The 107,195-nt window shown below is 34.7% G+C and overlaps 9 protein-coding genes across 16 annotated transcripts; 5 read left to right on the top strand and 4 right to left on the bottom strand.

The window, feature by feature from the left end:
- Positions 1 to 768: 768 nt before the first annotated feature.
- On the bottom strand, positions 769 to 3,798 carry GAA1 (glycosylphosphatidylinositol anchor attachment 1). The gene is made up of 5 exons (XM_088036183.1): positions 3,307 to 3,798; positions 3,097 to 3,256; positions 2,650 to 3,044; positions 1,731 to 1,944; positions 769 to 1,683 (listed from the first exon to the last, which is right to left on the bottom strand). Exons 1-5 carry the CDS (start codon positions 3,664 to 3,666, stop codon positions 812 to 814), a joined length of 2,001 nt encoding a protein of 666 aa, XP_087892309.1. The 5' UTR covers positions 3,667 to 3,798; the 3' UTR covers positions 769 to 811.
- A 301-nt stretch (positions 3,799 to 4,099) lies between these two features.
- LOC148182135 (uncharacterized) lies at positions 4,100 to 8,890 on the bottom strand. Its single transcript, XM_088036195.1, has 2 exons — positions 8,582 to 8,890; positions 4,100 to 6,524 (listed from the first exon to the last, which is right to left on the bottom strand). Exon 2 carries the CDS (start codon positions 6,496 to 6,498, stop codon positions 4,915 to 4,917), a length of 1,584 nt encoding a protein of 527 aa, XP_087892321.1. The 5' UTR covers positions 6,499 to 6,524; positions 8,582 to 8,890; the 3' UTR covers positions 4,100 to 4,914.
- A 1,123-nt stretch (positions 8,891 to 10,013) lies between these two features.
- LOC148182136 (inactive dipeptidyl peptidase 10) lies at positions 10,014 to 88,988 on the bottom strand. 8 transcript variants are annotated; one of them, XM_088042910.1, is made up of 12 exons: positions 33,196 to 33,516; positions 25,909 to 26,034; positions 19,759 to 19,972; positions 17,735 to 17,829; positions 17,559 to 17,686; positions 17,125 to 17,503; positions 16,850 to 17,077; positions 14,486 to 14,706; positions 13,378 to 13,854; positions 10,846 to 11,201; positions 10,593 to 10,798; positions 10,014 to 10,542 (listed from the first exon to the last, which is right to left on the bottom strand). In XM_088042910.1, exons 2-12 carry the CDS (start codon positions 25,972 to 25,974, stop codon positions 10,405 to 10,407), a joined length of 2,508 nt encoding a protein of 835 aa, XP_087899036.1. In that variant the 5' UTR covers positions 25,975 to 26,034; positions 33,196 to 33,516; the 3' UTR covers positions 10,014 to 10,404. The 8 variants fall into 8 exon arrangements, with proteins under 8 accessions (XP_087899036.1, XP_087899019.1, XP_087899012.1 ...); XM_088042893.1 differs by having other exon boundaries at positions 33,142 to 33,516; XM_088042886.1 differs by having other exon boundaries at positions 33,108 to 33,516.
- On the top strand, positions 74,986 to 76,911 carry LOC148182137 (heat shock protein 68-like). The gene is made up of 2 exons (XM_088049729.1): positions 74,986 to 75,213; positions 75,260 to 76,911. Exons 1-2 carry the CDS (start codon positions 75,003 to 75,005, stop codon positions 76,909 to 76,911), a joined length of 1,863 nt encoding a protein of 620 aa, XP_087905855.1. The 5' UTR covers positions 74,986 to 75,002.
- Positions 78,403 to 80,745, top strand: LOC148182138 (heat shock 70 kDa protein-like). Its single transcript, XM_088043459.1, has 2 exons — positions 78,403 to 78,616; positions 78,664 to 80,745. The coding sequence occupies exons 1-2, from the start codon at positions 78,406 to 78,408 to the stop codon at positions 80,274 to 80,276; spliced, it is 1,824 nt and encodes a 607-aa protein (XP_087899585.1). The 5' UTR covers positions 78,403 to 78,405; the 3' UTR covers positions 80,277 to 80,745.
- LOC148182139 (heat shock 70 kDa protein cognate 4-like) lies at positions 82,032 to 83,959 on the top strand. The gene is made up of 2 exons (XM_088049730.1): positions 82,032 to 82,242; positions 82,290 to 83,959. The coding sequence occupies exons 1-2, from the start codon at positions 82,032 to 82,034 to the stop codon at positions 83,957 to 83,959; spliced, it is 1,881 nt and encodes a 626-aa protein (XP_087905856.1).
- Positions 88,989 to 98,836: 9,848 nt separating the features above from the next.
- LOC148182140 (exosome complex component MTR3-like) lies at positions 98,837 to 99,906 on the bottom strand. Its single transcript, XM_088044187.1, has 2 exons — positions 99,595 to 99,906; positions 98,837 to 99,545 (listed from the first exon to the last, which is right to left on the bottom strand). Exons 1-2 carry the CDS (start codon positions 99,755 to 99,757, stop codon positions 98,857 to 98,859), a joined length of 852 nt encoding a protein of 283 aa, XP_087900313.1. The 5' UTR covers positions 99,758 to 99,906; the 3' UTR covers positions 98,837 to 98,856.
- Positions 99,907 to 100,978: 1,072 nt separating this feature from the next.
- On the top strand, positions 100,979 to 102,703 carry Irbp (Inverted repeat-binding protein). Its single transcript, XM_088044182.1, has 2 exons — positions 100,979 to 101,051; positions 101,097 to 102,703. Exon 2 carries the CDS (start codon positions 101,097 to 101,099, stop codon positions 102,618 to 102,620), a length of 1,524 nt encoding a protein of 507 aa, XP_087900308.1. The 5' UTR covers positions 100,979 to 101,051; the 3' UTR covers positions 102,621 to 102,703.
- A 41-nt stretch (positions 102,704 to 102,744) lies between these two features.
- On the top strand, positions 102,745 to 106,735 carry LOC148182142 (DNA excision repair protein ERCC-6-like). The gene is made up of 7 exons (XM_088045884.1): positions 102,745 to 102,956; positions 103,000 to 103,414; positions 104,078 to 104,934; positions 104,982 to 105,155; positions 105,199 to 105,573; positions 105,620 to 105,823; positions 105,870 to 106,735. Exons 1-7 carry the CDS (start codon positions 102,912 to 102,914, stop codon positions 106,674 to 106,676), a joined length of 2,877 nt encoding a protein of 958 aa, XP_087902010.1. The 5' UTR covers positions 102,745 to 102,911; the 3' UTR covers positions 106,677 to 106,735.
- The last annotated feature ends 460 nt before the right edge of the window (positions 106,736 to 107,195 follow it).

A 107,195-nucleotide genomic window follows, 5' to 3' on the forward strand; every position in this document is an offset into this window, starting at 1 on the left:
AACCAACGATACAAATTTTTTTGTAGAATTTTGAAAATTTTAGGTTCGTCCCATAAACAAAAATTCGTAAAATTTCTTTCCCATAACTTAAAATTTCTATAATTTGTGTCTTTTGCTCTAACATTTCAAAATTTAGTGCAGTTAATAAATGACGATAAAATAGCAACATCCCAAAATTTCTTCGCTATAGTGCCAACAGAATCAAAGATACAGTTTTTTTTGTAGAACTTTGAAAATTTTAGGTTCGTCCCATAAACAAAAATTCGTAAAATTTCTGTCTGTTGCTCTAGCATTTTTATGTTTGGTACAGTTAATAAGTGGCTTTAAAATAGCAATGTCTTAAAATTTCATCGCTGTAGCGCTAACAAAACCAAAGAAACAAATTTTTTTGAAGAATTTTGAAAATTTTTGGTTTCTCCTATAACTAAAAATTTCTTAAATTAGTGTCTGTTGCTCCAGAATTTTGTAATTTTGTACAGTTAATAAATGACTCGAGAGTAGCAACCTCTCCAAATATCATCGTTGTAGCAACAGAACCAGAAATACAAATTTTATTATAAAAAAAATACGAAATCTTGAAAGTTTAGCTCCGAACTTTTTAGATTCTTTTTGTTGTGTGTTTTCTATCAATTCTTTTTGTAGCCTCTAAATTGCATAACTGTTTTTAACTTATTAAATTCTCAACGTAAAAGTCCCATTTTTTGTTTGTCCCTCATGAGGTGATAAAAACAAGGTTTTGATAGTGTAATTAAACTCAAACAACAAAACGATAAAAGAAACACTTTATTTAAAAACCTTACAATAATTACATCTAATCCGTTTTTTTCTTTGGAATGTTTTCTTTCGGTTGAACTTTCGAGAACGCAACAATCCAGAAGCACAACCAATTGGGTATAAAAATACTACTAATGACACTAAATAGCCAATTTCCATAAATCATAGAATCCACTATACTAAAAACAATCGATTGTTGCGTCGCTGCAAGACCTCTGTAGAAATTTTCTTCCGGTTTCTCCCCCGGAAACATCACGTACGTATAAACCAACACAGTCGTCATAAGAACAACCAACGGATGGGCAATCAACCAAATAATTTTTTTAACAAGTGAAGACAAGCTGCACCGGGAAATTCCGATCATCAACGCCAAAGGGACATAAATCGTGGCACAATATAATGCCAGCGAGAAATTATTCATGGAAATACAAATTAAAGTGGTGCCTAATTCCAAAAGCGATAAAATATTTAAAACAGACACACTCTTTTCGCAACCTTTAAAGGGAATAAAGAGTGGAGTTATTAATAATATAGAGGATACTCCAATGAAACCATAGAAGAGCGAAGTTTCAGTTGAGTAATTATACTGGCCTCCCAACGACGTAATTAGTTGAGGACTGTTCATTATTAACACCCCCACGACATGGGTCATTAGAAATACAAATAGGATGGAAATAAAATTGATAGAGTCCGGATCTGGCGGTTTGAACGCTTTGAGCGCCACTTTGTATTTCTGTTCCATGCCGGTTAGTGCCTTTGATTGCGCCGGATTAGTCTTGGGCTTGCTTTTATTGGGCTTCAATTCGCCGGATTCTTTCTGAATTTGGTTCTCTTGAAGTTGACACCATTTGGCGCAGGCTTTGATGAAGAGCGCGCCGGCGAGGAGGCAAATCGCCGGCATGTACAACCCTGAAAATTACCCTTTAGTTTGTTTTATTTTTCCGTTGGAAACGCACCAATTGAAATGAACCTTTCGGACGACGGCAGAAGATAAAAAAAGAAGCTCTGGTGAAACCGCTCCAAGAGGTTGTTTAAGCTCCTGAAAATCCCCTCAATAATCCTCCCCATCGTCAAAAACCCCGCTTTGTTCCCACCTCTCAGATGGGAGCTCTCCAGAGTTAGAGCCTCTATCCCGAATCTGTGGTACAAGCCGTGATTTCCGTTCGGAATCTACAAAAAAATTATCAAAAATACAATTTATTCCCACTTAAAAGAAGACAAGTTTTATCAATTTGGGCTCTTTGTCCGACTCAAAAATTGTAACTTCCCCAAATTTCCTAGCTGTAGCATTAAAATTACCAGAATTAGGAATTTTAGTTGAGGATATCGAAAATTTTTACTTCCTATTCAAAATAAAAATTTCTAAAATTTGAGTCTTCTGGTTTATGTTTTTAAATTTAGTAGAGTTAACACACGACTTAAAACTAATAACTTCCCCAAATTTCGTAGCTGTAGCACTAAAATTACGAAAATTACGAATTTTAGTTGAGGATTTCGAAAATTTTCTTCCTCTTCAAAATAAAAATTTCTAAAATTTGAGTCTTTCGCTTTTTCTTCCTTAAATTTGTTAGAGTTAATAAACGACTCAAAAATAGTAACTTTAACAAATTTTTTTGCTGTAGCACTAAAATTACAAAAATTATGAATTTTAGTTGCGGATTTCGAAAATTTTTCCTTCTCATCAAAATGTAAATTTCTAAAATTTGAGTCTTCTGCTTTATGTTTTTCAATTTTGGTAGAGTTAATACACAACTTAAAAATAGTAACTTCCCCAAGAATCGTAGGTGTAGCATTAAAATTACGAATATTTAATCCAATAAATTTCTTTGTACAAAAAAAATGGCAAAAACTAGCAAAAACTCGAAGACAATTTACCCCGGTGGCCTGAGTGGAGATCATCGCCATCAACGTCTGGAAGGAGTACAACCAGTCTTTCACCGGGTCCCTCAGGTTCTTATTAGCCCGATTTTTAAACGTATGGGGCAAACTCTCCTTCAGCAACATCTTCGCGGCCAAATTAAACAAATCAAGATTGGGGAGTTGCCCGTTTAGGCCCTCCACCTTAATGTCGACTTGAGTGATTGTCGGTTCGTGCAGCTCCAGGTTGATTGCGGCCTGTATAGCCCCCGCACGCCCTCTGATGTCGCCGTGGTCCAAAGTTCCGTCGTTCCCGCAGGCGACGCCATGGTACGCCTCCAGCCACGCCTGAATTCCCAACTGTTCATGCTCGGTTATTAAAAAGATGATGTCTTTGGCCCAGTACTTTTCCCCTGGAAAAAGGGTAAAAATTAATGACAACGGGGGTTGTAGCAACAAACTAACTGTTGGCAAACTTCGCGAACGCCAACATGACGGCAATGGAGGGAGCGGTGGTGGCGTGGACGCTCACTGGGGGTCTGTACGGAACGCTCAAGACAAGAGCTTCAGTGCTGGAGGCTCTGGGGGCTCTTAAAATACCGTAAACGTTCTTCCCGACGAATCTCTGAAATTTCGTTATTATTAGAAAGTTTGTGGGGGTGGACCGCGCCAAACCTGTGCTTTTCCCAGAGGATAATTCAAAGTGAAGTTATGAGTGTAAGTATCAAGTCCAATCTGCCTCATCTTCGCCAGGAGCCAGGGGTACGGTATGGAGTCATCGTACTTCTTCATCTCATCAAGGATCTCATCGTGGTAGATCCGCGCCACTCCTTCTTCGCGAAACTCGGACTTTACGAGTCCGGGTAAGAGGGCATTTTCTGAAAAGTACGTCCCTGCGTTCATGGGGGTGTAGGCCAGGGAGCAAAACCACACGATGCCGCTGATGTAGAGCAGAATGCACAGTTTTGCGTAGAATTTCAGCAGGGCTTTGGTGAGCTTGCCTTGGCCGGCGCTCGGGTCAGTCAATAGTCCCATTTTACCTTCCAATTTCTCTAATTTAGTTAGATTAGCGCATTTTAGAGTGACCCAACTTTGTTTACTTGAACATAACCTCAACTGTCAACTTTGAGTGTTGCCAACGTAATGGGAGAAAATTCGAAGAGCGCGGGTGGGGCTAGCTTCATATCAGATTATAAGCTTGCACTGGTCGGCGCTCGGGTCAGTCAGTATTCCTATTTTACCTTCTAATTTCACTAATTTAATAAGAAAAGTGCATTTTCAAGTGATTACCCAACTTTATTTACTTGAGCATAACCTCAACTGTCAGTTGTTGCCAACGTGATGGGGAAAATTCGAAATAACGCGGGTGGGGCTAACTTCACATCGGATTTTTTTAGGGGTGGAATTAATAATAAAAGATGGTTTGAATATATAAATAATACTATAATTTCATGTATAAAAATAAAATGTACATATTTTAAAATAGAATCATATGAATAATTATATACATGGTAAAATATATTATTGTAATATACAGTATGTATAAAAAACTATTTCATAACATAGATAGACTTACAACTATGACTAGCTGATTGTACAGCAATGAATTGTTGCAAAATGAGGTAGATTATTTCATTAGTATCGGAAAATGTAAACTGATTGAATTAGTGTCTCATCAACTTTTTGCTAGCTTGGATATCACACCTGTTTACAATAAATTAAATTTAAATTAGCCAAAAGTCGATGAAAAGTCCAATTTTGTACTTGATCGTGTTAAGTGGTGAAAGTACTTTTTACAGAGATATGCTTGATTGGTAAAAATTTAACAATAGAAAATATCTAATCTCTTGTAACATCTAACAATAATATACAATAAATTGTCAATTGTTTTCAGATGGATTTAGCACCAGTATAAACTTTGGAAACAATTTAACAAATAAATATTTTACAACACAACATATTAAGTGCTTTTCAGATCGCATTGTCGCGGCTTGCAAAGGAGTAATTTTGTACGAATTTGGCAGAGGTAAGTACGAAAAAGCAGCCCAAAAACCGATCGTTTGCAATTTGCCACGACAAAAAAAATTTTTTTTATCAAAATCTCAACAAGTTTAGTTTTGGCAATATTTACACAAATAAGCTGCCCGACTTATTTATAGTCGCAAAATATAAACAACAATTTATTTAAGACTAGAACGTGTGTGCTAAAATCGTTTCGTTTAGTGTTTGTGGTAACCAGTGGAAATATTGCCAATTGGATGTAATTTCAGTTGGTAACTCGTGTTACGGCGGAGGTGGAGGCTGGAAAGTCTGACTGAAAGCCGGAAGAGGAAGATTCTTCTCTTCTGAAGGTTCAAGCAGTCTTTGTAGTTCGGGATTATTTAAAACACTTTGACCTAAAATCTCCTCATCAGGGTCAGTTAAACTTTCTCCAATCATTGAACTCTCTCCTATATCCTCCAAAATGGTGCTTCCCAAGTCTTTTAGCTCATCCTGCGAGGAAGTAGAGGGCAAAAACGTCAAATTACCCTCCGAGTCCGGCTCCAAAAACGGCGTCAACGGATCGAAAGACCCTTCTTGCTGTAAAATGCTGCTGACTTCCTCGAAAGACAAGTCGAATTGTTCAGGATTTGAAAGACTACTTTCCGAAAATTCCGTCTTGATGTCGGGGTCGGTTTTAATCACTAACTCTGGTTTGACGATGGTTTCCGGTATCTCACTTTTAATGGCAGTTTCGATGTCTTCTGGCGGTATGTTTTTCGAATGTGACTTTTTAATGTGCCTAACTAAATGATCCTTTCGGCCGAATCTCTGCGGGCAGAACTGGCATAAAAAATCGCGCATGCCTGTATGTACAACTAGATGCCGTCTTACGTCCTTTTTCGTGAAAAATTTGCGTTCGCAGTGCTCGCAGGTGAATTTCTTCTCGTTTGGATTCTTCACGGTTCGACTCCCTGCGTGTATCTTCAAATGGTACAGAATCTCCTCCTTGGTCGAAAAGACACTCGAGCAAATCTGACACTGCAAGCTGCCTTCCTCTGCCGCGTGGAGAGCTTGGTGTTTTCGGTAGCTCATCAAAGAGGTGTATTCCTTCTTGCAATCAACCTTCTCGCACACGTAAACTTTCTTACTAGGACTATGGACTTTGATGTGGTTCTTAAGATGGTCCTTTCTGTGAAAAGTCCGCTCACAAACTGTACAACTAAACGGTTTCCGGTCTGAATGGATTAAAACGTGTCTAACTAACTTAAATTTCGACGTGAATGACTTTTTGCAGTGCTCGCATTTAAACGGCGACGTCCCCGAATGAATTTGCTGATGTTTCGACAATTTATCTATCGTGGCAAAGTTCTTTTGACACACAGGACACGAGTGTCCCTTCTTTTGGATCTGCGAGGACTTCTTCGTCCTCTTCACGCCCAATTTCTTCGATTTCTGCGCTTGTAATCCAGACGGGCCCGGTTCGCTTAGACTGAGGAATGTTTTCGGTTTTGATGGCAAGACGGGGTGATAGACTGGTAGGTTTTCCGAAACAGTTGGATAATACTTGGACTGGGCGAAATAATCTTCGATGTGTGCTTGTTCTAACGCGCCCATGGTTTGAAAACTTTCCGGTTTCGTCGCCGTCGACGGATGGATGTTGCCGGCTGCGAACGCTTCGAAGTGAAATCTGCTTATCATCCCCATTTCTGTGGTTGAGGTGCTTGGTTGCGGTAACGGCGGTATTGTGCTGCTATCGGAGATTGTTGCAGTGGAAGTTGAGGCGGTTGGTGATGGAGTTGGCGGAGGTGCGCTCTCTTGTTCTGGATCCAGCTGACTCCCTTGTACTACCTTTCTGATTTTCGCCTTATCGCCTGGTGTTCCCATGGCGATACCAGTATGGGCAACATCATCTAGAAAAAAATCAGGCATCGTTTTACCTAGAATGAGCGGAAAATTGTCTAATCTACGCGATAACGTCGATAACAATTGCGATTAGAATTTTTTCAAAAAGACGTGACTCTAATCCTGGCCCACATTCCAGATCAACTCCCCTAAACTTCTCATTAACTAATTGCCCATTATATCATCTAGAGGGCTTAACCTCCCTAGGAAATCAGTGTATCAGTCTTAGGAAATCAAGGGAAGTATTATGAAATCACAAAGAAATAAAAAGATGTACGAAAACTAAACAAAATTACAAGAAAATAAGTAGAGGTTGTACGAAATCACAACGAATTCAAGGAAGGTTTTGCGAAATAAGTAGGAAATAAGGGGAAGTTGGACAAAATCACAAAAAATTAAGGAAAAGTTTTATGAAATCACAACAAAATAAGAGGAAGTTGTACGAAATCACAAGGAAATAAGAAAAAGTTGTACGAAATCATAAGGAATTCAGAGGAAGTTTTACGAAATAGCTAGGAAATAAGGGGAAGTTGGACAAAATCACAAAAAATTAAGGAAAAGTTTTATGAAATCACAACAAAATAAGCGGAAGTTGAACGAAACTCTACGAAATTACAAGCAAATAAGTAGAGGTTGTACGAAATCACGAGGGATTCAGGAGAAGTTTTGCGAAATAACTAGGAAATAAAAGGAAGTTAAACCAAATCACAAAGAAATCAGGGGAAGTTTTATGAAATCACAAAGAAATAAGGGGAAGTTGTACGAAATCACAAGGAAATAAGTAGAAGTTGTACGAAATCACAAAGAATTCAGGAGTTTTGGACGAAATCACATAGAAATCAGGGAAAATTTGATGAAATCACAAGGAAATAAGAGGAATTTGTACAAAAACACAAAGAAATTAGGAGAATTTAGACGAAATCGCAACGAAATAAGGGAAAGTTGGACTAAAACTAGACGAAATTACAAGAAAATAAGTAGAATTTGGACGAAATCACAAGGAATTCAGGGGAAGTTTTACGAAAAAACAAGAAAATAAGAGGAAGTTGGACAAAATCACAAGGAAATAAGAGGAATTTGGACAAAAACACTAGGAAATCAGAGGAATTTAGATGAAATCACAACAAAAAAAGGAGACGTTGGACGAAAACCAGACAAAATTACAAGAAAATAAGTAGAGTTTGGACGAAATCACAAGAAATTCAGGGGAAGTTTTAGGAAATAACAAGGAAATAAAGGGAAGTTGGACGAAATCACAAGGAATTCAGGGGAAGTTTTACGAAATTGCAAAGAAATTAGGGAAAGTTAGACAAAATCACATAGAAATCAGGGTAAGTTTTATGAAATGACAACGAAACAAGGGGAAGTTGGACGAAATCACAAGGAATTCAAAGGAACTTTTACGAAATAACAAGGAAATCAGGGGAAGTTGGACGAAAATACAAAGAAATCAGAAGAATTTGGACAAAATTACAAAGAAATCAAGGAAAGTTTTAGAAAATTGCAAGGAAATAAGGGGAAGTTGGACGAAATCACAAAGAAAGTCAAGTTTTGGCAATTTTTGAGAAGTGTCAACCCCTGATCTCATCTACAACAAGTGATAAAGCAATAGTAACCTTGGGGTTGTGACACTCATAAAGCCCTGTGGAACCCCCCGTGTCCTTGAGAGCCCCAAAGGTAAAATTTTGCGAAAAACGAACACAGCTGCGGCTGGTCTGAGCTAGTTCTGTAGTGACTTGGCCAGACGGAACTTTCACTGAATGAATTTTTGATTTTTCCATGAGTTAAAAGTCTTGGATTTGAATACGTCCGTCGGAAATAAAGGAAACGAGTCTCAGAAAGTGAGTTTTGTTCGACTTCAATATGGTAGCAACAAGAGGCGTCTGGGAGGCCACGATGGTCCGTTTATTGGTAAAAAGATAAAATTCGGCAATGTGATAATAAAGCATTATCTCTGTCTGTGGAATTTAGGTCGCAAAAACGGATCTAAACCAAAAGTGTACTTTCTATTAAAATGTCAGCTGTCATTGTAGCAACAGAAGGGAAAAATTAAATTGGTACTTACAATACTGTGTTATGTACGGCAATCACTATCCAAACACTTTGTAGGACATGAGGAACAGCTTTTTTAGTGTGGATATTTAATTGAACTTACACTGAATACCATTTTTCACAATATTTTATCTCGGATTGGTCGGTGATAAAGATTATCATCTGATAAGAGATTGCAACAATTGCTCGCACACATGCACTTTTTTTTTATTATTGACTTGATATTATCCGATTTGATTTTCGCCGAGTTTCAGCCACAGTTTTATTATTACAAATACACGCAATTATGTAAACACAAACGTCACTGTCAAGAAGCCATATTGAATATTTTAGTTATTTTCTCAAGGTGAATGGAATCAGATGGTTTTTAGGTTGGCACCACTTAAAATTTCAATTTGAAAAAAAAAATTATTTCTTATTTAGAAGTGGTTTCCAAAATAATTCAAGTCTAAACTCAATATTCAGTAATCAGCAGAAATTAATAAATTTGTAATAATCTATTGGTAAATGTCAGCTGATTTTGACGTATACCAAGGATGTTAGAAACTCTAACAATAAGTTTCTAAGCTAGGCAACCAGTTATTCCCAAATTAAATTTATACAGATGAACCGAAGTTTATCTGGTCTCAAAATCTACGTCCGACAAGAAATAACCGAGTTATGGCCGTCAAGACCGCAAAAACGGAGTCCTTGAGTCTCCCACAGGAACCGGAAAAACCGTTTCCAGATTCAGAGAGTTGATTTAAATTTTTCAAATTTTTAAAGCTGACTATCTCGAAAACTGCGACAGATCGAAAGAAACGGTTTTTGCCATTGTTTTTCTCGCGATTTTTTAGCTACGAATTCGTATTTATATTTTCCAAAAGTCGAAAGTTGCAGTATTTCGCGAAAATTTATGACTAAAACTATGATAAACTTGTGATATCGATATCTCGCTTAACAGTGTACGCAGAATTTTCCGCAGATTCCAAATCTGGGATTTAAATTCATATCCGACAACAAATAACTGAGTTATGGCCAATCAAAATTTCGAAAAGTTGATTTTCATTTTTGTTTATTTCCCCTAATTTTTAAATTTACATATCTCGGAAACTGTTAGAGATATTGAAATGCGGTTTGCGCCATTGTTTTTCTCGCCATTTTTTACATAAGAAATAGTTCATAGATTTTCCAAAAGTCAAAAGTTGCAGTTTTTCGCAAAAATTTATGACTAAAACTATGGCAAAGTTTTGAGGTTGATATCTCGCTTATTTTTGGAGTAACTTGCGTTATTATAGTAGCTCATTTTGCGTAGAATTTTGCGCCGATTCCAAATATGGGCTCAAAATTTACATCCGGGATGAAATATTTGAGTTATGTCTGATCAAGGTTTCAGATAGTTGATTTTCATTTTTCTCATTTTAAAAGCTAAACATCTCGGAAACTTAAAAATGAATAACCATATAGAATATGAATAAATTTAACATTTATTTGGCTTTGGTGTCACATTAAAGTCAGTACATATTGTACAAATATAACATTATTATTAACAATGAATATGAGATCTATAGTTACATAATATGTTCAGCAACAAAAAATATGTTATACTTACTTTAACGATCAACGATAAAGCTAAGGTTAGGCACATATATACATTTATAATCCATATTATAAAAAATGGAATGCGGCAACTTTCATTCTTCTCAAAACGCGATGAACGGTGACGTAAATTTCCATAAACCAAACCTTATCGCTGGGAAAATGGACGTTTCTTTTGAAGCTTCAAGTACCCGAATTGTAAAAATATTCGATTCAAATGATTTGATATAATTCTGTAACAATGAGTCATGTAACAATTTATTGTATGAAGAAACTAGAATCGTCATTCCAATCATCCACGATGGGCCCAAAGGAATCGTTGAAGAACTGATCAATCTCTTTGTACATGTGAAGGAGAGGTTTTCTCGAGAACTGGTGGCGTTCATCAGGGTACACCTAAAAATGCAAATTTTAAATGAGTTCTTGGAGAGATTTATTCCAAGTACCACTTGCTGGAACAAGACTTCTTGCTGAATCAGCGCCTTGGCAAACAGCAGCGCGTGCAGAGGAGTCACTGAAGTGTCCGCCGTCCCATGGACGAGCAAATACCGGCGCTCGTTCAAATTTCCCGCTCGGATGGTGAGATCCGCGTTGTCGTACTCTTGACTGTGCTTCGATGGAAGCCCTAGATACTTCTCCGTGAAGTACGAATCTGCAAATCCTCCATTAGTTTTAACACGCGAGATTTATTCGGCGTACTGTGATATTTCCAGTTGGTCATGGGCGAAATCCCCACCGAGCAGTTAATAACCTGGTGGTAGTCCTGCAGGATCATCATCGTGGCCACGTAGCCCCCGTACCCTTTCCCGACCACACAAATCTTCGTCCTGTCGATGAACTTGAACGTATCTCTTAAATACGTGAGAACCGCCAATTGATCCTGGACTTCAATGGACCCAACACGATATTGGATCTCTCTTCGCATCCGGACGCCTTGAAAGCCGGAGCCGCGGGCGTCGATTTTCGCAGCGATGTAACTTCGCGTGCTGGCGAGATACCACGGCCAGGAAAGCTCCCATTGTTGCGAGACGGTCTGAGACGACGGCGAGGCGTCTCTACAAGACAAAACTCATTCGTGTTTTTAGGCAAGAGTGGATAAAATTTCAAACCAAAAAAAATAGTAGTAGGTTGAAACCCATTGGAAATGGAAAGAAATGCAACAGAAATGAAAGAGAAAATAAATTACGGGCGATCTGAGTTCGGGAAGCGAAAAGCGAGTTTTAAGGGTAAAAAATGGTTTATCGCAATTTCCCGCAAAACTGAAAGTTGTATGAAAAGAAGTTAGTACTAAAATTTTTTAACTATAATAAAAGGGCAAAAATTGCCACCTTTAAACCAAAAAATAAAAATATTTGAACTTGAATCGATTTATTTTACTGGTTGTCATGTTTGTTGTGTCAATAATGTTATTGATTATTAGTCCTAGTTAAATGGCAAAGTTGTAGGTAATAAAAAGATTTAGAACTTTTGTTTTTACACTTTTTTCACATAACTTAAAAATTTATGCAAAAAAAATAAATAACCGAGTTTTTGGTTTTATATTTTTAGCTTCTACAAAATTTTTTTTTACGAAATTTTGTAAAACTTACTTTTTTGTTTAATAGTGTAACATGAAATGTTAGTTTTTCGAGTAATTAAAGTGTAAATTTTAATAAACAGCTCAAAATTATACATAATAATGAAAAAAAAATTTTGAATTCGCTATTTTTTGGTTTTTTAAAAAAGTTTTTTTAAAAAGCAGATATTTTGACGGAAAAATTTTCGATTGAAAATTAGGGTGTTTTTTCGATATTAAGTCAAAATAATGAAAAAAAAATAAAGGACTTACTTTAATCAAAAAAAAATACAGTCTTTGGGACAGAAAAAAATAAATTTTCACCAAATTTCGTAAGAAATAATTTTTTTTGTAGAAGATACAGGGTGATTTTTTAAAAACGGCAGGCGTTGTAGAATTTTTATTTATGAACCGATTTCAAAAATTTAAAAAACAAATTAAATGGTTTTTAATTTCCTATAAACTGACGATTTTAAAATTTTTGTAAATGTCGTAGTATCTTTTGGGCGATACTCAACTTTCTTATTTTAAATTAACACCCATATTTTTTTTTTCATAATTTAGAAGATATTAATTTTCTTGATTCAGAAATGTGTAATAATATGTTCTACTTTTATAAAAAATATTAAAAAAAAAATATCAAAAATAAAAAAAATTTGGCAATAAAAGTTAATAAAATCTAGGTGCGTGGTGTCAAATAACACAATATCGTTATTGTAATGTCATAAAGCAGCAAATAACAGAAAGAACAAGTTTTCTTTCAACAAGATGGGGCTACACCTTACAATGCACAATGCATTTCTCGTAGGTGTCAATTGTGCAATAAAAAAAACGGGATGGCGTTTTTAGTAGTATTTTAATTAAATTAGGTAGTTGTTTTTTCTGATTTGTAATTATTATTGTCTTTTGTTATTAATAATTTAAAAAAAAATGCCATGCCGATCCTTTCTGTTATTTGCTGCTTTTTGACATTACAATAACGGCATTCTTTTATTTGACACCATGCACATAGATTTTATTAACTTTTATTGCTTATTTTTTTCAATTTTGATAATTTTTTTAAAAATATTTTTGGTTAAAAGTAGAACATATTACACATTTCTGAATCAAGATAATTAATATCTTCCAAATTATGAAAAAAAAAAATGGGTTCCAATTTAAAATAAGAAAGTTGAGTATCGCCCAAAAGATACTAAGACATTTAGAAAAATTTTAAAAACATCTGTTTATAGTAAATTAAAAACCATTTAATTTGTTTTTTAAATTTTTGAAATCGGTTTATAAATAAAAATTCTACAACGCCTGCCGTTTTAAAAAAATCACCCTGTATAAGAAAATATAAAACCAAAAACTCGGTTATTTGAATTTTTTAGACAAATTTTAAGGTCATGAAAAAAGTGTAAAAACAAAAGTTGTAAATCTTGTTATTACCTACAACTTAGCCATTTAACTTTTTTAACTTATAGTTTTGTCGGAAATCGCGATAAACCGTTTTTCACTCTTAGAACCTTCTTTTTCTTCCCGAACTCAGATCGCCCGTAATCTATTTTTCCTTTCATTTTTGTTGTATTTTTCTCTATTCTCAATAAGTTTCATTGTACTATTGTTTTTTTTTTCTTTTTTTTTACCATTGTCAAAGGCTTCGATTCTGATCAATTTGTTGTGTTGCAACTTACACTAGCAGGATTAGAGGGAACGTCAGCTCTTCGTACTCTCTGAGAACCGGCGGCAGATACAACCGCACCTGGGCTTTGTACCCGTCTTCAATTTCCACCTGAATGGTTTTGATTTGGGGCGCCGACAGATTCTTCACTTTTTTCCTCAGTTTGGCGCTGCTGTCCAAGACTGCGAGGCGAGTGTTGGTGGACGTCTCCACCAGAAAAACTACCGGAATGTTTGGTCCCAGACATTCTTGAATATAATATTTGTTGTTCCTACTGAAAATAACGTTGTTGAAGTCGCAGGCGTAGTTCACCAGCAAGCTGCTGTTGATGATGGTCTCGTTGACGTAGTCTGGTAGGAACGAATAAGTAATGTTGGGGTCTATCCTAGGTCGACATGTGAGACACGTCCAGGGCTGCGAAGAGTTCGTATCACCAATTTTAAAGAGATGTCGGACCCCAGGAGCGTTTTCGTTCGTCGCCAAAGCGTAGCTAAAACGGCTTTAGATAACACTGCGCAACAGCACTTTTTCCAAAGATGTAAAAGAGGCGTCTGGTATGCAGGGCGTTCTAATTATGAAACAGTAATCGATTTATCAAGATCAGCTCTAGTTTTCGAAAAAATAGCTACTTTAATGGCAAATTTCAGTTGTAAAAATACTGTATTTTAAAAGTTTTTTTTTGAAAAATTCTTCAAATTCTTTTAAAATCATTGTTACTCTACAAACAATGTCATTACATGTTTGAGCAACATCGCTTAGAAAACTGCAGTGACAATCCTCGAAAACGCAATAATTGGTCTAAAGAAACATGTGAAAATTTATGATTTAAGACTAAACACCGGAGAGAAATCGATGAAAATCGTAAATTTAAACTTAAATTGATTAAATTGGACAATCTGACTTTTGATTTTTCTTTTCTTGTTGCCAAAATTGCTTTTTCAAAATTAGGAAAAACAATCAAAAATCAAAAAAACTAGAGCTGACATGATGAATGTGTGGACGGATTTTTACACAATAGGGTCTAAATTATGAAGAACCGTTAAGACTTTTTCAGAAAGAAAGAAACGTTCAATTTTGTTGGACTGGGTAATCGATTCTGAAATAAACTCCGCCGTACTCACATCAAGTTTTTTTGTTCGTCCCACGCTAAAATTCGGCTCAGTTCGAAAGCTCCGTGTGTTAGGGGTATCACGTTGTTATTGAAGAGTAAACACGCGTGCATATAATGGCCGTTATCGCCATCTTTCACCGGTAATCTCACCAAAGCGTGGTGGCCGTTCCGGGAGAAGACGGGATGGAAGATCCGCTCGGTCCACCCAATGTGTTCTTTTTCCACGTGGAACTACAACAAAACGCGAGAAAGCGCACGGTTAGTCCAGTTTCAAAAAAATTGTCCATAATTTGTAATATGCGGAAAAGTTGGGTGACTTTATGTGTAAAATAATGACTAAGGTTTAAAAAAATATGTTTTGTTTCTATGTAATACCAGCGTAAAAAACATTTTATCATGTAGCAATAGCTAAAAATGTTCACTTCAGGTATTGTTCAGCACAGTTTTTAAAATATTCAGAAAAGGTTGCGAAAACTAGCCAAAAATTAGTTCCGTTGTGTTTATTTGTGTTATGTTAAATGTTTGGAGTTAATAAAAATATTGTTTCTGCCTGCTTTGGCAATACTCTTGACTCTAACTACAGAGTCAGGCAACACTCAAAATCGTCTTTAATTTTAAAGATAAAACTTTGAAAATTTGCATACGCCCATAGATACTGACGCAAAAATTTGTTTTTTCTCACCGATAATTTTGGCGTCGCGACGCCTAAAAATGTAATTTTTAGATAATTGTAAGGGTTTGTGAAATCAACCTCTAATTTAATTTTTTTTTTCAATGTAAATGTATTAAAAATATCTTAGTTGTCATTTTAGATTTTATGCAAATTGTATTCAAAATTTGAGAAAAAAATGCTGTTTTATCAAGTTAGTTTCCAATTGTTAAAAATGATAGACAATTTTTTTCGCAAATTTATTATTTGGATTAACCGTGAGCGCCATCGACTTACTTTCTTCAAAATTTTAGAACAAGAAATAAAGATTTTAGAAATTTTTATTTTTATAATCATCGCAAAATTCTAGTTTCTTTTTTACACTAGGTATTTTCGACAATTTTAATGCTACAGCAATAAAATTTGGCACACTTTTTTTCTAAGAGTGTTTATTTAACATGTCAAATATCAAATTTTAGAGCAAAAAATAAAGATTTTAGGTGTTTTATTTTTTCTGATTTGTTCAAAATTCTAGTTTTTTTTTTAAATTATGTAGCTCCGACAATTGTAACGCTATAGGAATAAAATTTGGCATGATAGATAAACGTTCTTAAGAAAGTAAGTGTGCCAACTTACTTTCTTAAGAACGTTTATCTATCATGCCAAATTTCAGAATTTTAGAACAAGAAATAAAGAATTTTCAATTTTTCTGATTAGCTCAAAATTCCAGTTTTTCTTTTAAAATTATGTATTTCCAACAGATTTGATCCTATAGCAATGAAATTTGGCACACTTATTTTCTAAGAGCTTCTATTAAACGTGCCAAATTTCATAATTTTAAAAGCAGAAATAAAGAAGTAAGAATTTTTATTTTTTTTGCTTAGCTCAAAATTCCAATTTTTCTTTTAAAATGAGATCGATCCAACAAGTTTGATGTTATAGCAATAAAATTTGACATGCTTATTTCTTAAAAATCGTTTATTCAGTGTGCCAAATTTTAGATTTTTAGAACAAGAAATAAAGATTTTAGAATTTTCTCTGATCGGCCCAAAATTTCAAACAGAGTATAATTTAGAGAAAGTGTATAAAATCTTCAAATCAGTTTCCAATCAATTTTTATGCTGTAGCTATGAAATTTGGCACACGTATTTTTTTAAAAGCTTTCATTTAAGATGCCAAATTTTAAAATTTAGAACAAGAAATAAAAAAAGTTATAGTTTTTTACTTTTCTGATTACTTCAAAATTCCAGTTTTTTTTTTAAATTATGTATTTTTGACAATATTAATGCAATAGCAATGAATTTGGGCACATTTATTTTCTTGAGAACCTGTATTCAATGTACCAAACTTGAAAATTTTAGAATAAAGAATAAAGAAATTAGAATTTTTTTTTGATTAGCTCAAAATTCCAGTTTTTCTTTTAAAATTATGTAAGTCCCACAATTTTGATACTATAAAAATAAAATTTGGCATATTTATTTTCTTGAGAACATTTGTTATTGTTTTTATTCTTTGTCATTCCACATTTAAATAAACTGTTTTTGAGCGTATTTTAAACAAACTTTTGAAGTTTATTTTACAACAAAACGTAGATTTTTTACATGAAGCAATTTTTGTTATTGTAAATATGAGTTTTATCATCCACAATTGTTAAAAATGATGAACAATTTTTTTGCAAATTTATTATTTGCATTAATCGTGGGCGCCATCGACTTCCTGACTTACATCAGTGCAGTTGTAATTGCTCTGCGGTTTGCACGTCAAAATAACTGAAACGTTTTGATGCCGGTTTAGCCAAATGATCGCCACGTTCTGCTCCCCGTGGAAACTAGCGCTGGTTATGTAACTTCCAGTTTCAACACTGTTTGTTGGTTTGAGCTCCACTGGGAAAAGATACTTCGGTCGGGTTAAATTGACCATCCAGACAGTCGCTTCAGGGTTTGGGGTCTCCACCTAACAAATTACCTTTCATTTCTGTTGGTTGTTCATGGATTTCTTACCGTCGGGAACCGGAACGATTTAACTTTTGGATAAGTGACTTTGGGGTTGCTGCTTTCGTACCAAGGGTACTTGTATTCGCCCACTAAAGAGTCATTGAAGGTGATATACAGAAGGTACAAGCTGTTGGGTGAAAACCACACCGTATGCGAGGAGCGGAGGATCTCATTTTCGTACAACCAATCCGGGACTCCGTTGTACACCACGTTCTGCTTCCCGGAGTTTGTTATCCTGCACACTAAATCCTTCTCGATCTTCGGCTTGTAGTAAATGTCGTTGTTGTGGACAAACACCACCGCAGTGCCGTCCGGCGACCACGAAGCATATTGAAGGAACGGAGCCTTGTCATCCAACTCTTTCGGAGACAGAGGCTTCGGCAGCCTTTAAAAACCACCTCAAGTTCTTGCAAACGTTAAAACATTAAAACCGAACTCACCTCGTCTGAATGTCGTAAATAAAATACTTTGCCAACGTCGTATACTTGTAAATCTTTGTCACCTCGCAAATCAGCAGGACGTACCTCAAGTCGCTGGAAATTCGAAAGTCCACCGCGTCGTAGAGGCGCTACAAAGGGAGGAATGTTGAAAGTGTAATTGCTCTCAAGAGACTTACGAATGTGGAATTTGTCATAATAACTCGTGTGGTTAAGTTATCGGCGTTGTATAATGTGACTCCTCCATACTCGTCTTTGTACACAAACTCGGATTCTGGAAAAGCAACGATAATTTAGTTGAAGGAACTCAAGGGCGGTGGAGCTCAGATGAGCCAATTGTCTGATTATGCAGAATTCCGGCGCTGTTTTCGGGCAGAAAACGTTTGTAACATGACGGGCATAGATGCAGAATCTGCATAAAATATTTTCAATTTATTTACTGAAATAGTTTTCAACACTCTCAGTCTCTAGGTGGTAAAAAATCGGTTCATTTCTGCCACAGAACATTCCCATTTATCGCCGCTCCTCTTTCTTGCAGGTGAAACTTGAAATTAGAGCCCGTGATTGTTACCCCAAATTCGATTCCGGCTGAGCAATAACACTTTATTTCCGACAATTTTTCACGCTATGGGAATGGAATTTGGTAAAATTATTGCTTTAGAATCGTTTATTAAGCGTTTTCTGACTAGCTCAGAATTACAATTTTTCTTTTAAATTTTGTATTTCGGACAATTTTGACGCTATAGCAATGAAACTTATCACACTTATTTTCGTAAGGGCGTTTATTAAACGTTCCAAATTTTATAATTTTAGAACAAGAAATAAAAGTTTGAATTTTTAACTTTTCTGATTAGATCAAAATTCCACTTTTTCTATTAAAATTATGTATTTTCGATTATTTTGATGCTATAGCAATGAAATTTCTCACTTATTTTTTTAAATTGTTTATTTGACATACTAAATTTCATAATTTTAGAACCAGAAATAAAGAAGTTACAATTTTTAATTTGTCTGCTTTTCCTTAAATTCCAGTTGTTCCTTTAAAATCATAGTTTTGACAATTTTAATAACATAGCAATGAAATTTAGCACTTTTTTTAAGAGCGTTTATTTAAGGTCCCAAATTTCATAATTTTTGAACAAGAAATAATGAAGTTAAAATTTTTAATTTTTCTGACTAGTTCAAAAATCCCAGTTTTTCTTTTAAAATCATGTAGTTTTGACAATTTTGCTGCTATAGCAATGAAACTTAATAATTTTTTTAAAACAGTCCATTTAGCATGCCAAATTTCAGGATTTTGTAAAGAGAAATAATGAATTTAGAATTTTTAATTTTTCTGATTAGCTTAAAATTCCAGTGTTTCTTTTAAAATTATAGTTTTCCGACAATTTTGATGCTATAGCAATAAAACTTGACATAATTATTTTGATAAAAACGTCTATTTAACATTAAGTTAAACTTCAAAATATTTGAACAGTAAATAAAGAATTTAGAATTTTTAATTTTTCTGCTTATTGTTAGCTCAAAATTCAAGTCTTTCTTTTAAAACTATGTAGATTCAACAATTTTGACCCTATTGCAATGAGATTTGGCGCACTTATTTATTAAAATTCATTTATTTAGTGTGCCAAATTTCAGAAATTTTAAACAAGAGCATAATTTAAAGAAAGTGAATAAAATACCTCAAATCAATTTATTTATGACCCAACACGTGGCAAAAATTGGTCCATCCCCATTTATCCCAGCTCCCTTTTCTCCCAAGCAAAACCTAAAATTGCACCCCACGATTGTTGCCCCAAATTAAGTGTCCCCAAATTCGATTCCACCACGAGAGCAATAAGACGAAAAATTGTGCAGATTGTCGAGCGAAACGTTTCCATAAGTAATCGATAACGTTACTACGGTAACCAGAAACTGTATGTAGGTATTTCCACCATCAATCTCAGGAGCGAAAATAAGACAACAATGATAAACCCGCGTTCTTCCAGCACCTGAAAAAGCGCAGCAATGAAAATGAAGTGTCCGCCGATTGTCCCGAAGGCCAAAGTCCATCAATTTATCGAAAACGCATTAAGAATTTTCCGGGACGTGCCCACTTGCTAATAAAACCGTATCTTGACGAAAAGGCGCGTTATCGAGGTAACGACGTGATGATGCTCCCCTACGCACCCTCTTAATACTTGATGAGCACCCTCGTCGTTACCTGTGAGCCACGTCCCGTTGAATCTCGCCGGAGGTGGAAGTTTGACGAAGATGTCTTCCAGCGAGGGTTTGTTGCCTTTGCTTCTAGGCCCTTCTTCAGGCGGGGACACCAGCACGATGCTGAAAACGATTAGGCCCAAAACGGCGACGATGACCAGAAGGGCGATGAAGATGCCTCTCCAGTTTCTCTCGCTCGGCGAACTGACCACCAATTCCTGAAATTTGAGCACGTTAGAGTTTGTTTAGGGTGTGGAGCTGTAGGGACTTGGGGGTGGTTTAAATATACCTCGACGTAAGCGTACGGGGCTGCGATTTTAACTCGGTTATTCGTCTTATTTGTGGGTTTCGCTGGCTTCTCTTCGGGCTTCGGTTTAGACTCGAGGGTCATTATTGTCGTAAATTCGCGGGTATAAAAATATTTTTCTTATCGGTAGTATTGCTTTGAGTTAACGGTGGGGCACATTTGTAAACACTTAGAAAATAGACGTTCTAGCTCTATTCACATGGCAGATTAATAACAATAAGCACACTTAGCGTAACATCGAACATTTAAGACACTGATTTCCTTAATTAGGAACGACATTTATTTGGCAACGTTTTGTGAAACGCATCGGCGTTACGATGCATACGTAACAACTGAAACACCCAAACTGTACGTTTAATGTAAAAGCTCCAGGAAAGCCAATAGAAGCCAGACTCACAAAGGCCAAACAAACTGTTGGCGGCACAAAACAACTGTCTCGTGGGCAACAATTTCCACCCCCAATACCAATCAATCATCTAATTCGGATTTTAAACCGCCCCCGGCTAATTGCCTCTCTCGAATTTAAATTTAAATAATAATTACAAGAAAGCTCGGCGCCATTGTGGCCTTCTTCCGGGCGAAATTATCTAGCATGAATAATTTACACGCTGTTTACATTATGCAAATGCCTCGTTGCGGTCCAGGAATTGAACTTGGAAAAAACCGCTCATCCCAATTCATAAGTCGATTGAAGAGAGCTTGAAATTAAAGCGCCCGAAACTCCGGAGCTTTAATATCGCCCTCTGTCCGTCGGGTAAACGAACCGGATTCTGCCAACAAAAGAGGGAGCGCACTGCTCGGTTTAATATCCTGAAGGAATTTCCAGGACTCTGCATCTGCGGTGGGGTTTCTTTCAACTCGCGAAGTTAATTGGGGGAAAAAACAACAAACGTTTGTTAAAAGGTGGGAGTGCGATGGGAAAAACAAATAATTTTATTGATTGGATTAGCATGTGGATTCGTGTCAATTTAAATTTTAATTTGGCGAGATTTTTAATGCGTGTCACTACAAATTCAATTACCTGAACTCTGAAATTTTAAACAAGCTGTTGAACTTATAATTTTTGATAAGCCGGAAGCTAATTAAAATTAAGTATTCTTGAAGAGTTGAAGGAAATTTAATTTACTGTTCGCTCAAACGTAAATATTTTAGTGGGGAGTCTAATTACTTTTACCTAAGCGAAGCACTAAACACAACTTTTTTGATATTTGTTTGGATTATCTTACTTTTTTGAAACATCGCGGGTAATATTTCACAGCTATCTCTCTAATTAATTCTCTTGTAAACAAGAACATGGCAAAGCAACGAATTGTTATGGGAACAAAATATTATTTCTCGTGCTTCGTTGTTTATTGCATGTTTGGATGTTTACATTCCGTTTCGTTCTCGCTGATATTGTCACACAAAATTATTCCATTCTGGTGTAACTTTGAACAAGTTTCTTTTATAATGATGTTTGCAATTTGGTGAACAAGGGAAAATCGGTTTTATGACCACTTTTGACAGTTCGAATTGGACTGATGACAAATTGATTTGATGGGTCACGAAATTTTAGGGAGGAAGATCAGAAATCAATTCTGTTCTTGGAATTATAACATGACATCGAATTGGTTATAAATAGATTTGGAATTTATTAGGTTGAAACACGCTTTAAAAGTGGACAAAAAGGAAAAAAAATTTAAATTATTATATTAAAAACAAATGGTGGATGCGCCGGTTTTTTGGTTTTTTGACGCTATAGGAATGGAATTTAGCACAGTTATTTCTTTAATAGTGTCTATTTATTGTGCAAAATTTTTTAATTTTTGAACAAAAATTAAGAATTTTTTAAGTTTTATTTTTTCTGTTCATTTCAAAATTCCAGTTTTTCGTTTAAATTATGTATTTCCAATAATTTTTATGTTATTGCATTGAAATTTGGCGCACTTGTTTAATAAAAGGCGTTTATTTAATGTGGCAGACTTCAGAATTTTTGAGTACAAAATTAAGAATTTAGAATTTTTACTTTTTTAGATCAGCTCAAAGTTCTAGTTATTCTTTTAAATTATTTATTTCCAAAAATTCTGATGCTAAAAGCAACAATATTTAATACAGTTATTTTTTTAAAAACGTTTATTTTATGTGACAAATTTCAGTATTTTTGAACAAATAATTACAATTTTAAAATTTTTACTTTTTTAGCTGGCTCAAAATTCCAATTTCTTTTTACATTATGTATTTTCGGCAATTTTGCTGCTATTGCAATAATTTGGCGCACGTATTGTCTTAAAGTTGCTTATTTAGTGTGCCAAATTTCAGAAAAATTTTGGAATTTTTATTTTTTTAGCCAGCTCAAAATTTTAGCTTTTCGTTTAAATGATACGAGTATATTTCCGACAATTTTGATGCTATAGCAATAAAATTTATCACACTTACTTCTTAAAGGGTGTTTAATTTATGTACCAAAATTCAGATTTAAAAAAAAATAACAATTTTTCAATTTTTAATTTTTCTAGTCAGCTCAAAATTCTAGTTTTAATTTTACATTATGCATTTTCGACAATTTAACTGCTATTGCAATGAAATTTGGTACAGTCATTGCGTTAAAGTAGTTTATTTAATGTGCGAAATTTCAGAATTTTTAAACAAGAAATAAAGAATTTAAAATTTTTAATTTTTTCGGCCAGCTCAAAATGCCAGTTTCTGTTTTAAATTAGGTATTTCCGGCAATTTATGTTACAGATAAAATTTAGTACACTTATTGCCCTCGTTAGGTGTATCAAATTTAATAATTTTAGAGCAAGAAATATAATTTTACTTCTTATTCTAAACTCAAAATTTTACTTTTTGTTACAAATTTAATATTTCCAACAATTTTGATGCTAAATCGATGAAATTTGTTACAGTTATTGGTTTAAAACTATAAAACCTCCGAATCAGCTAAACCGAGCTCAATGTAACTACCCAGAAAAATGCATTAAATATCCACCAGTAAAACAATTTATTATTTGTAAGTTTATGCAGCAGTTTCGTTCACCGCCGTACTTCTACCTCTACCATTTCATCGAGTTCAGTCCAAACTTTAAAATAAAATTTAGTTTTCATTGACTTTAAAGCGACGGCGACGTTATGAATTTTATGCTAAAAAGAGTCTGGTTCGTCCCTCGCCATGAGATCTGCATGCTTAAATAATTCAGTAAACGTTTGCCGAAAGCCGCAAATGGTTTTTTAAGTTGGACCTAAAAGCTCGGAGTGTTGTTCCAATGCAATGAACTGTTTATCATGTGGAGAGAGAGCGCAAACTCATTTAGTTCCATTATGAGTTTTAGAGGGTTTTTACAACACCAACAGGAAGAAAGGCAAGGGATGCATGCAACTAAGCACTAAGCGCAGACAGGACTAGATTAAAACAGCTCTTCTTCCCCAACCCTTCATTTTCCGATCCGACATGAAAGAATTATTTCCGCCCCGTCAATATCGAAAATGAATGTCGCATCAATGTACAAATACGTTTCTGTGTTTCCACTGTGCAAAGAAACCGGTATTAGATGGTTATTACAAATTTATGTGCTTGTACGCTCGGAACAGACCGGCTAGAGCTTATTTTTATAACTTGTTCCTTGCTGAGTTAGAGACGTCATACTGTGGTAGTTTATGCATGAAGGCAAGTCAGTTCTTTTCCGCACGTAAAGTACACATACATTTCCGAACAGAGAAACACAATTAAACATGCTTGAAATTGTTACATTTTCTTGCCATTTATCGGCTTTAATGTCTTTGTTTAAAAGTCCATTATCGGGTTTTACGAGCGGCGCGGTGGTATTAGTTTGAAGCGATCAAACTTGACGCTAAACTGTATAAAATAGGTGTTTTTAATTGTCGCCAAAATTGTGTACACAATCAGTGCATAATGTAACACGATTGTGTTTATTTGTTTGAGTGTCGAGCGTCTGGAACACTCCGGATTGCTTGCTATTAAAATTTATAGTCTTTTTGAAAAAATAGTAATTCTGACTTTACAGAAATTAAATTTGAAGAGGTTAATGGTCATAAGTTGCCTGTGAAATGTGTCAAATTACAAATATTTGGGACAAAAAATACAAATTCTAGAAATTTTTATTATACAGTCAAACCAAAATTTTTTTTTGGAAAAATTGCAACTCTTGTAATTTTGACTCTATAGAAATGAAATTTATGAAGCTTAAAGGTCTTGATTTGTTTATTAATTATGCTAAGTTACAAAATCCTACAACAAAATATTCGAATTTTAGAAATTCTTATTATCAAGTCAAAACAAAAATTTTCAATTTATTTGTAAAAGTTCTAATTTGTAATTTAGACTTTACAGAAATGAAATTTGAGGAGCTTAAAGGACTTGATTTGTTTATTGATTATGCCAAATCTTAAAATACTTCAACAATAGTTTCCAATTTTAGAAAATTTCAAATCGGATCAAATTGTAAAGTTTTATTTTTTCTTGAAAAAATTGTAACTCTAGTATTTCTGACTTTACAGAAATAAAATTGGAGAGAGTTAATAGACTTAAGTTGCCTGCAAAGTGTCTCAAATTACAAAATTTTGTTATAAAAAATACAAATTGTAGAACTTTTTATTACGTCAAATCAGAAATCTTGTAATTTTAATTTAAGCAGGTTAATGATCATTAGTTGCATGTAAAGTGTATCAAATTACAAAATTTTATGACAAAATATACAAATTCTAGAAATTTTAATAACATTATAAAGTCAAACCAAAATTTTTTAATTTTTTTGTAAAAATTGTAACTCTTGCAATTTTAACTCTATAAAAACAAAATTTACGAAGCTTAAAGATGTTGATTTGTTTATTAATTACGCCAAATTACAAAATCCTACAACAAAAGATTCAAATTTTATAAATTTTTATTATCAAGTCAAACAAAAAATTTTCAATTTTTTTTATAAAAGTTGTAACTTTTGTAATTTTGAGTCTATAGAGATAAAATGTATGAAGCTCATAGCTCTTGATTTGTTTAATAATTACGTCAAATTACAAAATCCTTCAATACTAGTTTCCAATTTTAGAAATTTCCATATCGAATCAAATTGGAAATTATCTATTTTTTTTTTAAAGAAAGAAACTCTTGTAATTTTAAGTTTACAGACATGAAATTCGAAGAGGTTAATGGACTGGGGTTGCCTGCAAAGTGTAAAATTTCAAAATTTTGCTATAAAAGATACAAATTGTAGAAATTTTTATTACAAGGTCAACCAGAAATCTTCAAACTTCTTGTGAAAATTGTAACTCTTCTAATTTTAAATTTACAAAAAAAAATAAGGAGATTAATGGTCATGAGTTGCCTGTAAGGTTTGTCAAATTACAAAAATTTGTGATAAAAAGTACAAATTTTAGAAATTTCTATTACAAAGTCAAACCTGAAATTTTCAATTTTCTTGTGACTTTTGTTATTTTGACTATAGAAATGAAATTTATGGTGCTTAAAAGTCTTGATTTATCTATCACTTACGCCAAATTACAAAATCCTACAACAAAAAATTCAAATTTTAGAAATTTTTATTATGAGTCCAAACCAGAAATTTTAATTTTTTATCAATCAAATTATAGTACGAATATAAATCAAGGCAGCACATTTACATTCTACTCGCAAGTAATAGAGCTACCTATTCATTTTTCTCGTCGAATTTGAATAAAACCCTAAAGAGAGCAGATCACGATCGTCGCAACTAATTATAAATTCCACACAACTTATAACGACTTTGTAATGTATCCGCTTTATCAGTGTTCCAGTTAACTTAATTGGATTCGTGCTCGGAACGTCCGCCGAAGCATTAGAAATAATTGTGCCCTTTGAATAAATGTGGATTTTACCTCGTTTCGTTGGTCCTTCTTGCAGGATCCTCCGCCGCCGCCACCAGTACTCTGCACGGTGTTCATTATTAACGCAGAGAACCATCAAAATTTCACTTTTTCCTCACACGGTTATCTGGCGATAGTCTGATACGGTACATCAAATTTCGAGTGAAATTAAGTGGTGTGAAGATAGGGGTGGAAATAGGGTTGCGAGGGTGGAATAAAAAACGAGATTTATTCAAAACATGGCAGGTGCGTGTGGAAAGTTGTTTCATTTAATTCAATCGTGAAATAGTTGGGTGGGGTTAATTAGAATGTATAAGAAAAATTAAATAATTATTCGTGGCAGGGAAAAATGGTAGAGGGGCCGATTTGTTTTGGAGCGCCACTCTCTAAAATTAGTAGTTTAACATAGATATTAAGTGCGACACAATTGCGAGTGATAATTACATTTCGTCAATAAAAACGCAAACGCGCTCGTTTCATTTGTTTAATTATTGCGAAATAGGCACAAATGTGCATGAATATCACTAAAATGGATCTAGAAATAGATCTAGAATTTATTACGTTAAAACCCGCCCTAAAAATGTACAGAGAAATTTGAAATTATAAAAATGTTTGATGCGCCAGTACGTATTCTGAAGAATTTTTGCGCTATACGAATGAAATTTGATACATTTATTGCTATAAAGGCGATTATTCAATGTGGAAAATTTCAAGATTTTAAAACAAAAAACCAGATTTTTGAATTTTTTATTTTTCCGCTCAGCTCAAAATTTTAATTTTAATTTTAAATTAGGTATTTTTGACAATTTTGATGCTACTGCAATGAAATTTGGTATATTGATTACTTTAGAGGCTGAAATTCAATGTGCCAAATTTCAGAAATTTAAAACAAGATGTAGAAGTTTTAGAATTTTTAATTTTTTTGATTTGCTCAAAATTCCAGTTTTTCTTTAAAATTATGTAGTTCCGACAGTTTTGATGCTATAGGAATGAAATTTGAGCCACTTATTTGTCTATTTAACTATTTTTATTTAACAAGCCAAATTTCAGAATTTTTGAGCAAGAAATAAAAAAGTTAGAATTTTTAAATTTTGATTAGCTTAAAATTCCAGTTTTCATTTTGAATTATGTAGATCCGACAATTTTAATGCTGTAGCAACAAAATTTGGTACACTAGCTTCTTAAGGACGTTAGAAATAAATTTAAAATTTATTGTGTTGAGACACGCTTTTAAAGTGAACAAAATAGGAAAAATTTAAAAATTATGGTGGATGCGCCGTTTTTTTGGTTTTTTGATAATTTTTTGTGCTATAAATATGAAATGTGGAACAGTTATTGCATTAAAGGCCTATATACGTTGTGCTAAATTTTAGAATTTTTGAATACAAAATAAAAATTTTAGAATTTTTCCTTTTTTAGATGAGCTCAAAGTTCCAGTTTTAATTTTAAATTAGGTATTTCCGACAGTTCTGATGCTACAGCAACAAAATTTAACACACTTATTTTTTTAAAAGCTTTTATTTGTTATGTCAATTTTCAGAATTTTAGATCAAGAGATAAAGAATTTAAAATTTTTAATTTTTCTGATTAACTCAATACTCCAGTTTTTCTTTAAAAATTATGTAGTTTCTACGGTTTTATTGCTGTAGCAATAAATATTGTCACAGTTATTTTTCTAAAAGTGTTAATTTAACATGCCAAATTTCAAAATTTTTGAGCAGAAATTAAAAAAATTAAAAATTTTTTTGGCTCAAAATTCCAGATTATCTTTTTGAATTATGTAGTTCCCATTTTTAATGCTATAGCAATGAAATTTGGTGCACTTAGAAATAGATTTGGAATTTATTGTGTAGAGACACGCCCTAAAAGTGGGCAAAATAAAAAAAATTTAAAAATTAATAAATCGTAAAAATGGTGGATGCGCCGTTTTTTTTGGTTTTTCGATAATTTTTTGCGCTATAAAAATGGAATTTGGTACAGTTATTGTTTTAAAGGCCTTTATGTGTTGTGCTAAATTTCAAAATTTTTGAATACAAAATAAAGATTTTATAATTTTTACTTTTTTAGATCAGCCCAAAGTCCCAGTTTTAATTTTAAATTAGGTATAATTTTAGAATTTTAAAACAAGGTATAAAAATTTTAGAATATTTCTTTTTTGATCATCTAAAAGTTGCAGTGTTTATTTTTAATTAGGTATTTCCGACAATTTTGATGCTACAGCAAACAAATTTGGTGCACTTATTGCTCTAAGAGCGTTTATTCAAGGTGGCAAATTTCAGAATTTTAGAACAAGAAAAAAGAACGTGAAGATTTTTTCCGAACTTTTTTTTTACAAAAATACATTAAATACTGCGATTTAATCAAGATCCGACTAAAAACCCGAAAAATAAGAAATTTCGTCTCTTTATTCCAACTTCTATCTGCTTTGGTTTCCATGTAACAAATTCAAAACCGAGTCCCTCGCTCAAAATCCCATCAAACCCCCAACTTCTTGTCACCGACCTAAAACCCTCCCTTTAACACAACCTAAAATTTGTTTCCGAATACTTGAAGCACCCGAGAACATGATCGACTCTTCCTAATTGTTGAGGTAAATTTCCGCCTTAGAATCAATGGAAATGACAGGACGGGTTTTGGCTCTCGAATTTCATTTAAAGCGACTAAATTAAGAGGAAAATCAACTCAAAGCCAAACCACGAACGCAATAAATTTCTCAGTTAGGTGTAGCGACAATTCTGATTACGCTTGCCAACGTTACGTTATCCAACTGTATATTGTCTGGTGGGAAATGAATGATTCATGAAATTTGAGAAATTGATGCAGATTTAAGTTTCATCGAGCGACAGAAAAGTGTTTGTGTCTTTGGATCGACACCTAATATGATTGATAGTGGGAGGATAATCAATCAATCAAATGATATCTTAGCAGCGAATAACATTCAGAAATAGAGAGAAATCCGCAGGCATTCAATTTTCGATCATTTTGCTAGCTGAAGGGTGTTTTCCACCCGTAATTAGAACAATGAAAAATCTACTGAAAATAGTATTAAAAAATCGAAACGATTTATATGTAAATTATAGTCGATTTTCTTAACATTGTTATTCCTCTGACGTTCCTCTGGAAAAATTGATTCGCAAAAGGTCTCAAAATGAACATACCGATCATGACGTAACGCCAAGCTGTTCGTTCGTATAAAATGCAACGTAAAGTTTTATTACAAATCCCTTGACAATTTCTAAGAGGTTTTGTCTTTGGTAATTTAAGGTGACACAGGGATTTCTGCTTTGTCTTCGCGGACTTTATTTATTCTGCAATTTTCTTCGCCGGTTTATTGCTGGACGAGATCGTGTATTTACCTCCTCGGTTCGCTGATTTTATTATATTGCCATTTGTTGGCAGTATTGATGAAACATACGCGCAATTTTTAATTCCGGCGCAAAACAATGAGGGGTTTTGTTGACGTTTCTATTGTGTTCCAAACTGTCAAAGCTTCATTTTATTAACGTTTCTATCCTCTCTTTACTAGCTAGATATACTGTAATAAAACGATTGATTGATTGGAGCTGCGGGTTATTTTTAAGTTTAATTGAACTCGAAAATTGTTTTTAAAGAATAGCAGCAGCAAAAATAGGATTTAGCTCCGATAAAGGAAGAAGTAAGCATTCTTTCTTATAAGAGCGATATCAAAAGCTCTTCACAAAGAAACTTGTATCGAGAATATTGCAAAGTACATAACTTACGATCTTCAGAAAGCCAAAACCTGAGAGATTTTATTTAATACATCGAAATGTAGCGAAAAAATTGAAATTTTCTTTCAACGTTACTCATAAATTAACGAGATCGCTGATAAGGCGAAAGTTTCCAAAGAAATTATGCCGGAACTGAATTGAATATTCTCGGTATTCCAGTACTGGAATCGAGCAGATTTTTTCCCTCATTAAAATGTATATCGTTGTCGCAGTATTCCAAGTAAGAAATATTGAGTTTGAATACTAACGCAGGTACAATGAAATGGAAATGTTTGTTTTATTTTATTTGGAATTTCGACGTAGAAACGCGATTTGAAGTTATCAGTCAATAAGTTTTAGTTAAAGAATTATTGTCTTCTGATTCCTAATTTGAAGCCCGTTTTGCTCAATAAGGTCAAGACTCGGAGATATTTGTAAAATCGGTTTTTAAGGATCGCGTTAATTTATATTTTTTTTTCAGTTTTGATTAACAATTTGCAAAATCTATAATATATTATTACTAGAAAAGTAATTAAATAAGCTTTTCAATGATCTATAGAAGAGGATCGGAGAATTAGTTTTCACCTTTTTGCAGAGGACTCCTAAATTGGTATTTTAATTTTATTTTTTATGTATTCGTCGTTATAAAGGTTAAGATTTCTACTTTCTAAAGCGGTGTTAAACAAGCTATTTATAATCTCTTAACATTGAGAAGTTACAAGACAAAGAAGATGGAGCGATTTTTTTAACCTGCTCAAAACTTAAGTTTTTTTTTTAAATTAGATATTTTTGACAATATTGATGCTATAGCGATGAAATTTGGTACACTTGGTGCTCAAAAAACGTATCTTCAATGTGCCAAATTTCAAAATTTTTAAACAAGAAATACGTATTTTAGAATTTTTAATTTTTTCGACCATCTAAAAATTCTAGTTTTTATTTTAAAATTTGTATTTTTGACTATTTTAATGCTACAGCAATGAAAATTGGTACAATGATTACCCTAAAGACAAATACATTTAATGTCCTAAATTTCAGAATTTTTGAATAATAAATGAAGAAGTTGGAGTTTTTAATTTTTCTGATTAGCTCGAAAGTCCTGTTTTTTGGTTAAAATTATGTAATTCCGACAATTTAAATACTTCAGCAATGAAATTTAGTACACTTAGTATTTAGTGTACCAAATTTCATCATTTTAGAACAAGAAATAAAGAATTTTTAATTTTTATGCTTAGCTCAAAATTCCAGTTTTTATTTTAAAATTATGTAGTTCCGAAAATTTTGATGCTACAGCAATAAAATTTGGCATACTCATTTTTTTAAAAGTGTTTATTTAACATGCCAAATTTTAAAATTTTTGAGCAAAAAATAAAGACGTTAGAATTTTTAATTTTTTCGATTAGCGTAAAATTCCAGATTTTCTTTTAAAACTATCTAGTTCCGACAATTTTAATGCTACAGAAATGAAATTTGGTGCACTTAGTTTCTTAAAGACGTTAGAAATAGATTTAAAATTTATTGTGTTAAAGCATGGCCTAAACGTGGCCAAAATAAGAAAAACTTAAAAATTAATAAATCGTAAAAATGGTGGATGTGCCGGTTTTTTGTTTTTCGATAATTTTTCGCGTTATAAAGATAAAATTTAGTACAGTGGCGTTTATAAGTTGTGCCAAATTTAAGAATTTTTAAGCACGAAATAAAGAAGTTAAAATTTTTAATTTTTTTGATTAGTTCAAAATTTCAGTTTTTCTTTTAAAATTATGTAGTTTGAACAATTTTGATGTTATTGCTATTAAATTTGGCACACTTATTTTTCTAAAGATTTTTATTAACATGCTAATTTTCAGGATTTTAGAACAAGAAATAAGGAACTTAGAATTTTTAACTTTTCTAATTAGCTCAAAACTTTAGTTTTTCATTTAAATTTACGTAATTCCGACAATTTTGATGCTATCAGAATAAAATCTAAAACATTTATTTTCTTAAAAACGTTTATTCAACGTGGCAAATTTCAGAATTTTTAAATAAGAAACAAAGATTTTAGAATTTATTTATCTAACCAGCTCAATTTATTTTTTAATTACGCATTGCCGACAATTTCAATGCTACAGCAATGACATTTTGAACACTTGTTGCCTTAAGGGTTTTTATTCAACGTGCGAAATTTCATAATTTTAGAACAAGAAATAAAGTAATTAGAATATTTTTTATTTTCTGATTAGCCAAACATTTTTCTGTTAAAATACGTATTTTCGATCATTTGAATGCTACTCCAATGAAATTTGGCACATTTAATGTTTTAAAGGCTTTTTTTCAACGTGCCAAATTTTAGAATTTTATAACAAGATATAGAGATTTTAGAACTTTAGTTTTTTAGACCAGCGCTCAAAAGTTCAAATAAAGATAAAAAAAAAGTATAATTATGAGCAGCGTTCGAATTAAGGTAATTTTAAAACTCAATTTGTCTAGAAATTAAAATCTTTCTAACAATAGAATTGATTTTTTATGGAATGGTCAAAAAATAAAAAAAATATTTTTTTGTAAAACTTTTCCTTGTTTTTTGTGCTGTAACTTCTAAAAGCTAAGAGATAGCAATGCGTTTTCAGCGCGTCTATAAGAGAAAAATCTTAGTTTTTTCAATGATGCATTACATAAAATTCGATGTAATAATTCTTAAGTTATATACAAAATTGCGTATAAAAATTACTAAAACTGCGTTCTTTTAGAACATAAGATCAGTTTTTCAAAAATATTGTGGAAACTACTTACCCTAGCAATGAAATTTACATGTCGTTGGAAAGTTTATTAAATTAGCATTCCACAACACTGTCTCGCAATCTCATAGCAAGTTTTCAAAAAAAAAACGAAAAAAATAAATTTTTGTACAATAGCACCTAAAAAGATAATTTTTCAAAAATATCTTTGAATCCGATTCGGATGAAGCAAAACGGACTTCGGATTCGATTTTTTTTTTCAAATTTTGTGTATTTATAGCCTTGAGCGTCACTCATTGTGCAAATGAACATGTAAACGACTCCAACACCCTTCATTTTATTATTCTTTGAGCGCGCCCGGCATTCTGTGCCATTTTTCTATCGACCGGCCCGAAATAGACGAAACTAATTTGATAAATTGTCAGTGAAATGCACATGTAATTAATGGTTCAAAGTTGACCTTTTGTATCGCGACGGAAACTTGTAACACTTCATCATTAAAGAACTTGCTCATAGTAAATTTGGCTCGTTATCGACGACATCGATGCTATCGTCCTCGCCAGAGCAATGACAGACCCAGATGTCATTCAAAATTGCTCAGGGCCTTACAATCAGTAAAGAAAATCCAGTTTGTCGCTTGGCATCGTGCCATCGAAACAGAAAGGAAGCAAATCTAAAATACTCTTGGAAATCAGGGCAAAAAGAAAAATGTTTCTCCTTATAATGGAAGCAAATATGAATTCTGAAGAAAATTCAATTCTGTGTTTACGTGCGTGATTAATATCCACAGGGGAATAACCAACCCATTACTGGGCAGATTTGTTCCCACAAAAACCAGTCCGATGTGTTATTCAAACCGCTTCAATTTTCGCTAAAAGCTGCGACTTCCGTCATACGCGCCACATAAATAGCCGACAAGGAATGACACCCGGAAATCACTTTAGCGGACAAAACGCGCTAAATTCGCCGCGAAGGCTTTCACTCCTTTTGATGTACCGCACCAGCAAATGTACATTTTTGACGTTCACGACATGGGCGAACTGTCCAATTCGGTGCACTTTCTAATGGGCCACTAGCGCAAATCCCGGGTCTCGAGTGCGAGAAGAGCTATGCCGAAAGCTCGTGCAGTGCGCGAGCTTTCTGAAGCTGCAGCGTACACTGCGGTTGCTGTTGCTGTTGCTACTGCTGCTGTAGGCGTGGTGGTTGTGCTTCGTCCACATTGCGGTACATGCGAACTAAATACGTCGCTGGTGATAAGTTCGGACGCCGCTAATCCGGGTCTGGATTTTACTAATTACCGAAGAAGTTATCGTCTTTGCAAAGGAGAGTTTTTCGGAATTGTAACGCGAAACGGCTCATTTAAAGCGCCAAAAGTGGCGTCTTAACGAAGCTGTTAGCGTTATTTTGAGGCCTCGAGATTAGATTACAAATTATAGGGGTCGGTTTGATGGTGGTAAAAGTATAAAATGCGTGCTGCGAGGGTGCGTGACATTTCAAAAATTTTAAAGTCAATTTACGTCGAGATAATCTTTCGACGTGTGTGAACTTTATTTCGACGAATTACGGCCGTAAAGATTTATTCGAACGTGGCTAAATTTAGGATACCTAGCAAAATAATGAAATATTTATGACGTCGACAATTTGGCGGTTAAAATAAAGAAATTTGGCATACTTATTAGTTTAGAAGCATTTATTCAATGTGCCAAATTTCAGAATTTTTTAAAAAGAAATAAAGATTTTAAAGTTTAAATTAGATATTTCCGCCAATTATGATGATATAGCTATGAAATTTGGTACACGTAGGTATAGCTCAAAAAGCGCTTTTTCAAGGTGGCAAATTTCAAAATTTTAGAACAAGAAAAATATATTTTAGAATAATTAAATTTTTTAACCAGCTAAGAATTTTAATTTTTATTTTAAATTTGGTATTTTTGACAATTTTGATGTCAGCTATGAAATTGGGTTCAATGATTACTTTAAAGGCGCTTAGTCAATGTGCCAAATTTCATAATTTTAGAACAAGAAATAATCAAGTTAGAATTTTTAATTTTTATGATGAGCTTAAAATTCCATTTTTTTATTCAAAAATATATAATTCCGACAATTGTAATGCCTATAGGAATAAATTTTGCACATTTATTTCACTTAGAGCGTTTATTAATAAGCCCAAATGTACATGAATATCACAAAAATTGATTTAGAAATAGATTTAGATTTTATCATGTTAAAACCCGCCCTAAAAATGTGCAGAGCAGAGAAATTTACAATTTTAAAAATGGTGGATGCGCCGGTTCGTATTTCGAAAATTTTTCACTTTATATGAATAAAATTTGGTATATTTATTGCTTTAAAGGCAGTTATTTAATGTGCCAAATTTCATAATTTTAGAACAAGAAATAATGAATTTCGAATTTTTAATTTTTCTGCTTTGCAAAAATTTTTAGATTTTCTGTTAAAATACGTATTTTTGACAATTTTAATGTTACAGCAATGACATTTGGTACAGTTATTAGTTAAAAAACTTTTATTCAACGTGCCAAATTTTTGAATTTTATAAGAAGAAATAAAGATTTTAGAATTTTATAAAAAGAAATAAAAATTTTAGAATTTATATTTTTTTAAACCACTCCAAAATTACAATTTCATTTTTAAATCTTCGACAACTATTACACTACATATAGCGATGAAATGAAATTTGGTACATTTATGTATTTAAAATTGTTGATTAAGTGTGCCAAAATTCAGAATTTTAGACCAAGAAAAAAAATCCTAAAATTTTTTTTTCTTGGTCTAAAATTCTGAATTTTTTGAATTTTTTCTGATGTCAAAATTCCATTTGTTTTAAATTCTGCAACTTCGACAATTTGACTATTAAAATAAAAAAATTCGCACACATATTGGCTTAGAAGAGTTTATTCAATGTGACAAATTTCAAAATTTTTGAATAAGAAATAAGGTTTTAGAATTTTTCATCTTTCTAAGCAGCTCAAAGTTTCAGTTTTTTTTTAAATTACGCATTTTTGACAATTTTATGCTATATTGTGCCCAATTTCAGACTTTTATAAAAGAAATAAAAATTTTAGAATTTTTAATTTTTTTATACCACTCCAAAATTCCAATTTGACTTTTAAATTACGGATTTTCGACAATTATAACACAATAGCGATGAAGTTTTGTACAACTATAGCCTTAAAATTGTTGATTTACGGGTTGATTTCAAATCACTGCGTTAACGCAAATTTGCAACCGTTGCCAAGGTATGAGCAATGTGATTGGCGTTGCTATATTGCAAATGGGATTTGCAGTAACGCAAGTCATACTTGAAATCGACCCCTAAGAGGTCGATTTCAAGTGTGACTTGCGTTACTGCAAATCCCATTTGCAACATAGCAACGCCAATCACCTTGCTCATACCTTGGCAACGGTTGCAAATTTGCATTAACGCAGTGACTTGAAATCGACCCGTTAGTGTGTCAAAGTTCAGAATTTTAGACCAATAAAAAATATTTTTTTTATTTTTGTGAACTCAAACTTCAATTTTCAATTTTCGAGATTAGATTACAAATTCTAGAAGACGGGGATAAAAGTATTCCAAAAATTTTAAAGTCAATTTATGCCAAGATAATAATTTTCTAACCTGTGTAAACTTTATTTGGACGAATTACGGCCATAAAGATTTACGCCGCTAAATTTAGGATACCTGGAAAAATAATGAAATATTTATGGCATGAGATACAATAATTGAATTCTGTGATACGTACTAATTGACGGTACTAAATTTAGTTAAATTTGAATAATACAAAAATTTAGTTAATTTAATTGGCACCTGTAATGTATTAAATTTTGATTGATCTCATCGAAGTTGTGGGAAGAAATCGCATTAAAATAAGTCCGTGAAAGCTATCTGTCCAGGAAACTTTTTTCATCAGTTGATAATTAATTGTGATTTACTCTGTTACACTTTCCAATTACTGAGATGTGTGTGGGATTAATTAATTTCGTTACACAGCGTTTTGTTTACTTTTAATTCAAACAGAGAGCAGAATATCTGTTTTGAAGAAATCAATAGAAAGGTCAAAAAACTTGTTGAAATAAGGGAAGATCTTGTCGACTTCCTAATGCAATTTGAATATTTTAAGAAGAAAAGGAACACGCACATAAAATGGGAAACTAGCGAAAGGAAGTGATACAAATCATAATTTGTAATAAATTGGGAAAGTAAAGCGGTGGAGTCGTAAATAATGGGAACAAATCGGTTGCCCGATGAGGGAATGTATTTTTATCTTTTTGCCAGGATTGACGTCACACTTTTCTTAGTGGAGGAGTTCTGGTGGGTAATAATTATCTAAAGAAAGGGAAATACATAGAAATGAGAACTGCCGGAAATGCTCGACTTGCAACGTACAATGACAATCTCTAATTTCCTTTCAAGGAACTGTGTGAATTGTCAGAATTAAAAAAAAAACAATTTTCCGATTTATTAGGAAGAAATAAGACCTTGAATTTCAAAGAAAAATTATTTTAACAAACGGAATTCTCTTCGGCATAATTATTCAGACTTATTTTAGTTTTCCTTTTTGCTATTACAGTGGTGACCCATAAAGTACAGCTATAAAAATTATTTATTTAATTTATTCAAGTTCGTTATGATGCAATCTGCGTAATTTATAGAACTTGCTTCTGCAACCGAGCCAATGTTTTTACATTTCAGAACATAATAAACTTTTATGAAGCTTAAGGCAAATTGATCCTCATATAGGAAAATGTATTCTCCGAGAAAATGCTTAAAAGAGTAATATAATTACTCAGCTTCATTGTTAATGCTGTTAATTGTTAATTGCTGAGAACGCAATTGAGTAGAGGTAACTGTCCGCTTTGTTGGACTTTACACTATTAGCAAATTTAATATATTTTACCATTACAGGTTGTTAAAACGAATAGTTTTCGAGATTTTTAAGATTTAACAATTGTACTAGTTAGAAGTAGTGACCTTCTCAAATTTTATCGGTAAAGCATGAAAACTTCTAGAGTTACGAATTTGAATACAAACTTTTGCAGATTTTTGAAATAAAAAAAAATCTAATTTCTGTCTTTTTCACTCAAGCAACCTGTAATTTGACGCAGTTAATAAACGGCTGAGAATTAGTAACCACCACAAATTTTATTAAAAAAGCATAAAAACTTCTAGAGTTACGAGGTTTAAAATAAAATTTTGAAAACTTTTGGAAATTAAAATTTCTAACTTCAGTATTTTTTATTCGCTTGACTTGTAATTTTGCACAATTGATAAACGAGGCAAAAATAGTGACCTACCCAAATTTCATCGATGAGGCGTAAACCTTCAAATTTTAATACAAAATTTTGTAAATTTTTGGAAATCAAAGTTTGTAACTTTTGTTTTTTTTGTTCAATCAACCTGTAATTTGTCACAATTAACTAATGAGTCAGAAATAGTAACTCCACTTCATTTCGTCGATGAAACATGAAAACTTTCAGAGTTACAAAGTTTAATACAAAATTTTGTAAATTTTTGGATTCCAAAACTTCTAACTTCTATCATTTAAACTCAATCAACTTTAATATAAAATTTGGAATATGTTTAAAAGTCGAAATTTCTAAATTCTGTCTTTTTAACGCAATAAGTGTATAAGTTGATACAATTGATAAACTAGTCTTAAGAAGTGACCTCACCAAATTTCGTCGATGAAGCATGAAAAATTTTAAATTTACGAATTTTAATACAAAATTTTGCAAATTTTTAGAAATTAAAATTTCTAAATTTTGTTTCTTTAACGCAATAAATTTGTAATTTGGCACTGTTGATAAATCAATCAAAAATAGTAACCTCCCCAAATTTCATTAACAAAGCATGAAAACTTCCAAAGTTACGAATTTAATTTACTTTTCCTTTTCCACTAAACTCCCTAAAACCTCGCCGCGATAAAATACCACTCATACAATGTAGTTTTGAACGCGTTTTTATCCTCGCATCTGCCATAAAATGCGAATGGCAGTTTGTACACAACTCTTTCTTATAAAAGCAGTATTTATTTTGCTATGAGCTCGAGTTTCATATCCTGCAATGTCAACTTTATGTGATAACATTTAATGAAGATTTTTCTATGTTTGGATAATGTTAAGCCTTTCGTCGCCTAAAAGCACATTCATCAAACTCGCCCTCACTGTTTTGTAAAGAATCGTAGAACTTCGTGTTTGAACTGAGCTTTAGTGCACTACATACTAATTTCAATCCCAACTTTTACAAAGTTAAAGCGGATTAGCGACCGTCATTTATGTTACATTATTTGATTCAAATTGCTCTTTTAACGTACTTAAAACAAACATTTATTGACAGCAAATTGGAAAATAGCGCCCCAATTTAACTGCCAGGTAGATTTGCCGTTTCGGGGCTAAACCAGTTAGCACCGTCGCCGTTCGTCCTTGTTGATCGAATTAATTAATTCCAGAGGACCTTACCGGACTCAGTATGTTAGCGTTTGCCCGCAGGATCATAAACCAAATTAATGTTACAATTATTGCCTTGGGGTGCATTCTTGGGATTTATGCTTCGGCGGTGCTAATAAATTTCATGCAATTTTTCTTATGCACGCTTTTTTCTTGCTAATCTCGTAAACACGTCGTGGCGAATTTTATTATTACCCGTAAATTGAACGTTTATGACCATCGTTACAGTAACATAATATGGCCATCAAGCTGTGCAACGTTTCCTGCGGGATTAGCTAATATAATTAAAACTGAAACTAACTAGTTCTTCCTCAATTTCGATACCGAATTCCAACGATCTGAGCTTTGTTGCGGAGAGTGAAAATTTAGATATAGTCATCTCCCAAGTTTCATAGATAAAGCATAAAAACTTTCAGAGTTACGAATTTTAATACAAAATTTTGGAAATTTTAGGAAGTCAAAATTTCTAACTTCTGTTTATTTAGTCAATCGACTTGTAATTTGACACAGTAGGTAGACGAGTCAAACATAGTAGTTTTCCAAAATTTCATTGATAAAACATAAAAACTTCCAGAGTTACGAATTTTAATACAAAATTTTAAAAATTTTTGGAAATCAAAATTTCTAATTTCCGTTTTTACGACTTAATCAACGAGTAATTTGGCACAGTTGATAAACGAGTTAAAAATAATAACCTCTTCAAATTTCATCGGTAAAGCATTTAAACTTCCAAAGTTACAAATTTTGTTAAATAAAATTTTGAAAATTTTTGGAAATCAATTTTTTTAATTTTTGTATTTTTAACTAAATCAATTTGTAATTTGGTATAGTTGATAAACCAATGAAGTATACTATTTTCCCCAAATTTCATTAAAGTAGCATGAAAACTGCAAAAATTACGAATTAAATTTTCTTTTACTTTTTCACTAAACTCTCTAAAAGCTGGCCGCAATAAAATACCATTCATACAATCTATTGAGACCAACTAGTTTTTTGTCAATTTCGATACCAAACTCCAACTTGCAAGAAAACAATCTGAGCTTTGTTCCGGAGAGTAAAAATTTATTTAGAAAAGCTTCATTAAAGTGTTTGTGGCAGCTTTCGCGAGCTTTATGTATCGGCGCTTCAAAGGCGGTTTATGTATATGTAAATAGACTATTTTTTACCAAAGGAGGCTGCCCTGTGGTAAGAGTAATTTACAAAGTTCAGACTAGAAAATCCCCGACAAATCGTTCAAGTTTAAACTGCCGTTTCCAGGTGTAAACTTTATGGAACTAAGAATCAAAGAACTTTATTGATGTGTTTATTAAGTCTCGTGGAAAATGCCGTTTTCCGCGCGATTGGAAAACACATTTATGGAGGGTTTTAAGCATCGATACTGGAGGATTTTTTCGGATTTTTCAAGGCACTTAAAGAAATTTGCTGTTTATATTCCGGTCTTCATCGACTCAACTCGAGGTGTTTATTCAATATGCAACAGATTATCCCTCGCTTGAATGAGCAAACTGCACCGGAAATCGGAACTGGAGACTCTAATCCTGCATTAAGATTATGATACCCTGCTAAGATTAATACTGCAATAAACGCTTAAGTGACGACGTAAAACAAGTTTCGGAATAAAATTTCTAAGTGCAGTTAATTTGAAAAATCTTCTTTCACCACGCTCGGGAATTTTACAGACTTGGCTCGTGTAATCATTAGCGCTTAACGCCTGAAATATTACGAATATGAAAAAGTTACTAATGTGGTCGTTATGAACCTCTCCGAACGTCCCTAAGACCTGCATTTGCATCCGTTTTTCCGTTGCTCTCACTGTGAATATATTTAAAATTTATTAATGACGCGGATAAATTTATGAACTAATAATTTTCCTGTTCGGGAGAAAATTTATACCTCCAGTTTGTTCACATGTGTTGCACGTCAAACTCTAAAGCCTCATATTTCAGATAGTTTCAAGTGTAATTGGCGATATTAGCTACTTTGAAAGTAATTAGCAGGAAAAATGTTAAATTGTTAAAAAAATAAGTTTAAAATGGCGTGATTTAGTTAAGTTAAAATAACTTCGTTAGATTGCGCGACAATGAAACGCTAGAACACATTATTCCTAATTAAGAAATGGAAACTGCACCTGATGCACACCCTTATGACATTTGCATGCATATAAAGTTTTAGGTGTTTTTTTCAGAGGATGTTAATGACCAGGAAGTCGGTTTGGTGGGTTTGCGACGTAATTGCGTTTTCGGTTTGTAGTCAAAATATGCTCAGATCGTTTGAATGTTTTGACTAAATATTTCTAATTTTTAGAAAAAACAATTTGTAATTTTAAGAGTTTTGACGCTACGGCAATAAAATTTGAGGAGGTTACTAATTTGGATCTGCTTATCATCTAAATTAAAATGTTGTAGAACAGCAGATACATTTTTTAGGATTTTTATTTGGAGATGAACATAAAAGTTTTGAAAATAAAAATTTGTCACTCTGGAAGTTTTTACGCCACGATAATAAAATTTGCGGAGGTTACTAGCTTGGGCCTCTTTATTAACTCCTCAAAATTAAAATGTTGTAGAACAGCAGACACCTTTTTTAGAATTTTTTATTTTTCAAATGAGCAAAAAATTATTATTTTTAAAAATAAGTTTTTACACTAGGACACTAAAATTTGGAGAGGTTTTTAGCTTGGGTTTTCCTATTAACTCCCTTAAATTACAATGTAGAACAAAAGGCAATTGTTTTAGAATTTTTTATTTTGCAGTAGAACAAAAAAATTCCAATTTTAGAAAATAAAAATTTTAATTCTGGGAGTTTTTACGCCCCGTCAAGAAAATTTGGGGGAGTTACTAGTTTGGACCTGATTATTAACTCCGCTTATTTAGAATATTGTAGAACAGCGGATACAATTTTAAGAATTTTTTATTTGCAAATGAATAGAAATTTTTTATTTTGGAAAATAATAACCTGCAACTCTGGAAGTTTTTACGCATTGACAATGAAATTTGCGGAGGTTACTAATTTTGACCAAATTATTAACTCCTTAAAATTAGAATGTCGTAGAACAGCGGATAAAACAGCGGATAAATTTGTTTTTTGCAGATGAAGAAAAAATTTTTATTTTTTTAAATAAAAATTTGTAATTCTGGAAGTTTCTACGCCACGCCAATAAAATTTAGGAAGGTTATTAATTTGCACTTAATTAACAACTCCCCCAAACTAGATAGTCGTAGGACAGTGGATACATTTTTTAGAAATTTTTATTTTGCAGATGAGCAAAAAATTTGGAATTATTAAAAATCAAAATTTGTAACTTTTGAAATGTTTACCCTATAATAATGAAATTTGGGGAAGTTACTAATTGGGACCTAATTATTAACTCCCCTAAATTGGAATGTCGTAGAACAGCGGATACATTTTTTAATTTTTTTTTATTTTGTAGATGAACATAAAATTTGTAATTCTTGAAGTTTTTACGCTATGACAAAGAAGTTACTGATTTGGATCTAATTATCAACTCCACCAAACTAGAATGCCATAGAACAGCAGACACATTTTTTAGAATTTTTTATTTTGCAGATGAGATAAAAAATTTTAATTTTTGAAAATAAAAATTTGTAATTTTGGGAGTTTTTCCGCTATTGCATTCAAATTTGGGGAGATTATTAGCTTGAACCAATTTATTAACTTCCCCAAATTACAATGTTGTAGAATAAAAAATAAATATTTAAAAAAAAAATTATTTTGCAGATGAGCTAAAAACATCCAATTTTTAAAAATAAAAATTTGTAACTCTGGAAGTTTTCACGAAATGACAATGAAATTTGGATAGATTACTAACTTGGATCTGCTCATCAACTCCCCCAAATTAGAATGTCATAGAACAGCAAATAGATTTTATAGGTTTTTTTCATTTTGTTATTTTTTTCTTAAAATTTGTCTCAAAGGCAAAACGCGCTCAGAATTTGTGAGCAATACTCAATTTAAAAATGTCTATTTCTTCGTTCTTTTGGAATTCTAATATTTGTAGTTTCTTTTGAACCTACTCGTAAATGATAGACTTTTTAGAAAATTGTAAATTTATTTCGTCTATCTTTATGTCACTTAGAAATTTAATTTTGTGTGTCATAAAAAGTAACAATATAAATGTTTCAAATAAAAGTATAAAAAGAATTCGTGGTCGTGGTTTTTATCTCTAAAATGTAAAACGAACAATAAAATTTACACTAAGCGATCGTAAAAACGTGGATCCATAACACTAAATTTTAATTAACAAAAGAAACGATTTATCGCTGGTTATGTGCCAAGTCGAGCATAAAATTTCTTGACTGGATCATTTCAAGTTCGACCCAAATTTTAAAGTTGGATTCCTCTTTTAACTCATTTGCTTTTTAATTGGTGTTTATTGCTATTTTAATTAAATTTAATAATTAATTGAGTTCACCTCTATTGAACAAATTGCAAATTAATTAACCTTTCGCCACATCAAATTCCCCCGCACTAATTGCTCTCAATTACCGCCCCCATTAAAACCCAATTCAAATAATTTCCATTACTTTTCCGCTTATTACAGTATCCACCGCATATTTTTCCTCCCGGATTATCGGAAGCCTGTTGATTTCCAACATGCGCAATACCGAAGAGATGCTGCGGCACAGTCTCCAAGACAACGGCGTCCAGTGGGCGTAACTCCACATGCTTCGGGCGTCGCGACGCCGAAACGACCTCTTCCGGGAGGAAGCCAAACCCACTTCTCTCCCGAAGCGAGCTCTTTTATTTACTTTCGAAAGTTCTCTTTTTGCGCCCCATCGACTGCAAAGAATGTTAATTAATATTTGACGTTATTGGAAAAAAGTGGCGACTTTGTGATTTTTTACGATCAAAGGGCGGTTCAGTAAATTGAATCTGCTTTGAAATTGAAGTTAATGAAGAAGCGCGGAGGTAGAAGACTTACAGCTTGAAAGCTTCGAGCTATTAAGATGTAATTAGGAGGATATGGAAATTGGGTTTGATCGAAACGTGTATCGACACGAGTTTTTAATTTGCACGTGTCGTTAATTGGAGGGCAAAGAATGGCATTTGCGCAATCAATAGAGTTGTTTGCTCGGAAGATATTGCTTCTCTCCCCAAGTCGCAATTAAATTTAAAAGTAGGCAGCTAAATACGCGGTGATTAAGAGGCGGAATCATATGAGAAAGCAACAAGGAGCGGTAATTTCACAGAATTTAAGCACGATCGGGGATCAAGAGCCGAATTAAAATTGTTATCGCTGAAAGCCAGTTTTGTATGGTGGTAAATGAGCGTTTTACAACAAAACTAAATTCGGAATTTAGAGCTCTCGCACACGTTAATCAGCATTCAAGTGTCTTGAAGTGGAAAAGCTTTTATCAGCGCCTGAAATTCGCTCATCAAGCGAAAACGTGATCCGTTTCCCCCAAATGTTCCATTTGCCTTACATATAGTAAAACAAAAATAAAATTCCTCATAATCCGTCTGTTAAAACGCGGCACAAAGTGACACATTCTGCGGCGGTTCTTGGGCACGGAAATAACGACAGCTTTCGTTAAAAAAGCGTCGCCTTCGGTTAGGAAATCTCCGCCAAAAGTCAATACCAAATCTTGTTCACTTTTAACAATATCCAATTTACAGGACTCTAAACGACGCAGTAGTTGCCATGGTGTTACGACGTTCATCCAACCCGCAAACCCATACCGAGTTCAAGTTTCCATCTAATGAAATTACCACACGTTCCTTGAAAGGTGCGCAATAAATAATTACGTCATTTTACTGGAAAATGAGCCGGGGAAATTTAAGACTTTCTTCGTGTGCTTTACGTTAATAAATATTTGAAATTCCCTGTGTCAAGACGGTCGTTTTGGTAATAAAGACGCACTTCAGGGTTTTTTATTTAGTTCATAACTTTCGTAATTTCAACAGTCAAGCAATGAAATTTTGAGGAGATACTACTACTTTTCTGTTCGTTAACAGAATGTTGGGTTAAGAAACAAAGATTTTACATTTTTTTTTGAGGATGAACCAAAAATCTTTATCATTTGCGATCAAATTCCATAACATTCGTAATTTTAGCGGAAATGCTTTGAAATTTGAAAGAGGTACTACTACTGTTCCGTTTATTAACTGTGCCAAATTACAAAATTTTTAACCAAGAAAAAAACAATTTTAGAAATTTTTGTTTTAAGAACAAATCAAAATTCAATATTAATTTTCTATTAAATTTCATAACTACCGTATTTATACCGGTACTGTGTTGAAACTTAGATGAGGTACTATTACTGTTTTGGTTATTAAAGTGTGGTAAATTACAAGATTTTAACCCAAAAAACAATATTTTTTTAATTTTTATTTTGAAGACGAACCAAAAGTCTTTTTTTGTTAAATTCTATAACTGCCGTATTTTTATCGATAATGCGTTGAAATTTGGAAAAGGTACAACTACTGTTCCATTTAATGACTGTGCTAAATTACAAAATTTTGGTTTACAAAACAAAGATTTTAGAAATTTTTATTTTGAGAACGAACCAGAAATCTTCAATAGTTACTATTAAATTCCATAACATTGGTAATTTTAGCGGAAATGCTTTGAAATTTGAAAGAGGTACTACTACTGTTTTGTTTATTAACTGTGCCAAATTACAAAATTTTTGACCAATAAACAAAAATTTTAGAAATTTTTATTTTGAGAACGAACCCAAAAATTTTCAATATTTTATATTAAATTCTTTAAGTACGGTATTTTACCGGTAATGCTTTGAAATTTACAACAGGGACTACTACAGTTCTGTTGATTGACTGTTCTAATTTACAAAATGTTAGCTCAAGAAACAAAATTTTTTGAAATTTTTATTTCGAGAACGAACCAAAAATCTTCAACCTTTTCTATTAAATTTCATTACTTCCGTAATTTAATAGATAAAATAATAAAATTTAAAGGAGGTACATATTACTACTGTTTTGCGTATTAACTGTGCTAAATTACAAAATTTTGGGTCAAGAAAAATAGTTTTAGAATTTTTTCTTTTGAGAACAAATCACAAATTTGAGAAATTGAGGACGAATAAAAAATCTTCAATATTTTCTATTAAATTCGAAAACTACAGTAATTTTACCGGTAACGCTTGTAATTTTGAAAAAAGTTTATTACCTGTGCTAAATTACAAAATTTTAGATAACAAACAACAATTTTAGAAATTTTTATTTGAGGACAAACAAAAAATCTTCAAAATTTTATTTAAATTCCATAACGCCAGTAAATTTTTTGGTGACGCTTTGAAATTTGAAAGAGGTTATACTACTATTCCGTTTATTAACGTTTATTAACTGTGCGGAATTACAAAATTTTAGGTCAAAAAACAAAAATTAAAAAAAAAAAAATTTAGTACAAACGTAAAATTTTTAAATTTAAGCAAAAATTGTATGTTTGGATGTCTTGGTGCCAATGCAAAGAAATTTTGCTATTCTTAACTCATTTATTAGCTGTACCAAATTTCAAAATTTTGAAGCAACACACGCAGATTTTAGGCCACTCCCCAAATTCGTTGACTAGGGCAATGTTCGTTTACCATCCGTAAGCTTAAACGAATATTCCTTTTACTACGTGCTTAACTTTGAACAAATAAAATCGAGTCTAGAGTAATGGAGGCTCTAGAAATTGTCTCCCAGAACAATAAACCGAATTCGAACACAAGTTCCGACAAACTTTTATTGTTCTTCAGGTTTCGGAGAAGTGAAGAAGTTATGATATACTGAGAAACAACTTGAGCCGATTGTCCCGGAGAGACTTTAATTATTCTGGAATTGGTTTCTTAAATACTGAGAAATTTAACGGGATCATTCAGGCAAACGACCTAATATTTCAAATCGTAGTTTTCTTAGAAAAATAATCCTCATTTTCCCGTTTTTGTCACAGCGGGAGCTCCGATATTATTAATAAGATGCCGGAAACAAAGCTGTACCGACAGATTTACGACGTCGTTTTTGCTGCACTGCTGCAAAATTAATTGACTTATAGAGCACACAAAATCCATCGCCATAAAATTTCACAGTTTTCAGTGAAACTTTACGTAGTTTGCCACAAAGTAAACGACCTTCTCCTTTGTTCGTTGCTAAATTTTTATCACATTATGAAAGTTTAATTAAACAAACTCGTGTTGCCGAGTTTGGAATAAACATGCTTTTAAAATAAATATTTTCTAATTTGCAAAGAACTCATACAAGCGGGAAAATACGAGAAATTTGAGATGCGCGGAAAGACGTCCGGGGAAATGTGTATTAAATTTTTTAATGAAGAGATTACCAGGAAAGTGGAAGCGCTTTTGCGAAATAACGAGGAATAAATTAAGTTTGTTTGGAATTAATTTCGTTGTATTTTCTCATTATCAAAACGTTTCTTTGTGGTCCGATTAATTGAGAGAAAATGTGAAGGAAAGTTGGAGGTGACTTTGTGTTTATTGATCAACAAAGAAAGGAACTGCACGAACGTGTCGAAGTCCTATTCACAAATGAATGCATCAGGACGCTGCCGCTGAAAAAATTAGTCCCGAGGAATTCTCGAGAGATTTTCCGGGTGTAATAGCATGGAAATTTAAACATTGCGAGTATAGTCAGAGCAACTTTTCGGGCAAAGTAAACAATGCCTATAGAACTTTTTAATTAGGATTATGCGCGCTTTTATGAAAATTAAATGATGCAATTGTCGGACACTGCGTCGGGACGGGAATTACATACAATACAATTTTTTTTAAACAATTTTGAATTTTTTTGGTTCTACTTTAAACATAAATCCTGCTTTAGAAATGACTTTCCGCTGTTCAATTACAAATTCCGTCTAAAATTTGTTGACTATATTAGTTAAATTAGTTCAAATGTAAGCACGAGTAATAAACAAACATCATTGGAAATCATAGCATTACTTATTAAACCTGTACCAACAAAACTCACAGTTAAATTATTTACACAGAAATGTGTGCGCTGACCTAAAATGTTATCATTTTACCAGCTAAATAATTCACTCACATGAATAGATCATTATAACAAGCATTCAACATGTTACTGATTTGATCCACACGATGACAATTATTTCCCCTTTTCCTCTAATTACTAAGCCACTGGATAGGTGCTCGTGCATACAAGACCACGGGGCTAATTTGCGCTTTGTTCTGCCAATTCCATCGTTAGAAGTGAAAAATTTAGTTTTGATTGATTAAATCCGATAATTTGCTGACCCCGAAAAACTCAAATCTGCATAATCTGGATATTCAGGAGAGTATCGATTTTTTGTGTGAGAACTGTCTACATGTGGTGTAATATCGCAGATTAACCCGGAAACTAAAAACTACTCTGTACACAGCACAAAACGCTCCGAGAGATTAAAATTTACCCGGCGCATCCACCATTTCGCTTACTTTTTAACCGTTGAACTAAATTAAATACGATGTAGAATTTCGAAGGACACCAAAAATGGGACTTTATAGTCGTTTAAGATTTGTTTTTAAAATAAAAATTTGTAAAATCTGCTCTTTTTGTTCCAGAATTTTTAAACTTAAAACAGTTATTAAATAAGTTAATATTTTTAGTAACAACTTCCCCAAATTTTATTGCAATGGCACCATCACAACTAAAGATACAATTGTGTTAGAGAATTTTGATTCTTTTGGCTTTGTCCTAAAAATAGCATTTTTTAAAATCTGCGTCTTTTGCTCTAAATTTTTCAAATTTTAAATAGTTATTAAATAAGTTAAGAGTAACAAATTCCTAAAATTTTGTTGCAGTGGCACCAACACACAACCAAAGATACAATTTTGTATAGAAAATTTTGAATTTTTTGTGTTAGTCCAACAAATAAAAACTTGTAAAATCTTTGTCTGTTGCTTTAGACTTTTAAAATTTAAAACAGTTGATAAATGAGTTAAGAGTAACAACTTCCCCAAATTTTATCTCAGTAGCGCCAACACAACTAAAGATACGTTTTTTTAGAAATTTTTTAATTTTTTGGGTTCGTTGTAAAAATAAAAAATTGTAATTTTTGTGTGAAAATTGTTTACATGTGGTGAAATACCGTAGATTAACCCGGAAACTAAAACCTATTCTGTACACAGCACAAGACCCTCTGAGATATTAAAATTCTCCCGGCGCATCCACCATTTCGTTCATTTTTGACCGTTGAACTAAATTGAAAGCGATGCAGAATTCGAAGAGCACCAAAAATGGGACCTTTATAGTCGTTTAGTATTGTAATTTATTCCTGAAAATGTTGTAACCGCCGCATCTGCCGTTTCCGTGGCGCCCAAAACCAATTTTATTTAACATTTTAAGCTTCAAAGGGAATACGTAACAATGAGATTATCAAATTCGAAAAATGAATTATGCAGATAACACTGTTGCGCGTATTTCGAAGCTGGATTTTAGTGATTATAAATAAATATAAACTCGCTGCAACTGCAATTATGTGCACTGGTGGACAAGCCAATTTGTTGGAACAAAGCGGTGGCACTCGTTTTTAATCGACGGCACCATAAAATTTTATTCGTGATAAATGTTAAGAGTCAGCAAGCTAAGAAGATAAGGGACTGTCTCCGTTGGCAAATCTAGGAAGTGTAATTGACGCATATGCTAGATATCTCCACGCCACGGAAGCTCCTCAATTTATAACACGTCACATTGCCTTCAAAGTGTCGCCGGAAATGATTGATATTTTTCCCTGCATAATGCAAAATTTTCATAATAGCAGGGGCATCAATACAGTACCGTACTTTGTCTCTTCCGATCCTAGAAATCGGTGAGCAAGTCCACAAAAGTCAAACTTTATGAGTCGATTCCCTCAGGATTCTACAACGTCAAGTACCGGATCACTCTTTTATCTTTCGCCTTTAGAAAGTCCGCCTAATGCATATTTGAACAGGATAAGATTTTTTGCCCGTACATGCACAATTCGTATTCGGATCGTCTCGGAATTATAAATTGTTTTTTCCGTGTACACCAATCCTTAGGAATTAATTTCCTAGTAATTCCTTTGAGGCCGCGGAACGTGACGAACAGTTTCAAACTAGTTCAAATGCACTTAAGTCAAGAACAAAATTGGGTTACTTTCAGTAATAATTCGACCAAAGATTCATCCTAAAAATAACAAGTTCTAAAATCTGTGTCTGTGACACTGAAATTTTAAAATTTAAAACAATTATTAAATAAGATAATATTAACAACTTCCTTAAATTTCAACGCAGTGGCACCAACACAACCAAAGATACATTTTTTTTTACAGAATTTTGTTTGTTTAGGGTTCGTTCTAAAAATAAAAATTTGTAAAATCTTCGATTGTTGCTTCAGACCTTTCAATTTTAAAAAAGTTAATAAATAAATTAAGAGTAGCAAGTGGCCCAAATTTCATCGCAAAGGCACAAACACAAATAAAGATACAATTTTTTCAGCGAATTTAGATTCTTTTAGGTTCGTCCTAAAAATAAAAGTTTGTAAAATTTGCGTCTGTTGTTTTAAAATTGTGAAATTTGAAACAATTAATTTATGAGTTAAAAGTAGCAAGTTTCTTAAATTTCATTCCAGTGGCACTAACACAACCAAAGGTACAATGTTTTGTAGAGAATTTTGTATCTATAAAATTCGTCTTACAAAAAAAAGTTTGTAAAATTTGTGTTTCTTGTTCCAGACTTTTTAAATTTTAAACAATTATTAAATAAGTTAATAGTAACAACTTTCCTAAATTTCAACGCAGTGGCACCAACACAACCAAAGATACAATTTTTTTTACAGAATTTTGATTCTTTTGGGTTCGTCCTAAAAATAAAAATTTGTAAAATCTGGGTCTGCTGCTTCAAAATTGTGAAATTTGAAACAGTTATTAAATAAGATAATAGTAACAACTTCCTCAAATTTCATCGCAGTGACACCAACACAACCAAAGATACAATTTTTTTTAGAGAATTTAACTTTTAGATTTATCCTAAAAATATAAATTTGGAAAATCTGCGTCTGTGGCTCTAAAATTTTTAAATGTAAGGCAGTTAATAAATAAGAATTAATTTTCTAGTAATTCCTTTGAGGCCGCGAAATGTGACGCACATAACAGTTTGAAACTAGTTCAAATCCACTTAAGCAAAGAACAAAATTGGGTTACTTTTAGTAATAATCCGACCGAAGAAAATTAAATTTGGTACTTGTTAAAATATCTCCCGTCACATCCAGTTTCCAACTGGAACATGATAAGACTATAAATCGATTTTTAGTACGTAAGATAAGATTCGGGATTATTTGCCATGTCGTAATTCAGGAGACGGCAGATAGGATCCGGGAGATGGGCTTAGTTTACATGAACATAAGGATTCCTGTGGTCTCAAAACCCAATTTTCATATTAAAGTATTTTGGGGGATTCGGGGATGAGTGAAAGTTGGCTTTAATCGATTCCCGGGAATTCTGAAGGATTTTACAGTGTTCTGACCGAAGCGGTTTTAGTAGTGTCATTAAATGTGTCTTTTATAAAAATATAACACTGTGCAGAATCATAAAAAGTCTCTCTGAACTAACAGCACGAAATGAATAAAAGTGCGGCAAACTGGGTTAAGTACAATAACATAAACGTTAAAATCTGAAATCATTGCAAACTTGGGGCAATTTGCGCGGTTTTTAGCAAATAAATTAGCACTGCAAAATGGTGATAAGGCTAATTAAAAACCAACTTGTCATGAGAATTTTTTTGATGAAGTGGCATGAAAGCGGGCTATTAAATTTTGATTAGTTAGGTAAAACGCTTCTGCCATAAGATAAAAGTTTAGCTTCTGTAAATTTTTTACGCATTCTCTAGTTGTTTTAAGTGCTTCGCCTCATTTTTGTCTCATATTCAATAACAGATTTTCGCGTTTCTTTTTGGCCAAAATGGGACATGTCATTTTTATTAATGTCTTACTTATTTTACGCAGAATTTTGCGTAGAATCCAAAATGTGCGAATTTTTGACGTACGTCAAAAAATAACAGAGTTAGAAACAATTAAAATTTTGGAAAGTGAATTTTAAGTTGCAAAATTGTCAATGCTTAAGATCTTAAGAATCTTAAGAAATTTTTTAGCTTGAAAATCGATCTTAGATAGTTCGAATTCAAAATTTTTAATTTTTCAATGTAAAAGTTAGCTGCCTTTCAGTCTCTATTTCAGATTCGGTCGCTATCTCGCTTATTTATGAAGTAACGTATTGGTGCTCATTTTACGCAGAATCCAAAAAGGTAAGAGTTATGAGCAATCAAAGTTTCGAATATTGGATTTTGAATTGGAAAATTTTCAGTTCTGAAGCTTCGAAACTGCGAAAGATTTGGAAAAACGGTTTTTACCAGAGTTTTTCTCGGGTCATTTTAGTTTAAAACGTCGAAAATTTGATGATGGATTTTTTGTGAAAAAAAAATTTGCGACACAATCGATAAAAAAAAATCAGTTTTTTGTTTTTTGCTTGTCCCTCGTAAACTACTTGCCCTATCGATATGAGTTTTGACTAGTGCATAGATCTCAAGCTGCTCCCTCGATCGATGTTAACTCAAAGGTACAAAACGTCGTTTTCGCCATAAAGCAGCGTCTTGAAGATGACACTAAAAACACCCTCTGCAAATTTAATTCGGTTGATATCTCGTTTATTTGTTAAAGAAATTTAGGCTATATGGGTTCATTTTACGCAGATTTTCGTGCTGAATCCAAAACTACCCTTATTTTATTTGTCTATCAACAAATAATCAAATTAGAGGCTTTTGAAATTTCGGGTATTTGCCAGAAAAACAAAATTTTGAAGCTTCGGAAGTATCGGTTCAATATCTCCAGAATTACCATAGATAGAAAAATTCGGTTTTCAAAAACTTATTCCTCGCTACTTTTTAGCTTAAAAACCGTTAATTTATTATTGCGAAAAAACTTCATTCCTAGTTCGATTTTTTTTAGGTTGGTATTGGGATCGCACCCTACGTCCGAGACGGTACTTCCAAATTGTGAAAATGTTGATTTTTTCTTGATTTACGTTGCGAAAACCTCCTAAATTGTATTTCAAAGTGTTTTCTAACTTGCAGTGGTGGTGGTGACTTTAGATGTGTTTTTAGTGATCGCCGCCCCGGAATTTTGCAAAAAAAAGTGAGGTTAGTTTCTCAAAAGTGGTGAAATTGACTTTGGGATGGCTCTAGGGGTGGTTTATAACACATTATTTTACTTTCAGGTGCCGATTTAGAGAGTTTGAACGTAATTACGTCAATTACGAGCAGCCAATGGGAGTTGAGACCTTAGTCGAACAATCGGAGGATCTAAAGGTGAGTTTACACTAATTTTAAGTATTTGGCGCGACAGATGTGTGTTTGAAGCAGAATTGTGTGTTTGCTTTTTCTGTACAACAATCAACAAATAACTGAATTAAGGCCGAATTGTCAGCAGGGGCCCAAAATTTTGAAGGTTAAGAAAAACCGGTGCATCGTATCTCGGAAACTACGACAAGTAGAAAGTTGCGGTTTTTGCCATCGTTTATCTTGAATTTCGTTTGTTAAGCATTGGTTTTTTCTTTGCCCTAAATTCGAAAATTTAATTTTTTTTAAATTTCTCGACTACAACAATGGAAAAAGGCAAGATTTGTTAAGATCGGTTCAGAAATAACTGAGTTGTTGATCAAACTTTCGAAAATTGAATTTTGAGTTGGAAAATTTTAAAACTCGATATCTCCGAAAGTAATAAAGATTTTAAAAAACGGTTTTTACCATTGATTTTTTCGTCCCATTTTATTTTAAAAAGAGCCTTCAAAAGTCGAAAATTCAATGGTAAATTTTTTGGCCAAAAAAATTTTGCGACCCAAACAATAAAAAATTTCAATTTTTTGTTTTTTGCTTGCCCTTTGTAAACTACTCGCCTTATCAATCTGAGTTTTGTAGATTTCGAGCTGCTTTTTTGATCGATATATAATTCAATAATACTAAACGTAATTTTCACTTCAAAACAGTCTCTTGAAAATGACCTTAAAAATATCTTCTGAAAATCTATTTTGGTCGATATCTCGGTTATTTGTTAAGGAAATTTGAACTATATGAGCTCATTTTACGCAGAATTTCGCACTGAATGCAAAACTACCATCATTTTTCTTCTCTGTCAACAAATGACTGAATTAGAGGCGTTTGAAATTTCGGGTTATCACCAAAGGGCTAACATTTTGGAGGTTCGAAAACGATTTTTCTCGACATTTTCGGAATTAAGGCGAATATAAAAAACCTTCTGTTTGCTAAGAAATCGCTTTTACATTTTCCGGAATTAGAAAACGAGCGTCACCTGATCCGAACATTAATTACAATAAAATTCTTTTGTAGAATTTAGGCTTTTTTTAATAAATTATACAGGTAAATGTCTAACTGGAAAGTGCCAGACTTCTCTGGATCAACCCTTCAAGGAACAAAAGATTTGGATACGATGAACAAATTTTATTTTTATTTTTAGCATTCAATTTAATCCCACGACTCTGCAAGCTGTTTGACTGCCACCCAAACAGAACCAATCTTCATTTTAATAAAGAAAAAAAAACAAAAGTCTCGAAAACTTAAAGCTTTTACCACAAAATTAACTGCACAGCACAATGGACCGATTGCGGTATGAGTGCAGCGAACACAATCGCCCCCATTCATAAAACTGTGCCACAAAATTACCACCTCAGCGTTTCTCTCATTTCTAGCACTACAACTTGAGTGTTTGCACAGGCGTCCCACATTAATTCGCTGCAAAAACTACCTGTTTCGGAAATTACTTCGACGATTGATTACTCTCGGAAAAAATTCTTTCTGAAAATCCTTCACCGGTTTCATGCAATTAACTCATCGACATCAAATCAAATTAAAAGTTTCGCTTGACGGTTTTATACGGACAATGACGCGACATGGAGCGCACATTAAAAAGAATTTTAAAGTGGTATTAAGTGGTAAAAAATCGATTTTTAACGTTTTTCTCTGAGAGGTATTGCGGTCACGTTTTTTATATCTGTCGGATCAGTTTTAAGGGCGGAGGGTTTTACTAGTGACAAATAAATAATTTTATGAGTCAACTTACACTTACCCGCGTTCTTCCAAGCAAAAGTGCATCCATTTCCCCTTCCGGAGCTTGAATCGTACTTACGGTCGAAATCACAGGTTTTATCTCAGGCACGGAATTAGCCATAGTAAGAGATAATTTTGCACAAAGAGTTTAGACATTTAGTTTAGTTACATTCAGTGGTTATTTGAATACATTTATGCACAGAACATTTAATTTAACGGTGGAACGAAGTTTATGGAAAGTTTTAAAAGTTTGGTTTGAATTTATTGGTTCAATTTTTAGAATGGCACTGGAGATAAATTTTTATAAAATAGAGATGTATAAAAATTGGCGATTTGAAATGATTTTTGTCAGGTCTGTTGGTAAATATTTGGCACTAATTAGTAATTTTAGGTTAATTGGTTCTAAGTGCGACTGGCCCCGTTAAATGTGTGTAAACATTCATTAAAATACTTTAGATATGCAACATTTAATTCTAATTGAGCACATTTATCACTAACAACTATATTTAATAGGAAACAACAATCTCTAACACTTAAGACTAGAAACTAACTCTAGTATAAAATGGTCCCAAAATAACAATATCAAAAATACTACAATATACTCTCCTTTTTTACAGATTTTGGCGGTTTATGGAAACATCGTTTACTTGCTGATATGTTTTAGAAAAAACTCGTTAATTTTCGTTACATCTTGAGTTTAACAATTTAATTTTAGAAAGCACAGCGATCTTTTAACTGTCAGATTTAGAAGACGTGTTTGTTAACATGTGTTCGTTCGAAAGCTCGAGAGCAAGTGTTGCCAATGACGATGTTTTCAGCTTTTCATTGAAGCATTTTCAGACCGGTTCGTAGCGCCCTCGACGGCACAAACACGCACCAAACTCAATATTGATCCTTTGTTTGTGTGGCTTTGGTAATCCTTTTCCTAATTTAAAAACCAAAGCGACTCGACTTGAGCCAATTAACGTTCGCATTTTCAATTTCATTAGCCCCAAATCCTCCGACATCAAACTTCATTTAGCACTTTTTTCGTTCCTGCGAAAATTCGGGGAGCGAACACATGATTGGGGGGGACACTCGGTTTTTTAATTGGGGAGTTTAGGTTTATTTTGATTCAGACAATGTTTCCTGTAAGTAATGAACGCAACTACTGGCAGGGAATCTGTAGCAGGAGGGTTTTATCGAGCTTTCAGAAAGCTTCTACTGCGCATTTGGTTCGCGGCGCTGCTGGTTTTGCTGATTACTATGCGAAAAACTTGTAGATGGAGCTTGAGGTGGTGAAAAAATTGCTCATTTTTTATTGTTAAACACTCGCTAATTTCACATTTTTTCACCTTGAAATTGAAGGGAAATCTCTGGAGAATTATTTTTCAAGTTTGACAACTGAAGAGATTTTCTTCGTTAAAATTTTCCGTCACGGCCAGATGCACAAAATAAATACACCAACTCCAATCCTATTATAAAAAGCAGCGTTGGCTTAAAACTTTCGTCTTCAAATATTAATTTCGGACAGGTCTACTTCAAATCCTAAATCAACAAAAGTTGATTAAATCTAATTGAAGTTGCACAAACGCGGGCGACTTCTTAATGAACCCCAATAAGTTTAACGTTTTTATTGGTTCACTTTCGGGATTAGCATGTTTAATCAACCTAACAAATCCGACTATTTTAATCTCGGTTTAATTCGAATGGATTTTCTCTTAAAGTTTGCAGAATTGCTCTGTTGCTCCGCTGCACAAACTTAAATTGGATGTGAAGCACATGCACTGGTGGACCACGCATGAATGTTAAAAAAGGTCAAAAACTTGGATAATTTATAACTCGAAATCCCGCGGCACAATAAAATTATAGTTATAAACCCGGCGCATCCACCATTCCGCGTCGTAATTAAATTTAAGCGCGTCTAATTTTAGCTGCATTCGTCATTCTTCCTGCAGGCAAAACTTGACAATGCTTCAAGTCGCGCTGCGTTAATCCAAACAACGGAATTATCCAAATGAAACGGATTTGCTCGTCGCAAACAAAAATGTCCTTTGTGGGGCCCAGAATCCCGTTTTCCAAACAATGCTATTAATACGCCGAAATAATTGTGTTATTACTACCGTTACAAAGTCAATAAACTTCAGAGCACATTTAAAATTCAAATTGCCTGCTCGTCACGAATGTTGTTATTCTAGTCGTTCCGTCCCTCTGCATTTAATTATCTTTATCGCCACAATTCATATTTTCCTACGACTCTAATTAACGAAAAATTTCCGTGTTTGTTTCCGCACTAGTGCAAATAAATACTGACGGGAAACCGAGCTAAATGTGCATACTCGCCATAAAATAAATAGGCGTTGTTTGTTGCTGGAGTAACATCTTCACCGCGTGAAATTTATCTTGCCAGAAGGAGAGTTGAAACGTATTGGTTTAAATGTAGTTACGAGGAAAACTATCAATTTTGTTTGGGTTTCGGTGTTGATTTATAAGCGTTTTCGTATGATGTTTGATAGAAATTACGCTCTGAAAGGAGTTAATAATCTGGAAGTAATTCGGGAGTGTATAAGGTTGATACAAAAACGTCGATTTTGGGGGGGAAGTTAGTCTGGAAGCGTTAGAAATATGGAAAATTTGGCGATAAAAATAAATTTATTGTTTCATGTAAAATAGTCTTTAATCTATGCGCAGGTAAAATCGTTACATGCGAAATATTCATCGGAGGATTATAAATGTCAAGTTGGTCATGCAACGACACAATTCTTGAAGAGTTTAGAATATTGGAATTGAATAATAATTATGAAAAATTGTTTTAATTAAAGACTTGGCATGACCTGAAAATTGTGGAAATTTTTGCTTCGTTTCAAACTGAAAAATTCTAAAAATTGTGTTTTTTGCTATATAATTTTAAAATTTTGCCCAATTAATAAACGAGTCTAAAGTAGTCAAATTTGTAAATTTTACTGTTTTACAAAAAAAAACTGTCAAAATTACGAAAATTTATAGAAACTTGTGCGAAATTTTGCTTCTCGTTTCAACGTGAAACTTTCTAAAAACTTTGCTGAATTAATAAACAATTCTAAAGTAGTATAATTGGTAAATTTCACTGTTTCACGATCAAAACTGTCAAAACTATATTGAAAAATTACAGTTTTGGCGCATCCACCATTTTTCAATAGCTTTATAAACTAAAAATTGTTTTCCGTTCTAAATTTTTTAAATTTAGCCCAGTTTATAAATAATCTAAAAGTAGTAAAACCCCCAAATTTTCCAGCTTTGGAATAGAAACTGTCAATATAAAAAAAATCACTGAAATTTGTGCAAAATTTTGCTTCCGTTTCAAAGTAAAAATATCTGAAAACTTTTTTTCAGTCTTCAGTCATCAGTCTTTTTCAGCCTTTAAAATCTTTAAGTTTTTCCCAATAAATAAATAAGTTTAAAGTAGTAAAATGTGTAAATCTGACTATTTTACAATAAAAACTGTCAAAATTACAGAAATTTATAGAAATTTGTGCAAAATTTTGCTTCGTTTCAAAGTAAAAATTTCTAAAAACTGTTTTTTTGCTCTAAAATTTTGAAATTTTTCTCAATGGAATAAACAAGCCAAAAATAAGAGCTAATTTTTATTTTACAATGTTTTCTCATTTTTTCAGTGCTATTTTCTTTTGGGCGCATCCACCATTTTTCAAAATAAAATTATCGTAAAATGAAAAATTTATTGCAAATTATTGCCGAACAATTAATACACCAGCCAATCAATATTTTCCGATTATTTCCAGCCCCGAAAGCACAAAAGCACAAAACAGCCCAGTATGTGTGCATTGAGAAAAATGCAAAGTCATTATTAGCATGTAACATCGCAAAATTGCCATCGGCGTTCAATTCCAGTCATTTCTGACTTTAACAAAATATTATTAATAAACAACATAATTCCATGTTTAGTTTGGGAGAAATTACAGGAAATCCTTCAATTTCAAAGCTTCGTTCGTATCAGACTGTAATTACTAGGTAGACATAATTAGACCATAATTTAAAGATTAGGTTTCAGCTATAATTAGCGATAGGAGGCACAATCACTCACTGTTCTATTAAAGCATTATCTATTTATCACAACTGGATAGTGCAAGCACGCCAGGAATTGCAAAGCTTTGTTTCCTTGGAGTTACTCTATTATTTGGTTGTCTAAATTTTAAGCCACACACCTGTTGATGTAAGTTCTCTCACCTGCCACTTAATCATTCGACGAAAATTCAGATCATAAGTTATTTTAACGAAAAACTTCTATTGCCATTACACTCAAATAAGACACCAAATTTATCTCCCACATAAACTTCCCGGCCGCAAACTAGACCTGAATTTATGATGACCAAATCATATCACCCTGAAGCTCCATCTTGGAGATTCTCGAAGCCTCGACTTTGGAATAATGTTATTTTAGCTCAGGGAACTAGTAATTATCCCTTAAGAATGAAATTTAAATAAAAGCGCGTAAATCTTTCTGTTGGCGGCGATTTACGCAACACCAAACGTGCTCGACATTCGAGCAATAAAAATGATTCATCTTCTATTATTTATGTGACGTTTTTAACAGTTTAGTCGGACGTGTCTCGAATAAAATTGTTGTTCAAATGATTTCGTAAAGACGACGTTGAATACCAATATTGGAGCAGCGTTTAATTAATGAGCGGTTTTGCGGCGAGCATGTTCGACTAATACGCTTATATTTTCGTCTTGAGGCGATTTATGTGAAGGAGGATCAATTATATTATCACGGGACTAATTCACTTAAGAGGGCACTCGAAGCCAATCCACATCTAATTTTTAACAAGAGAAGGCTTTCGAGAGTGTGGGTTCTACTTTAATTAGAAATGATTCCCGTTGGCAAAATTGAAATGAAAAAAAGCGTGTAGTTCGAAGTCCTGCGGGATTTTAAGGAAAGCAGGTCAGGGAGGTGGAAAGTGCTCTTAGCTAATAAGGTGAGAGCTCACACGTCGATTTACGTGTGATTTAATTAAAACAGTTTTGGGCGCAATATTTTGGATTTATTGTCGGCCGCAACACGCTAATGGGGAATAATAAATTTATAGTTTATTGTACAGCTGAATTAACAAACTTTGCGGGTTTGTCATCAAAAGTACGTTCGCAACTACTGTAGCAAACAGAGTTGAATTTCAATACCTGAGTCTGCTAAACCTAAACAAGGGTCTAAGATATGCTTTGAATCTAGACCTAACGAGCTTTTGGTAATGGTAATTTATTTAAGTCACAGTGTAGGTGGTTTCTAGCCGCAGAGTTAGGTTTGCAACAGAATTTTCAATAAAGCAAATACTATTGGTTTTTCTTCCGTTTAATGCAATATCCAGTGTCTTCTCAGAAATATTAAAATTGAGAAAAAGTCTCAAATGACATTTTTGTCGGCGATATTTGCATACAAGACGGTGGAGCGGATTAACAGTATTGGCAGAAAAAGTCGGAATTACGGTAATGCTGCGACACTTTCTTGATTAAAATTCAAAGCATCTCCGCTTAATTACCTTGTTTTGATTACCAATCAGTTTTAAAGGCAAATACGTGCATGAAAATAATTACAGATCAAAAGATAAAAATTAGATTGGCACTTTCTAGTTCAATGCGATTTTAACTGGGCGCCCCCATCATTTTTCCTTACCCGAAATTCGTGTCGTTTCTTCACCTGAACTCAGAAACACAATTTCTAAAGTCGACAGCCATCGTTCGAAGTTTTGGGCCCGAATTTGTTCGAAAATGTTAATCTTTTTTAACAATGTTATGATTAATTATGTAAAATGGTTTGAATTAAAGACTTGGCATGATATCAAAATTGTGTAAAATTTTGCTTCGTTTTAAAGTAAAAATTCCTCAAAACTGTGATTTTTGCTCTAAAATGTTCAAACTTTGCTTAATTGATAAACAACCATAAAGTAGTAAAATAAAAACTGCCAAAATTAGCGAAATTTATAGAAATTTGTGTAAAATTTTGCTTCCTTTCAAAGTGAAAATTTCTAAAAACTGTGTTTTTTTGCTCTAAAATTTTTAAATTTTGCCTAATTAATTGTAAGATCAGGGAGTGGGGTATATATTCAGACGCTTAGTTTCATCTACCAGTTTATTCTACTCTTAAGCCTACTTACATTTTCGAGGGGTATCCGCGTGTCAATCTGCCGCTAGCCTCCTACACCAACAACCCCCGACACCAACAACCACCGACACCAACAACCACCTTCAACACCAACTAACAACTGACTCCCGTCTTACCAAACTCCATTGGTCAAGGAGCCGATGAACCCCCTCAAATCAAGACGTTGCATTTCCTATTGCTGAATTGCATCGTCTGATCGTACGACAGTTCATCGATTTCATTGACCTCACATTATGTCAATTAGGTGGTTTTAGTGTACGGGGTACCCATATCTTACATCCCCCCCGTTACAAAGTCGGCTTCCAGACGACACACCCCTTACATTTACCAAAAATAAAAAATAAAGCTTAATTTCTAACAAAACCCTAGCCTGACTACAATTGTTCAATTTCTACAACGCTAACCTAACCTTTAATCTATATTGTTCTCACGACACTTTCACAAAGATCTGACACACTACACAGAATCTTCTTCTCGAGCCCGCCGACTGCCTTTCCATGGGTTGCGATCGCCTCCTTTCTTCTTTTTTTTTTTTTTCCATTGTACAGTTCTGCCCTTCCCGTTCCTCCGCCGGACGACTCATTGCTGTTTACGTTTGGAATCCTGACCATGCCTATGTTAGTCCATATTACGTCCTGTCTCGTGTGACACTTCCTCCTGGCCTTGCCTTGTTTTGCTGGCGTTGGCGTTTTCCTGATGCCGCATCAGCTGCTTTGTGAGTTGGTTGGCCTTTCATTTGTAAAACTGACCCTGGAAGTCCGTTGATGGCTTCCACCTGGGACCTTAACTGCATTCTCTCAGTGTGGCGGACGTGACCGTAGGGCCTTCTTGGGCTCCCTTTGTCACTATCCCGGATCATGCTGTCTTGACAACTTTTTGAGTCCTCTTTTTTCTTTTGGTCGGATTTCGGTAGTCGTTCCGTGCCAAAGGTCTGAAAAGGGCTGGTTTTGTCGGCGCCATGGTTGGTTTGTGCAGACGTAGTGCTCTGGTCGATTGTGGTTCCCGTGTGTCTACAAGATGACAAGGTTTGCAGTATTAAGTGTCATGAGACAATGCGTGCGTAAGCGAAGTGTTTGCACTGATTTGAAACTTACGTAGGCTTCGCTTACGCACCGAACTTATTTTAATGTTGAAAACATCTCCCCCCTTCTCTTTTTTTTTATTTTTTTTTCGTTTCTTACCCCCTCTTTTTTTCAAATACTTAACTTATGGTTCTTGTTTAGTCGTAACAATTTTTCCATCGCAGTCCCTGTTTAGGCTCATCCTGCTTCCAGCTGCCGCGCTCATGATTAGTTCTGTCCCATCTGGAGTTCGTCCACATTACCGTTTCTTGAATTCTTTCTTGAGTTGCTTTCTTCACTTCTTCAACAATTTTTTTTTTTTTTTATCAACAAATCTTGCGGGTGTGACCCTTGCGTCTCCTTGGACAGCATTGTCACTACTCCTTAATCATAATCAACAAATCTTGCGGGTGTGACCCTTGTGTCTCCTTGGACAGCATTGTCACTACTCCTTAATCATAATCAACAAATTTCTGAAACACAAACTTAAAAAAAAAATATGAATGCAGTTATCATTAACAGGGCCCCATGCGTCCATGTGGTCCCATCACATTCCACTCTTACAGGCGGATGTCATTCTGTCACCAGAATTTGATACTTTTCTCTTCATCATCTCAGGACTAAACAATTGCGATGCCGGTAATATACCTCTAACCTCGAACAAATGCATCTGCAGACTCCCGAACTTGTCACAACGTGGGCTTTGATTTTGCGGTGATCTCAAAAGTTTGCAGCTGGACTTCATATTTCTTTCTTCGTTTTCTAACCATCTATTGGTATGCTGTTCGCACGTCCTTCATCTGACTGTGGCTTCTCCCAGCGAAATCCGCCTCATACACTCTAGGGACACTGGTTTCGTAAATTATCGTTATCGGATCATTTAAATTAATAAAAACAAAAATTGCTTATATCTGCAAAACAAAATTATTAATCTTGAAATTGATACCTAGGGGGTTTAATTGTGGATGATGTTTTCTTATTGAACTATTGTTGGCCTAACCTATAACTATTAAACTACTTATGCCTAATTTTTGTTTTCTTAGTTGGCAGTTTTTTTTTTTAAGGCGAAAAATGTTTCTTTTTGGCCCATCCGATCGGCGATTTCCATTCTGAGTCCGGTAATTCGATGATGTTGTGTTTTTCCATTTCCTCTACCTGCTGCTCTTTTCTATAATGTTCGGTACAAGAAGTTTTGTCAAGTCTGCATTTTAACGGTCGTTGTCCTTCTACGCTAATTGCAAATTCAACGGCGCTCGTACGAACAAGCTGAGCTGTCGTTTCTTTAAAAAATTTCACGGGTTTCCTAACTTCAACTATGACTTCTAGACTTTCCTGTGCTGAATTTTCGTTACACAACACGATAGTGAGCCCGTTTAGACATGCAAATTCATCATTTTGAACAAATTCATATTTGTCATCCTTCAGTGCTGACTTTTCCATTTTATTCGACCTTCAACGTACTTATTGCCGCAAACTAAATGATAGTTAAATGTGAGGTGTGGGGTAAAGGAACTTTTGGAGTTTGTTACCTAAATTTATCTAAACGTCTTGCAATATACTTCTCCCTTCAAATTTAATTTTTTTTTAATGTTACTTGAAATTTTTTAACGGTTTTACTCATTCTGAATCAATGTTACGGGATTGTAACAGGGCGCCTCCACCATGTAAGATCAAGGGTGTGGGGTATATTTCAGACGCTTAGTTTCATCTACCAGTTTATTCTACTCTTAAGCCTACTTACATTTTCGAGGGGTATCCGCGTGTCAATCTGCCGCTAGCCTCCTACACCAACAACCCCCGACACCAACAACCACCGACACCAACAACCACCTTCAACACCAACTAACAACTGACTCCCGTCTTACCAAACTCCATTGGTCAAGGAGCCGATGAACCCCCTCAAATCAAGACGTTGCATTTCCTATTGCTGAATTGCATCGTCTGATCGTACGACAGTTCATCGATTTCATTGACCTCACATTATGTCAATTAGGTGGTTTTAGTGTACGGGGTACCCATATCTTACATAATAAACAAGTCTAAAGTAGTAAAATCTGTAAATTTTACTGTTTTTCGATCAAAACTGTCAAAACTATTAAAAAAATACAGTTTTAGCGCATCCACCATTCTTCAGTTGCTTTATAAATGTCTAAAAATTTGGTTTTTTGTTCTAAAATTTTTAAATTTAGCTCAGTTTATAAATTCGCTAAAAGTAGTCAAACCCGCAAATTTTACAGCTTTGGAATAGAAACTGTCAATATTACAAAAATTTACTGAGTGCTAAACTTCGTTTCAAAGCAAAAATTTCTACATAATGTAAATAAACAAGTTTAAAGTAGTAAATCCTGCAAATTTCGCTGTTTTTCAATAAAAGCTGTCAAAATTACAGAAATTTATAGATATTTGTGCGAAATTTTGCTGCGTTTCAAAGCGAAAATTTCTAGAAACTGTGTGTTTTGCTCTAAAATTTTGAAACTTTGCATAATCAACAAATAACCCAATTGTAGTACAATCTGTAATTTTCACTGTTTTACGATAAAAACTGTCTAAGCTCTATTAAAAAATTACTGTTTTGTCGCATCCACCATTTTTCAGTCGTTTTATAAATTTGTAAAAATTCTGTTTTCTGTTTTAAAAAATTGTCAATGTAGCCCAGTTTATAAATACGCTAAAAGTAGTAAAATCGGCAAATTTCACAGCTTTGAAATAGAAATTGTCAGTATTACAAAAATGTCAAAATTACAGACATTTATAGAAATTTGTGCGAAATTTTGCTTCGTTTCTAGACGAAAATTTCTAAAAACTGTGTTAATAAACTATTCTACAGGGTTCGGCAACACTTGTGTCCACCCCCAAAATCGTCTTTAATTTTAAAGATAAAATTTTAAAAATTTACATACGCTCACAGTTGACAAAGCTCTAGAAGCTGACGCAAAAATTTGTTTTTTTTATAGTTTTGGCGTCGCGACGCCTTAAAAATGTAATTTTTAGTTAATTGTGAGGGTTTGTAATATCAACCCCTAATTTAATTTTTTTTTCAATATAAATGTGTTAAAAATATCTTAGTTGTTATTTTAGATTCAATGCAAATTGTCTTCAAAACTTGAGAAAAAAATGCTGTTTTATCAAGTTAGTTTCCAATTCCATTACGTCAAAATTGGAAACTACGTTTACACCCATCTGTCAACATCTTGTGTCACAAATGACATCTATTCTTTGGCTCGCTTTAGATTGTAACACAAGTCTTACTTGGTAAAAATTGTCGCTTTGTCGATGTAAATTAACGTTTTCTGGGGTCCATAAAGTGCAACATGCTCGTGTTAATCAAAATTAACCTTTATAAGAGTGAATGAAGTGACTTGTGAAGTTTTGGTGTAAACTTTGTTTGCCGCTGTGCTGTCATAATTTTGAAAACTAACTTGATAAAACAGCGTTTTTTTCGCAAATTTTAAACACAATTTGCATTAGATTTAAAATAAAAACTCAGATATTTGTATCACAGTTATGTTGAAAAAAATTGAATTCGCGAATATTTCCGCAAAAACTTAAAAATCGTTTTAAATTATACTTCTTAGGCGTCGCGACGCCAACCAAACCGTGCTAAAAAACAAATTTTTGCGTCAGCTTCTAGAGCCTTGTCAACTATGAGCGTATGCAAATTTTCAAAATTGTAACTTTAAAATTAAAGACGATTTTGGGGGTGGACACAAGTGTTGCCGGACCATGTATATTAGTAAAATCTGTAAATTTCACTGTTTTACGGTCAAAACTCAAATAAAACTTTTAAAAAAATTACAGTTTTTACGCATCCACCATTTTTCCTTACACGAAATTCAAACCCTGTCTTCACCTGCAAACTCAGAAACACAATTTCTAAAGTTAGCAAACATCCCCCGAAGTTTTGGGCCCGAATTTGATATTCGTAAATGTTAATCTTTTTTAACAGAAGCCCATTACCCCCATTAGCATATCTTTGTGTACGTCTCGTTTACAGCTGGGATGTAAATTGCTTCTCTTGTTCTCTCTCCATTACCACCGGCAAAAATCATTTACCTTTTCCAGCAAGTTTCCCACAACTCAATTGTTGCTGTGCGCAATAAAAACGCCAATCGGTTGATTGAAACTGCACCCTCGTTTATTGGAACGAGGCCCAGTTTGTGGTTTTCGGCGAGAAACTGATTAAAGTTAAGACACAAGGGAGGTAACGCATCGGGTTGACAATACCCGATAATAAAGCTAATTGTGACTAAAATTCAGCTGTTTGTTCAACGCTTGGTAAATTGTGTTATGTCAGCTGTCGCAGTATTTTGTGCCTAATAATGCAGTGATATTTATTGTTTACCAACAGTACAATTTCCGTGTCGCGCTGATGTGATCGAGAGGGCGATAAACCATTTTTTCCTGTTTTATAGAACTTCCTATGTAATCTGGGTCAGTTTAATGGAGGAAATAATCTCAGGCGACACTGCGAGGGTCGATTTGTGTTTGCAAAGTCGGAATTACAATTATTTCACGTCACGGAATGATGAATATGCAATTTTTACATTACAATTTGAGTAAACAGATAAATGCTTTATTTATTGTTAATGCAGCAGTAAATCCTGTTATCTTTACATTTATTCATAGGTGCACGCATATACCTTTGGAAAAAGCAAAAGCATTAAATATTTACGTGCGAATTTATGACCGCTCTTCAATTTTCTTAGCATATTGTGTTGGAACGTTCGCATTTTTGTTTCACAAGCAAAATATGCAAATTTGCCACATATAGCCGAGCAAACTAAAGTAGGAAATATTTGATTATGACATCATAAGCTCGCCACTTGGCAGCTCCACTCGTGTCGATCACTGCTGAGTGAAATACAACAAAAAGTAAACAAATCCTAGAGGAATTAAGTTAGTTTTTCGTACAAAGAAAACACATATTTTTCAACTACTTTTTCCACTCTCCTAATAATCGTCATCTTGTTTTTGTTTTTCCACCATAATCGTCGCTCGTTTTGTGACTACTTCGCTGCAGATAGTGCAAAATAATGAGTGACTAAAAGCGGAATAAAATCTGCTCTCCGTCATAATTTAGCCGGGATTAAGTGCGACTCTTTATGCCCTTAATACGCGAAAATATGAATTATTTCGTTAAAGTGGCATAATTAACTCGTAACTTAAAAAATTGAAGTGATTTGCTTAACAGAGAAAATTTTCATTTAATCTAAGCTTTCATTGTTTCCACTTTCCGCTGAAATTAATGCAATAATTCTTCCTTTGCTGCGTTGCTGGAAATAATGCGAAATGCGGAGATATTTACGTGTTCATTAAAAGAGTCAAGGTGACTTATTATTATTATAGGCCCCCCGTAAAAAATCTTTTTATATATACCTAGTACTGCCCTGTTTGCGTGGGTTTTTACATTTAGTTGGTAGAAATGAAAATCCTCCTTTCATCAAAGGTAAAAGTTCAGTTTGTGTGGGATTTTGCAGGTCATTAGAGGAATTGAAACCGGCGCATCCACCATTATTGAATTGCAGATGTTACAAGTTGGAAGCTTACACAGTTCCGCAGGGTTAATTAGCACATAAATAATTATATTTTATCCTAAAATTACATGAGAATCATGACCAGTGGCATAGTAAAATACTATATGTAACATACCATCAAGATAGCAAAGTTCGTTGCCGGGAAGATAAATTATTTCGGGTTCAAGCGAACAGTTTTCAACGACATAAAATTGCGATAAAGCAGAACACCGTTTGATAATTAAACATAAATTATACATAATTTAAAAAATTTACACGGTTTTGGGACAACTTGTCACGAACTAATTGTATTATGCCGTCAGTTTGTTCAGTATTAATGAACTTGTGCCTTGTAAGACTTTCGAAGGCTGAGGCTGAACTAATTAAGATCGTATTTTTAAGTCGCGATCAACCAAAACTGATCAATATTCCAGGCGTTAAATAATTATATTCAAATTTTCGATCTTTTGGATTCTTCTCCAGGTTCTTCAGAAAGATTATTATTCAAACTCTTTGTTCTTTAGATTCTGTTTGTTGGTTTTGTCGGCCGAAATAAAGTCGTTTTTAAAAAATTCGATTGGGTAAAACAATCTTTCAGAACACCGCACTCACTTTTGTTCAAAATTTGATGTTTAAAACTATGTCAATCTTCTGAGCCCGATATCTCGCGTATTTTTGGAGTAGGTATACTTGCGTTATTATACATCAGTGTACGACGAATTTTCTGCAAATTTTAAATCTGGGATCTAAATTCAGATCCGACAACAAATAACTGAGTTATAATCGATTAAAGTTTCGGATAGTTAATTTTCATTTTTCCTAATTTTTCCTAATTTTTAAAGTTAAATATCTCGGAAACTATTCGAGATATTGAGATGCGGTTTACGCCATCGTTTTTTTCGACTCACTTTACGTTGGGAAATGTTTTCAAAAGCCCAAAATTTGATAATCGATTTTTGCGAACAAAAAATCCGACTCAAACGATGAAATTTTTTTATTTTTTTTGTTTTTAGCCATAACTCGTAAACTATTTGTCCGATCGATCTCAAATTTGGTCAGTATATAGATCTCGAGGAATTAAACGTCCTTATCACCTTGAAAACAGTGATGGAAAATCATCCTAAAATGACCTCTTTAAAACAGTTTTTGCCAATGGCTGATTTATTTATTAAGAAAACTCCAAATTTGTGCATTTTACGCAGAAAGTCACGCTGAATCCAAAGCCGCCAGAGTTTTTAATTTTCGTCAACAAATAACATAGTTATGGCTGTTTTAATTTTTGGGTTGTTGCCATAGGGACAAATTTTTGAAGGTTCGAAACAATCCTTGCTAAATATCTCGGAAACTATTAAAGATATTGAGATGCAGTTTGCGCTATTGTTTTTCTTGCGATTTTTTCATAAAAAATAATTTTTAAATTTTTCAAAAGTCGATCGTTGCAGTGTTTCGCAAAAATTCAGGACTAAAACTATGGTAATGTTGTGAAATCGAAATCTCGCTTATTTTTTGGAGAAAACTTGCATTATTATAGCTCTTTTCATGCAGAATTTTAAACATTTTTGTTGCAAAGCTTTATTTACATAAGCTAGATCTTTTTTCGATTTATATCGCTGAGTCCTGACCTGAGCAAAACGGGTTTCGAATTTAGAATCACGAGACAATTCTAGCTTAGAAAAAGTTTATTGACTATTTTAATGGTTATCGTTAAATTTCTATGCTTGTTCAAACGTTTTACTAAGTGTAACAATAAATTTTTACTGGATTTTCCCTCCAGAAAATTGCGCCAGACAGGCGAATATTAAAGCTCCTCCAGTTTGGAAAATTCCACCATCTGTCTCTGACATCGTCAAATTGATGTGACGATCGAACATGTAGTTTGTGTTGAAAAATATTCGTTTAGGTGATGATCATAAATTGGAACGGAAAAATATAAAAGACTCATAAATTGGTAGTTGTTGCTCGAGGTTGATAACAAAGTTGAAGACACACGTAGGAGTTGCCTTGTCAGTTACATACACGTATAAACAGAGCTTTGGAGTATCCGAACAACTGTCAAAATCAAGGAGTTGGCCGGAAAGATATCGCACGGAGTTAAATCAAATTAGGAACATTTTTCAGGATGATGAAATTTATTAGATTTTCTTTTTGTGATTTCGAGAATTGTTACCAACTCAACGACGCAATTTCGAAATTAGTCCAATTTAATTAAATTAAGCGAGTAATCTATTAAACATTACCTGAGTTACTCAACCAAACTGACTTCAAAGGGTAATTAAAAGGACTCCCATATCTGGGAAATGTGAGAATGGAAATAATAAGTTTGAGCGTAATGTACAACGAGATCGTTATCATTGTTTTGTTCTGTTTGAAAATGTTTAGAATCAATAAAATTCTATGATCCAACCGACACTCACAAATATGCCAGAAAAGACAGATAAGAAGCAACTTACTGCTGCTGCAATTCATTTACAAATATAATAATGGAGTAAAGGAAACCGAGATAATAAACATTTCGCTTTGACCATATTTCGTCCTTCATACTAATCTAAGTTTTCATTTAAACTTCCGATCGGAAAAAACCTCCGCCATCTCCGGGTTTTTATTACTGCCATTTCTATGCGCGTTCGATTGAACCGCGCTCCTATCAAATATTTCCAAAGTTACAAAAAGGTATCCCAAGCATGCTTACGAAGTTTTTGCGTATTTTTGTTGTTGCAAGGATGTGCCAGAATTTTAAACGAACTCGTTTATTCGCGTATAACCAGGGCGATAAATTGGATAATTTTAAATCCAGATTGAAGTTGTTGTGTAAGTGGTTGACCAACTTTTGTGGCTCATGTAAAATTTATTTCGTTTCTACCGCACGTTTGAGTTAAGTGGTTTGTTCAAGAGGAGTCGGTTACAATATTATTTCACATTTATCATTGTCTCAAAGAGAATAGATAACTTTGTTAATCAATAATGGGATTTCCTCGCAGTGGGAAATCCCTCATAAGGATTACCTATCGGTATTAACGATCTCCTAGAAATGGCTCTACATTAACTGGAATTAACAGTTCTCTCTGCTACGTTTCCACTGTGTTTTGGTGCAAAAAAGTAGCTCGGGAATTAACAATAGTCAACACATTTTAGACGGTTCTAAATCCAAAGAAATATTTGTAAATTAAGTTTTTTTAAATACTCCGCGTTCGTTTTTGCTATTTTCAATTTTGCTTAACAACTTGCGATTGCAAAGATAATACCTATATAAACTTGGAAAGTATATCTGAGAAACCTGGAGAAAATACAGAAGAATATAAATAAATCAAAAGATATAGATAAATCTAGAAAAGCTAAAAATTTACAAAATGTATTTATTTCTAGAAAATCTAGAGAAATTGAAAAATAATTTAACTTGTCTAGAAATTTGGATAATGTAGATAATCTGGACCATGTTAACTTTGCGCAATTTTATAATAGATAAACTTGGAAATTTAGCAACTACAGAACCTAGAGAATATGGAAAGTATCTACAACTGAAAACGTAAAGAAAATGAAGGAGAATCGAAATAAACTAAAACATCTAGATAATGTAGATAAACCAGGGCATGTAGATAAATCTATAGACTCTGGACATTCTCAAAACACATAGATAACACTTCGAGGAATTAGGAAATCTCGATTTAGTGAAATCTATTTCTGGGGAATCTAGAGAAAATGAAAAAGAATATGAATAAGTATCAAAAAATAATCTAGATAATGAAGAAATCTATAATATGTAGATATTTCTAGAGACTCTGGACAATCTTAAAATCCATAGATAATACTTCGAGAAATTAGGAAATCTAGAGACTAGAGAATCAAGAAAATTTACTGAATTATAGAACCTAAGAATCTGGAAAACTAGAGAAAATGGAGAATTATCTAAATCGTTCATACATTTAGATGATTTAGATAATCTGACAGATAAACTTGGAAATCTAGAAACTAAAGAACCTAGACAATCTAGAAAATATCTCTATCTTGGAAATCTAGAGAAAATACAGAATAATCTAAATAAACCAAAAGATATAGATAATCAAGAGACTAGAATCTAGAGAAACTAGAAAATTTACAAAATTAATAGCGCCTAGAGGGTATGGAAAGAATTACTAGAAAATCTAGAGAAAATGGAAAATCTTTAACTTATTCAAAGATCTAGATAATGTAGATAATCTGGGCCATGCTGGTAAATTTATTTTTGGGTCATTTTATAATAATTATTAGATAAGCTTGGAAATTTAGCAACTACAGAACGTAGAGAATCTGGAAAGAGTCTATATCTGAAAAACCTAAAGAGAATGAAAAAGAATCCAAATAAACTGAAACATTTAGATAATGTAGATAAACCAGGCATGTAGATAAATTTAGAGACTCTGGAAATCTAAAATAGATAGTTTCTTGAGAAACTTGTAAATATAGAGTCTAGAGAACCTAGAAATCTGGGAAAGTAAATATTTAGGAAACGTAGATAAATACTCCAAAAGAATCTAGATACAATGTAGATAATTCTAAAGACTTCTGACAGCGTCAAAATAAATAACACGTCGAGAAACCTAGAAACAAAATTTCTAAAAATTAGACTAGATAAACAAACGATTATAGTTATAAACATAGATAAAACTTGCTAGATCTGAGAATATATAAATGCCTCGAGAAAAAGGGAAATTTAAAGGCACAAAACCAAAAAACAGAATCTATAGAACCTAGATAATTTGAATAATATAAAGAGTTTATCAAAAGAATCTGCAACATCTTTCTCGAGAACCTGGAAAAGAATCCAAAGACAGTTTTCAAGAAACGTGAAGAAAATTAGTTTATGCAGTAGAACGTAAAAAAAAAATTTTTTCAAGAATATATCCGAATCAGGACCTGAATCTTTTAAAATTCATTGACTATATGTAGTGATTATCAATTATTGTTTGGTTTAATTTCGCAACATATGGAAGTAAGAGAATGCGGCCGACGTGGTCAACAAAGCGATAAAAGTACAATAAAGCAAAGAAGAGCGTGCATTAAAAATTATGAATTTTGCACTTCCGTGTTCAGCGTAATTGCGCCATGAATAACTAATTGTGATAATACGCCTTGGAAAAAACTGCGATGTCACTCCGTTTTCCGACAGAATAAATTGCGCTCTCGTTGTGTCTGCTTTTATTAGAAATTCGTGTAAACTCTCTCAAAGTCGCGAGTCGTGATGATTGTTCAATGCGACATTGCTCCAATAAAAACGGAGTTTAGTTTTGTCACATATTTCGCCGGCGCGAATCTAATTACGATGCAAATTTTACCGAGTAATTTAGCAGGATTTTCCAGTCTATTTATGCGGTAATTAGTGTAAACTACGCCTCACCACCAGGCTTCATTTCAAGTCCGAGCGAAGATCACTCATTAAATTCGTACCCGAGAAATTCATCTCATCGAAATGAAATTCATACCTGGATTAGATTACTCCACTAGATTTTTATTTATTCTCCGGATAGTCTTGGAGAAAACAAAACTTTGAAGGCCTCGATGGCCTTATTTATTCCTCCAGACTCCCCGAAACTTTCCGATATCAAATCTGTTTGTCAGCATCAGGCTCAAAAGTAATTCGACAAGTCTGCGTTAAGCCAATTAACAAGGAGTGAGGGTTGGCAGACCTGTTCTTGTTGCTAAATTGTTTCATTTACGCTATTTTTAACAGTAGGGCTCGCATACAAATTGTCTCGTTACAAACGTGATTGGGCGCTGGCGTAATAGAGTATGAATGGAATTCGTTATCGTTACATATTTTTTTTTTCTATCAGAAGTTTAAACCAAGTCGGAATGTTTGAAACCTTGTTTGTAATTCAGATCACGAGGGTAGTATCATCATATCTCGTCGCGCCAAAAGTTCAGCCACACTGCTAAGATTAGGACACGATCTGGGGAAGTGCAAATTTGCATGGAATGGCAGAAGGTCGCCACTTTACCTGAATAATAAAAGAGAGGAATGTGTAATTAACACGAGGCGGAGAGAGATGTGGTCAGCGAAACATTACAGTCGTGGTCGAAATACAGTTTTTTCGGAAAAATTCGGTTGGGTAAAACGGGCTTTCAGTACCCCGCACTAACTTTTGTCCAAAATTTGATGTCAAACTTCTGAGATCAATTTCTCGGTTATTTTTATTAGTTCTTTTTTGCGTTATTATACATCAGTGAACGCAGAATTTTCCGCAGATTCCAAATCTGGGATTTAAATTTAGATCCGACAACAAATAACTGTGCTATGGCCGATCAAAGTTTCGGATAGTTGATTTTCATTTTTCCTAATTTTTCCTAATTTTTAAAGTTAAATATCTCGGAAACTATTAGAGATATTGAGATTCGGTTTGCGCCATCGTTTTTCTCGGCTTTTTCTACGTTAGAATAAGCGCTCAAAAAAAATCCGACTCCAACGATGAAAATTTTTCAATTTTTTGTTTTTTGGCCATAATTCGTAAACTATTTGCCCGATCGATCTCAAATTTGGCAAATTGACAGATTTTGAGCTCCTCTTTCGATTGATGTTTTCACCTTGAAAACAGTGATTGAAAATCACCCCAAAATGACCCCAAAATGACCCGTTTATTTATTAAGCAAACTTAACAAATTTTTGCTCATTTTACGCAGAATGTCTCGCTGAATCCAAAGCCGCAAGAATTTTTAATTTTTATCAACAAATAACTGAGTCATGACCGTTGGAATTTTTGGGTTGTCGCCAGAGGGCCAAATTTTTGAAGGTTCGAAACAATCTCTGCTCAATATTTTGGAAACTACGACAAAGTGATAGAAACGGTTTTCGCCATAGTTTTTCTCGCGATTTTTTGGTTAAGAATCCGTTCTTAGTTTTTCCAAAAGCCGAACGTTTGAGTTTTTTGAAAAAAACTGTCAATGTTTTGCGGTCGATATCTTGCTTATTTTTGGAGCAACCTTGCGTTAGTTGGACTAATTTTGCGCAGAATTTTGCGCAGAATTTTGCGCAGATTTCAAATCCACGCTCATTTGCGTCAACAAATAACTGGGTTACGGCCGATTTCAATTCCAAAAATTTTAATGCTCAATATTTTCGAAACTACGACAGATACAAAGAGAGTATGAAAGATAGAAATTAAAAAAATATTTGAGGAAATCCAATTTTGCAAAAGTGCTGAAATTCCTGTCAATTTTAAAAAGACAAATGATATCAAAACAATACTTATAACAATAAATAATGTACTTAATAAAAAAAAATTATGAAATCTTTTGTAACAAATTGATAGTGTGAATGAAAAGATAAAATCGAAATTTTCTAAAATTTAATCCAAAACTAACATTGTTTTGTAAGATAAGATAATAAAACGATTACCAATATTTAGAACTATGATAAGAACTCTCCCAATTTAAACTCCCAGTGTCTCTCACCTTGCGACTTTTATCGCAATGGACGACATAGTAATCGGCATCGACTTAGGCACAACAAACACTTGTGCCGCCTATTTCAAAAACGGCGTCGTCGAAATCCTCGAAAATGTCGACGGCAAGAGAATCACACCCTCCTGTGTCTTCTTCCAAAAAAAACTCAACTCGCTTCCAATCGTGGGACAATTTGCGAAAAAAATGACAGACATGACCCCACCAAACGGAGTTTATGGTAAGATTTCGCTCCAATTTTCCCCGTGGTCAAAAACCTCTTCTAGAAATCAAACGATTCGTTGGTCGAAGCTTTAAAGAAGTTGAACACAGCCTAAAGTATTTTTCGTTCAACGTCACCTACAACAACGGGGAGCCCGCAGTGGTAATTAAACAAGAAGTTGATACCTTTAAGAAAACTCCTCAGGACATCACAGCGTTGATTCTAACAAAAGTGAAGAAAGACGTGGAGATGAAACTCGGAGGTGTTATTACCAAGGCGGTTATTACTGTTCCTGCGTATTTCAACACCAGTCAACGTGAAGTGACTTTGGCCGCAGCCAATCAAGCTGGGTTTACCGTACTTAAGATGTTCAACGAGCCAACGGCGGCAGCTCTGAGTTACTACTTTAAGACGGAGGAAGAAGAGGAGTGTTACTCGCTGGTGTACGACTTGGGAGGTGGAACTTTCGACGTGTCTCTGTTAAGGAGAAATTCGGCGAAAATTGATATAATCTGTGTGGATGGCGACACGAATTTGGGGGGAAAAGACTTGGATAATCTAATCATTGAGCATGTTTGCGAAAAATTAAAGAGGGATTATAACTATGATGCAACTGGAGTTAGAAGAGACATGAGGAGAATTCAAAATAAATGCGAAGAAGCTAAAATCGAGCTGTCCACTGTTGAGGAAACTGTTATTATCCTGGAGGGTCTTCTTCCGGAGCACCCGATGATCACGATCCCATTCACAAAAGCACAGTTCGACTCCAAAGCGCAGAGTTTGTTCAAACGGACTCTTACCATCGTCAAGAACTGTTTGAAATCCGGTCAAGTCACCAAAACCCAAATCAAAGATGTTATCTTGGCCGGCGGCTCAAGCCGAATCCCAAAAATCCAAGAAATGCTATCGAAGTTCTTCGACGGAGCTAATCTGACGAAATTCGTGAATCTAGATGAATGCGTGGCGGAAGGAGCCGCTTTGCAAGCAGCGCTGCTGTCCAGCAACCCCAAACAGAAAATCAAGAAACTCACCGTGACGGACGTCACAAGACTTTCAATTGGAATCGGAGACTCCGTTGATAGAATGACGGTGGTCATCCCGAAGAACAGCCCCATTCCCATCACCGCGTCCAAAAACTTCGTCACTTCGGAGGACAACCAACCATACTGCACCTTCGCGATCTTCGAAGGAGAACGCCGAAACGTTGCGAAGAATCGCGAGATTGCCACCATCGTCTTGGAGAATCTCACTCCGGCACCTCCAGGGCAGTGTAGAATGTGCACGGAGTTCACCATCAACAACGATGGAATTTTAAGAATCAAAGCTTTTGAGCACTTGAATGATAACGTGAAGGAGATCACAGTGAAGTATATTTCAGGGACGAGAAACGACCTCGAGGTTAACAGTGTTGTGGTGGATGCGGAGGAGCACGCCGAGGAAGATCTCCGTTTCGAGAAGTTTGCCGAGAAGAAGTTTTATCTGTTGGAGTACTGCCAGGCGGTTTGTTATAATATGAGAACTCTGAAGTTGGAGGAGAGGTACAGTTCGATCTACCAGTTGTGCGAAGAAGTGTTTGATCAGAAAGACTCTATAACCATGGAGGCGGGGAATTCTCCCGAAGAGATGTTGGCGCGGGTCGAAAAACAATGTCAGCTAATTGTTAAGGTGCACAAGTTTACCATCATGCCGGAACTTCCGGCTAGTTTAAAAAAATAATATAATTTGTAATGGAATTACACTGTGTAACAAAATTTTACAAAAGTCATATTTATCTGATTTTTTTGTTAATATAGTTGCAATTTGGCTTTCTTTTAAAGAATATAAATATAAATATAATATTTATTTGTTTTTCGCTTTGGAAAATAAGCAATTATATTCATAAAATAAAACAGAAGTGTTAAAAACCAATAAACTATAAAAGTAAAATGCGGTTTTTCGTTAAAAATTCAACGTAAACTTTTTGTTCTTTTCTTTATCGTAAGCCAAAGGAAAATAACAGCAACCCTAAATAGCGATTACTGAAAAGAATTTTCAGTTTTCCAGATACTAGGATTTGTAAATTTTAGAACCAGAAACAGATTTTTTTTTAAATTTTTATGTTAGGACGAACTAAAAATATCCAATATTTTAGAATAAATTTCGTATTTTTGCTAGTTTTAGGAATTCGTAAATGAAATTTGGAAGCATTACTACTCGTAACACGCTTAATAACTCTGCCAAACTCCAAAATTTTAGAACCAAAAACAGAATTTTTAGAATTTTTTATGTTGGGCCGAATTAAAAATATCCAATATTTTAGATTGAATATCGCATTTTCGTTAATTTTACGAATTTTAGAATGTTTTACGTAAATAAATTGATCCGCAAATAATTTACATTGTCATCTTGTGCCCACTTTTTAATTCGCATTAAGGAAAACAGCGAGAACAGAATTTTTTGAAATAATTTTTTATGCGACTTTAACTGAAAATGAAAATTTTAAGCTTCAAAAGCGGCCTATAAATAAGTCTTTTCTGGCCGCAAACATTTTTGGCTAATATATGGTGGCGCCATCTATCCATAGTTTCGCATATTACATTAAGATACCGATTTTACCCCCAATTTTTGCAACAAAAACGTGTGGAATTATTGCAAATGAACTTGCAAATGTCTAGCAGTGCTGCTGCAACAACATTAAAAAGCACATCAAACCTAATTCATACAAATTGTGAAGCTACACATGCCGAAACTGCAAATGTAAATAAAGAAAATATGAACATTTCGAAAGGATACATAAATATTTGCAATTATCCAGTTGTTCTAAATGATTAAATCAGTAAATCATAAAGAAAAATTAATTAACTTGTAAATTTAATGATGTGGCCTAAAAAATCTTGTGTGATCACGGCCTAAAAGTGCCATTGTGCCCTCCCTCGCCTTCTTTCTGACCTGGGCCATTAAAAAAAAGCTCGGGCAAAAAAAAAGCACTTTTGGCCTTGGTACACAAATAATTATTTTTCTTCTATTATAACAAAATTTCGACAAAATCAATGATGACATGTCAAAAAGTACGTCAGTACGATAAATATGAAAAAAATTATTTTTGTTGTCACATAGTGTTATTAATAAAAAAATTATTTCTATTGCGAAAAACTGATAAACGAAACACCGCCACAAGTGATAAGAGATAATTCTCTTTTATGACACACTTCAGTATTGCAAATTTGCCCAATGAACGACATCGTAATCGGCATCGACTTGGGCACCACAAACACGTGCGCTGCCTACTTCAAATCCGGCGTGGTCGAAATCCTCGAGAATTCTGATGGGCGCAGACTCACCCCCTCTTGTGTTTTTTTCCAAAAAGACAGCGAATCGCGACCGGTGGTGGGACAGTTCGCCAAAAAAATGACGGAGGTCGTGCCCAGCAATGGGATTTATGGTAAGACGATCAACCGTTTTGACCCTCTCCAAAGGCTTCGTTTCCAGAAATCAAACGATTCGTTGGTAGAAACTTCGATGAAGTTAAGGAGAAACTTGAGTACTTCTCCTTCGGCGTGGTGGATGACGATGGTGTCCTCACCATCGAAATCGACCAAGAGTCTGGAGTTTTGCACATAACCCCGGAGGAGATAACTGCACTTATTTTGGCGAAAATTAAGAAAGACGTGGAGGGGAAACTGGGGATTGTTAGCAAAGCCGTGATTACTGTTCCTGCGTATTTCAACAGTGCGCAACGGGAAGCGACTTTAACAGCAGCCAACCAGGCTGGCTTCTCCGTACTTAAGCTCTTCAACGAACCAACCGCAGCGGCGCTGAGTTACTACTTCAAGAGCGACGACCAAGAGGAGTGTTACTCGCTGGTGTACGACCTAGGAGGCGGCACCTTCGACGTGTCTCTGCTTAAAAGAAGTTTTTCCTGTATCGACATCGTTTGCGTGGGCGGAGATACCAATCTAGGCGGAAAAGATCTCGATAATCTTATCATTGATTACGTCTGCGAGGAATTGAAGAGACTCCACGACTACGATCCGAAGAACAACAGGAGGGTGATGAGACGTCTGCAGAATAAATGCGAAGAAGCGAAAATCGAATTGTCGACTGTTGGCTCCACTGTCATTACCTTAGATGCGTTCCTTTCAAATGAGACAATAACAATCGTTTTTACAAGGGAAGAGTTCGAGCAGCGAGCCTCCGCGTTGTTCAACAAGACGATTTCCATCGTAGAAAAATGTTTGAAGGACGGTCGGATTTGTAAGGACCAAATCAAGGATGTGATTCTAGCGGGAGGCTCTAGCAGAATCCCGAAACTCCAAGAAATCCTCTCCGGTTTCTTTGCAGGTAAAAACGTGACGAGATTCCTGAACCTCGACGAATGCGTGGCGGAAGGCGCCGCTCTTCAAGCCGCGCTATTGTCACAGAACCCCGTTCAAGCAATCAAAAGTTTGAGGATAACCGACGTGACAAGACTTTCAGTAGGAATCGCCGATTTTGTTAACAGGATGGAGGTGGTGATCCCCAGAAACACTGCGCTTCCGGCGAGCAAATCCAGGAGGTTTTTTACCACGAAGGACGAGCAGAGCTTTTGCGAGTTTAAAATCTTCGAAGGAGAGCGGTTGGACGTGGAGAAGAATCACCATATTGGGACTCTTCGCTTGGGGGATCTTACGGAAGCGTCTCCGGGAGATTGCGAAATTTGCGTTACTTTCACTGTTAACAACGACGGTATTATGAAAGTGGAGGCCAAAGAGCATCTCAATGTTAAAGAAATAAGTGTTCGTTATATTCCCGGGGCGAAGAGTGATGAGGTTACAGACGCGGATAAGGAGGAGGACGCGCGGTTTGAGGAGTTTACGAAGAAGAAGAAGTTTCTGTTGAAGTACTGCCAGGCGATTCATTGGAATATGAGGAATTTGAACTTGGAGGAGAAATACGGGGCGATCTACCAGTTGTGCGAAGAAACGTTTGATAACAGAGATGCTATGACAATAGATGGGCGGAAATCCCCAGAGGAAGTTCTTGCAGAGATTCAAAAGAAGTGTGAGCGAATTTTTGAGTTGTACAGTTTTATGGACTTGCCGAGGCTCCCAGTGACGCAATAAAGTTGTTATTTTAATCCTTTAACTGTTGTAAACGTATACCTACAGGTGTCCCAGAACTCAACAATTCTGAACCAAAATTTGAATGCAAAAATTTTCTAGCTCAAAAAATAATCAAGTTAAGACGAAAAAACGGTAGCCAATTCGAAAGCTGAACAGAATTTGAAAATTGGTAACTATGGACCCATACTATCGTCCATTGGTCAGACTCTCGTAGCCTAGGAAATTGGGATGGTCTTTTACTCCACCTCTATAATAAAATTTCGGGATTGGTTGTTAATTTTTTATCCTTTCTCGAATACTATTAAACTTGATCAATTTTTGTTTTGAAATTTACCATCTGTATTGCTGTCGGTACCCTCTCTTGCTCTCTGGGTCCAGAGTTCTGGGACACCTGTATCTACAGTTTGTCATTTTTCTCAGATAATGTAAATAATAAGAATTTGAAATTTTGGGGACAAAAGTAAGCGGATAAGGCGAACAGAATAATTAGATTCACATTTACGTGATGCTTCCGGTTATGCCGGAGTGGCTGTCAACTTGCTTATTTTAAATAAAACACTCTATATTTTATTGCATTTTTCAATTCTATATGCAAATTAACGATCACTTTTTATATACCTTGCTATACCTAAATTGTATCATTTCTGAAATATCTCGATTTTTCAAAAAAAATTAAATTTGCATTAAAAAAAATATTTCCACAAACATTTTTGAGAATTTTTACAAAATAGTAAAAACACTTTTTTCCATATTTTTAGTAGGAAATACAGAAAGACGTTTCAAAAATTTGAGTGTTCTGTTCATTACTGTCACTGTCATTACTAACGTTTAAAACATCAAAGTTGTCAATTAAGAATTATCATGACTGAATATTTAAAATCGATGAAATTAGAGCGGTATGATTTACAGACAGGTCCTTTCAATATTGAAAGACCGACAATTCTATCTATTTTAAAATTATTAAATTAAAACCATTAAAATTGACAATGCAAAAAAGTAAGGTTACAAATTCTAAGTGGGGTTTTACACGATGCGACAATTAAATAACATTGACGTCTAAGATTTTTTGTCCGCGGCTGTATGTGTCCAATACATAAAGTTGACGCAAAATTTTCTTGTACGTTTGTATTGTGCTTATTTCCCAATTAACATGGCGATTTTCAAATAGATTATGAAGTTCTTATCTCGGAATAAACATTTTACTTTTGTTGTGCAATTTTTTTTACAAAAATCAAGATATCCCTAAAATGGTTTAATTTGTGTATAGCACATTATACATAAAGTCACCCTTAATTTGATATAGATTCTGAAAATGCAATAATACATGGGGTGTTCCATTTTAAATAAGCAAGTTGACTACTACTTCCGACATAACCGGAAGTGTCACGAACACGTAAATATTGTCATTCGATTTGTCTTATTCGCTTATTTGTGTTCCCAAAATTTGAAATTCTCATCTCTTGTAGTTTATGAGAAAAGTGTCAAAACGTACATATACGTTCATAACAGTTAAAGGGTTAATGAAGTGTTTGGTCTAATAAATCGCACAATGGAATTTTTTATCAATTTATGTAAAAACCTCTCCAAACAATAGCATGCTGTGTTACGCACTTTTAAGGCGTCCTTGACTATTTTTCTAGCCGTAGTTACGCAACTTTAGATTGTTTTATAATAATTCGATAATCGTTTAGAAAAATGCGATAACGATAAGACTACTTAATTCGTGTGTAATTTTTATACACAACTCCCAAAACTATGGGCGACCTCGTAATCGGCATCGACTTGGGAACCACAAACTCCTGCGCCGCTTATTTCCGAAACGATTACGTCGAAATTTTGGAAAACTCCGATGGCCGAAGACTCACCCCCTCGTGCGTGTTTTTTCAAAAAAATTCCGGATCTAAACAAATAGTCGGACAGATCGCGAAAAAGTTTATGGACACCTTACCCAGCAATGGGATTTATGGTAAGTCTCGTTTAGTGCCGTACCTTCATCCCATGGGTCTTTTCCAGAAATAAAACGCTTCGTCGGTCGAAATTTCAACGAAATCAAGGAGAAACTCGAGTATTTCTCCTTTAATGTGATGGATAGCGATGGAGCCCCTGTCGTGGAAATCGAACAAGACTCCGGAATTTTGACCACGACTCCGGAGGAAGTATCCGCGCTCATTTTAAAGAAAATCAAGAGCGACGTGGAAATGAAATTCGGCCATCCGATTACCAAGGCTGTGATCACCGTTCCTGCATATTTCAACAGTGCGCAACGAGAGGCTACTTTGGCCGCAGCCACCCAGGCGGGGTTCACCGTCCTAAAGTTGTTCAACGAGCCGACGGCGGCAGCCCTCAGTTATTACTTCAAGATTGACGAACAGGATGAATGCTACTCGCTGGTTTACGACTTCGGCGGGGGTACTTTCGACGTGTCTGTCTTAAGACAACGGTGTGGTGGCATTGAGATAATTTGCGTGGACGGAGACACAAATTTAGGGGGGCGAGATGTGGATAATCTTATCATTGATTACGTCTGCGAGGAGTTGAAGAGACTCCACGACTACAATCCCAAGAAAGACAGAAGGAATATGAGGCGGCTGCAGAATAAGTGCGAGGAGGCCAAGATCGAGTTGTCGACTATCGAAGAGACGCAGATTATTTTGGAGGGGTTCATCTCCGATCCCGAGCGACTCATGATTGCCATCCCCTTTACCAGACGACAGTTTGAGGCGAGAGCTCATGACTTGTTCAAAAAGACAGTGGAGGTCGTGGAGCGCTGCTTCAAAGACAGCAACATTTCCAAAAATCTTATTAAAGACGTGATTTTGTCCGGGGGCTCCTCTCGGATCCCCAAAATCAAAGAGATGCTAGCGGAGGTCTTCCAAGGAGCGAAAATCACCAGATTTGTGAACCTCGATGAATGCGTGGCCGAAGGAGCCGCTCTTCAGGCGGCTTTGCTATCATACCACCCCAACCAAAAGATTCAAAGTTTGAGGATCACCGACGTGACGAGGTTGTCGATAGGAATGAAAGATTTCGTTGGAAGAATGAAGGTGATTATACCGAGGAATAGTGCCATTCCGGTCAGTAAATCGACCACTTTTGCCACCGCCGTGGAGAAGCAGACTTGTTGCGAAATCAATGTTTATGAAGGAGAGCGATTGGACGTTGAAAAGAACATTTTTATGGGGACCATCTTCATCGAGGGTCTCACACCAGCTCCTGCAGGTTGCTGCAAATTGCACATCACCTTCATTATCGACAATGATGGGATTTTAAAAGTGAAGGCTTCGGAGCATTTGAACGATAATACAAAGGCGATAAAAGTTAGATATGTTCCTGGATTAAAGAATGACTTCGAGGTCGCGAGTGTTGTTACCGACGCCCAAAAGAACAAGGAGGAGGATCTTCGGTTTGAAAAATTCGCGAACAAGAAGGAATATTTTCTGACTTACTGCCAACGCGTCCTCTTTAATTTGGAAACTTTGTATTTGAAAGACACGTATAATTGGATTTATGACTTCTGCGACGAGTTGTTTTATAAAGGAGACGCTATGACAGTGGCCGACGAACAATCTTTGGAGAAATTGGTACAGAAAGTTCGGGAAAAATGCGAAGCTCTGGTGAGGAAATACAGTTTTGTGCACATGCCGGCGTTACCTCCCAGTTTGGAAAAAGTGTGTAGAGACTGAAATATACATTTGGGTTTAATTTTTTTATTACACGGCGTTTCAAAAAAAATTAACCACCCCGAAGGAGTTGACGTAGAACGTTCAAACTTGGTAGAAAGAGTTGATGCAAATGATTAAAATTTTAAGAAAATTTAACAATATTTACTTAGAAATAAAAATTAAAAATGCATCTCTTCGTGCTCCTATACATTCAGCATCCCTCCTGGGTGTGCTGGAAATAAGATGGTTCATTGCATCTTGAGACATCTCCTTTCAGGCTATCTGAAGGTGGTCACGGTTCGCCGGAAGAGAATTTTATTCGAAGAAAATTGCTCATGAAAACGAAAACCAACAATGTGTTCTAGAACACCTCCTCTTTCAAAAGAAGTCAAATTTTAAATCATCGTAGGTTGAATTACTTACATTTTGAAAATGTATGTTACAATAATTGCATTTTTTTTTATTTTTTAAATGTTTGATGGTTTAACTGGTTAAAATTCTATAATCGACAACAGAATATTTGATGAGAAAGCATTTATGTCATACAACTCTAAAACCAAGACAAACTGGGCAAAAAAAATCCAATAACGTAGTTGGATTATAACTGCACTGCGCCGCAAAATTAACGCAAACTTTAAAAATTTATTTTTCTATTTCGCGTTCATCATGAAGATATTTCGATACCCGTTTGAGCGTATTTCGGTATCGTAATGGACCAATCCAGTGCCAATATTTTAAGGGGTATATATTTATCTTAGGTTTGCAACAGACAAACCGTCAACCTGCCGTCAACGTTGACAATTTAGATTTTGGTTTTGATAAACCGATAAATCGATCAATACACTATTATTTCTTGTTGTACTTGGCTTAATAATTCATCGGAGAAAAACTCTTTGGATGCAAGAGAACCATCATGATCATGATCAACATCTTCGCTCTCTTGGCTCCCTTGCGCTCCGGTAACCTCAAAACGTGACACCTGTCAAACAGACTGAAATTGGATTTGGCTACTTCGAATTTTTTTCCCGAACATTTTGAAAATGCCAACCACCCTAAAATTCCCTAAATTTCGAAATCAAGTTTTTTCGTTTAAAATAAGGCGAAATAGAAAAAATAGCGTATGATACTTGTTCATAATGCATTTTGCCGCACTTACTACTTTAAGACACTCCTCGCTGCGCTCGTCGTGTCTAAAAAACGTGCGTGTTCATTATGAAACGCGTTTCATAGTATACTATTTTTACATGCATTTTAAAACTATTTTCACAATTAAGTATCAAATTTTTTCGACAAAATTCACACTTGTTGCAAAATAGTTGCAACAAACAAAAGTGGGAATCGCTGTGATTTTTACCTCGAGTTTTACAGTTTGCCTCGACAGAGTGTTTTATTTCCTCGAATACTGATAACAGTCAGTTCTCTTCGTGGCATGCAGCCATTTCTGACTTCTTGCTTAAGATTATTTGTCACATTTGTGTTAAATCAGTTAATGAAACTGTTTGCGTTAACTTTGCTGGGTAGTGTACATAGTTAAAATTCTAGAATGTGCACCTTTTTCTCAACAATTTTCCAGTTTGCTAATGTTAATACAGGTGTCCGGAAAGCCGCGCACCACCGTAAAACTGTATCATCAGACAATGCCATAGATTGTCAGAAAAATGTTAAAAAAAATCCATGTCTTCAATTTTTCGAGATATGAGGGATTGAAGAGTAAAAGTTTAATGCCAAAATTAACGATTTCTGAGCAATAATTTTAGGTTCAAATGAATTTGTTACCTAAAGGACATTTTGCACAAAGAGATAGTGCAAAAAAAATTGGAAAATTCTTGTAATAAATGCCTGAAAACTGTTAACAAGATTTTTGAATCAACAATCTCGATCAGTGTGGCATCGTTCACATGAAACCATAGTTACATTACTCGTTCATGAGCCGACCTGACTAACGCCAACAATACAACAGCAACGTTACTATGGCTTTGAATACTAGAAATTTAAATTATTGGGGGAACAGTTCAGCAATGTTGCCATTTTCCTAATTTTCTTTTGGTCTTCCGAAGAAAACAGAGTCTGGAATTTTTTTTAACATTTTTTTGGTACTCCCTTTCAAGGTGGTGCGCCACTTTCCGGACAACCTGTATATGAGTGAAAAGTAAAAAATTCCCCAATTTTCATAGTTGTAAGACAAGAATTACTAAAATTACGAATTTTAGGAGTAGATGCCTGAACTGTTTGCTTCCTCTTGAAAATTAAAATTTCCAAATATTGTGTTTTTTGCTCTACAATTTTGCAATTTGGTAGAATTTATACACTTTTCAAAAGTAGTTTTTTTTCCAAAGTTCATGCTGTAGCAATAAAATTACCGAAATTTTAATGGTGGATGTCGGAAATTTTTGCATCGTTTATAAAACAAAATTTTTAAAGTCTGTGTCTTCCGTTCTAGAGTTTTGTAATTTATTAAAATTAGTACATATCTTATTGGTAGTAACTTTTCAAAGTTTTGTGGCCGATTTACTGGAATTATAAAAACATTCCGAATGGAAAGGGTGTATACATTTTTTGCTCCGCCTTAACAATTTCTAAAATTGGGTTTTTTGCTCTACAGTTTTGCAACTTGGTAGAGTCAATTGACGGCTCAAAAGTTATATTTTCCCCAAATTTTAGAGCCGTAGCACTAAAATTACCAAAATTATTATAAAACTAATTATGACATTTTAATAACCAGGTTATTGCAATTTCTTATCCATCTGCCTTGGTTTTAGAATTGTATGACATAAATGTTTTTTCCTAATTTGTATCTTAAACATTCCCAAGTTGCTATGGAAACAAAGCTATTCTAACATTCCGTATCGAAATGGATATTCTAGCACTGAAAATGAATTGGAAAATAGCGAAAATAGCTCTGTTACAAGAACAAATTAGGAAAAATAATATAAAAACCTCGTTCATAAGGCCATTTAGGCACTCATCCATTATAAAACTCGCGGCTTTGCCGCTCGTTTTATAAACTTGGATTCGTGCCTAAAAAATTGCCTTATGAAACTCGGTGTTTTAATATACTATTCACCTCTCTGCTTTTCACAGCAAACATACATACTGTTGTTGATTATAGAATTTTAAACGTGGTCTAAGCCATCAAAAGTTTAAAAAATAAGAAAAATTCAAATATTGATACATACATTTTCATAATTTTTCAAGATAAAAGTAATTTTACCTTTATGTTTAAACCGATGATGATTTAAAATTTGACTTTTTTTTGAAAAAGGAGGTGCTCTAGAAAACATTGTTGGTTTTCGTTTTCATGAGGAAAAGCTGGATTTGTCACTAAAGACAATATATCTTACCATTACAGAGCATAGTACAGTCTCTCTTGGCACCATTTTTCGCGATTACCAGTCACTCTAGGACGTCTACTGCCTCTACTAAGTGTTTCTAAGTTTTCCTTTTGCCAGTCCCTCCATATACAGTTTGGGGAATTGACACCCGATGCATGGAATTAAATTTAATAGAAAGTGGGGGACACCGAGCGAGAAAGAGATTCTTGCATTCTTTCATTCTCACACACATCAAGAAACATGAATTTTCGGTGAGTCCAAGACCGATTAATGGACAAATAGATGAGCGCAACAAAGAAAACCATAATTGCCATTGGAGCGAGGAAGATAAAAATAATTTACCCCCATCAGCGCGAATGCATGCGTCGTGGCATTGTTTTATCATTTTTGGCAAGACGAGGTGTTAACATGATTGCTCCTTTAGTAATTCTTTGCTATTAGAGGGATTTGGTCCTTCGAATGCAAAATGCAACAATTTTATTTTTTTAGAGTAATGATAGGCATTGTATTTCTCAATGAATTTGAGTTACAATTTTCGAGAACTTTGTCGCTAGGATGCATTGAGGGGAGTAATGCCACCCACTGACACTACTCCTCTCCCACTTCTTATTAAAATTGTTCCCATTCATCGGGTATCAATTCCCCAAACTGTAGGTTTGACTGTTGCATGCGGTCAGCCCACGCGTCTTCCAATTTTTTGGAATGTTAAACTATCCTCGAACATGGCAATATTTCGACCTCGTTTAAATGGCTTAAAAAGTTAAAAATATGCTCGTTTTTGAACTCATGGCGTTTTACAAGACATAGCTATAAAACCCAACCCACCGAAGATATGAATTCATATAACAAGGGTCACAAAAAGGTGAACAAAAATTAAGTTTACAGGTAAAAATAAAGGTAAAATTTCTTTTATAGATGACGGATTGCCTTCAAAATTTAATCATTTATTTGTCTTAAGACCTCAACTCTTTGCGCCAAATTTGGACGTTCTATGTTTACTCCTTCTGGGTGGTTCTTTTTTTTAAACTCAGTTTAGTTCACGTTCTCTCCAATCAATGAATGCGCAAATCTGTAAATAACATTATTGACAAAATATATTTAGTTTCGATATATTATTCATGGCGATTTTTCATGAATGCACTCATTAAAGTCATAGCTTTATATTGATTTCCTCCAAAATCAAGTATTATTAAATCTTTACTATTATCGATCATTTATTTCAAAGCCACGCTCTTGAATATATTAACATATTTTAGGTAAACGCCCGCTCTATTTTGATAATTTTCCCACCAGAAATTTGATCACATTCCGAGCAACCCTCGAAAAATGTTTTTCCACAGACAGAGCACTCTCAAGTTAATGTAAAATTGCGCTTTTCCGTCATTTCCCAGCCTCTTTTATTGTGTTTCATCGACTAAAAGTCACGAAGAATAGCAACAAAAAATTGCATAACCCGCGACACACTTTTTCAACGCCGCTTTAAACTTAATAAAGTGCCCAATTAGCGCGCGCGTGATTTTTCGAAAGATAAAGAACACTTACTTCGATGGTCCTTTGCTGTCCGGATCCCTTAATTCGGTGCTCCGGCGATGGTCCCAAATTCTTCGTGTCGATGTGCACATTGGTCTGCATGACGCCACTTGCTCCGGGTGTAACAGGTTAAAAACAATACCATCGGATCACTGTTGCTGGCATCGTTTCAGAAAGCTTTCAACTACACTACTGAAAGTAAAGCTCTCGGAGATGTGCGCAGGTCGGCAGCTTTCGTAGAGTTCCGTCTCCAAACTGGCATTTCGTGATAACGTGTAGTTTATTTTTTCAATGAGGAGTAGTTCTAAGTTTGCTGATAACGTACCGGAAGCTCCGGCGTGCTTTCTTTTTCTTAAATGCCCGGAGTTATTAAGTCCCTGGAGTGAATTATGACGACTTCGAGGGGCGCCTCCACCATTCCTCCGCACGGAAATTCTAATGGAATTACTGTCAGATCACATATTCCGGGAGATAAAGAATAGTTTGTCTAAATTCTCCTTATTTTCTTGTGATTTCGTCTTACTTCCCCTTATTCTTTGTCTAAATTCTCCTAATTTCCTTGTGATTTTGTCCACCTTTTTTTTGAATTCGTAAAAATTTCTCTGATCTCATCGTGATTTCGCTCAACCTCTCCTATTTTTTTTGGAATATGGTCTAAACTCCCCTGATTTCCTTGTAATTTCGCCTAACTTCCTCTTATTTTCTTGTGATTTCGTAAAACTTCCCGCTGATTTCCTCTTGATTTCGACCAACTTCTCCTTATTTCCTTGTGATTTTGTCTGAATTCTTTTGATTTTCTTGTGATTTCGTCTAATTTCCCCTTATTTTTTGTCTAAATTCTTTTGATTTCCTTGTGATTTCGTCCAACTTCCCCTAATTTTCTTTTGATTTCGTAAAAATGTTTTCGATTTCATTGTAATTTCGCCCAATTTCCCCGTATTTCCGTGTGATTTCGTAAAACTTTTTCTGATTTTTTCTTGATTTTGACCAATTACTCCTTATTTTCTTGTGATTTTGTCTAAATTCTCCTGATTTCCTTATGATTTCGTCTAACTTCTCCTATTTTTTTTTGGGGATTTGGTCTAAATTCCCCTGATTTCCTTGTATTTCGCCCAACTTCCTTTTATTTCTTTGTGATTTCGACCAACTTCTTCTTATTTTCTTGTGATTTTGTCTAAATTCCTCTGATTTCCTTATGATTACATCTAACTTCTCCTTATTTCCTTGTGATATTGTCTTAATTTTTTTGATTTTTTTGTGATTTCGTCTAACTTCTCTTAATTTTTTTGTCAAAATTCTCCTGATTTCTTTGGGGTTTCGTCCAACTTCCTCTTATTTTCTTTTGACTTCGTAACAATTCCTCCGATCTCATTGTGATTTCGCCCAATCTTTCTTAATTTTTTGGGATATGTTCTAAATTCCTCTGATTTCTTTGTAATTTCGCCCAATTTCCTCTTATTTCCTTGTGATTTCGTAAAACTATCCCTGATTTCTTCTTGGTTTCGACCAACTTCTCCTTATTTCCTTGTGATTTTGTATAAATTCCCCTGATTTCCTTATGATTTCGTCTAACTTCTCCTTATTTCCTTATGATTTTTTCTAAATTATTCTGATTTCCTTGTGATTTTGTCTAACTTTCCTTTATTTTTGGTCTAAATTCTCTTGATTTCCATGTGATTTCGGTCAACTTTCCCTTATTTTCTTTTGATTTCGTATAAATTCCTCCGATCTCATTGTGATTCAGCTTCTCCTAATTTTTTAGAGATTTGGTCTAAATTCCCTTGTTTTTCTTGTAATTCAACCTACAATGATTTAAAGCTTGATTTCTTTTGAAAGAGGGGGTGTTCTAGAACACATTGTTAATTTTCGTTTTCATGACCAATTTTCTTATTTTTTCATCTTCTTGTTAATTTTCTTCTTGTAAATAAAATTTACAATTACAAAAGATAAATAATAGTTTCTTTCCCCGGCCGCGTCTCCTACGTAGAAATTGCCCTCCCGCACACGCGTCAAATTAACAGCGAACCTCTGCAAATTCTTCCGGGACAATTCGTTTCGTTGTCTTTTCATTAGACATCAAAGGAAGTGGCACTCGCACCCAACCGCCTGTACTTGCAAATTAAAAAATCTATTTTCGGCCCGAGCGACGTCGTCAAAATTCCGTTATCAAACAAGTGGTTCCAAGAGTTGTCGAGATCGCTATCCAATGATTGCGTTACAAGCACGGCGTTGCTACGGCAACTCAGCCGCAAAAGTCATCAACGTGCCTAAGAGAATTACAGTCTTTTGTTAATACACTTCCTATTGGAGTTTTGCGTATTTGTGAATGAAGAATGTGGCGGTTAAGTGCGTGACTGCCCATTACTGGGTTATTTATTGAGGGGGAGGAATGGTAACGCTCAAGATTGGGGGGTTAACATTCACATAAAGAAATGTTAATTTGGGTAAACGAATGTTTAAACAAGAAATTTATGGGGTAGTTGGGGTTATTTATGAATATTTATGACTAGGGGAGGATTTTATGAAAATTCATAAACATTCAGAAACAAAAACAACAAAAAGATTTAGTAGATTTAAGTAACAAGTAACACGTGTTTCAAGCATCAAGGATGGCTATGAATTGTCAAAGAAACAAATTTCTTCAAAGATCTTCCCGCTCTTTATAACAAAATGAAGAATGTGATTAAAATCGGATTTAAACTCCGAAAATAACTCATTTTATTGGCTGGCATTATCTTTATCGCTGCAGTTTTTATAACAAAAAACGCACCGAAAGAACCAATTCGATCGTAACCTTTCATTTATTGGCTAGACATCCCAAACTGTTGTTTATTGGATAAATTTGCGAGCTAATTAAGTCATGCATAAAAAAGAATTAATTTATTGGACGTCGATGACAAAAAACGCACAAAACAAAAGACCTCGAGCTACCATGATGTTTCGATTTTTTTTTGTTTATTCCAGAGCAAACGAGATATAGGAAAAAATATTAGGAATTCCAAGAAGAGTTTGAAAAATCGCGGCGTTCATTTTTATGCCCTCTTTTATTTTACGTCTTAATCTCGATTTTACGTACAATTTTTACGATATTCCGAAGCGCATAAAAGATCATAAGATCCATGAACTGAAGTGTATTTACCTTGTTTAACCGCCGGCCGTTCAGATTCAACAGTGAAAAGAAATGGGTACATGTTGCAGAAAATGCAATATACACAAGAAATTTAATAATAGCTCCACGATGAATTTGAATGCAGAGAAAATTGGAACGTTTTAGAAAGAAGACGTTTAGGGTGGTATTTCCGTTTAGTTGTGAGATGTTTTTTGTTGCGTTGACGTCGTTTTGCAATTGGAAACTTTAGTTGAGTTCGGTTTGTTGTGGAAGTGGTGGCTATTAGAATTGCACGTATTTAAAAAGACAACCGGAAGATTTATGCTGTTTTTTGCGTTTTTTTAGTTGTTTTTAGTTTTTTAACGTGAGTTTTGGATGTTTTTTAATTTATCAGCAAGGTTTAAATAATTTAGATTTATACATGTATTTAAAAATTTTTTAATAAAGTTACTTCCGGAATTTCTCGCCGGAATTTATAAATTACAAGTTTATTAATTAAAATATTCTGGCGCATCCACCGTAACTAACTAAATTTTTATATTTTTTTTCCCCGATGTCATTGTGATTTCGTCCAACCTCTCCTTGTTTTTTTGAGATTTGGTCTAACTTCCTCTTATTTCCTGGTGATTTCGTAAAACTTCCTCTGATGCCCTCTTGATTTCGTTTATTTTCCCCTTATTTTCTTGTTATTTTGTCTGAATTCCACAATTTTCTTATGATTTCCTCCAACTTCTACTTATTTCCTTGTGATTTTGTCTGAATTTCCCTGATTTCTTTGTGATTATGCCCAACCTCCTCTTTATTTTTTTGTAATTTCGTAAAATTTTTTGTACTTCTTCTGATTCCCTCTTGATTTAGTCCATTTTCTTCTTATTTCCTTGTAATTTCGTCTGAATTCCCCCAATTTCCTTATGATTTCGTCCAACTTCTTATTTTCTTGTGATTTTGTCTAAATTCGCTTGATTTCTATGTGATTTCGTTTAACATCCCCTTGTTTCCTTATGATTTCGTTCAACATTTCATTATTTTTTGTGATTTGGTCCAAATTCCTCTGATTTCCTTGTGATTTCGCCAAACTTCCTCTAATTTCCTTGTGATTTCGTAAAACCCTCTTTGATTTCCTCTTGATTTTGTCCAACTTCTTCTTATTTCCTTGTGATTTCGTCTAAATTCCCCTGATTTCGCTGTGATTTTGTCCAATTTCCCCTAATTTTCTATATTGATTGCCCCTGATGTCCTAATGATTCCCCTGATTTTTCTAGCGATTTCCTAAACATTTCCCCTGAAAATTTTAGTTGGGTTCGGTTTGTTGTGGAAATTGCTTTTAGAAGACACCTTAAATGCACGTATTGAAAAAGGCAACCGAAAGGTATGTTATTTTGTGTTTAGTTGTACTGTACCCCACTTTAACGTGAGTTTTGGATATTTTCAAATACATCAACAGGGTTTAAATAATTTAGATTTATATTTTTTGAAATTTTAATAAAGCTGCTTCCGGAATTTCTCGCCGGAAGTTATAAATAACAAGTTTATGAATTAAAATATCCCGGCGCATCCACCATAACTAACTAATTTTTTTTCTACTTTGCGTTAACAATACTTTCATTGTGAAACGCAAACGCGTTTCACAATAAAAACAATTGTTTTTATTATAGCACGCAAAACAGTAATTTTTTTTGGTTATGTTGGCTATGTTTTTATGCCGACACTTAAACGTTGAATCAAAACCTCAATGATGATCATCATCATGATCATGAAGAAGTGAATTTAGGAATAATGAATCAGAAGAAAAGCAAACGTTGTAATACCTAATTTTGCAAAATTAAACAGAAAACTTTAGTAATTATTTGAATTGAAATTTTGTTAGCCAAATGTCATTACCTCTTTTGTCACCAACCTAACTTGTCAAAAATCCCTAATCGAAAATAATTTCTTTCAAATGCAATTTTTAAATTTATTTACAATGCAAAGTAGAAAAAATAGTATATTACACTCATTTCATAAGACGACTTGTAGCACTCATTCGTGCTACAATACTCGCCTTATAAAATACGTGTAATAATGTACTAATATTTTTTCTTCCGATGTCATTGTGATTTCGTACAACCTCTCCTTATTTTTTTGTGATTTGGTCTAAATGTCCCTGATTTTCTTGTGATTTCGCCCAACTTTCCCTTGTTTCGCAACTGAAAATTTTAGTTGGATTCGGTTTGTTGTGGAAATGGCTTTTAGAAGACACCTTAATTGCACGTATTAAAAAAAACTACCGGAAGATTTATGTTACATTTTTGCAGCGTCAATTGGAGAATTGTACCCCACTTTAACGTGGGTTTTGGATGTTTTTTAATACATTAGAAGAGTTTAAATAATGAGATTTATATAGATATAAAAAATCCATGTTGAAGCTGCTTTCGGAATTTCTTACCGGAATGTAAAAATAACTAGTTTATTAATTAAAATTACCCAGCGCATCCATCATAACTAACTATTTTTTTTTAATTATTTTTACAATTTTAAAGACGCTTTGAACGGACTTCGGATTTCCACTATTGTAATCGTTCTACTGTTTACTCAGAAAAAATGTTATGAATTTAATACAATTTAACGGTCCTATTTGTCGGCGATTTTAGTACTTTTGTCGTAAAACCGTAAATTGCGGGTTTAACACCGAATCGACTTTTGCCACAAACAGTAAATACGTATTTAGCCTCAATCAATAGTAATAAAATAATAATAATTTCTCCATTCAAGTGTGTTCTTGAAAGTAAGAGTATTTCGAGCGATGCTAATTAATTTATGGCATCATTATGAATAGATTTATCTCTATTAATTGTTAATAATTTTCTTCAATATTTACTCTACTACAGGTCACGTTATCTCTGTTTCATTCATATCAGATTAGTCCATTTTCTTTTGTGAATACTGCATGATCCTGAATAATTAATCTTGTTCCATTTTGATCCGCACAATCCTTGATTTCAAAAAAATCCAATAAAAAGAGAATCTCGTGTAAACCCCAAGAACACAATATATCCTGGCATAACCTTTTGCTTTTATCCCTCCACTTTCCCGATATTTATTACCATACTTCACCGGATGTTGAACAGTTTATTCGTTTTCCCTGAGAGCGTTAAGGTGAACAACACGCGTAAACAAAAGATACATTTTAAAGAAATCGCAGATAAAATTCTATTATAGAACGGACGCGGATATCTGCCCGTGACACCCCATATTCATCAAGACTGTCATGTCGGTGAAACTCCGCTTGTTTGCTCGAAATATGAAGTATTGTCAACAACACTCACTTTCCATCCTCAGATTTAAACAACAAAGAGCGCGGATCAATACAAGAAATCGCTTTTTGGTGGTTTTTTTTCTGCATAAACCTGCCGGAGTTATTTATCCCACGAGTCGCCCCTAATTGCCTCGTCTTCTTTTTATCCTCCAGAGGACAAGTTCCTCAAAGAAAAATGTGACGAGGTCTATTCGCGCTCTCCATCAAAAGGCATTGTTGGGGAAATTGCGAGCAACGTGTTAATAAAAAAATCGCAGCTTCGAAAAGCGCTCAGTTGCTCAGTTTCGCAACTTTCAACCCCGGAAACTCTTATTGTACGTGTTGTTCTCGTATCACGTAAAGGACATTACCGGATCTTCGGGGAATCGAGGGCAGATACACGGTGGCCCAAAAAAGCAAATTCAATCTCAAACTTTTATGTAATGTCCATGGTTTGACCCAAGTTTGCTTTAAATAAATTCGAGGACTGTCGGATTTCTACCGAGTCATCATAATCTGCGTCATCGCCGCTCTTTTAAGATTTTCCGGTGGCGGAAGTGAATTAAATATGAATAGCTGAGGACATTGATTTTGCGCTCTTGTGAGATGTTAAACGCAGAGGCTTTATTGAATTTCCTCGGGCAATAAAAGCTCGCAGCTTTGGGATATTTCGCATTTTTAGTTTGTTTAATTAGATCAACACCCGAGATGCAAACGAGGTCTTCGCAGGTAAATTTAGTAATCGCGTTATGAGAGGAAGATGGCCAGAAGCATGTGAAAAACAGACTGGATAAACAACGTTCTTAAGCACCTTGCCCGATCCTATCTGTTCCAATCTCGGAGAGAATTCATTTTCCGGTTTTATTCCAGCTGATATCAGAATGGAGGTTTTCCCTGGACATTAGTCGTCATCTACTTAATGTCGCTGGGATTATTGCGATGGCTATCTGCGTTCCCTGAACAAATTCGGGCGTTTGGTCACACGTGCGACCATAATATCGGAGTATTTATTCTGTTTTTGTATTTGTAGTCGAAGAAATTTGTGTTTCTCGGAGTGGAGACACTAAATCAAAAGTGAAAAAAGTAATTTGGGCGAATTGCCGCGTATTTATCTGAATTAAAAGAAAAAATGTGAAACGAAATACAAAGTCCAGGCAAAATAAACATCCTCGGAATAATTCGCATAAGGCTGATTTTTTGTGTGGACTAGCGTTTTATTGCTCCAAGCAAATTGTTAAAAGTCTCTAGCGATATGTGTGCTGCTAAAAAAATTACGCGGTGGTAAATGTCAGAGAAAACAATTCTTTGCAAATATCTCGTCACGGATGATTCCAACGGCAAAAACGCCTAGTATAAAATTTGTACCTTATCAAATTTGCAACAAAACAAACTTTATAACATTTTTCCTAGGACTAATGGTTTTCAAGATAGAGTGTTTTTTTACTTTTACAAGAAATTGTCTCTTTTCACAGCATCTTCAAAATAAAGTACTTTGAGCGCTTGTTATTATATCAAAATACATCAAAAAAGTCTAATCTAACAAATTTTCTAACATCGTATCAAATTAATTTTCTTCAGATTTAATTTCTTTGCGTATGTTTTCTCCAAAAACTTGATATAGTTTCGGAAGATCCTGAAAGAAATAAAATGGATAATTGTATATCTTTGTTGACATCTCACACTTAAGCGTTATTTTCATCGGATTTAGGCTAGATGAATCTCGGCAATCACCACATAGTGTGCAAAAAATTATACTTAACTACACAATGTGTTTAAATAAAAATATAGTTCTAACTTCCATTTTAAAATATTAAATTGAGTAGTTTATCTGAAATAGGTGAAGGCACAGTTATGATTCTCTCCAAAATGTTACATTTTAGTCTTCATCACCGTCGAGTATTTTATAGACCTTAAAACTGCTCTTAAAATTCACAGATCTATAAGAATTTATTATTTTATCGAAACATGAACATTAAGATGTATCTAATACCTTTGAATGCTTACGTGTAAAGTACATCATAATGGTGATGATACAAATAATTCATAATAACATAGTTACTGTTTCATAACAGCATAGTTACCGTCTCATAATAGCACAGTTGCCATTAATCCATAATATTCAACGTTTTTATGCAAACGAAAGCAACTCCAAAGACCAAAATTAAAAACATTCTAAAGATCTGCATTTATTTGTATTAATTCTAACATAAAATATCTTGGAAAATGCTTTTCTCGCTGTTTCATCGCGTTGAAAACTTCCGTCAAAAATTGGAAATTTGCAGAACTGTTGAGTGGTAACATTGTCACCTTCGTACATGTTTCGATAAAGCTTTGTATTTACTACGGATATTAAGTAATTCATAAAAAACTCGGACGTTAACAAGTAACGTCCTCGTTCATTATGAATTACTTAATATCCTTCTCAAATAAATAGCTATTATTCAAATTTACTATTTTTCCGTAATTTTGGTAGTTCTAACGCCAAGACAATCAAAATTGAAGTAGTTACTACTTTTGACACGTTTATTAACAGTGCCAAATGCCATAATATTTGAGCAAGAAAAAGCAATTTTAAAAAATTTTATTAAGAGGGTAAGCCAAAATTTTCCTCTATTTACTATAAAATTCCGTCATTTTAGTAATTTCCACGTCAAGACAATCAAAATTGAGGTGGTTACTATTTTTGGCATGTTTATTTACTGTGCTAAATGTCAACATATTAATGCAAGAAAGAACAATTAAAAAAAATAATTTGACCAGATAAACGAAAATTTTTCACTTTATTCTATTGAATTGCGTATCTTTAGTAATTTTAACGCCAATACAATAAAAATTGGACATTCTGTAACTTTGCTAGTTTTATCGTCAATGGTCGAAAACCATTTTTGCTTTTAAGAACTCTAAAAGACATTACAGTGACAAAATGGTTAAAAAACGTTGTGCGTTACCAGTTTTAATATTGGTAATGACCAACTTTATTATTACTGATTGTTGCTAAAGACAGACATAAAATGAAGTTTAGAAGGCAATTAAAACTGTGTCTTCATTTATTTCAAATAAACGAGTGAAAAGTAATTGTTTCAATGGTGGTAAGAGTTAGAACTTTCAATTTTGCATGAAAAAGTTTTATTTTTTAACAGTATGTGGTAATTGCCGCGGTTCATCTTACCTGAATCTTAGGAAAATGAGTCTAAATTGTACGATTTCAACAATGATATACATAAAATCCATCCTGTTTTTTTAAGGACTCTCGAAAACTAGAAGAAGTTGAAGAAAATAAGTTCCATGAAAAAGAATCTACAGAAGATTAATTTCATAAGTTGCTGGAAAATTTCGTGGGATAAGTTCAATATTAAAAAAGACCCTAAATTTTATGTTTAGACTGTGGTGCACAAAAAAATAAAATTTTTGAAATTTTAAAAAATACTTTCATATCTTAAAAATGCTAACTCCTACGAAAAATAGTACGAGATCTTTTTTGTGGCAAATTTGATAAGGTACAATTTTCATAATAAGAATTTTTGCCATTGGAAATCACCATTAACAAGATATTTGAAAATATTTGTTTTCTTTGACGTTTACCACCGCGTAACTTTTTTAGCAGCACGTTTTTGAAATTTTGCCTATACTAAAAAGGAGTAAAAACAAACGTAAAATTGTATAAAGAGTTTAATTAATCCTCCACGTTTCTAGTGCTCTTAATAACATGTCTGACAAGACACTTTTTAACTAACAGAATAATGTCTTTACTACTTTCACTAAGAATATCAATAGCACGACTCAATACCCCCAGAGTCAGATTCCCGCTCTGGTAAAACTGTGAAATCTGCTCATGAGTTGCCAACATCGACAAAACAATAATCCCATGGTCCGTATTCTGCTCATCCTTAAACAACGGGAGTTGACAGAGGCGCTCTTCCTCCAAATTCGGATCGACCAACATAAATTTACTTTGTACAGCCAAAGTAACGGATGTTATCAAATCGTACATAGGAATCCCCGCGTTTGCTAGTGCTACTCCCGCTGCGGTTATAGCAGCACTCAGTGCAGATCCATCGTTATGTAAGACGTACGCGTAGATATCCACTTGGAAATTAGGGAATTCGTGTCTACAAACTGCAGAATCTAGTGCTTGTTTCATGATGGCACTGTATTGTTGTTCTTCGGCATCTTGCTGGTGGAGTCTCCGCTTGTGACAGCTGAATGGGGCGTACTTAAACTCGCAGTAGATTTCTCCCTTGGCGCTGTACTCGGATTTGTTGGGAATTTCTCGAGGATCAAAAACTGACACTATGACTTTGGTTTTGTCGAGTTCAATGTAAGCAGAGCCTTTGGCCTGGCTCACGACTTCTGTTTTCAAGACTGAAAGGAAGGTGGTGTAGGCGCTGGGGGGTATTCCACACAAACTTACAGATTTTCCGGTGTTCGTTGGTTGACCGGCCGTCCAGGCGCTTCCCGTTGGGTTTTATGAGGTCCTTGAACTCACTCTTCAACGATTTTGTGTTTAATTTGCTGAAGAGTTGGTAGGGGATGGTGATTTCGGGGCCGTTGATTCGTTTATGATCGACAGGCATGATGAGAATTTGAGGTTATGTACTTCAAAACATTGCATGACATTTAAGGTAAAACGTGAGCAAACAAAAAACACCAGATGTTTTGTGCTGTCGTCTATCAAATTTCACGAGTTTTGAATTCACAGCCAAGCATCTCTCCGTGAAATTATTTGAAAATAGGTAATTTAAATATTGTTGAAATCACAGTTTACTAATTATGGTTCTCATGACGGAAAGCGAAAGTGTTTCATCTAGGTGTTTCAACCCTCTTGCATAAGTTTCTTAAACCAAACATAAATAAGAAACTCTTCTGCTACTTATGAACGTTGCGTCATATTTTTTTAAATCTAACTAATCTTTTGTTTTTAGGGACAAGAACGGAAGTGATTTCTAGGAGTTGTACAAGTAAAAGAACGCCAGCGAAACCTTCACAAAGTCGAATTAGTGCCCCCAAAGTGCTTAAGTCTGAAGGAAGCGCGAGATGCCAAATCTATTTATTGCACAGGGTGAGTTTCAAGATTATTTTAAAGTTTTATTAGTAAATTTGTAATTTGAATCTCCCTTCTCTATTTGTTCAGTTTCCACTAGACTTGAAGTTCTCTAAACATGCTTACTTTTGATTGGTTGAAAACTTGCCATCAACTTAAGAAAATTAAAGTTACTGAACTACAAAATCACTAAAGTGTATTATTGGCTACCTATGTGCTGCTTGTTCAGGCGTTCATTTTTACTAATTATAACTCTTAACTTGCACAATTTCTTCTGCACCATTCTCAGGAAATTATGTAAGTCGTCACTCGAGAGTTTTGTTGGTTTCTTGATCAACCAGCATCGTCTTCAAACATTTGTACCCTTGAAAAATAAGAGGCTTAAACATGCAGCACGTATGCAACCAATGAAACACGCTAGTAAAATGGCGATAGTATAGTAACTTTTGTTTTCTTAGGTTAGTGGCAAGTATGCACTTTCGTTCAACCAATCAGAACAAAGAATGTTTTACCTACTTCAAGTCTAGTGGAAACTGAACAAATGCAGAGGAGAGATTCAAATTTAAACTTAAAATTATTCTTGAAACTCACCCTGTGAAAATAAATAGATTTGGTAGCACTTTGGGACACTGGCTCGACTTTGAATAATCGATTTGAAACTGAAACTCAAACTTGCAAACATCAAGAGAAGTTAGCTGCAAATAGAAACTAGAACAGTGGCACCACAAGAACAAAAAAAACCCTGTCACTTTTTGCTGTCAACTGTCATATGTCAGTCGACCGATTTTGGCGCAACTTTGTGTAATCATCCTCTTTAAATCAAAAAGGTAAAGGAATAAACAGCCCCTCACCCTTCATAACACCCCTTTTAGATGTCGGACAGCGATGACGACACGGGTTTCCCCCCCGACTTCAAACCAACCTACGTCTTAATTGCCATCGACACCGGTCCGCTCATGTTCTGTAAAAATGAAAATGGTAGCACCCCGTTTAAAGACAGCATCAACGCATGCTACGATCTAACCAACTCTTTGATGTTCACGCAGAATAAAAGGAGTTGGAGCCCTTTTGGGGTGATGCTGGCCAACGACGCCTCGGAGTCGCTGGTCAACTTCAACGACAACGTTTTGAAGTCGGTTAAGTTCCTCAAAGGGAAGAAAGAATTGTCACTTGATGATCTGGAGAGTTTGTATCAGAGGAAAGGCGGTGTGGATCTTAGCATGCTCTTCCTGTCATGTACCAAGAAATTCAAGCAAGTTAATTCGGTTTTTTACAAGAGAATTATCGTGTTTATTACCAACGATGATAACCCAACTGTGGGCGATAAAAACCAGCGCTTTACGGCGTTAAACGAAGCGAAGAACTTCGAGTCTAGTGGTATCACTTTTGAGTTGGTCACTATGAACCCCAATTTTGACTACAAGCTGTTTTATAATGAGTTGTTCTCTGTGATGAAAGCCCCCTTAGTTGAGACTTTGGTGGAGGATGAAGAAGGTCTCCAGGAGAAACTTTCCTCGTTGATCATCACCAGGATCTACCAAAGAAAACTGAAATTCTTTCCCTTCCAGGATGATGAGAACAGGTTTCTTAAAGTCAGACAGAAGTCTTTTATTAGGGAAGAAAAATTCTACACCAACGCGTTCGTTTCCTCCAGCGGAGAACCTCTGAAGAAAATCATGCGGAAAAGAACCACTATTGTTGGGAAGATCCCTCTTAAACACAACATTGAACCTCTGGAGTTTGAGCTGGAAGAGTACATGGAGATTGTTAGCAACCATCTTCCCACTGGGTACACTCTTCTGTACGTCTCAGACCGTATGACTGAAGTGGGTTCGGTTCTAATAGACACTCTTCTCTTGGAGAAGGATCATGATGAAGACCTCCCATACTTCGACAGTTTCTGGCAGTACTGCGCCGACAACAACAAAGTCCTCATCTGCGTAAGAAAACTCCGACAAAACGACAAACTCCGCGTGGTGGAGTTTATCCCGAAATTCGCCAACAACACCAAGTTTTTCATGATCAAAGGAATCCCATTCATTAAAGAAAACAAGTACCCTCCAACCAAATTAGCGGTGGGAACTCAACCTTCCTACTCCCAGGAGAAACTAAAAGTCGCAAATGCCCTCATTGATACTTTGAGCTTTGATTATCATCCCAAAATGTTCAAGGATCCAGTGAACGAGAGGAAGAAGGCGTTCTTGCGGGCGAAATTACTCGATGAACCCAAGGAGGATGTTGAGGACGTGACTTTGGATAATCAGGGGATTGATAGGAGCTTGGGCGAGATCGGGGAGTCTTTCAAGAAGTTGTTCAGTTTGGATGAAGAGGAAAAAGGGGCCAAGAAACGGAAACCCGCGGCTGGACGGGCCGCTACGTTGAAAAGGAAGAAGTAAAAGTGTTTTGTCGTCAGTATTGTTCTGTATTAACATTTTGCGTTCCATATTTTGAATAAATAATATCGTTTTGCATAAATAAATTCAAATTTCCCGCTCCTTTTTGTGTACTTCATCTGTCATCTGTCAGTTTGAGAAACGTCAAGTATGACAAGCGCTCAAGTTTTTGCATGTTTAAACATGAAAACAAACGTAAATATTGGATAATTGAGATAAAACAAGCTTCGGCGACATCACCACTGTCCATTCCCTTGATAAATTGCGAGCGCCATTCCTTTTTCCTTGCACAAAATGGACAAAGATTTGGGTGCTGGGCCCTCCACTACTGAACCCCAGGTAAGAACCACTTTAAATTCACTTTACCTAACTCTAATTAAAGGATGAAGAGTTGGCCGAACTCACCTTGCTACAAGGGATCAGTGTGTGGGGCAAAAACCAGAAAACTTTGGAGGAACAAGCGCTGCATGAACTCAATATTTTGGTACATAAACCAAACGAGGTTGAGGATGGTGAAATTGTCGAAAATCAACCCAAAAAGGAGCCTTCGTTGGACATAAACTCGTACATTCAGAGACAGGAGGAACTGAGGAAGATCCAGGAATACAAGAAAACTTTAAGTACCAACAATAACAGGAGTAAAGTCATTGCTGACAAAATTTCGAGCAAATTCAAAGAGAAGAAGAAGAGGAAGAGCTCCACCAGGCGTGAGAACACAGAGAAAAGAGTCAAGTTAGCAGAAGTTGAGAGAGGGAACTCTTCTGGAAGCGAATATGTGCCTTCAGAGGGTGAACTCGGTGGGTTTCCTGCACTGGTAATTAATTTCACACGTTTTAAAAATTGCCTACGCCTGACTTCTCCTTATTTCCTTGTGATTTTGTAAATTTTCCTGACTTCCTTGTGATTTTGCCTTACTTCTCCTTATTTCCTTGTCATTTTGTCTAAATTCCCCTGATTTTATTGTGAATTCGTCTAACTTGCTCTTATTTTCCTGTGTTTTCGTGAAACTTCCTCTGATTTTCTTGTGATTTCGACCTACTTCTCCTTATTTCCTTGTGATTTCGTAAAATATCCCTCTGATTTCCTTGTGATTTTGTCTAACCTCCTTATTTCTTTGTGATTTCCTCTAAATTCCCCTGTTTTCATTGTGAATTTATCCAACTTTTCCTTATTTCTTTATGATTTTGTAATACTTATTGTGTTTTCGTCCAACATCTCCTTATTTTTGTGATTTCGTCTAAATTCTTCTAATATCCTTGTGATTTCCTCCAATTTCCTCTTATTTTCTTGTGTTTTCGTAAAACTTGATTTCGCTTAAATTTCCCTAATTTCCTTGAGATTTTGTCTAACTTTCCTAATTTTCTAGTGCTTTCCTAACGATTTCCCCTGATTTCCTAAGCCTAATACACCAATTTCCCAGGGAAATTAACCCCTCGATTTCACACTAAAATAATTTCCAGAAAGTGACTCAGAGCGCTGTTTGCCGAAAAAACGACAACCCTCTGGTGATGTTCCAAAACTCGACAAAATTAAAGACGATGGGTGTTCTGAGTACTTCAAAAACCGCCTGGAGGAGTACTACAAGTACCTAGAGCACGCAAGTGATGAAGAGGAAGAACCGGACTACTACACAATAAAAGGGGGGCTGAAAATCCCCATCAAAATCTGGTGCAATCTTTACCCCTACCAACAAGAGGGTATAAGATGGTTATGGAACATCCACAGACAATCCAGCGGTGGTCTCTTGGGCGACGAAATGGGTCTAGGCAAGACAGTCCAAGTAATAGCCTTCCTAGCAGGTTTAGAGTACAGCCAAGTAATCACCCACGACCGCTTTAAAGGCTTGGGCCCCACTTTAATAGCGTGCCCAGTCACGGTAATCCACCAGTGGGTAGAACACTTCCATTACTGGGCTCCCGAGTTCCGAGTAGCAATCCTTCACCAAAGCGGGAGCTACCAAGGGAAGAAATCAAACCTCATCAAAGACATCGTTAAAAATAAGGGCGTCTTGGTCACCAGCTACCTTGGTATCTTGAAATACAAAGATACCATCTCACAGTACGACTGGCACTACCTAATTCTGGACGAAGGGCACAAAATCAGGAACCCCAACGCTAAAGTGAGCTTAGCGGTGAAGAAAATCTCAACGTCCCACAGGTTGATGCTCACTGGAAGTCCCATGCAAAACAACCTCCAGGAGCTGTGGAGTTTGTTCGATTTCACCAATCCCGGAACATTGGGGAGTTTGAACACGTTCATGGAACATTTCAACAATCCGATAGTACAAGGGGGCTTCGCTAATTCCACTCCTTTACAAGTGCGAGTTTCTCCCAATCTTTCGAATTTTTAATTGTCCTGTTCCAGGAAGCAACAGCTTTATCTGTCGCGACAACTCTCAAGAATCTCATCTCTCCTTATTTGCTGCGGCGATCGAAAGAAGAAGTCCAAACTCACATCAGTCTCCCTGACAAAAGCGAGCAAGTGTTGTTCTGTTCGCTCACTGAAGAACAACGCGAGTTGTACAAAGGATACTTGATGGTAAGTTGTGTCTTCGTTGTCCTCCATGACTGTTGGTTTGCAGAGCGACCACATTGGTACGATCCTCGGAAGGACCCCAAGAAACTGGTTTTCTGACAACACCACTAGAGCCGGGGTTCTCATCGCAATAACGGCTCTAAGGAAAATTTGTAACCACCCCGATATCTACCTCCACGAAGCTGAAGTCTGCGATGAAGACAACTTCGGCCACTACAAGAAATCCGGGAAGATGATCGTCGTCTCCGCTCTGTTAAAAATCTGGAAGAAGCAACAGCATCGGGTGTTGTTGTTCACTCAGAGTCGCGCCATGATCAGTGTGTTTGAAGAGTTTCTGAAGCAACAACAGTACAAGTATTTGAAGATGGACGGGAGTACTGCGGTCAGCTCCCGGCAGACTCTCATCAACAAGTTTAATGAAGTTGGTATGTTGTCGAGTTAAAAACTGTGTATTAATGCAGACCTAGGATTCTAGTTACGACGTGTTTTTATTGACCACCAAAGTGGGAGGGCTGGGGGTTAACTTAACAGGAGCTAATAGAGTAATTATTTATGATCCTGATTGGAATCCTGCCACTGACACTCAGGCGAGGGAACGAGCGTGGCGAATCGGCCAAAACAAACAAGTTACTATTTATCGGTTGCTGTCTGCTGGAACGATTGAAGAGAAGGTAATTAAAACACTAATTTAACGCAGTGACAGAGTTTGTTCCTCAGATGTACCAAAGACAGGTCTGGAAGCAACTCTTGAGCAACAAAATCTTGGTGGACCCGAAAACCCACAAGTTCTTCAAGTCGTCGAGTTTGCACGACCTGTTTTCTCTGCCTGAAGACAACACCGGCAATCCTGAGACTGCGAACATCTTTCGTGACTCGCGAGTCAAATTCGAAGAAACAATAAAAGAGAAACGCAAATCAAAGTCGGTTCAGTTCTCGGAGGATAAGATCGAAGCGATGAAGAAGCGCGCGCAAGAAATCGCGAAGAATCTCACCGTAGCGCGGACCCCGGATCAGATCCACCTGGAGGAAGAACGCCAAAGGAAGTTGGAGGAACGACGGAAGTTGAAGAAACTCTCCGCTCTTGAACTGCGGGTTCTCAACAGAGAGAAGGCGAAGCAGCCTACTGAGGCTTCAGGGAATCAAGTGGATGGAGACGAGTCCGATTTGAGCTTCGCCCAGGCTCTGGACTACGCCCAAATTAATGGGGAAACGAAAAGGGAGAAAAAACCCAAGAAAGTGAAGACGCTCGTAGATAACAGTGGGACTGTGGATGGAGAGAAGGTCGCCGGACTCGTAAAAACCGAAATCAAGAAGAATAAACCTCCAGTGGTCGACAAGCAGGATCAGTACATTTTAGAGAAATTATTCTCCCGGAAAGGAGTTTCCGGTGCGTTACAACACGACTCTGTCGTAAACAGCGGCGTTAAGACGCACGGGCTGAAAGTACAGACTGAGGCTCAATTGAAAGCTGATAAAGCTCTGGAAGCGCTGCGAAAGTCGCGGGTTAATAGCTGGAGGTGGTGAATTTTCTTTTGCACTTTTTGTATCTTTTGTATTTTGTAAATAAAACGAGTTTGTTTAGACTTTGTTTTTGTTAACGATATTCATTATGTTTTATGATCAATTTTTCGGAATTGTTGACGTTATTCTTGATTGAAAGGGTGAGAGCGTATGGTAACGTAATTTTATGCAAGCGAATGGGGAAGTTGATTGGATGGAGAATGCTTGATCCAGATGAGGTTGAGTTTATGTGGCTTTGTGTGTTAATTTAAAGTCGATATTTGCAAGAATAATGCGTTCATTGGAGTGATGAAAAAAGAGACAATGTGCTCTTTGGGAGGAAAAAATTGCAATTCAATTCGGGCTGATTGATTTGTATCAAAACTCGCATTTTATTTTGTATCAAATTTAATTTGCCGGGTCTATTTAAAAGTCTAATTAGATTGAAGTATCTTTCGATTATTTGCTTCAGAGGTAGCTGTTTTTATAAGAATGAAAGGCGCAATTTTTTCATCATTCATAAACTGAATTTTTATATTGTTT

This window comes from Gnatocerus cornutus, chromosome 1 (assembly GCF_029298725.1).
Source record: "Gnatocerus cornutus isolate USDA-ARS CGAHR chromosome 1, icGnaCorn1.1, whole genome shotgun sequence".
Taxonomy (NCBI): domain Eukaryota; kingdom Metazoa; phylum Arthropoda; class Insecta; order Coleoptera; family Tenebrionidae; genus Gnatocerus; species Gnatocerus cornutus.

Coding starts and splice junctions, on each gene's coding strand:
- GAA1 (XM_088036183.1), bottom strand. CDS start 3,666: ATGGGACTATTGACTGACCCGAGCGCCGGCCAAGGCAAGCTCACCAAA. Junction 3,257..3,306: donor ATCCTCTGGGAAAAGCACAG/GTTTGGCGCGGT, acceptor ACGAAATTTCAG/AGATTCGTCGGGAAGAACGT. Junction 1,945..2,649: donor TCTCCACTCAGGCCACCGGG/GTAAATTGTCTT, acceptor ATTTTTTTGTAG/ATTCCGAACGGAAATCACGG.
- LOC148182142 (XM_088045884.1), top strand. CDS start 102,912: ATGGACAAAGATTTGGGTGCTGGGCCCTCCACTACTGAACCCCAG. Junction 104,935..104,981: donor CTAATTCCACTCCTTTACAA/GTGCGAGTTTCT, acceptor GTCCTGTTCCAG/GAAGCAACAGCTTTATCTGT. Junction 105,824..105,869: donor CTGGAACGATTGAAGAGAAG/GTAATTAAAACA, acceptor TTTGTTCCTCAG/ATGTACCAAAGACAGGTCTG.
- LOC148182136 (XM_088042852.1), bottom strand. CDS start 54,973: ATGGCTAATTCCGTGCCTGAGATAAAACCTGTGATTTCGACCGTAAGT. Junction 19,973..54,865: donor TTGGAAGAACGCGGGTAAGT/GTAAGTTGACTC, acceptor CTCAAATTTCAG/GAATTGGTGGTCAGTTCGCC. Junction 10,799..10,845: donor GACCAACTGGAAATATCACA/GTACGCCGAATA, acceptor GAGGATTTGCAG/ATTCGTACTTCACGGAGAAG.
- LOC148182140 (XM_088044187.1), bottom strand. CDS start 99,757: ATGCCTGTCGATCATAAACGAATCAACGGCCCCGAAATCACCATCCCC. Junction 99,546..99,594: donor CAACGAACACCGGAAAATCT/GTAAGTTTGTGT, acceptor CCTTCCTTTCAG/TCTTGAAAACAGAAGTCGTG.
- LOC148182139 (XM_088049730.1), top strand. CDS start 82,032: ATGGGCGACCTCGTAATCGGCATCGACTTGGGAACCACAAACTCCTGC. Junction 82,243..82,289: donor ACCCAGCAATGGGATTTATG/GTAAGTCTCGTT, acceptor GGTCTTTTCCAG/AAATAAAACGCTTCGTCGGT.
- LOC148182137 (XM_088049729.1), top strand. CDS start 75,003: ATGGACGACATAGTAATCGGCATCGACTTAGGCACAACAAACACTTGT. Junction 75,214..75,259: donor CCCACCAAACGGAGTTTATG/GTAAGATTTCGC, acceptor AACCTCTTCTAG/AAATCAAACGATTCGTTGGT.
- LOC148182138 (XM_088043459.1), top strand. CDS start 78,406: ATGAACGACATCGTAATCGGCATCGACTTGGGCACCACAAACACGTGC. Junction 78,617..78,663: donor GCCCAGCAATGGGATTTATG/GTAAGACGATCA, acceptor CTTCGTTTCCAG/AAATCAAACGATTCGTTGGT.
- LOC148182135 (XM_088036195.1), bottom strand. CDS start 6,498: ATGGGAACACCAGGCGATAAGGCGAAAATCAGAAAGGTAGTACAAGGG.
- Irbp (XM_088044182.1), top strand. CDS start 101,097: ATGTCGGACAGCGATGACGACACGGGTTTCCCCCCCGACTTCAAACCA.